This window comes from Hemitrygon akajei, chromosome 10 (genome assembly GCF_048418815.1).
Source record: "Hemitrygon akajei chromosome 10, sHemAka1.3, whole genome shotgun sequence".
NCBI classification, from domain to species: domain Eukaryota; kingdom Metazoa; phylum Chordata; class Chondrichthyes; order Myliobatiformes; family Dasyatidae; genus Hemitrygon; species Hemitrygon akajei.
The window spans coordinates 29,338,757-29,460,652 of record NC_133133.1 but is presented as its reverse complement, the minus strand read 5'-3'; the positions used below and the strand labels follow the sequence as shown (position 1 = coordinate 29,460,652).

General features: G+C 40.4%; 1 protein-coding gene across 1 annotated transcript; it reads right to left on the bottom strand.

Annotated features, from left to right (window-relative positions):
* Positions 1-689: 689 nt before the first annotated feature.
* On the bottom strand, positions 690-104,034 carry alg13 (ALG13 UDP-N-acetylglucosaminyltransferase subunit). The gene is made up of 28 exons (XM_073059862.1): positions 103,882-104,034; positions 97,523-97,685; positions 84,354-84,492; positions 80,737-80,844; positions 69,860-70,064; positions 69,535-69,618; positions 68,812-68,862; positions 56,249-56,295; positions 55,321-55,393; positions 52,337-52,418; positions 51,299-51,455; positions 39,574-39,652; positions 35,236-35,344; positions 34,336-34,400; positions 30,191-30,291; positions 28,430-28,557; positions 27,749-27,980; positions 27,157-27,273; positions 19,969-20,122; positions 15,301-15,424; positions 14,149-14,184; positions 11,641-11,696; positions 10,553-10,630; positions 10,060-10,231; positions 4,244-4,339; positions 4,124-4,164; positions 3,353-3,527; positions 690-1,842 (listed from the first exon to the last, which is right to left on the bottom strand). The coding sequence occupies exons 1-28, from the start codon at positions 103,960-103,962 to the stop codon at positions 1,580-1,582; spliced, it is 3,216 nt and encodes a 1,071-aa protein (XP_072915963.1). The 5' UTR covers positions 103,963-104,034; the 3' UTR covers positions 690-1,579.
* Positions 104,035-121,896: the final 17,862 nt, after the last annotated feature.

Genomic DNA, 121,896 nt, shown 5'->3' with positions numbered 1-121,896 from the left:
CATCAGATTAGAGGCTACCCAGATGGAATAAAAGGTGTTGCTCCTCCATCCTGAGGGTGGCCTCATCATGGCACAAGAGGCAGCCATGGACTGCCATGTTGAAACTGGAATGGGAATTAAAATGTTTGGCCAAAGGGAAGTTTTTGGCAGATGGAGCAGAGATAGCTTGACTAAGCAATCCCCCAATATACCATGGGTGTCACTAATGTAGAGGCTGCATCGGGAGCACTGAACACAATAGACACCACCAGCAGATTCGCAGGTGAAATGTTGCCTCACCTGAATAGGTACACATAGCACTTTTAAGTGCCAAGAGGGAGATTAGTGGGGAGGGACAAATAGACAAGGAAACTACGGAATGACAAGTGTTTTACATCATGAATGGCTTAAATTAAAATGTCACAAACCATAAATGATTGGATCAGGTTTCCTCTTTCTTTTTAAAGTGATTAGCAGAATGCCCAGAAGTATAATAAAAGCAGAGTACAGTGGCTCATATGTGGCACATTGCCTGATGGTGCTAGAAACTGATTCACATGCAGCTTTGAAAAGGGAATTAGATGAATAATCAAGACTGAGAAATATAAAGGATATTGCACGTCTCAAAGAGAATCAATGAGCAAACAAGCTTCCTTCAGCTGTGCAGTTTTACATCATCCCACAAACTAAAGCTTCAAGTGTCTGCCATCTAATTTGTCATTTGCTTCTTTCCCACAGTCCCATTATCAATTCAAACTGTTCGTCCATGCGGCATCATCAGGTTTTCACCGAATTACATTCAAAAGCAGCACACAGACAAGTTGCTGTGCTTTGGTTTTATTACCTCAACATTAAGATCCCACAACACCATCAGTCCCTTCAACAGTACTCCAGAAAACAGCAGCTGACATTAACAATCTTAAACAAAAAGAAATTCAGTGCCAGCCATTCTTTTCTGTGGCCCAACAAACTAAGAGAAAGTCAACATTGAGCTGAACTGGACACCTGATAAAAATATACAGGCTTTCACACATTGAAGACAAATGTGAGGTAGAAGTGATAGTCTCGTGTTCATTTAAACAAGAACATCAAGTGACAATTTTACTTTGTGTCGAGTGGGAACAATGCTCTGTTAAAAATATTACATAGTGGAGGTTCTTCAGCAGGATCCAGAATCAGCTTTTTCATTCAAGGTTGAACTTCTCTGTTGACTTAGTACAGTGGAGTGATAAAACCATGTGAAAAATTCTCCCTTGAAGAGTCATCATAGAGAGAAGGGAAAACTTTTAGGAAGCTTCACATCTACTTGCTACATGTGCATTTTTTTTGGGGTCTGCAAATCTAACTGGAGCAGAAAGAGGAAAAGCAGAATTAAAGAGCAAAAAGAGAAAACCAATTGAAGTGAAAAATTCCCATTTAAGAATAGACTACTGATGCAAACATTTCAGACAACTGCAAACAGATTTTACCCTGAATGGAATCAGTCAAACATTTGAAACAGTTCAGGCAATTAAAGGAGATGATACTATTTAGGAGCAGAAATGAAGTCAACTATCTACTCTTCATTGGCACTTTAGAACCCTAAGCCACTCTGCAGACATTAGTGAGGTACATAGTGTGTTGGCTGATTGGCAGGTGCAACATAATTCAACTGAGGTGGGGGGCCTGGGCATGTTGTGTTCTGTAGCCTTGAACTGGGGCATGTCTGATTTGCGGGATACCAAGGGCCAACATAACGAACTGTATTTGTTAAAGGGACGCAAGGATCATAAGTAGATATAGCTGGCTGAATATACTGGTCTGTCAGCATTGGATAATATACTGTTGAATAAGGAGCTGGTTGAGACTCTGCAGCAGTATAACCTGCAAAAGTAAAAACAGTCCATTAGAATTTATAAAACTACCACCTCAAGAAAAATTCTAAGTATGTTTTAACATGAGCTTACAGCCACCTACCTTACCTTAATGCACCGATTTGGAACACAAGAAATCTATCCTTCATGGAAAATAACATCATGTCCCAAAGTTAGAAAAACTCTTAAGAGTGGGTTCATTTTATAGCAACATGAATTCACACCAGTTTCTGGAAAATTTTAAATACCACCCAGACTATCAGCCACCACCAACCTTTTAGAATAGTTTGGAAAAACAATTAGTTATATTTCTAACCAAGCATTAATTATGTATAATTGCATTTAACTCATTTACTGCAGTACGCTAGGAACATTAGTCACCTTTTAACATCAGAATTATTTACATAACACAGGAATATTTAACATCAGAGCGGATAACTTCCGGAGGATTAAAACTGACAAATCTATAGATACCAAAGTAGTTTCAGTTAATGACTTGATACTTAAATTGTCAACACTTCTCCAGTTAGCTTATGTTCTGTGGAATTTCTAAACCCAAATCCAATGTAATCAGGCACCACAAATCTAAATTGGTTATTAACTGAAAAGTTTGAAGTAGTTCACTGATTAATAATTAATTATATTGAGTTTTAAATCAAGAATCCTGTAGCATAATTTAGATACCACTGATTATTGGATTTGACTGCCTCAGCTAAATTACGGGCTATGCTCGCAAAGAAATTGAGTGCTCAATTTAGTCCCATGTACTTCTGCATATCAAAGTCTCAATTTTACAGATATTTACTTGCATTTTAGACTTTGGATAAATGTAAACACTAAAAAGGCTACTTAAGATCTAAATAGAATAGTGACTGCTCAGAACAGGATCTTCTAAATCATTTACTGTGGCTGTTTAAATTATGTATGCATATATTCTTGTATTGAGTGGTGTTAGGGTTAGAACTATGCATCTGATAAAATGCAAAGGGTCTATCTTCATGCTGTACAATTCTACAATTAGCTTCCGAAGACTTAATTGCCTGCAGAAAAGGTCGAAAGACATTCCACAAGAAAGTCATTAGGCTAATGTTGTTGTGGTTGAGTGCTGTCGAGTCATGTCAACTCCTGGCAAGCCTATGGATAGTGTAAGTTGACCATTGGTTAAAAATGGAAATAGATACTGCTGCTGCCCAGGTTGGGACCCGGCTGGATTCAAACTCAGGACCATCTGCCTTGAGGTCCAGTGCTGATGCCACTGCACCACCAGATTCCCATTAGGTTAATACTATCAATTAATTGAAGAATGATCTCAAAATGGCCAATACAGGAAGTGGACAAAATGTTGAGGCAGCTCATTCGTAATTAGGGAGGCAACACATTGTTGGGGCAGAATAAAGAAAATTTCATCTTGTATTTCATGGCCCCATTCCTGATGAGATCATTGATTCTCACACCAAAAAAAAACAGTTGAGATTTGAAATGGAATTTCAAACAAATCCTCTGAAAACAAAGTAACTTGCCATTAGACACGGTGTCTGAGGAAGCCGGATGATCATCGTTTCTCCCACTATCACTGTACTGTTGTGGTACAGTTGACTGTTCAACAAACTGGGCAGTTGCAGGGAATACGGGATAAATATCCAACGGTTGATGCTGTGGCATATAGACCACTGACTGCCAGTTTTGGTGGTAACACTAGAAACAAAGAATTTTCTTAGCAATCAAATATAAACAAATTATAACTGGATGACAGACTGTAGATACTGGAATGATACAGGGAAAAGTGGAGGACCTCATCAAGTCAGGCAGCATCTGCAGAGGGAAATGGTGAATTGATCTTTCAGTTCAAGATCTTTTGTGTGGACTGTTGAAGATGAAATCCAGAATTAAGAGTCTTGACCTTAAACATTTGCTGTCTATTTCCCTTCACTTATTCTGCCTGGCCCACTGAGTTCCTCTAGTGCTTTCTGTTGCTGTAATTTTAACTTGCTCTTTTAGGGAGGAAAAAAAATGGAAACAAGTTGCAAGTAACAAGCAACCCCATTACTGATCTTCCCAAAGACAAACGGCATCACAAATTCATTAAGTAATCGTTCCTTGAAAATGAACTTTAAAGCAAATTCCATTTAATGCATTCAAAAGATTATGGAAAGAACTTTAGTAAAGTGAATCCCCAAATGTAAAGCTGTGTTACCATTTAAAGCTAAATGTACCGAAGACATCAGAAAAAGCTGTGAATTCTTATATGCAAACCCATACAGCTGTAATCCTTTAATTCCAGTTAAACTCACCTGCAATCCAAGGTTGAAATAATACTGAAGCACCTTTCTATCTAAAAAGACAGACAAATTTGTTACTATAATACATCATTTTGTGGGACTTAAGCTACATTAAGAGTAATATGGTCTCACCTGGAGGAAGATCATTGCCATTGGGGTCACAGGAATATGGGGGTGGTACAGAAGAACTCACAGTCTCACCCATTTCATTAACAGGCAGGAAAGGACCTAAATGGAACAGAAACACCTTGGTAATTGTCTACTGTAAAACAAGAGTGCACATTCTTTCAGCACATAAGCATTAGAATCGAAACCATAGCAACCACTGGATCTATGAAAGCTACTTAAGATTAATTTACAAAGATCATTCCTATTAACAGAACAATATACAAGCTATATCACCCCAATGGACATTTCTAGACTGCAGGGGAATGATTATGGATGCGAGCCAGGAAATTGAAGTTCAGGATTGTAATCACTAGAACTCCCAAGTACTAAAAGGTCAGACTTGTATAGCATGAAACCCTTCAGCCACAATGCCCAAGCTAAAAACTTTGTACCCATCTACACCAACTTCATTTGCCCACACCAAGGTCTGTACCCTTCTATGCCTTGCCTCTTACAGTGAAAACCTGTCTTCAGTATCATCTATACAGATCAATTTGTTACAGTACATTGACGTAATACAAAGTAAAACAATAACTGCAGAGTGAAGTGTTACAGTCAAAGTACATTGCAGGTAAATAAGGTGCAAGGTCAAAATGAGATAGATTGCCAGGTCAAGTCCATCTTAGCATTCTCTGGAACCGTCTAATAACAACAAATATTTTGCTTCCTGAATACTTTTGGGTGTATCTTACAGATTTTGAGCTGATCATGAAATTTCCCTATCACCTATATTATTTCAATTCATAATTCAAATTAACTAAAATGTTGCCCACAATGCAAGCCAAAAAGTTTTCCATCTTGTCCAGGCATCCTTAGGCAGGTGGCTACTGAATGACAGGGTGGGTTTTAGAAAGGCTATAAACTTCCGTGAAGGATTTCAATATTTGAGACAGATGTTTCCCAGAATAATAGATGCCAAGATTAAGGAAGACATTTTTGTTAGTCCACAAATCAAGGTCATCAATGACCGGCAATTCAAATAACTTCTAGTGGGACCGGTGGGGAGAGGAAAAAGAAATAAATTGCAAGGAAGGCATTCAAGGATGCTGAAAATTTTCTTGGCAACTCAAACATGTTGACAACATGCTTCAAGCCTCCAAAGCAAAGTGCAACACATTACTAGGGATTCATTTGTTGCATTCCTATTTAGACCTCTTCTCTGCAAATCTTGGTGCTGTCAATAACCAGGCATGGCAAAAGGTTTCACTGGGACATTGTGGTCATGGAGAAACTGTATCAGGGAATCCATCATACTGACTGATTATTGTTGGACACTTAAGCCTCATACAGCACAAATAAAACTCAAAACATTTTTAGCTTAGCTGAACTATCGCAAAGCACCAGCACCATTATGCAATTAAACACATTATATTCAATAAAAGTTAATTTTGATTCACAATTCCTATGTGATACAGTAGTCCAAAATTATGTGTTCAGATTCAAGTGGTCCACCTTAAACAAGATTAAAAACGGAGGAAGAAACTTTCAAAAAATTTTGTCATCCAGTGTAATCTTATAAGAAGCTTGTGCCTGGTGGTTTGTGCTTTCAGGCTTCTTCATCTTCTGCCCGATGGGAGGAGGCAGATGGAGTCTGATTATGTTGGCTGCTTTACTGAGGCAGTGAGAAGTGTAGACAGCCCAGAGGAGAGAGGTTGGTTGCAATGATGTGCTGAGCTATGACTACAACTTTGCAGTTTCTTTGCAGAGCAGTTCCCATACTAAGCCACAATGCATTCCAAGATGATGCTTTCTAAGAGGCATCAATAAAAATCAAGATAAATGGTAGAATATTTAGAGTCCGTCTTAAAGAATGGAGTTCTAGGATACTTGGAGGTACACATTAAAAAAAAATCCTCAAGTGAGCTTAGTTTCCTTAAGGGAAATAACAGGCAAGATAGACAAAAGAGTTGGTGGGTATTCACTTGGATTTTCACAAGGCCTTTGACAAGGCATCACGAGGATAAAAAAAAACAAGAGCCCCTGGTATTAATAGGAACGATACTACCATTGGCAGAAGATGGGTGACTAATAGTAAAGAGTGGGAATAATTCTCTAGTTGCCTGCTGGTGTTGAGTGGTATTTTGCAGGGGTCAGTTTTGGATCTACTACTTTTCACATTATATTTAATGATTTGGATGACAATTTTGCAAAAGTGTGCAGAATATACAAAGATAGGTGAAGGGGCAGGTAGTCTGCAGAAGAACTTGGACAGATTAAGAGACTGGGCAAAGTGGCAGACAGAACATGCTTATGCACTTTGGTAGAAGGAATAAAGGCACAAGCACACAGCAGTCCAATGGATATTAAGTATTTTATGAAGTCACAACACAATGTCCTGACCTTCAATATTCTATGCCATAATCTACGAGGACATGAAGCACATCAGATAGAACCTACAGCTGTCAGGATGGCTGTGTGGTCTAAGGTGCCAGACTCAAGGAATAAATTCCTTCCATAGTAGAGCAACTCCAACTGGAGGCGTGGGTTCCAATCCCACTTCTGATAAACTTTTTATGGCTGGTCTCATCAAGAACAATAGGAAACAGTGAGTATAGAGAAGTAGAGAGACTGGTGGATTGGTGCGAGAAGAACAACCACCCAAGCCTGAATGTGGAGAAGGCCAAGGAAATTATTGTGGACTTCAGAAAGGTGCAGATGAATCACCCCCGCTGCGCATACATGGCTTCTCCATAGAGTGAAGTGCACCAAGTTCCTGGGAGTTCACATCATGGATAACCTCACCTGGTCCCTTAATATCACTTCCCTGAACAAGGCGGCACAGCAGCGCCTCCACTTCCTAAAAATCGAGGCAAGCAGGGCTCCGCGCCCCCCCCCCCCCCAATCTTAACTAAGTTTACAGGAGCACCATTGAGAGCATCCTGACAAGTTGTATTTCCATCTAGTATGGGAACAGTCAAGCATCAGATCAGAAGTCCTTACAAAGAACTGTGAGAACAGCTGGGAAGATCATAGGGGTCTTCCTACCATCCACTGGGGACATTTATCAGGAGTGCTGCATACATAGAGCCCTTAGTATCAAGGTTCCCACCCATCCAGCATCCTCTGACTTTCTATCATCAGGCGGAAGACTATGATGCATAAAACAAGAATGATCAGCATGAGAAACAGTTTCTTCCCCCAGGCCATTAGGCTACTGAACTCCCTGCTGCATTGTATTTGAAGTGTCACTGTTCTGTACCTTACAACATTAATACTAATGCACTTTAGTTTGTTATTTATGTGCAATTCATCCTCACCTTCATAAGTTATTGTGCGCTGTGCTTGACACACTAGTTTGGAGGAACTCAAGGGGAGTTGAGTATAGGAGCAGAGGTCCTTCTGCAGTTGTACAGGGCCCTGGTGAGACTACACCTGGGGTGCTGTGTTCTGTTTTGGTCTCCAAATTTGAGGAAGGACATTCTTGCTATTGAGGGAGTGCAGCATAGGTTCACGAGGTTGATTCCTGGGATGGCAGGACTGTCATATGTTGAAAGATTGGAGCGACTTGGCTTGTATACACTGGAATTTAGAAGGATGAGAGGGGATCTGATTGAAACATAAGATTAAGGGATTGGACATGCTAGAGGCAGGAAACATGTTCCCAATGTTGGGGGAGTCCAGAACCAGAAGCCACAGTTTAAGAATAAGGGGTAGGCCATTTAGAATGGAGTTGAGGGAAATCTATTTTATGCAGTGCATTTCTATTTCTATAAAATCTATTTCAAAGCACCTGTTGTCCATTGTATGTTGTCTCAACTCTATATACTGTATATTATATGCTTTTAGATAGTTAACTGACAATAAACTTTACAGGACTTGATGTCTATTATTGACCCATTTTGCTACTTTCAGGGAACCATGGACTGAAATTCAAAGATCAATCTATTCAACAACCCAGGCAACTTTTCTTTTACACCCAATTCCAACACTTCAATTTGTATAGTTTTGAGCAAAAAGCTTAGATACAAAAATAATGTAAAAATCTACAAAAATCTTCAATTGAAAATCTGGAGTTTTGGGTGCTATCAAGTTATTGTAAGACTAATAGAAGAGTACCATCTATGGGATATTTAAGGTAGTGCAAGGACCATTAAATGGCTGGCTTTCCTTTCCTATCCCAAAGCTTTTGTTCATACAATGTGAGAAGCTACACAACTGAACTAAATGCATTTTAAATATAAACCGATTTCTAACCTGATTCAATTAAAAATACAATATTTGAACAGTACAACAGTATGTCAAAATTATTCATAACAGATCATTTCTGAAGCCGATTAAATTATGCAAATGACATGCACACACCATATACAATGGAAATGAGGACTGCTGGGACACCCAAGTCAAATGGACTGGTTAATTGGTTAACAGTCTTAATGCATGGGACGTAAAGGCAAGGGCATTGTGAAGTAGATGTTTCTAAATTACAGAACTAGAGGTCTGAAAGGCATTATTTCTATTCAAGTAAAATATGCTCAAGTTTAGCATGCTTTATTTAACTTTATTGCTATTTTGAAACCATACTTGCAGTTCATATTACTGTTGCCAATGCTTATAACTGCCATGTTTTTACAAATTGAACAGGGCAAACTGCATGTCTAATTTATGTAATATCCATTAAGGCTTCCTAATGACCCTGAAGCAAAGTTAAAAGTAAATTTGTTATCAAAGCACGTACATACATGTCACTATATACAACCATGAGATTCCTTTTCTTGAGCATACAATAAGTCTGTAACAGAATCAACGAATGAATTACTGACCCAGTCAGTAATTAGCACTGACAAACAGGTTTGTTGTAAAACAATTTACTGTAGTAATAGCAAAATAGAAATTAGTAGTTTAGCAGATTAATTCTTGGAGCCATTTAAATCTAGAATGCTGGGATGAATTGAAGTTTACCCAGAATCTGCAAACTAAATCTCAGAATCCTTCAAGCATTCTCCACTATTAGTTTATTGCAATAACTACATCTTGTGTGGATCCACATGGCAGAGGGCTGAAGCATTGATAATTACACGCGAGCAACTACATGAACTGGTTGACACACACTCCATTTGCACAGCTTGATTTGCAATCTGTCCATGGACACCTCTTCTGTCATGACAAGGCCACTCTCAGGTTGGAGGAGCATACCTCATATTCCATCTGTGTGGCCTCCAACCTGATGGCATGAAAACTTTTCTCCAACTTCCCATAATTTGTCCCCACTTCTTTTCCCATTCTGCACCCCCTTAACTTCTCACTGATCACCTTCTTCTGATGCCCCTCATCTCTCTTTATCCCATGGTTCATTCTCTTATCAGTTTCCTTCTCCAGCCCTTTACCCCTCCATCACTTCCCAGCTCTCACTTCATTCCCCTTATCCCAGCAATACCCCTTTGCCTTCACCTGGCTTCATCCATCACCTGCCAGCTTGTACTCCCACCCACACCTCCCCAACCTACTTATTCTAGCTTCACCACCCCCCCCCCCCCCCAAATCCTTTCTAGTCCTGACAAAAGGTCTCCGCCTGAAATGTTGACCATTTATTCCTCTCCATAGATGCTGCCTGGCCTGCTGAGCTCCTCCAGCATTGTATTAGTCTGGATTTCCCGCATTTGCAGATCCTTTGTTTATGGATAGTGTGATTGCTAGATTCTGACTAGGTGCAGCAAAATGTATAATTGACAATCACTAAAATACAAAGCATCTTAACATCTTCCCACTGCATGAAAAATTTAAAACAAGTTAAAAAAATCAATATTAAAAAACACTATATCCAGCTTCTTTGTAATCCATACCCGGCCTACCAACAGGATGAGAAGGCACAAGAACAGGTGGTGCAAGTGTCTGATGTGGCACTGTTGCGTAGGTCACTGAGGTTTGGTTTCCTTCTAGTGAGTTAGAGGAGAACTCGACACCAGAGGCTGCGCTGACACAAGAGGATGTTGATATCACCATTGAATTTCCCATCTGTCAGTAACAAGTTAAAAATTTTAACACCATGGATAAACTTTCACAAAAACATTGTTCAATTTTGAATAAGCAAAGCCCCCAAGCCATAACCATTACTAAAGTTTTAGTTAACACCAAAAGAACAATACATTCCATGGGAAACAGTAAACATTGAAAATGCAATGTTAAATTAAATCAATAGCCATCATACACAAAGCCCATATTCCAAGAACTCAAATTCAAAATAATCCCCATTTCTTCCTCTGAATGCAAACAAGCAATTCTGTACTACTTTTGATGTCATATAACCATTCCGTAGTTTTGAGTGGAACTGCATACCTGCTGTGAATAACTGAAATGTGTGCCAACTTGCCCCTCCTGGGGCGACTCTGCAGCAGAGCATCCCTCCTGAATAGACTACAAGACAAATAGATCATTTTCTTCCTTTGGTTCTAGAATAAAAAAATTCTTAGGCTAAAAGGTTCTAGTGCACAAGAAAAACATACAATGTTCATACATTGCACTATGTGCCTCCTCTCATTCCCAACCAGCAAAGAAAAGCCCTTTCACTAAAACCTCTGTAGTTAATGTAGAAGCTGCAATTTTGAACAGGACTGTTGAGCCATGGTTCAATATTGGTCTTTTCAATTCAATTCATTTAGCAACAAATCAGTGCTCATTTGTTTCAGTTCATATGTTTACAACCTACATTACTTTTAATGTTTGTATATCTGCATCTCCCATCTTATACTTTGATACCCTGATCCATTTGGGCTTTTTTATTCCATCATAACATTGATTCCCTAGTTCAAAATGTACTTCAATTACTTAAACACTAATTTGACAATCATTAAGCATAATGGATTCTTAAAATAGTGATTTCTATTAGTTTTCTATTGTTCCTGAAGGCACACAATGCTGCCCATTAGAGATTTTTAATACCCCGCCCAAATGGTAATACCTTTTTAATGGTGATATACACACTAAAATCTATTCAACTGAAAGTACACAAGTTGAACAATAACATTCAAATTCATATTACATAGACAAATTAATTTGAACAATTATGGACAATGTGAGAAAAAGCGACCAATTTAAGTAGCAGAGAGGATCTGGAACTTGCTGTTGAAATGCATGGAGGCAGAAGTCTAGCCACATTTTTATAATTCTCACAAAGCACCTGCAAATTCATGACTTGCAGGGCTACAGACCACGGACACGGAAGTCGGATTACCTAATGTCTATTTCTAACATGGCAAAATTCTACAATTTTATTTTACAAACCTACACTATTACTGAATTTTACTATGCAAACGTCCCATTTTTGACACCGAATTGGAAACAAGCTGGTCATTTGGTTCTTTAAAACTTGGCTTTATATTTAACATAGAAGATATTAAAATGCATGCAGAATGAAGTACACTTGCCAGGTTAGCTGTAGACTCCAGAGCACTATATATTGTTGGATCAGAATACCCAGAATCTGCAAATAAACAACATTCTAGAAACTAAAGGTACAGAATTACTCATACATTTACTGATATTTGGTTGAAATGCTGAATAGCCAATATTGAACAATAGGTTATTGATCTAAATGGGAAAAATAAGTTGTTGACCAGAATTATGCAATTTTCAAACAAATAGCTAGATGTTTGGTATTATTTTGTCTCCAAACAGCATAATGACCAAAATTCAAAAGAACAGATATGAATAAAATTTGCTTTGCCATTATAAATATTGAAAAGGTGAAAATGTGACTTTTAATTAACAGGTGCCACTTGACTCAGGAATTCTGAATTGTTAATTTCCTACATTGTCACATGCACTGTAATAATCTAACTACCAGACTGAAGACAATTACTACAAATTAATGCAAAGCTAAACTATCTTGTTTTTTCTTTAAAAAGAAAATTTTACTTTCAAATCATACACAATTTAGTTAAATTACAACTCTAGTACATGACTGGATTTTGCAATTTTTGCATGTTGACTTCTGTTAGATATATTAACAATCCTATCATGAAGTCAACTGACTACTTCAATGTTGAAGATCAAGTTCAATTGCCATTCAACCTTACATAAATATCCATGAATGCAGCCAAATAGATCAGCGTTCCTCCAGGGACAAGGTGCAAAACAGTACCAACAGTCAAACACAGCACATAAGATAGCAGTAAATTGTCACACACAAAAAAGCCCAAATCAGAGCCCATGGATATTGCTGGCAAAAACAAGACCGCAGCTGTCTGCAATCTAGTGCATCTTCCAGCAAGCAAACACAGAAGCACCAATGCCAATCTGGATACTTCACCACATCACCTCCAGTGTCACCCCTCTTGGCAGCTGCAATATATGACAACTTGGCATGAGGCTGCTTGCACTGAAACCGAGGCCACACAGTCCCCCTACCATCGGTCCCATCAATATGCCAGTGAACTGGACCTGCTGCATACTACATTACCAATGTCCAACAAGTTCTTGTGATCACAAGTGACTAGGTAAACATTCGCCACCTTCACACATCAACTACAATGCCTCTCTGTAGCAGTCAGCAACACTCTGCACCAAGTTCAGCTCCTCCGCCAACAAGCGACTTACTGATGGGGTAGACCTGCAGTACTTGAAGTACTGATGTTCAGCAGCGTCCTGAGATCATCAAAGGTTTCAAAAAAAACTTTAAGTGGCACAGTAGCACACCAACTTACCAGAAGAGTTTTTAAAATGGGGCTACAGCACAAAATACTTTGCATACAATATAAAGCACACCAGCCAGCAGAGCAGTGGCATCTACACTGGAATTCAAGGCAAATGGTCACAGGTTAGAATCCAGCAGGCTCCTTGCACGCTTTCCATCAGTGCTGGGTTGAGCTAGCAAGGCGGCCTTGTTTAAAAAAAAAAGACAAAAATGCCAAAGAAACGGCAAAGTTATCACCTAATGCGCCACAAGGTGGGGAAATGAACAAAGTGATAAGCAAATAGCAGGTTATGTCCAAACTAAATATCTTTTATCACTTTCCATGATGATTCAAAAGAAATGGTGGTCATAGAGTAGTCTTATCAATCGATTGGTTATTTGAATGAAATACTTCAACTTTTCTGTCTGATAACCTAGATCTCAACTCTACTTCAGTCTTAAATATATTCAATGGCTGAGCACTCACAGCTCCTTTAAATACACAATCCGTGTACATCTGAGAGCTGAGCGATATGGGAATGTTCAGATACATTAACTGCACCATAGTAACTCAAATTTGAAATCTAGTTTTAGTAACATGATCATGAAATGACAATTTTACAAAAATCTGGTTAAGATGCACAGGTATGAAATGGTGCAGTCTAATTTCAGCTGGTGCAAGTTGTATCTGAAATTGAAGTCGGGGTCTTCCGAATAGACATACTTGGGGTAAAGTGTTTACAAGAAAAATGAGATTCCAGCACCACAGGGAAGTCTGGTGTGATTCTAAAAGCAGGGACATTATATAGCACTGTCATAAAACAGTGTCTGGGCTAGAGATCTGCATTCACTCCTGGTGTCACATTTTTAAAAAGCATAAGGTTTTAGTATGATTCTAGGGACTTCAATTACTAAATTGGATGAGTAAAGTTGAGTTGCTCTAAATTCCTCTTAATCAGTGTGATGGGCCAAAGGGCAGTTATAACAATTTACATCTGCTTGATCAGGAATGCAAATCAGTATGCAGCATTATTTTTTTCAATTTAGTGGAATAAGAACTATTGCCAATGGCCAAAAATATTCGGATGCACATTAGATGTAAACCTGTGTACTACTTTATTTTGGAGATAAAGAGTATTTTATAGATTTATTCTATAACCTACTAGCAGAATTGTTCATTGATTTACTGCTAAAGCTTTTGGAAAAAATAAAATGGTAGTTTCACAACAAATGCTGTAAGTTTCAAGTATGCCATACCAACCTGTTGCTGCATAAAGAAAGTCGTCATGATATTCCCCTGCGAAAAGAAGATAGTGTTATTTTCCTCATCTGGAAAATTTATCTATTTGAAACTGGGAGGGGGGAGGAGAAGAAACACTAATGCAGAAATGCAGCTGTCACAAATTGTTCTGTTGGATTTTCAAAGATTAGCTAAACCAGTTCTTTGATCATAATTCGATACAGCTATCTGCAATTATAAAATTAAGCAGTTTAAGAACAGAAATTTGATTCCTTCAAAAAAAGTTTGATTACTATTTTATTAAAACCAAATGCTTTTAACAGAAACAAGAAAGCAATTGCAAAGGTAACTCGCATTATAATCAAAATCTCCAACTTCCAATAACTGCTCTAACCCGTCCCCTTTCTCTCCTGATCCAACTGGCCCCATTACCTTTTCCCCTTCTACCCTCTCCATCTGCCCATCACTCACACACTCTGCCCCACCTCCCCCCCCCACCCTTGCTCAATGTTTCATCCTCTAACAGATCCCATCTGTTATGTTTTGTAACTTCAGAACATTAATTTGGAGGAAGACGTGCTAGAGTGATAACGAATGCAATTCACATATTTATACACAACCCATGATTTAAACAATTTTTTATATATACATACACAAAGATTACTCAGTTACTGAAATTTTAAATACACCATCTTAATTTTCTCATATCCGCCTCTCCTTCCCAACATCTGACTGTATTCCCATTCTGTGCACCACCCCCTGCACCTGCCTGTTCTTGCTCCACCACTTCCAACCCATTGTTAAGAGACTGACTGGTTCCATCATTTTATTAGATGGATTCTTGACATCTAACCTTGCTATGGCCTTGTGTCTTATTGTCCATCAGTACTACATTGGGTAACTAATACTATTCTGCATTGTTATTTTGTTTCCCTTGTCCCTCAATGTACTGATGTGATGAGATGGTCTGTATGAATGGCATGCAAAACATTTTATCCACTGTACCTTGGTGCATGTGATAATTAAACCAATTCACCAGTTTGCTGCAGGACCCGTTTTCCTACCACCTAAATAACAGTAGGAGAACATAAACTAGACCCTACACTTCAACTTGTAAAGTAAATTGGGTCTAATTGGATGTAAAAACTTCTAACACCTCATCTTTCAACTCACCCCCATCATTAGGCTCATCAGCATCTTCAGCAGTGACCTGCTTGCCAACAGACACTGAGCTTCCACTTCTTGTTACCCAGTAGCTAGCTGGAGCTTGCATAACTGGAGAGGAAGCAGGCTGGCTCTAAAATAGAGAATTAACAACTTGACGATTGTTTTGGATAAAGTAAATTTTATCATCAAAGTCCATGTACAAGTTTTCTTGTGGGTATGCACAATAAATCCAATAACCACAATAGAACTAATGAAAGATCGCACCAACAAAGATCGTACAACCAGTGTGTAAGAACAAAAAAGGAAATAATAAATAAGCAACAAATACAGAATGAGATTGAGTCCGTAGGTTGTGGAAACATTTCAGTGATGGGACAAGTGAGATTGAGTAAGGAGCCTCCATCCACTGTATTGATTTGAATACATCCATTTGTATTCTTTGAATATGAATAGATCATCTGAATCAGAGGGCAATAAAATTAGTTAAAATCCTCAAGTACAACCAGAAATTGACATTCACTATAAAATGCTGCATTACAGAACAGAAAACTGAAAAAATACAATTACAATATCTACAATATTAATGCAACCAGACTCGAGAGTTAATGAACCTTTAAGTTTGTCTGAGTGTGATCTGCCTTTTAACAGCTGTTGAGGGGAACAATCACCACTGGCACATAGCAAATGCAGAGCATAACATCTATAACATGCTCTGCAGTTACACCATGCTACTCTGGCAGCTCTGTCCAAACCCACTAGATCTGCCAAGGTAGCAGGTGCAATGAAGTAACAGCATCTGCAAGTTTCCCCACAGAACTCATACACCATCTCGTCTAAATCCTGGATCTCCTTGCCCAATTGTACACTACAAATGCCTTCTCCAGAAGGACAGCAACAGTAGTGGCTTACCACCATTCTTTCCAAAAGCCACTAAGGAATAGCAACACCACCAGTGACACACACTGATCCCAAATACCAATTAGAAAATCTGGGATCTGTTTTGGGGCAAGGATGAACTGTACAAAGGTGACGGGTTGCACTTAACAGGTGGGGGACCAGCATTCTGGCAGGCAGGTTTGCCACTGATACACGGGTGTGTTTAAACTAAACGGTGGGGTTGGGGAGGAGACAAACTGGAAATACAAGGGAGTTAAAGGGAAAGAGAATAAGTTAAAAAAGACAACAGAATTAAAGGGGCAGAAAACTCAGGAAGGGATCAGAGAGTATGGCCAAGTGCAATAAGGATTGAGAAGCAAGGGGAGTAACTGATTAAAAGTATTATACAGTTGGCCCTCCTTATCCACAAGTTCCGCATCTGCGGATTCAACCAGCTACGGATCGGGAAAACCCGGAAGTTCTCTCTCCAGCACTCGTTATTTGAGCATGTGCAGACTATTTTTTTCTTGTTATTATTCCCTAATACAGTATAACAGCTATTTACATAGCACTTACATTGTAGTAGGTACTATAAGTAATCTAGAGATTTAAAAGTACAGGTAGTCCCCAGGTTATGAACGAGTTCCGTTCCTGAGTCAGTCTTCAAGTCGGATTTGAAGTCGGAACAGGTACATCAGGTATTATTTAGCGTCAGTTAATCAAACGTTTGTCTTTGTATATAGTATATATTTTACCTTTATGCATATAAAACACAAACATGTATTTCAATAATTAAACCACTGCATTGCTTAGTAATAATTGTAGCTTTCATTGGGGCAGGGCCTTTCACACGCTCCATTAAAATTGTTCTGATCGTTGACTGACTGTAGTCTAACACTTTTTCGATGATCGATGCCATTTCACCTCTTTCCAATTACTTCCACTTTATTTTCAATCATGATTATTTTCGTGAACAGAAACACTGCGGATTCAGAGCTGCACCGGGTCCTAAAGACCTTATTTAACCTGTCTCAGTGCAGTGGTCTGGGGTTCTGCTGGGTCCTAAAGACCACCCCACTAGTCAGCTAAATAAGGGACTTGAGCATCTGCGGGGGGTCTCGGAACCAATCCCCCACGGATAAGGAGGGCCGACTGTAGAAGAATGTACAAAGTATAAGAAATAAAAGTGGATGAGCTTGAGGCTCAGTTGGAAAAAGGCAAGTATGATGTTGTAGGAATAACAGACATAGCTGCAAGAGGACCAGGGCTGGGAAATGAATATTCAAGGGTATACGTCCTATCGAAAGGACAGACAGGTGGGCAGAGGGGGTGGGGTGGCTCTGCTGGTGAGGAATGAAATTCAGTCCCTGGTGAGGGGTGACATAGAATCAGGAGATGTAGAGTCAGGATGGATAGAACTGAGAAATTGTTAGGGCAAAAAGACCCTAATGGGAGTCATCTACAGGCCCCCCAAACAGTAGCCTGGAAATAGGGTGCAAGTTGAATCAAGAGCTAAAATTGGCATGTCACAAATGTAATGCTACTGTTGTAATGGGAGATTTCAACATACAGATAGACTGGGAAAATCAGGCTGGTACTGGACCCCAAGAAAGGGAGTTTGTGGAGTGCCTCTGAGATGGACTCTTAGAGCAGCTTGTACTGGAGCCGATCAGGGAGAAGGCAATTCTGGATCTAGTGTTGTGTAATGAACCGGATTTGATCAGGGAACTCGAGGTAAAGGAGCCATTAGGAGGTAGTGACCATAATAGGATAGGTTTTAATCTACAATTTGAGAGGGAGAAGGAAAAATCTGAAGTGTCAGTATTACAGTTGAACAAAGGGGACTATGGAACCATGAGAGGGGAACTAGCCAAAATTGACTGGAAGGATACCTTAGCAGGGATGACAGTGGAACAACAATGGTAGGTTTTTCTAGGAATAATACAGAAGGTGCAGGATCAGTTCATTCCAAAGAGGAAGAAAGATTCTAAGGGGAGTAGGGGGCAACTGTGGCTGACAAGGGAAGTCAAGGACAGTATAAAAATAAAATAGTATAACATAGCAAAGATGAGCAGGAAGCCAGAAGATTGGGAAACTTTTAAAGAGCAAAAAAAATAACTAAAAAGGCAATAGGGAAGAAAAGTTGAGGTACGAAGATAAGCTAGCCAAGAATATAAAGGAGGATAGTAAAAGCTTCTTTAGGTATGTGAAGAGAAAAAAATTATTTAAGACTAAAGTTGGTCCCTTATGGGGAACAAGGAAATGGCAGATGAGTTGAAAAGGTACTTTGGATCTGTCTTCACTAGGGAAGACACTGTCTCTCGGTTGTAATAGTGGAGAGGGGACCTAGGGTAATGGAGGAACTAAAAGAAATTCACATTGGGCTGAAAATGTTGTTGGGTAGACTGATGGGACTGAAGGCTGATAAATCCCTGGGCCTGATGGTCTGCATCCCAGGGTACTTAAAGAGGTGGCTCTAGAAATCGTGGACGCATTGGTAATCATCTTCCAATGTTCTATAGATTCAGGATCAGTTCCTGAAGATTGGAGGGTAGCTAATGTTATCCCACTTTTTAAAGAAAGGAGGGAGAGAGAAAACAATTATAGACCAGTTACCCTGACATCAGTGGTGGGGAAGTTGCTGGAGTCAGTTATAGAAGATGAAATAGCGGTACATTTGGATAGCAGTAACAGGATCAGTCCAAGTCAGCATGGGTATACAAAAGGGAAATCATGCTTGACTAATCTTCTGGAAGTTTGAGGATTTAACTATGAAAATGGACAAGGGAGAGCCAGTGGATGTAGTACCTGGACTTTCAGAAAGCCTTTGGTAAGGTCCCACATAGGAGATTAATAGGCAAAATTAGAGCACATGGTATTGGGGGTAAGGTACTAACATGGATAGAAAATTGGTTGGCAGAGAGAAAACAGTAGGGATTAACGGGTCTCTTTCAGAATGGCAGGCAGTGACTAGTAGAGTACCGCAAGGCTCAGTGCTGGGACCACAGCTATTTACAATATACATTAATGATTTAGATGAAGGGATTAAAAGTAACATTAGTAAATTTGCACACGACAAAGCTGGGTGGCAGTGTGAAATATGAGGATGTTAGGAGAATGCAGGGTGACTTGGACAGGTTGGATGAGAGGGCAGATGCAGTTTAATGTGGATAAATGTGAGTTTATCCAATTTGGTGGCAAGAACAGGAAGGCAGATTTCTAACTGAATGGTGTAAAGTTAGGAAAAGGAGACGTACGAGATCTAAGTGTCCTTGTTCATCAGTCACTGAAAGTAAGCATGCAGGTACAGCAGGCAGTGAAGCTAATGGGATATTGGCCTTCATGACAAGGAGAGTCGAGTATAGGAGCAAAGAAGTCCTTCTGCAGTTGTACAGGGCCCTGGTGAGACCACACCTGGAGTATTGTGTTCAGTTTTGGTCTCCAAATTTGAGGAAGGACATTCTTGTTATTGAGGGAGTGCAGCGTAGGTTCACGAGGTTGATTCCCGGGATGGCAGGACTGTCATATGTTGAAAGATTGGGGCGACTGGGCTTGTATACACTGGAATGTGGGGAGAAGGCAGGAATGAGGTACTGATTGTGGATGATCAGCCATGATCACATTGAATGCCTGGCTCAAAGGGCCAAATGGCCTACTCCTGCACATATTGTCTAAAAGAATTCACTCACGGCATAATGCATTAAGGAGCTGTGTTTATAATGCAAGTGAAAGTCAACAACTAAGCAAATTATCCTGACAAAATGTTTGTAGGCAAGTACCATGCAGTTATTCACTCACTTGTACATTAGGAAAATGTGGCTCATTTCCTTCCTCAATTTCATAGAAAGCAACAGTTTCTTCAATTGTTCTTGACCCTTCATTCTCTGGTATGTAGCCAAATTGGCAATCCTTGTTGACATATTGAAAGGGTCTGCGACTTCTGCTGCAAGAGCTTGTTGAAAATAGTAAATACATCCAGAAACATCGATTAAAGCAGCTAAGTTAGGCAAGTTCAGCTCTTAAATTTGGATAACATGCAACATTACCAACCTTAATTCCCTCACGATCTTATAAATATCTTGAATATAAACAGATTGTGAACACACAATGGCTTTCTAGAAACATTTTTCCTTCTCTTCACAATATTGTTATCCTTTAATCTTCAGGTTTACGCCTTTCAGTAGAATTTAAACTGTTTTCTTGTTATTTATGACAGACCATTATTTTTACAAACCATTACACAGGATAAATCACACAGAAACAGGCCACTAGGTACAATGAGTTCCTGTTAGAAAGCATCCAAGATAGAGCTATTAGATTAATTTAGTGGAAAAGGACGAGTTAAACTACTTTGTTACAAATTCTTTATGTAGATAATGCCTTCATCTTCCCTTTCCTCACACTTCAATATGCAAGGGGATTGGGAAAATCAGGTTGGTGTCAGATCGCAAGAGGGAATTTGTTGAATGCCTACGAGATAGCTTTTTAGAGCAGCTTGTGCTTTAGCCTACTCTGGGAAAGGCCATCTTAGATTGGGTGTTGTGCAATAACCCAGATCTTCTCAGGGAGCCTAGTGCAAGGAACCCTTAGGAGGCAGTGATCATATGATTGAATTCATACTGCAATTTGAGGGGAGTGAAGCACAAGTCACATGCGTCAGTATCGCAATGGAATAAAGGTAATTACAGAGAGGCATGAGAGCAGAACTTGCCCAGGTGGATTGGAGGTGGATACTGGTGGGGATGACGACAGAGCAGAGGTGGCTGAAGTTCACAAGGTGCAGGACAGGCATATCTCAAAGAGGAAGTTCTCAAATGGCAGTGTTAGGCAACCATGGCTGGCAAAGTTAAGGACTGCATAAAAGCCAAGGAAAGGGGCATATTAAGGTAGCAAGAGTGAGTGGGAATTTGGATGATTGGAAAGCTTTTAAAATCTAATAAAACTCAACTAAAAAAGCTAAGGGGAAAGATGAAATAAAGGCAGACTAGCCAATAATATAAAGCAGAATACAAGAAGTTTTTTTTAGTTATATGAAGAGGTGAGAGTTGATGCTCATGGGGTAGTACTGGGGGACAAAGATGGCAGATGAACTTAATGGGTATATTGCATCTGCCTTCACTGTAGAAGACACTAGCAGTGTGCCAGAGGTCCCCGAGTGTCAGGGAGCAGGAGTGTGTGCCATTGCTATTACAAAGGAAAAAGTGCTACGCAGGAGGAAAAATCTCAAGGTGGACAAGTCACTTGGACCAAATTGGTCTATATCCAAGAATCTTGAAGGGTTGATGAAGAGATAACAGATGAATTGGTCATGACCTTTCAAGAATCACTTGATCCTGGCACGGTCCTGGAGGACTAGAATACTTCACTCTTTAAGAAGGCAGGAAGGCAAAATAAATTATAGGCCAGTTAGCCTAACCTCAGTTGTTAGGAAAGTGTTAGAGTCTATTATTAAGGATGAGGTTTCAAAGTACTTGGTGACTAATGATAAAATAAGTCAAAGTCAACATGGTTTCTGTAAAGGGAAATCTTGTCTGACAATCTGTTAGGGTTTTTTGAAGTAGTAACAAGCACAGTGGACAGGGAAGAGGTAGTGAATGTCATTTACTTGGATTTTCAGAAGGCATTTGTTAAAGTTCCACACGAGGCTGCTTCACATGATAAACTCCTATGGCGTTACAGGAAAGATACTGGCATACATAGTTGAATGGCTGACAGTCAGGAGGCAGCAACTGGAAATAAAAAAAGGGACCTTTTCTGGTAGGCTGCCAGTGACTAGTGGTGTTCTTTGAGGGTCAGTATGGAGACTGCTGCTTTCTACATTGTTTGTCAACGATTTAGATAATGGAATTGATGACTTTGTGGCAAAGTTTGCAGATGATACAAAAATAGGTAGAGGGGTAGGTAGTGCTGAGGAAGCAATGCAATTGCAGCAGGACTAGGACAAATTGGAAGAATGGGCAGAAAATTGGCAGATGGAATACAGTGTTGGGAAATGTATGATAATACATTTTGGTAAATGAAACAATAGTGAATCTGTACCCAAGAGAAAATTCAAACATCTGAGCTGCAGAAGGATTTGGGAGTCCTCGTGCAAGACTCCCAAATTAGGACAGGGGTAAGGAGGACTTTTTTTTTTAAGCCCAAGAGCAGTAAATCTGTGGAATGCTCTGCCACAGATAGCGGTGGATGCCAAGTCTGTGCATATACTTAAGGTGGAAGTTTATCATTTCCTGATCCATCAGTATATCAAAGGAAATGGCGAGAAGGCTCATGCATGGAGTTGAATAGAATCCAGGATCAGCCATGATAGAATGGTGGAGCAGATTCAATGGGCTGAATGGCCTAATTCTGCTCCTATGTCTCAGTCTTAAGTTAGCAAGGTAGTCTAATTCAAACCTATTCTACAAACTTATATTTCCTGTTTCTTTCTAAACACTAGTTTACTCTGCAGACATTCATCAGCAGGATGAGTATGTCCTTTACCAAATTATTACCACATATTTAAAGCCTACCGACCACTTTAATTATCCCATTTAGCAGAAGAACAGCCTGGGGACCGAGATTTTGATCAGTCACATATAGAAAACAGAAGTAGTACAATATTAACAGAAACTTAAATGCTAACCAGTAGATGTACACAAAACTAAGGTGGCCTTTACCCCCACTCTTCCGCACCCCCTAACTCCATTCCCATGCAATTGACATACGTCTTTACCAAAGAGCAAAATGGCATGCAATCTTTTACCAAAGCTGCTTTGAAACAAATTAGAAACACCAACACGAGCAGGCATTTTTTCTTCTGATTTTGCATTAAGAATTTTGTGCTGCATCTTTTTACACCTCTTCCTACTAAAAGGTACAAACCACAGGGAAGTAGTCACAACTCACCACCACGTAAGATAGCTGTGACAGGCCCATTGCCTTTGGCTCACCACTGCTACTGGGTTCCCTCAGTCTGAGAAATGCAAGCTACCTTCAATGGTTTCATTGACCATAAGTGAGGATGTTTATAGATTACTTAAAATTGCACACTGCAAAGGTTAATGATAAACAACAAAGTCACAAGGAGGACAATGATCATCATGAGAATCCCCTCAATATTCAAAGGCAAATCTATCCAATTCATCTCAGGAAACCCTTCACAATCAAAGTTCTGTGGAGCATGCTTTTGAAAGAAGCATAGTTAGGCCAGCCTGAAATATTGGAACAACAGGCAGATCGAAGGCCAGATATACTGGATTCTGGTTAGTTGGGACAGCTGCTTATTTGGGACAACTTTTAAAACAATGAGAACATAGCTGGGATTCCTTCATTTATTTAGGGCACTAAGTTGCTTATTTGGGACAGGAGGCAGGTTCTAGCTAGCATCAGTTTTGTGCAACACGAGTGAATCTGCAGATGTTGGAAATAAATAAAAACACAAAATGCTGGCAGAACTCAGCAGGCCAGACAGGATCTACGAGAGGAAGTAGTGACAGATACGTCGTCACTACCTCCTCTCATAGATGCTGTCTGGCCTGCTGAGTTCTGCCAGCATTTTGTGTTTTTATCAGTTATGTGCACATGGATGTTAGACACCGCACAGTTCTTGGAGCAAAGATTTAAAGTAGCATCAGTGGCATGTACTTGCGTTCAAAAATAAGTGATTGTTTTTGTCACTGATACATGGCAAGAAATAAGCAAGACAATTTAGAACAGTTTTGCTCACTGGTTTCAAGCATTCACGCTTGGAGATGCCAGAAATGGAAAGGAGTGAAAATGAAAATTTCATTAGTTCAACAAATGAGGTATTATGAAGAATTGAGGCATTAACAATGGCTGGATGGGAGATGCCAGAGAGTAGTGGTGGATAACTGTTTGTCAGGTTGGAGGCCAGTGACTAGTGGTGTGCCTCAGGGATTTGTACTGGGTCCAATGTTGTTTGTCATATACATTAATGATCTGGATGATGGGGTGGTAAATTGGATTAGTAAGTATGCAGATGACACTAAGGTAGGTGGCGTTGTGGATAATGAAGTAGGTTTTCAAAGCTTGCAGAAAGATTTAGGCCAGTTAGAAGAGTGGGCTGAACGATGGCAGATGGGAGTTTAATGCTGATAAGTGTGAGGTGCTACATTTTGGTAGGAATAATCAAAATAGGACATACATAGTAAATGGTAGGGCATTGAGGAATGCAGTAGAACAGAGTGATCTAGGAATAATGGTGCATAGTTCCCTGAAGGTGGAATCTCATGTGGATAGGGTGGTGAAGAAAGCTTTTGGTATGTTGGCCTTTATAAATCAGAGCATTGAATATAGGAGTTGGGATGCAATGTTAACATCGTACAAGGCATTGGTAAGGCCGAATTTGGAGTATTGTGTACAACTCTGGTCACCGAATTATAGGAAAGATGTCAACAAAATAGAGAGAGTACAGAGAAGATTTACTAGAATGTTACCTGGGTTTCAGCACTTAAGTTACAGGGAAAGGTTGAACAAGTTAGGACTTTATTCCTTGGAGCGTAGAAGGTGGAGGGGAGACTTGATAGAGGTATTTAAAATTATGAGGGGTATAGATAGAGTTGACGTGGATAGGCTTTTTCCATTGAGAGTAGGGGAGATTCAAACAAGAGGACATGAGCTGAGAGTTAGGGGGCAAAAGTTTAGGGGCAACACAAGGGGGAACTTCTTTACTCAGAGTGGTAGCTGTGTGGAACGAGCTTCCAGTAGAAGTGGTAGAGGCAGGTTCGATTTTGTCATTTAAAAACTGGATAGGTATATGGACAGGAAAGGAATGCAGGGTTATGGGCTGAGTGCAGGCAGGTGGGACTAGGTGAGAGTAAGCATTCAGCATGGACTAGAAGGGCCAAGATGGCCTGTTTCCGTGCTGTAATTGTTATATGGTTAACAATCATCTTGAATGCTACAAAAAAAAAAAATTTTGGAGGATGCAATTGTCAAAAGCATTGTACGAAAGCAGTCCATTATCTGCATTGGTGTCTACACATTTTGTTCATTTAAGTCAAAAGAACACGACAGTACACTAGATGAATTCCTCTGCCAATGATCATTAGAAACTAACAGTTTTATAATACTACAATAGTATTAATGCTTTATATTTTATTTAAATACACAATTTGTTACTTAAACTGTAATTTGTCTTTTGTATGCCTTTAACTATTTCTATGAAATATTGACTACCGGTAATTGGAGTTGTTGGTTAATTGCTCCAGAATGCACTGGACTTGGTTTCCCAAATAACCAGAATCCATTGTATTCTAAAACAAATGACTCACTATTCTAAACCCCAGAGTATTTCCACCACTTAGAAATACAATGCTCGAATGTCAAATTGTTCTTGGAACATTAAGAGTGTAACCAGTTTGCTTGGTATCCTGTCCGCCATTGTGAAAATGTCAAGTCTGCTCTTTAGTCTGGGTTTATGATTCTCAGCGTGTGGCATGGTAACGAACTCCTCACAGCACCATGGGTTCAATTCCCAACAGTAGCTGTAAAAAGTCTGTACTTTCTCCCTGCGAGTGCATGGGTTTCCTCCCACATCCCAATGTTCACGTTAGTAGGTTAATTTATCATATGGGTGAACCTGTGGAATTTATTGCCATGAACCGCTGTGGAGGTCAAGTCATTGGACCTGTTCAAATTGGAGGCTTATAAGTTCTCAGCAGAAGAATGGGGGTGGGGATCACATATCTGCCATGGAATGGTGAAGTAGACTCAATGAGCCAAATGGCCTGATTATGCTCTCTCGTCTTATTTTATTGAGATACTGGGGGTGGGGGAAGGAAAGTACTCCCTTCTGGCCCTTTGAGGCACAGCACCCAGGAACCCCTGATTTAACACTAGCCTAATCATAGGACAATTTAGTGATCAATCAACCAGAATGTCTTTGGAATGTGGGAGGAAACCAGAGCACCTGTTGGAAGCCTGCTTGGTCATGGGGAGAATGTACAAACTCTTTACAAACAGCAGGAAATCAACCTGGGTCACTAGTACTGTAAAGCATTGTGCTAACCACTACACTACTGCGCGGTCTTATGGTCTTTTAACTTCCTGTAACTTAACCACTCGCCTCTACAAACAATAATACTGCCAAGCTATGTACCTTCTAACAATTTTAGAATTTTTGGCTGACATCCAAGTCCTGGTCAAAAAAAAAATAACCCCAACAATGATCATAGGAAGCACAACTATTCACTTTTGTTTAGTTTGAGAAAGAACATTCAGTAGGATTGCCTTAGCTAACTTGATATTCATGCAATCAGTGTCCCTTTGGTGTCATCCATCTCAACTTTGTGATATTATTAGTACTTCCAAATATTTCTGGAATCCACATTTACTTCCATTACCTCAACACAAAGGATATGGCGAGAACACAGGTCTATGGGGTTGAGTGGGATCTGGGATCAGCCATGGACTGGCAGAGCAGACTTGATGCGAATGGCCCAATTCTCCTCCTATGTCATTTGGTCACATACAAAGTGTTGGAGGAGCTCAGCAGGTCAGGTAGCATCTCTGGAAAGGATGAAGGGTCTTGGCCCAAAACATCAACTGTTTATTCCTTTCCATAGAAGCTGCCTGGTCTGCTGTGTTTCTCCAGCATTTTGTATGTGTTACTCTGGATTTCCACCATCTTTGAATCTCTTGAGTTTATCAACTTAGTCAAGTGTGATTGGTCATGATGGCTTTGTGAATTACCCCATTTTGTTTTGGATAACTATTAATCTTGTCTGATTAATACTTTTATAGGTTTTCCTAGCACAAAGGATAAACCAAGTTGGCAGAAATATAAGCCATTACCACCTTTTATGTCAAGGAAATAATTCAAAAGGTTATGCACCAAAATTGTTCAGTGTCCATCATTTGCCTGATATCTGCATCACCCATAGAAGTATGCTCACACAGCAGGCTCACAAACTATGCGTGGCAAGGATCTGAAGTTTAAAGTAACTATCAGATTGTATTATAAAGCATCTTCAAAGCTATTACCGTGTTCTATAGGTGAAATTATCATAATGCTGATAACATCTCTTTCCCTGGCCAGGAAAGCCGTGGATATAATCAGGATCAAAGCCATGTTGACTCACATATCGATTAGTCTGATTCCTGAGAAGAAAGAACAGATACAACCAAATTTCTTTTTTCAGCCCATGTGTACTTTCTCAAGTTGCTTAAAACTGGATTTTCCTGACAATTTCAAATACCTACCTGGCTTTTGATAAATGAGCTTGTTATTACAAAAAACACAAGCTTCTCCTCCTATTCCAATACTCTCCCCCAAAAGCAATTGCAAGCAAATATATTCAGAACATGGTAAACAGTCTATTTCTAAAAATGAAATGACAAGTTATTCCACCAACCTTGTGTCATGTGGATCAATTGCTCTCATTGTAGCCAGTTTTAATGGAACCATCAGACAAAATTACAGTGCATTCAAAAATCCTTAATCATTATTAATCTAATCTAATAAGCCACTGTCCCCATGCATGGAGTAGCTAATAAACATCCAGGAACAGACTCAAAATGATATTTTCTTAAAAAAGCTTAATGAACATTTTTCATTGGGACTTATTTGTCAAACCTTGGAGTATAGTTGTTTCTTCCATTTCTTGGAGGTGGAGGGACTCTATACTGATCATAGGGAGGAAAGGTGCCGTTTTGGGGTGAAGGAAGTGGTGAAGATCTTCCACAAGGAATGTTATGTTGCATTCGAGGAGGAAGAACAGACTGGCCTTGCCCATAAGCAAATGCCATGAAGACCTGCTTTCCACGCATCTTTTTTAGTAACCGCCTGCGTGATTTTGGATCAAGGTCTGGAATGAAAAAATTGGAATCAAGAATGGAATTATCCAAATGCAGCAAATGCTAACACTTAAAAAATGTACACCTCAGAAGTTGCTAAAACTGGTAAGCAATCCGATTTCATTACACAGATCAAAAACTGCTTCTACTCCAGGGACAAGGAATAAAACATCTGCTTTCTGGAAAATATATATCAGATTCTACAATGCAAAGGCATCTGACTACTGTACGTCAATAATTGGAGAAATGAAATTTAAAGAAACATTGGCTGAAGCTGGTTTTGCATTTAAAACACCAGTGAAAGATGCCATAAATATAAATTTATATTTTCATATTTTGTACCATTTGATCTTGATAATACAAAAAAGTACTTAATTTGGGAACGGCATTGTTTTTTTATTTTAAATGTTTGAACCATAAACCATAGATTGACATTTAATGCACTCAACTCATTACTAACCCAACTCTGAAATATAGCCACTGGGTATCTTCTGGTAATTTCCACCTTTTCTGTTTGAAATAATATTCCAGGCAGGAACTGGTGTTACTTGAGTCACTGGCTTCAGATTTGTCAAAGGAACAGTGTGCCTGGGAATAATTAAGATTATATTTTACAGGAACATCAAGATGGAACTCAATGCAAACATCTAACAATCTGTTTTTATTAGTGCCAAGTCTTTTGAACCATGTTATGCTATCTCAATTAATTATCCTCTAGTATTTAATTGAATACTTTGAGAAAAATAGTCTTGATAACTATGCCCAAAGTATCTTTAATTGCATTTTAATTTTTCCTCCCCTACCCCCCAAGTAGCCTAAAAAAGGACCCTGTTGCTTTTCATAAGCTGGTTGTTCTAAACTGGTAATGTAGGAAGAAGCACTCGTACACCCAAGATCTTTTTCTTAACATTTATTCAATTGTTCACTATACTGCTGTGGAAATCTGCTTTCACATCCAGCATTCATCTTTTCTCGTCTTGTTTTGAAGGCAATCTTACCCAATAGTCATACGTTCATTTGCATCACAGGAAGCCAGAGAGCAATATGAAAAATTTATTAACTGTTTCTTTCACTTGGATACCGACTTGCTAAATTCATCCCATAATCACTTTAAAAGACTAACCAGTCCAAATAAGTGTGGGCAAGGTCCCTCCCAGTTCTTAAAATGAGGAAAGCTTAACTAAACCGAGTTGTTTAAAGAGCAACTCAGTTTATAAGCCAGAAAAGTATTCACCATGGATTGGAACTAAAGAAGTCTCTTGGATGAGTGGCGAAATGTCTTCTAGACAAAGTCCAGTTGCCTTGATTCACTACTGCTTGATATCTAATACTACAGGCCACAGACGATGTGAAAAGGGCAAGCTCAAAGAAGAACATGTGGGGCAAATTTTATTTTATGCAGAGAGTGGTGGGTTCCTCAATGCACTGCCTGGGGTGGAGTGGAGGCAAACCAGATAGAGGCAATCAGATTGTCACGTGACTTTGCAGAGAATTGAAGAGTATGGACATTGTGCAAACAGAAGTGACTAGTTTAGGTGTTTAGTTTGGCAAAACATTGTGGGCTGAAGGGCCTGTTTCTGTACTGAACTGTGATGTTGTATGGATAATGAGACAGCGATTACAGTCAATTCACAAGAATGTACATTAGATAGTAAGCAGAGCACTTGGAAATCACTGAACTGAAACACCCTTTTCCAGCTTAGTTTGGGGAACATTTTTAACCATTGTAAGATTGAGTGAATAAATAGAGGATACAGGATCAATACTGAACTACTTGAACCATGAGCAAACTTTGAGATTCCAAGTCCATATGGTTTGGCTTTAAAGCAGTCAAGATGAGGAACTTGTTTCATCATCCTTTCCTTCAAACTCTCAACCTCTCCAATACACTAATATTCTCATTGTAAGGTTTCAGCTCATTTAGCTTATTAGTCAATTTACTTTCAGTTCCAAATCAGGATTTGCAGGTAGAATTAAAATTTAGCCAATAATATTTAATGCTCTCAGGATTAATAGATGGTACTCACTATAGTCAAATATTTTACCCTTAATATTTCTACATTCTTCCCCCAGCCAACCCATCTCCACAGCAGTCAGCTTCAATTCTGGTAACAATTTCAGAAACATGGTTAATATTGCAATTGCCTCTGTTTTATTAGCCCAATACCTGTATTGAACAGGGAATATTGTTCTATTGAATAAAAGTTGCACAAAAACTAACTTTCCAGCTAATTCTTCTATGAAGACAGTCACCGAGTTGCCATCTTGTCCTGCTTCTTGAATGTGAGCATTGTAGTATTTCCCATCTTGCTCAAGTTTCACCTGTAGACACACACTTTTGGATCAGCAGGTACTGAATAAATTTATAGTCACCCATTTCACAGAATTAGTTACAAAAATTACAGCTTAATTAACGAACTATCAGAAAATATGGAAACTTAATGAGATCACTAAATTGAAAAACCAAGTACACTTCACTTAAAAAACATTGGGGCTTGTAAGACTGATGACCATTGGGGGATGGGAACCAGGGTGATAGGGCTAAGGAAAGGGAAAACAAATCAAAGACAGCATGCAACAGATATTATAGAAAGAACAGGCAAGATGGGGCTTAATCAAAGCAAGTGGGATGAGTTACAGGGCAATAGAGGCATGGTACAGTTAAATCAGAAAGCAACAAATACTGGACTGAGTGTTGTATTTGAATGTACTCAGCATAAGGAATAAAATGGATAATCTTGAAATTCAGCTACAGATTGGCAAATACGACATTGTGGCCATCTCTGAAACTTGGCTAAAGGATGGCTGCCATTGGGAGCCGAATGTCCAAGGATATATGGTATAATCAGAAAGATAGGTTAGTAGGCAGAGGGGGTGGTGTGGCTCTGTGCATAAGAAATATTAAATCATTGGAAAGAGATGACATAGGATTGGAAGGCGTAGAGTATGGGTTGAGTTAAGAAATGGCACGGGTAAAAGGATCCTAATGGCAACTGTATTCAGGCCTCCAAACAGCAACTGGGATGTAGATTACAAATTACAGCAGGAGATAGAAGAGGCATGTCAGAAAGGCAATGTCATGATAATCATTGGGGATTTTAACACGAAAGTGGATTGGGAAAGACTGGACTTCAGAATTTGTAGAATGTCTAAGGGATGGCTTTTTAAGAACAGCCTATTGTTGAGCCCACTAGGGAATCTGCTGTGCTGGATTGGGTGTGGTGTAATGATCCAGAGGTGATAAAAGAGCTTAAGGTTAAGGAACCCTTAGGGAAGAGTGATCACAATGAGGGGAAAAATAAAATCCAATGTGTCAGAATTTCAGTGGAATAAAGGAAATTACAATGGCATGGTGGGGGGTGGAGAGAAGAGAAGAACTGGCCAAAATTGACTGTAAAGAGACATTTGCAGGAATGGCTGGAGTTTCTGTGAAAAATGAGGGAAGTGCAAGATAGATATACCGTAGATGTCGGATTATAAGCCGCTACTTTTTTCCCACGCTTTGAACAGCTTTGAACACTGCGGCCTTTACTACAGTGCGGCTAATGCATGATTTTTTTTCATGCCGCCAAAAACATTTTGCCTCGTAACAGTAGACCAATAAAATTGATGAGTATTTCACAGAGGTCCAATGAAATTGTACGATAAATCAAGCGCACTTTCACAATTAAATTATTGTAAATCAGTCATCTGTACTCACCCTCATCAACATGGAAAACACTCGAAGAAAAGCATTGTGCTGCCTTTATGGCAGTTATTTAGTTTATAATATTTTCGCTTAGTAATTCATTTGTTAGTATTTTCTAGTTGAATAAAGTATCTATCTATCTATTTGTTTTCTGTACATCCCGGGATACTATGACATCACATCCGGTTTCACCGCGTCTTGTGGGAAATACCGGTTTGCGATAAACGGGAAGGTGGGGGGGAGCACATTACCCGAGCGAAAACGCTGCTTTTAAGTTAAAGGCGATCAATAACTTTTCCTGGTAGGCTGCAGTATATATTTTTTTTACCAGTCGTTAGGAGATATTGGAATGTTGTTCGTGCACTGTTCAGTAAAAAAGTATACGCAACGTAATTTGTGTGTTACCGATATGTATGTATATTTAAAAGTAGCCGTGTTAGAGGCACGGTTCGAAAAAAAGCATTTGCAATATGTATTTGTTTATGTTACCATACGGATTTAATTAAAAGTTAAAAAATCCTCATGTGTAATATCTTTCTGTGTAAATATCTCATATTACAACGTGGGACACCTGCGGCCTAAAATCCGGTGCAGCTTGTACAAGTACAAAATTGATTTTCTTTCTAAAATTAGAGCCAGTGGCTTTTAATCAGGTGCGCTCTGTAGTGCGAAATCTATGGTATTCCAAATAAGAAGAAATTTTCAAACCGAAGAACACTCCAGAGGCTGACAAGTCTTTGAAGTAAAAACGAAAGAGAAGGCATATAAGGAAGCCAGAGCTAATGGGAAGATAGAGGTTTGGGAGCTTTTAAAAACTTGCAGAAAGAAACAAAGAAGGTCATTCAAAGGAAAAAAATGAATTATGAGAGGAAGCTGGTGACTAATATCAAAGATAAAAGCTTTTTCTTAAGTATATAAAGGGTAAAAGAGAGTAGAGGGTAGATATGGGACCAATACAAAATGACGCTAGAGATATTGTTATGAGAGATGCAGAGATGGCAGAGGAACTGAATGCGTATTTTGCATCAGTCTTCAGTGGAAGACGTCTGCAGTATCCCAGACATTCAAGAGTGTCAGGGAAGTGAAATTTGTGCAGTAAAAATTATAACTGAGAGGTGCTCTGGAAGCTTAATGGTCAAGGGTGGATAAATCTCCTGGACCTGATGGAATGTACCCTCAGGTTCTGAACGAAGTAGCTGGAGAGATTGCAGAGGCATTAACGATGATTTTTCAAGATTTGATAGATTCTGGCATTGTATTGGATAACTGGAAAATTGCAAATTGTACTCTGCTATTTAAGGGTGGGAGGCAGCAGAAAGAAAAAAGTGATTGGGAGGCTGTTGAAATCGACTGTTAGAGATGAGATTACGGAGTACCTGGGGGCACATGACAAGAAAGGCCAAAGCCAGCTTGGTTTCCTGAAAGGAAAATCCGGCCTCACTAACCTACTGCAATTCTTTCAGGAAATTACATGCAGGGTAGACAAAGGAGACGCAGTAGACGTGGTGTACTTCGATTTTCAGAAGGACTTTCAGACAAGGTGCTGCACATGATGCTGCTTAGCAAGATAAGAGCCCATGGAATTACAGGGGAATTACTAGCATGGGTGGAACATTGACTGACTGGCAGAAAACAGAGCGTGGGAATAAAGGGATCCTATTCTGCTGGCTGCCAGTTACCAGTGCAGTTCCACAGGGGGTCGGTGTTGGGACCGTTGCTTTTTATGATGTCAAAGATATGGACTATAATGATTTGTGGCTAAATTTGCCGATGATACAAAGATAGGTGGAGGAGTGGGTAGTGTTGAGGAAACAGAGCCTACAGAGAGACTTAGATAGTTTAGGGGAGTGGGCAAAGTGGCAAATGAAATACAATGTTAGAAAGTGTATGGACAAGCTCTTTAGTGGAAGAAATCAACAGGCAGACTATTATTTAGATGGGGAGAGAATTCAAAATGCAGAGATGCAAAGGGACTTGGGGGTCCTTGTGCAGGATACCCTAAAGGTTAAACTCGAGGTTGGGTCGGTTATAAAGGCGAATGCAGCATTGGCATTCATTTCTAGAGGTACAGAATAAAAGAGCAGGGATGAGCTGTTGAGGCTCTAAGGCACTTGTGAGACCACACTTGCAATATTGTGTGCAGTTTTGGGCTCCTTATTTTAGAAAGGATACACTGACATTGGAAAGAGTTCACAGAAGATTCACAAGAACGATTCCAGGAATGAAAGGGTTATCGTATGAGGAATATCTGGCAGTTCTTGGTTTGTATTCCCCAAATTCAGGAGAATAAGGGCAGATTTCATAAACATTCCAAATGTTAAAAGGCCTGAACAGATTAGACATGGCAAAGTTATTTCCCGTGGTAGGGGATTCTAGGACAAGAGGGCATGAGTTCAGGATTGAAGGATGTCCCTTTAGAACTGAGATGCAGAGAAATTGCTTCAGAGGGTGGTAAATCTGTGGAATTTGTTACCACAAATGGCTGTGGAGGCCAAGTCATTGGATGTATTTAAGGCAGACATTGATAGGCTCTTGATTAGCCAAGGCAAAGGGTATGGGTTGAAAGCAGGGGAGTGCGGATGACTGGAAGAATTGGATCAGCCCATGATTGAATGGTGGAGCAGACTCAATGGGCTGAATAGCCTACTTCTGCTCCTATATCTTTTGGTCTAACTCACCTGGCATTTATCCCCCAAGCAGTACTGCTGTCCAGAAACCACCATATAGTCCGCTTTCTGCTGCTCTGTAATAAGAAAAAAAAAATTAAATTGAGGGGAAACAATATTCACTTTGATCCTGCAAATTCAGATCAGAATCAAGATAAATAAAAAAAGGTCAATATGAAGCAGTGGGAGAGAGTGTTTACCACCACAGAAGTAATGGTTACCAATAGATTTCTAAATACCGCTACGTGCACACATTTGTTAGTGCACACCTAGTTAAATATGCAAAAAATCAATGCTACCAACCTGAATTATAAAATAGGAAGTGCTCAATATACACCAACAAAGTTATTAATTCAAAATGTTAATACCACTTTCTTCCTGTTGGGTACCTCCTGATGTGCCATTTCCAGCATTGTTTTTACTTATGTCAAAATTATGTATAACTTTGTCTTTACTATGCTTCAAAACTAAATTAGCTATTTATCTCAATCTTCCCCAAATTTCCAATTCAAAATAATCAGATTTAATAGCAATGTCATGTGTTGCGAAATTTGTTCCGTAGCAACAATACATTAAAAACTAATTTACAACAAATTCACAAATATTCAATAAGTGAATATAGTGAAAAAAGTGTGGTTGCACTTATGGGGTCAATGGCCGTTCAGAAATCTGATGGGAGAGGAAAAGAATCCATTCCTGAGACAGAGTCTGTGCCTTCAGGCTCCTGTACTTCCTCCCTCATAGTAGCAATGAGAAGAATGCTTGGCCTGGGTGATAGGGGTTCTTAATGATGGATGCTGCTTTTTCTGAAATATCGCTCCTTGACATTCTGGATGCTGGGGAAGCTAGTGCCCACGTCATCCTTCCTACCCTCTCCAAAGCAATGAAAATAAGACCATTACGAATGGCTACCTTTCCTGCTGTCTAGCCAAACATCAAATTCCACATTGCGATAAATTTCTGAATCCAGCGCCTTCAACACCTTAAAGGGAAATGGCATCTTTGCTGGGCCATCCACAGTCTGAAATACACAATGTAATTGAATAAATCAGAAGTGCAAATTGGAGAAGTCTTATCAGATGAATCACTGTTTTCAACACTGGGCATTGCCTCATTTGACCAAGCTGAACTTGAAACAGTACACAAGTGGTTCAAATTTAGGCAAAGTAAAACCATTTTTACCACAGCTTTGGTAGCCTTGTAGTGCAAATCACCTTGTTCAGTCCAGAGAAAAACTTGTAAACAGAGGGTAAACTAACAAGAGGTGAAATGCTAAAATCAAAAATATTCAATGACTTTTCAGTTTTAAAAATAAAACCATAGAAAATCATTGCTCTATTACAAGTTAAATACTTCATTATTCCATTTTCAACTTGTCTTTTCAATGAAGTCTCCAAAAGGTCCATTACTCAAAGTATAATTGATGCACTATCAATTACTCCAAAAGACTAAGTAGAGTAAGTACTGAAAGGCTTCTGAGTAGTAAAATGGATCCACGTCCATGCTGTAAGTCTGTCTGTCCTGGACTGTGGGAGAAGCAGTGACACAATCCACAATCGCCTTTATTCAGGGGGTCTGTGGGAGGAGCTACAGGAGCAGTCAGCAGAGGGGTGTGTCCAGGCATGTCCAGTCAGATAACCCAATTACAACCTATATAGTTTACCACAATAACTTTGGGATAAGCAGATGGTAATACTGATGTGATAAAACAATCAACTTGGTGACTCTTCATAAAGTAACCAGCTGACAAGTTAGTTTTGCATACAGGTCTGAGATTGTTGCTCACCAAGGATGAGAGTGGGAGTGGTAGGATCAATAAGCAGACTGGGGCACTATGGTTCAGAGAGGGGGGGGTGGGGAGGAGAGAAGAAATATAGTTGTAATTAGGGATTGTATTGTCAGGGGAAGAGAATTCTGTCAAGGATTGCGAATCCCAAATGCAGTGTTGTCTGCCTGGTGCCCATGTTCAGAACATCTCATCTGACCTGCAGAGGAACTTGGAGTGGGAGTGGAAGATCCAGTTGAAGTCCTTGTGGGAACCAAAGGAAAAAGGTTGTGCTGAAAGAATTTAAGCAGTTAGGGATCAAATTCAAATGCATAACAGGTAATAATCTCTGGATTGTCACTTGAGTCACATACACATTCACATAGGGTTAATACATGTATAATGTGTGATCAAAGTAAAATGCATGGCTCAAGATCCATGTGAAAATACACTGCTAGGATCAACTTTATTCACCATATACATCTGCATGTACTACGAATTTGCTGTGCGGTGCAACATGCAACAAAAACATTCAACAATAGGAATAAAGAATTAAAATATAAACTTAGAGGTTAAAGTACAGATTTGGCATGAAATGTGCATAAACACCACAATGCATTTTCAATGCAATAGCATATTAAAAAATTTAAAAGTTTAAAAGTTTACAGTAGTGACTGAGGTAATAGTGGTGGATAACTATAACGGGTGATCAAAGTTAAACTTTAAAGTATGTACATCATATACAACCTTGAGATTCATCTTCTTGCAGGCACTTACAAAAGAAACAATAGAATTCACTAAAAACACACAAGACTGTCACATCCGATTTGCAAAAGAGGACAAATTGCACAAATAGTAAAAGACAAAAACACATGAAAAGTGAACTGCGGAGTCCACAAAAGAGCCTACAGAGCTTGTTCAGCACGGACATGTGTGATGCCCGTCTAGGAGACTGATAGCTGAAAATCAGCAACTATTCCTGAACATGGCAGTGAGAGACCCAAGACTCTTGTACCCACTACCCAATAGTAGCAAGAGAGGAAAGTGCATGCAGATGTCGCTGAACATTTGCTAGTTTTCTGTTCTCATCCTCAACTAATTTAATCTTGTGCAACACTTTAATTGGTGTGGGTTGGTCTTCCACTATCAGGCCTTGATGAGTCCATCCCCAGTGTCAGCTGCCCTGGCTATACCAGCACTAGAGTCTACTTTGTCGAATCCCACAGATCACAAAAGCACCAGATCATTTAGTCTGTTTAAAGGCAAATCCTCAACAGAAATTACAGGCTGCAGCAATCATAGTTTGGCAGGATTTCCTACCTTTTTTTATGCCATGGACCAATACCATTAAGCAAGGAGTTTGTGGATCCCAAGTTGGAATCCCCTGTAATAAGAGTATTTAGTAGCTTTCTTCGCTGTCGGCAGAATGCTCCCAATGGTCGCTGGTGCCATCTTGCTGCCTAGGTGAAGGAATTTCTAAAATGGCGTGAAGTTTTTCCTGAAATAGGCTTATAGCACTTTCCAGAAGTGAGCTTTGGGGAAAAAGCACTTTTGCTGGGTGGATACTGTCTGCAATGATTTTTCCTGCCCACTTTTTTGTCCTGGACACGTACAAGACATGCTGAGATGGCAGACTGATGTTAACTGCATGATCTACAGATCTGTTGGCTCCGTATGCAAAATAACAAATCTAGAAAATGTTGTTATATATTTGAGAACTGAGAAGACTAGCCTTTCTACATTACTACAGAAGTGAGTGCAACTGGCCTGCAGTCATTAAATCCAGTGATCTGATTATATTGGGAGACTGGGATAATAGCAGATTTCTTGAAACACAGTGGAACAGCGCATCATTTACAGTAGAAGTGGATTTGAATCTGTGGGATATTGGCATCTGTATTTGAGAAGGAGGGAACTATCCCAATGGGACCATCTGAATGATGCTGGGACCAAGGTCCTGGCAAATTGCACGACTAAAGCTGTGGATAGCCTCAACAGTAGGGTGGGAGTTCAACAACTTGGAAAAGTATGGATAAAATAAAAGGAATAGAGTGTGCAGAAGTTACAGAATCTCCAGAATAAATAAGACAAAGCTTAGAAAGCAATGAAAATTTAATTTCAGGCACATGGAGACAAATTTGTAAAGAATGTGGTGAATACAGCACTGTAAGTGTTGTATCTGATACAGTATACAGAAAAGGTAGATGATCTTGTAGCACAGTTAGAAATTGGCAGGTATGACATTGTAGGCAGAGTCACAGCTGAAAGATTACAGCTGGGAGGTTTAACATCCAAGGACAGACATCCTACCAGGTGGGTAGAGGTGGAGCTGGTGTGACTGTTGGTTTTAAAAGAAATTAAAAACCTTAGCAAGTAGTAATATACAATTAGAAGATACGGAATCTTTGTGGGTAGAATCAAGAAACTGCAAGGTCAAAATGGGTAGCTTTTTAATATTATAGGTATATAGAGGTATAGAAAGTTATGAGGGGTATAGATAGTAGAAAAATTTTCCTAAGGTCGGGTGAGATGCGAACTAGAAGTCACAGGCTATGGGTGGTAAAACTTCAAAGGCTAGTGAGTGTGGAATAAGCTGCCAACAGGTGGATGAGAGTTTGATTTCAACACTTAAGAGAAGTTTGGGCAAATACATGGATGGGAGGGGTGTACAGGACTATGATCCACGTGCAGGTCCACTGGGGCTAAGCAGAATAGCTTGGCATAAAGCAGGTAGGCCGAAGATTACTAGAGCACTGAAACAGGCTCTTAGACATTAATGATATCAAGGTAATCTCTCCAATGGCTTTCTCAAAACTGCTCAGCTTATTCTCCTTGGAGATCAAGTCAGCAGAAGCATTGGTGATTGCTCTATAGGATTCTTTGCGAATAGTCATGTGCCTGGTGGCTCATTTCACCTTATTCAGTCTGCTTCAAAACACTGACATTTCCTTGTTCCTACTATAGTTCAGTGAGGATTAAATTTCTTCACATGAAACTGATTCAAAGAATGAGAAGTTAGGCCAACGCCACGTCTTGATGGCAGATCTTTCCAGTAACAAATTGAAGAATACAGCTCCATTCTAGGCATGGAGTGATTGGTGCATTATCAATGAAGTTTTGTAGTGCTTTACATTTAAAAAAATTACAAAGACATGCTGCATTTTATTTGGGTCTAGATGTCCCAGAGACCAAGAGTCAAGAGAATAAAGGAATCAAGAGGAAGAGTTCTCTTTTGCACTAACCAACTTCTATCCCAGCCACTAATAATTGAGATGATTACCAGCTGGACTTCTTATGGGACCTTAGTACAAGTTAGCTATTGAATCAATCTACTTAATAATGATTATACCCTGTACACAAGATACCCTCATTCCAGAATGTAGCCAGTACACAACCAATTATCAGAAATAATGAATCACTGAGTCTTTTTTTAAAAGCCTTACGGCATCAAGAAATTGATTCACATTTCAATGTAACACTGCTACCTTAATTTCTTCTGTAGCATGCTTTGCCATGTTCTCCTCTGGTGAGCTCTCTAATTCACTGTTTTCTTTGCCATTTTTTCTGGACAAAAGAAAAAAAAGACTAAAATATTTGTTACTTCAGCTCCTTAAAAGCAGTCCTAGATGAGAATCTCTAACAAATTCCATTTACATGTCCTCCTCAAATAAGATATCTTCAATTCTAGGTAATGAACTATTCTCAAGGTTACTTATTTCTCTGCGCCCCCACCAAATATTCCCACTGTTACAAACGTGTTACTAATTTCATAATATAATGAAATGACTTAAATATTCAAATTCAATACAAAAAATTATTCATTCTTAAAAAAATGTGCCCAATGTTTTAAAGCAAACAGCCTGTTATTAAAAGTGATTTAATCATGATACAGTTAGCTTCCTGTCAACAGAACTATGTAATAATTCAAATGTATTATACTGGTGACAAATGATGTCTGTACTACACTACCCCTGAGTTAATTAACTGAAGACAGACAGACATACTTTATTGATCCCAAGGGAAATTGGGTTTCATTACAGCCGCACCAACCAAGAATAGTGAAATATAGCAATATAAAACCATAAATAATTAAATAAGAATAAGTTAATCATGCCAAGTGGAACTAAGTCCAGGACCAGCCTATTGGCACAGGATGTCTGACACTCCAAGGGAGGAGTTGTAAAGTTTGATGGCCACAGGCAGAAATGACTTCCTATGATGCTCAGTGTTGCGTCTTGGTGGAATGAGTCTCTGGCTGAATGTACTCCTGTGCCTAACCAGTACATTATGGAGTGGATGGGAGACATTGTCCAAGATGACATGCAACTTGGTCAGCATCCTCTTTTCAGACACCGTCAGAGAGTCCAGTTCCACCCCCACAACATCACTGGCCTTACGAGTCAGTTTGTTGATTCTGTTGGTGTCTGCTACCCTCAGCCTGCTGCCCCAACACACAACAGCAAACATGATAGCACTGGCCACCACAGCCTCGTAGAACATCCTCAGCTCTTTTGCAATCCAATCAGACAGAGGCATACAAAATTGTAAAGTGGGAACAGCCCGTTTCCCTGGAGTGCATGACTTCAAATGTAGGTGTCGTGTTTTCCCATATTAAAGCATTTTTCAAGGACCAGGTACTCTTATTTTTAATAATCCAGACAGAGCTTCCAAAATGAAAATAGTCACTAATCATGGTGAATGTCAACCAATATAATTACAATTAATAATTTAATAACCCAGTGTTAGATTTCGTGCTCCACGAGAGTAAAATGTCACTTTACCCTGTTCCCTTTCTCACCAAGATCCTCACCTGAAAATCACCCCAAATCCATCTTTTCTCTCATGAATTACTCAAAATCCAATTTCAGTGTTAACTTAGTTGGACCAATTATACTTTTGTGACCATGTTGCCAGCACGCTCAGCTACCCAACTTCTTACACAAATAATCTGATGTCAAGGTTATTCAAAAGTTGTGAAGAGAATGCAAGCAGACAAGTGCTCTTTTCCAGGAATTTGACAGAGCTTCATTCCTAAACTCCCATTTGGGGAATAGAGGATTAAGCAATGCTAGTTTTGAGTTCAGCTCCTGGTATGCAGATAATATGCTGAATCTACTTAATCCTTAAAGCCTGGACAAAACAATAAAATCAACTGCATGCTATATAGGGTCTACCCAGGACACACAAAGCTTTAGAAAACTTGGTCACTTCAAAACAATCCCACAGAAGCAAATGTTTCACTGATCTACATTTTTGTGCACAGTGGTGTACTATGAATTGCCAAGTCCTCCAAAGATATTTATTGAGATACAGTGTGGTGTAGGTTCTTCCGGCCCTTTGGGCCACACTACCCATTACTGCTAGCCTAACCACCGGACAATTTACAATGACCAATTAACCAACAAGTCCTGCGGTTTTCCAGTTTCCTTCTCAGCTGTTAAGATCCCCTGGAATGTCAGATACATGACATTCTTAAATATAGTCTTCGGCATTATTTTTGATTTGCAATTTCCCCCCACATTCCTTGGAGTGTAAAAAAGAGCCTCCTTATTTTCAAGGAGTTCAACATCAATTGATGCATCAACCCTGCTATCACCCAAGTCTCTTTCCCCATTTTTGCACATGTGATCTCCATTATCCTCAATTCTTTTCCCTGAATCTATAGAATTCTTTGCATCATATCTTTCAATATTGCCCACTTCTTCAACCACACTGGTAAAATTTAATACACTAAGTTTTCATCAGCCAATTTTGACACTTCTGCTGCCCATTTGTAGAATTACCTGACAGCTTGTCAAACACTGGTATCTTTAATCATATGACTGATATCACCCTGCTCTAAAATAGTTCCCTGATTAATAATCAAATCAGGCTCATTAATATCTGAGATGAACAAAATTGGTACAAAACCTTACAACATAGGAGCAGAATTAGGCCATTCAGCCCATGAATCTGCTCCATCATTCTATCATGGCTAACCCCAGATCCCACTCAACCCCATACACCCACCTTCGCTATAACCTCTGATGCCCTGACCAATTAAGAAATGATTGACTTGCTTTAAATATATCCACGATCTTGCCCTCTACTGCTGTCTATGGCGGAGCATTCCAGAGATTCACTACTCTCTAGGTGAAAAGAAAATTCCTCCTTACCTCTGTTCTAAAGGGTTGCCCCTCAATGTTAAGGCTGTGCCTTCTCGTTCTAGACACCCCTACCATAGGAAACATACTCTCCATATCCATCCTAACTCATCCTTTCAACACTCAGTAGGTTTCAATGAGATCCCCCTACATTCTTCTAAACTCAATGAGATGCCAAAGCTACCAAACATTTATGTTAACTCTTTCATTGCTGAAATCAGTGAACCTCCTCTGGACTCTCTCCAATGACAATACATCCTCTGACATATGCTGCTCAAAATTGTTGATAATACTCCAAATGCAGCCTGACTAGTCTTATTGGAGTATAAAAGTTGCATTGTTTGCTGTGTAACCAAAACTACCTAGTCAGCTTTGAGTTTGCTATGCATGTATCCAATTTAGTAGGAGAATGAAATCTTAAGAATGTAGAAGACAATGGTGTGTTAATGAGAGGTAGCTAAGAGATGTAGATTAGAACATGATTAAGTCAATGGGTAGAAACAATAGTGGCAGATGTACTTGTGATACGCAACTATAGACCGATTGGATATGCTAATGCAACTAAATCAGGAGATTGGTATAAAAAAATGCTATGTACAAGGATCGGTGGGCAATCAGCAACTAGCTCAATGACTGTCTCAGCTTTGATTTGCAAATTAAGTTTAATACTTCTTGAAGAATCTTCTGTGTCTCCTGGTCGTTTGTGGGGCACGAGAAACCACGACAAAATTGGCGACCGCGGCAGGACTGGAAAGAGACCCGCGGAAAGGAAACGGCAGATTGGGGATGCTTCCCAGTCCTCTAGGGACCCCCACAAGACTAACAGAATTAAGGGTGCACCCAAACAAAAGGCAAGTGCTTTTTGCACCTTAAGAGATAAGGGTCTGAATAGACGAGGTGCAAAGAGAAAGTTCTGTGGATACCGCTCTGAATAGAGGTCTGTACGGGCAGAACAGAATAGGAAACAAGGACAGTCCAATATATAGTTTAAAGCGCTGGTAGATAGATGATAGACTAGGCATAGAATTAGAGTAAATAATATTATCCAGTAAACGAACTGTGAATCTCTGAAATACCTTGAGAGAACAACATGACAGGTAAAGGAACGGCAGTAGAGATTCTGAGCAAAAAATTCCCGGTAAATAAATATGAGATCACAAAAACTTCAGAAAAATGGGAAAAGAGAACCAAAAACCTGGTCACAAAATGGCCAAGAGAAGGAACGTTTGATGTAAGCTTGTGCGAAGAAATGGAGGCACTAATTAAAAATTACAAACCAAAAGAAAAATCTAAAAGAGGGCAAAAAAGAGAACGAGAAATGGAAGTGCTAAAACTCTTCAGAACGGAGGGAGAAAGGCTGAGGACAGGTAGAATATTGATTACAAGCGAGGAAGACACTACGGTGCTGGAGAAACAGCCTGTTAGAGAGAGAGAGGGGTACAGTGAGAAGCTGTGCACCCTGCTGACAGGAACAGTAAACATGCAGGGAGAAGTACAAGTTTGGGACAATGAGGAAAAAAAGAATACGAGAAAGAAAAAGTGGCGATATGGAAGGAGATACAGGCAGAAAGGATAAAGGTGGAACAGGCAAAGAGAAATGAAATAAGAGATTGAACAGATGAAATACGAGAGAGGAAAAGGAGTACAAGTATCGGTTATACCATAGAAATAAACAGACTAGAAAAGAAAGTGGCTCATCAGGGCAGGAAGAGATGAGGCATTCAAGAGGAAGTGGGAAAAAAGATAGGAGATGAGTCTTGGAGAAACACGAGAGAAGGGAATCAAGCACGAGTAAGGATCATGAGTCCCTGCCACAGATGTACAGACACGGACAGGAAGAAAGAGAAGGTGACTCATTGGAGGAGCAAGAGTTAAGTAGAGAGAGAGAGAGGATGCAAGAATTTGTGGGGAAGAGGTAGGAGGCAGAAGCCTAGAAGAGCAGGAGGCGGTAGGGGAGCGACTTGCAGAAGTAGGGAGAGAGCTAGATAAGTTACTGAGGGGATTGCCAGAGGAGATGCAAAAAATACTCCAGGGGCCAACCAAGTATTGAATCAAGACAGCAAGGAAGGACCCTAGAGACATTTGTGTGGGAGGCAGTAAAGACATACCCTGAGACAGATGGGGAGTCAGGCAAGGAGAGCCAGGGCAGGTGGGAAGAAGGAGGAAGAATGATGCCGTTGTTAGTTAAAGGATCAGGACAAGTGCAGTACATCCCTTGGGGATCCCAGGACCTAGAAGGGCTGAAAAACACTCTGCCCAATCTATATGAAGGAGCAGGGAAATGGATTACAGCCTTTGAAGAAGAAACGGCAGGACGATTATTGGCTATGGGAGATTTGAAGGCACTATTGATACGGTTGATGGGAACCTCCAAATTTAACGAACTAATGGAAATGGCTGGCATAGTAAACTCGAACAACCTGAGAACTGATGGAGATGGGTTTGACAGAGTGAGGCAGAGGGTATGGCAGGCCCTCAGGAAGCTTTATCCACCCAAAGTGGACCCCAAAGCCTTAAAGGGGGATCCACTGGGAGACACCGAAAACCCAGCAGCCTACGTAGAAAACCAGCTGAAAAGGTGGAGTCTGGAGACTGAGCAAGAGGTGGAAAATAGCTTATTTATCACCACACTGTTCCGACATAACATTTTGGATGCAATGCCTCCGCAAGTAAAATCCAAACTGGAGGAAGTGGTTGTTGGGCTGACGTCAATGACCCCACAAGAATTTAGAGACCACATAGTCCATGCAGTTGAGAAATGCTGGCTAAGCAGCAGGAAGAGGTGCAAAGAAAGTCAATACAAATGCAGCTCAAAGAACTCAAAAAGAGAAAAGCAAAAAGATGCTGCCAGCAACCACCGGTCCAAGTACAGCCATCGAACTGGATGAAGCACCGCTACATGGAGGAACCGATCATACTGCAAGGGCCGGAAAACCCCATGCCAATAATCAATGTCTTTGGAGGAGCATTCCCACAAATGCCCCATCAGGAACAGACTAAATTCAAACAGCCCAGACAGGACTGGAAGTCCCAAGGAGGGGGACAGAGAAGCTATGGGCAAAGGGGAGGCAGATGAGGAACCCATTGTTCAGGTTATGTTAGAAGGGCAACTGACACCAATGATGACAGATACTGGAGCCACGTACACTTGTGTACAGCCACAGTATGCCCTTCACCTTCCCATGTCAGGAAAGTTTATTAAGACGGTAGGGTTCTCGGGGAAAACACAGTTGACACAGTGCACGGCTCCAGTGCAGTTGAGAATGGGAAATAAAGGAATTGTTTTGCCGGTGCTAGTATTTAAAGGAACTCCGATTAATTTGTTAGGCAGAAATGCCTTATTGAAACTGGAATTAAAATTAGAATGCACCAGAAATGGGCTGAGTGTGGAAAGAACAGGGGCTCGATTGACAGTGCAAGACAAGGCGGCTAATGTCTTTTGGATAGGAGACATCGCAGATCAGATTCAGGAAACCTGGGAAAAAATGGAAAAAGGGCGTGCAGGCTATATTACCCAGGGCTCTAATGCCCAAATCTGAGCTACATTGTACAGTGATTTTTGACGAGACTCAGAACAGGGAGTTAGAGGAGAGATGGCACCTGGAGGCATGTACCCAACAGCACCTGGAAGGGGAGGCTGTGATAATTGGAAAGCAAGGGGCAGCTTTACAAGTTAAGTGGAACACCTTTTTAGAAAAATGGTACAGGATACCAGAGGCTGCGCCCCACGTAACGTTGTTGGTAAACAAGGGACATCAGTCTAAAGACTTAGGACCCTTAGTTAAGAGTGCTGAAACCATAACAGTGTGGAGGAAAAAAAAATATCACACTAGAGGTGTGGATATCAGAAGACAACAATTGCATTAAAATAATGGCAAGTGTAGATATGGTAGGGACAGTGAGAGAGGTCAAAATAACTCCCCAACCACACATGCCATTGCTGGGAAAGGAAAGAGGCCAGCAGAAAGATAGAAGGTTAGATGAGTTGCCATCTATTGTGTGGTCACAGCATGACACGGACGTAGGGAAAATAAAAACAGCTAGTCCGGTGGAAATAAGGCTGAAAAAAGGAGCAATTCCACCCAGGAGACCACAATACCCACTAAGACCAGAAGCAGAAGAGGGAATAGCGTCGACAGTGCAGGGGTTGCTTGAAATAGGAGTGCTTAAAAGAACAAACAGTCCATGCAATACCCCGTTGCTGCCGGTCTTAAAAGCAGATAAATCTAAATGGAGATTGGTGCATGATTTGCGATGATGTGGTAGAGGACTGGCCAGTGGTAGTCCCCAACCCACACACGCTTTTGACTAATGTTCCACCAGAAGCAAGTTACTTTTCAGTGATTGATTTGTGTTCGGCTTTCTTCAGCATTCCTCTAGCCGACCAGTGTCAGTATCTGTTTGCATTTACTTACAGAGGTGCTCAGTATACCTATACCAGAATGCTGCAAGGGTTTAAACATTCACCACGTTTTTAATCAGGTGTTGAAGGCAGACCTAGAGGGCATACCATTGGAAAGTACATTGTTACAGTATGTGGATGACCTGTTGATTTGCTCCCACAGTAAGGAACAGTGTGAGCAGGACACTATAACTCTGTTAGAGAAGCTGGCGCACGGAGGACATAAAGTATCCAAAAAGAAACTGCAATTTTGCACGCAGCAAGTGGAATATTTAGGCAGGGCAATATCCAAGGGAGTGAAGGTGATAGCACCAGATCAGATTGAGGCAATAACTAAGGCCCCAAAACCCCAGACTGTAGGGCAGATGACGACATTTTTGGGAATGGCAGGGTACAGCTCAGATTGGATAGGAGAGAATATGCTGAGATTGTGGCACGTTTAAGATAATGAAAGAAGCAGGACATACAAATTTGAAGGGCTTACAGTGGAATGAAGAGGCAGAGATAGCTTTCAATACTATTAAGCAGGAATTGCAGTCAGCACCAGCATTAGCTTTGCCCGACTACGAGAAGGTTTTTCATTTGTATGTATCCAACCGACAGGAGGGTTATGTCACAGCTGTTTTAACACAAGAGACAGGCACAGGAAAAGCAAAGCAGCCGATAGCATACTACAGTATGAGACTAGATGAGGTGGCTCAGGGGTATCCACCCTGTTATCAGGGATTGGCGGTGCTGTACTATGCATATGAAAAGGCATCATCTGTAACCCTGGGCTATCCTGTGACTCTGTACACACACCACAAAGTAGCAGAACTGCTGGAAAGAGGGAAATTTGTGCTGACGCCAGCCAGGATAGCAGCGTATCAGATGCTAGTGACATTTCCAGACACAACTATACAGAGATGCACTACCAGTAATATAGCCGATTTTGTCCCTTTGGGCTATGAAGGAGAACCCCATGATTGTGTAGGGAAGACGATGGCATTTGCCAAATTGAGAGCAGATTTACGGTCAGAACCACTAGAGGATGCAGATAAAAAGGTTCTGTTCGTAGATGGCTCGTTATAGGAATTATGTTGGAAATCATGCAGTGTTCTCAGTAGTGCAGCAGGATCAGTCGAGCTATAAGATTATTAGGATGGAGTCCTGTCCCCAACCGTGTTCCGCCCAACTAGCGGAAATCAAAGCCCTGACAGCTGCGTGTGAAATGATGGAAGGTGAGAAAGTAGACATCTATACTGATTCGGCATATACTCATGGAGTATGCCATTTGTTTGGGGCAGTGTGGAAACAGAGGGTTTTTTTTAAATAAAAGCAGTGGAGATCCCATACAACATTGTCAGCAAATTCTAGACTTAATAAAAGCCATTATGAAACCTAAAGCATTGGCTATAGTAAAATGCCAGGTACATAAAAGGGGAAATGATGTAATAACAAAGGGAAATCAAGCTGCGGACGAGGCAGCCAGAAAAGCGTCTGGATGTACATCAGCTGTCATTGCCCCCCAGGTAAGCCTAGCTCCAGAACCTGTGGTAGAGGACCCAATTGAAATACAAGGTAAGGCAACTTTGGCAGAACAGACAATGTGGAGACAAAGGGGGGCCAAGCAGAACCCGGAAGGCTTGTGGAGCACGGAAGACGGTTTGTTGGTAGCGCCCACCCCTCTACTGACGATTGATTTCAGAAGCGCATGGGATTGACCATTGTGCGGGGGGGGGTGTGATAAAGAAAATAAAGGATGGTTTTTGGTCACCTTATTTACAGGCTTCAGTGGACGTTGTCTTGTCACAGTGCGAGGTATGCGCACAGAATGCAGGGTTCGGACAGCAGACTGGTTAGAAAGTAGACTCGGAGGATGGGGAGCATGGCTGACTAAAATGACAATAACTGTCAGTATTCTATTGTATTGAGCTGTGCGCTTGTGCTGTGCTGTTTTCTTCCTTGTCTCAAGTCTCTTGTAGTGCGTGCTATAACCAAACTTCCGATGCTCGTGGCAATTACTGTGTCATGGATTGTGTCGTGGTTTTTCATGCCCCACAATCGACTAGAAGACGCAGAAGATTCTTCAAAAAGGGTTAAACTTTAATTTGCAAATCAAAGCTGAGACAGTCAGTGAGCTAGTTGCTGATTGCCCACCAATCCTTGTACATAGCATTTTTTATACCAATCTCCTGGTTTAGTTGCATTAGCATATCCAATCGGTCTACAATTGCATATCACAAGTACATCTGCCACTATTGTTTCTACCCATTGACTTAATCATGTTCTAATCTACATCTCTTAGCTACCTCATTAACACACCATTGTCTTCTACATTCAATTGGATACATGCATTGCAAATAGGTAACTCAGACTACATAATCCACATCTCTTAGCTAATCTCATTAACACACCATTGTCTTCTACATTCTTAAGATTTCATTCTAAACAGCAAACAATGCAACTTTTATACTCCAATAATTGCTATAAAAAAATGCTATGTACAAGGATCGGTGGGCAATCAGCGACTAGCTCAATGACTGTCTCAGCTTTGATTTGCAAATTAAAGTTTAACCCTTCTTTAAGAATCTTCTGCGTCTCCTGGTCGTTTGTGGGGCACGAGAAACCACGAGAGTCTCTGATTAAAAACTCAGCATCATCTCCTTGTTTTTATATTCTATTCCTCTTGAAATGAATGCCAACATTGCATTTGCCTTCTTTACCACAGACTCAGCCTGTGAATTAACCTCAGAGTCTTGCACAAGGACTCACCAATCCCTTTGCACCTCTGATGTTTAAATTCTCTCTATTTAGGAATGTTGCAGACATTTACCAAAATGCAATACCATACATTTCGCAACACTGTATTCCATCTGTCACTTTTTTTGCCTATTCTTCCCATTTGTCCAAGTCCTGCTGCAATCACATTGCTTTCTCATCAATATCTACCCCTCCACCCATCCTCGTTTCATCTGCAAACTTTGCAACAAAGCTATTTCTATTATCCAAATTATTAACATGAAATGTAGTACCAATACTGACCTGAGGAACACTAGTCACCAGCAGCTAACCAGAAAATGCCCCCTTTATTCCCACTTGCTGCCATCTGTCTGTCAGCCATTCTGCCATCTATGCCAGTATATTTTCTGTAACACCATAGGATTTTATCATAAGCAGCATCACGAGGCACCTTATCAAACACCTTCTGAAAATCCAAGTAAATAGCATCCACTGTCTCTCCTGTACAACAAAATGCTACTCATATTGTTAAAGAGAAATTAAGTGTCTCGGAGGGATACAGCACAAAAATAGGCTCCGCAATCTACTAAATTGGTGACAACAGCATCCATTTACCCTGCAACCAACATTCACTGGTTAGAATTGAGTAAGAGCATTTATAAAACTAATGATAGTTACAACTGCTTTCTTAATATGCACAAAGTTTGAAATAGCTCATTGCAAATCCCTGCAATGAGTGGCGCTAGCATACGGGAGAAAACAACCAATAAGAAATCAAGGATTGCCAATACATAAGATGTAGATAGTGTTGCGGAGTACAAAAGTTAAAATAAATACTTAAAGTGAATAGGTTTTTTGTTTAATTTTTCAACTTAGTAAAGGAACAGCAGATCAGGACACCAACCTTCTCTCTGATTTAGATACCCAAAATTTAAGACAGAAGATAGGAGGGGATTAAATGCTATTCCTTTTTTCAAGATAACAAGAATAATCTTGAGGGGAAAAAAAGAGCATTGACTCTTAATATCAGTAGTGGGAAAACTACTGGAGAATATTCTTAGAGACTAAAGCAATATAGTCTAGATTAGGGATGGCTCATGAGCCTGATTTAATTCTTTGAGGGAGTGACAAAACAAATTTATGGAAGTATGAACAGTGGATCTGTGATATGGATTTTAGTAAGGTATTCAAAAGGCTCTCCATGAAAAACTCAGAGGGAGGGTATCTAGAGATTCAGAATAAGCTTCCCTACAGAAGGCCGAGGGTTGTAGTAGATGGGGCCATTCTCTGTGGTTAAGGCAGCTTATCTTGTGTTGGCCTTATTCGTTGAGGATTGAGTTCAAGAGCTGCAATATAATGTTGTAACTCTATAAAACTCTGGTTTGATCACACTGGAGTATTGTGTCCAGTTCTGGTCTCATTATTGGAAGGATGTGGAAGCTTTAGAGGCTGCCCAAGAGATTTACCACAATACTGCCTGGATTAGAAAACATGTTTTGTGAGGAAAGGTTGAGTAAACTCGAGCTTTGCTCTTTGGAGCAAAGGAGGACGAGGGGTGAATTGATACAAGATTACAGAAGAGGCATAAATGGAGTAACAGCTTGGTCCTTTCCCCCCAAAGTGGAAATGGCTAATACAAGAGGGCATAATTTAAGGAGAATTTCAGCAAAATATTGTAAGTTTGGGGGGGGGGAGGGGAGAAGAGAAGAGAGAAAGAGGGAAGAAAGGAGTGTAAAAGGAGTTTAAAATAGAGCAATATGTGGGTTTGTGGGACATGCTGCTAGAGGCATTTAAGAGACTGGTAGGCAAATTTACAAAAGAACCACCTAGGGCTACGTGGAGAGAAGCATTAGATTGATCTTAGAGTAGGTTAAAAGGTTAGCACAACAAGTTTAAGGATTTGCAATGTGCTATACTCCTATATTCATAACCAATGTTACATACCGTACAACCTTTTCAGAAAGATGTTCAGCATCATTGCCTTGGGATGTACTTGTTCTCCTGGTTTTCTTGCCGTGATTACGGAATAGTTCCACTGCTCCTCGCAGTTCTTCTTCATCGACTCCAAAGACATCTCTGTACAGCATTTCATATACAACCGCTGAAATAAAAAGGGATTATATGCATTTATTCCTCTTGTATTTGGAGAAAAGAACCAAGTACAAGTTTAGAAGTGCCAACTAGCGCCAAAGCCAAGGACTGGAATGAAATACTGAAGTTATTTCTGCCTAACCTTCGCTTCCAATTTTTCCACCAAAATCATTTGATATTTACAGACAACACCATAGCTTTGATACAGGCTGAGATTATGGTAATATCATGAATAACGTATGAAAATATTCTGCTATTTGTTGAAAGGTATATCTGAATATTATTTTTAATTAACAAAATGAAGCTACATAATGCTGTTAATGAACATAATGAATAATGAAGCTACACAAACTCACTATTGCAGTTTATTTTCAATAATAAAGAAACCTACCCATAAGATAACGAAAGCAATAAATTTAGCACTTTAATATAGCTTCAAACAAAAAAACACTGCGCTTAAGAACTTCACAGCTACCATCGTTATACACAAGTTACTTGCAGATAAAGAACACCTTCAAGCTGAAGGGAAAATATTAATAATCATTAAACAGAAAAAAAAACAGGAAATTTAAGACCATTTCTCATCCTTCACTCTCTACACCTCCTCCCCTCCCAACCCACGACCATTTTAACACCATTGTTGAAAAACTGCCTTTCAATACCAATCATTCAGTGTTCAAATAATCAGATTTGTACCCTGAGCCATATATTTTTATGCCATTCTTGGATAACTATACATCACACTTTTTTTTGACTTGCATCAAAGTTAGATGTCAGACAAACATCACTAGAACTGTACAAGCAACTTTTGCTTCATTTCAGGTAGTAAAAATTCCAAATCAGAAGCATTTTAAAAATAATCAATAGAATTCTTTAATGCTTTAAGCCTACCTTGACACACAGCTGCAAGCCCTTGAAACTGCTTTGTAAAGACACTGTCATAATGGCCATTGTTGGAACAGCACAGCAAGATCTTTTTATAAGAAAAGGAGAACATTAATTCATCTTTATGCTGAAAAGCTGAATTGAAGTTTTTTTTAAAAAAGCAAAGCATTTTTGTCCAATGTTTTTCCTCCACACCTCCACCCCCCAACCTAGTTCAAAAAATGCTTGCAATTTTGTGACACCTTTCACAACTTTAGGTATCAATGTTTATTTCTACCAATAACTGAAATGTGATTACTTCAATAGATGTGATCGAGAAAATGCAGCAGAGGAAATGATAACTGATAATCTCGCATCTTTAAAAGTTCGGTGGTGTTGTATGGGTGAATTTTCTAGCTCACTGGAAGTTACTCCTGTTAGTACCTCAACTTATTTTATTTTACTTAAGGAAAACATAGTTGCTGCACAATTGCAAATATTAGTTCTTGGAGGCTACATTTTTTTTACAGCGCTAACTTCAATTCAAAAAGAAAGCTGTAGGAGCCCTGGTCAGGCAGCAACCGTACAAGGAAATACTCAGTCAACATATTGGGTTGAGATCTTTATTCTTGCCTCCATCGTTTAAACTTTTATTCACAAAGTCATATTGATATCTGACCCACATCAGAATTTTTAAACAAGTGGACAGATTATCAGTGTACGGTTGGACTACCTAATGCGGTAGTGTTTTTAGCACTAACCTCATTTTGGAGGTGACTACCAGTCCCTCTGTACTGGATATCCATTAGGCTACTTTGGTTCTACTACACATTCCTCCCACTACACTAATCCAATATTATTCTCAGACAAAACCAGTTGTTAAATAAAAGCTGTTCCTCTTATTGCTTCGAGGGTTTTTTTTTTGCATTTTTTTTCCCCCAGGATTGCAGTTCCTTGTTTACTGCAGCAACCTGTCCAAAAACCTCACTTCTGTTGCTGCAGCAAGTCTTTCCCCTTTATTTGTTTCTTCACTGTCACCATAGTCCCTCGCTGCCAGTTTCTGCTCAGCCATTCATTAACACAAACTTCTCCCACCATCAGATACACTTTCCAATGTTCATCTTCTCGCCCCAAGCCTCCAAGAACCATCATCATGTTCATTTAAGAACACCTTCCACCAACACCAACCCCCCCCCCCAAAGCATGTAGGCTGTTGCTAGAACAGTTACACCTCCATGTTTGTCTGTGATCACTTGTGCCCTGGATTCCTCACCATGTTTGACAGCACACAACATGGATCTGCTATTGCAGCAAATCGAGATCACATAACTTCAGAAGTGCAACGTAATAGGATCTAAAATAATTTAGCTATCCCACGACTGCAGTTATCTTTGGATGAGGACAAGCTGAATGAGTCACTGAACTATTTGTAAAGTGTCTGCTAAGTGCCCTTAATTACCATATCATAATAGGCTATACAACTTAACGCTTTGTTTTTGTGTTCAAACACCAAAGGGAATTCAAGATTAGATCTCGTCAGTACTGAGTAGAATAAACAGCAATGTTAGTAGCCATTGGAAAGCCAAGGCTTTTCACAAGATAGCCAGAGCAGACACCGCTTTAATTGAATGAGAGCAAGCTTGATGGGCCAGTTGCCTAGTCCTGCTCCTATTCCCCATGTTCTTAAAAAGTAACTCATTAAACATTTCCTTGATCAATTTAGGCCCATACTAGAGAGAAATTTGTTTTTAATTGATTAGGGTTTGTAATTACACATCAACATGCTCAATAACTATCTAAATATGCAGGACCTGAGCATGGAGGGGAATTTGTATTGAGAGCTCCGATAGCAAATGATATTGGTTTAAAAAAAGTTTGATCAGAATCTTGTCGACATTACTCAGATATTGAGCGAGGATAGAATCCTACACTCAACGTACAAGCTTACTTATGACTAAACCATTATCAATCCATCACCACACAATGAATTGCTCTGACATGCATTGATGCTGAGTAGCTTCCAGGATGATGAAAACAGGTCGAACTCCAAGTTGAAGTGTTTAAAATGCTGCATTAACAAAATTGTTAACCGACATAAGTACAATCCTAACCCAAAAAGTAATGTTTCCACAGATTTTTTAGCATATTCTATTTTTATTTTGTCATTTCTCAGTGTTTTGCCAGATAGATTTGCTTACCAAATATAAACAAATGAATTTTACATATTTTGCTAGTTAGATGGAAAGCTAAATTTGCTACAAATTGGGAGAAATATCCTGTAAGTACCCCCACAGCATGAATCAAACATTGGGAGTGTGGAGTCGAGACTTGAGCACTGATACTGAATTCTCTTGGGGGTCCAGTTAATGTAGATAGGGGAAAAACAGAATGGCTCAGCAAAGCAGAAAGACTGTTCCTAAAAGACTTTATACAGAAACAGCTGCATTCAAATAAGCTGCAGGTGGTACAAATTTTCCAAAACAGACTGGGCATAAACTGAAAATGTTTGTTTCAGAACTTTTGATCCTTTAAAAAGATAGAATATAATGCTTCCATTATGCATGATTTCCAAGTTTATTCAAAGCACAATCAATCCATTTTTCCTCATGTAATTAGTTAATTGGTCAAGTCAGAAAATCTAATGTAAAAATATTACCCATATAACTAAAAGAATCCCAGTAGTTAGCCATTAGTGATGAGCTAGATCAAAGCTTTAACTGTGCAAACAAACATAACTTTGCTAGGTTATGCACACACATCAATAAAATTCCAATAAACATTTGTAAACTCCATTGATCAGTACTACAAACCATGTGATCAATTATATGATAAGCACTGTTTCACAACTTCGAAAGCCATTTACACAACTGTTCTGCAATTAGTATTTGTTCCTTTATTTCAACTTCACCTGCTTCCTGGTCTTAATTTACTGTTTACCTTGATTTGTTCTACAGTATATACATTTTATGATGCACCCCAACATTATAAAAGGGACAAATGGTTTTCCTTGCCTTCTTCTCAAATCCATTATTTGTGCCTTGCGTGGGAGGTTTTCCAGGATACCGGTAAATGAGAAAATCACAACTTGATATTTGGAGAAAAGAGCAAATAAAATTTGTGAATTGATTTTCAAATCTTATTTCATCTGGAGGAATTGCATCAAGCATTTTGGCATCACAATTTAGCCAATACATTAAAAACTATTTACCGAGCTACTCATAAATCCGCTCCCCTTAATGTTACAAAACTGTCATTGAGCTTGACCAAGATCTCATCTTTGAAAGATTAAAGACTTTGACCACATTCAGCAGGAGAAATTTGCTATCATTTATAAAAAGTAAAATTAGATTCAGCCCAATACAATACAGTATACCAGTGGAATGAACCAGTACAAGATAGTTGACTTAGTATAAAAAAGATATAATAATAGAGGGGAAATCAAGAGACTGGAAGGGACATAGGCAGCATTAAATACTGACCAGTTGGCTCTTTTTGCAGTTGGGCAAATGGCCACCTCACATTGTTGGCTTACCAGATAGAAGCTCAACGTGATAGGTATCCAATTGTACAAAAGATGCAACAGAAACAACCGGGTCAGCTTGCAATACAAATATCCAATAATACAAGATTTCATTAAAACTGAATGATTAATAACCACCAAGTATTAGCAACAAATTATATTTAGCTGCAACCTCTGCAGAAGATTAGGAGAACATTCTTAAATATCCAGTGAAGCATGGCTTAAGTCACAAGCTCTAAGGCTATTCACTGATCATTAGAGGCAGACTATTAGAGGTAGATGACATTTAGCCAGAAAATTCCACCCTTCAGCATCTAGACCTGTGCTTTTCAACAGGTGTCTTATACAAAATGCTTATCCACAGATTACAATTTTTGTAATTACTCATCTATTTTTTCCTAATTTTATGCCATACTTACTTGTACATTAGTGAAAGCGCATTCATCTCCAAGACACCGGCCCATTCCTGGAAAGCAATGTATAAAATTTGAATGCAAGCAAATAAATTAAGATAATGCAGTAAATATTTGCAAGAATATATCATTTTGGATTCAACAAGATCATTGAAGTTCATCACAACATAATGCAAAATATTTTTCTGAACTAGGCAAAAATTAATGTTTACCTTTGCATCTTCCTCCCACTGTGCAAGAAAAACATCTTTCATTAGGTCCAATGCACAAGATTTGTGCACCACAGAATTTCTGGCATGATCCTTCGCTGCCACTTGCTGAAATATTGTGGCATGGATTGTGGGAGGTGGGGTAGAAAATGAGAAATAAATTTGAGTCACCGAGATTGGGCCCCTTTTGATATTGATAAGTAGAAGAGGTTTGATTGGTCGGGAGATCTTCAAATGGGGGGGAGAAATGGGAAAGACATCTTTGCCTTTCAGTCACCTTTATGAAAGTGAAGACCTTAAACCCTCTGGCTTTAGGATAATAAAGTTTTTATCTATAAGAGTGGCCTGAGCCTTTCAGTTAAGTACAGATTTAGTGCACATGTCCAGAAATGCATGATCTGCATTAGTATCGCATGCCCTTTGGGGTCGTTACACATGCCCTACAACCTCCACTCAGGGCTCTCGTTCACAAAAGTCTTCATGACAATCTGACCGATGACTTTCCACTCTGCCATGAAAATTGTCCTCCACATGTAAAATGGGTGGGTGTCCCAACTTACTAAAGATTTAACTACAGGACAATGCATTTAACCATAATTTGAAATGTTACATCAATTGGAATTTTTTTCCATTCAGGACTGGATGTAAAAAAAAAGCAAAACATCAATTAAACATCCAAGTCACATTAACCTTTGATAGCATTTTTCACACTGGATTAAGTATACATGCTGTATATTAGCCAGAGCCGTACGTTTAAGCTATAGAAAAGAGTTAACTCCTCAGTTGGCTCTCTTTGCACCTAATAGGAAGCATTTCCAGCAGCATACTTAAGCTGTATATTTGAACAGTCTCCTAGTACAAAGATGGACTCTACCTCAATCTACTTATGCTATGGCCTTGCAAGTTACTGCCTGCCTGCACTTTAACTATAACACTATTTGGCATATACATCATTTATAGCTGGTAATGTGATCAAATGATCAGTATGGATGGCATGTAAAACAGATTTGCTGTACCTTAGTATATTTAACAATAATCTCATTTACCAAGACTATTGGAAGCAAGTTGTGTGACAATTCAGAGGCCTTTTATCCAGAGGGAAGGACATGCAGTCACTACCAAAGTGAGGAAGGCCTAGGTGCAGGTGCCATCTCCATGGCCATAAGTCAAGGTTGGTGGGCAGAGAGAAAACAAACAATAATCAGATTACAAATTAAAACAACTGCAATTCTGATCATTTCAACCACAGGAATCATGGGATTTAATTTTGGTAATGTGGGAAAAGACATCAGATGAAGGAAATGAGTTTAACTTGCATGCAAATTGCCCTTCAGGACGGTTTGCATGAAAGAATAGTCAAAGCTGTAGTTGTCATAAGCATTGCAATATAATGTTCTCCACTCACAGCTTTAATGATCAAAATAGAAACTGATGAGCTAAAGTACAGTAAACTTCGCAAAATACGCTTCTTAAAATGTAAGTATAACTTTTGTTATAATAAAACTGCAGGAATTAAATGCAAAACAAAACTGGGCTTCTGCTTGCTGAAACCATAGGTGAGGTTGTAGCATCCAGAAGCTTGGCAGTTTCAAGGAAACCGCATTAACAGATGCGGTGTCGTTCATCTCCGGTCCAAAAACATTTGGACCGTCGGGGTCACCAATTGTAGCGGTGTGCTACACGCAGCGCTAAAATAACGACACGGAGTCGGTAAACTGCAGTCAAGGATAAAGTTTATTCCAACTTAACAGTCTTGCTTTAAACTCTCGCTCCCCCGCCGGATGCCTCGAGAGGCACGTAACTGAAACCCCCTCAGGCTTTCTGCCTTTGTCTCGGACCTAGCCTTTGTGCCTGCACGCTGGCCAATTGTCAGCCGGTTTGAGTGTGCTAGTAATTGGGTCGCCACACTGCAATCTTAAAATACCAAGTAAAGAAATACTCAACGTGTCAGAATGCATTGTGGAGAAAGATCAAATTAGCATTTCGGTTTGTTCACCTTCCATCAGAACTGTTCAACCTCCACAGATCTTCATTAACCTGTTGAGCATTTGTTTTAACACCAGCAGAATGGCCCTGGGTGGAGATGACATGTGTGATAGGGTCCAGCCACCATCCAGTGCTTCACAAAACACACACTATATATATATATATATTTAACGAACAAGGCAGAGAAAAATTGCATATTCCTTTCATCATCTACAATGCAGTGTCCAATTGTGATAGATTACTTACCATGTATGCACCTGCAACGTAATGTTCAAACCCTTTTGGATTCAGCAGTCCATTTGATCACATTACTGCTTCTAGACTCTGCACAATGCAACAATTGAGCAAACATCACCAGGATAACAAGGTGCCGCATGGGAGGTTAAGGAGGTTCAGTCACTTGACATTGAAGATGTAGTAAATTGGATAAGACATTGGCTTCGCAGTAGAATGGTTGCCTCTGACTGGAGGTCTGTTACCAAGTGTGCCACAGGAACACCATTCTGTTGATGTCCTCTGTTGCAATGATCTGGATGGTAAGAATCATTTGCTGATATCAAGACTGGGAGTGTAGTAGACAGCTAGGAAGACCAAAGCTTGCAAGAGGATCTGGATCAGCTGAAAAAGTGGGCTGAAAAAACTGAATTTCATGCAAAAAAAAAGTGATGCCATGCACTTTGGGAGGACAAACCGGAGGAGGATTTACGTAGAGCGGTAGGGCACCGAGGAGTGCAGGACAGATCCATAATTCCTTGAAAGCAGCATCACAGGTAGATGCTGTTGTAAGTTTTTGGCACCTTGGTTTTCCTAAATCAAAGTATTAAGCTGACGAGTTGAGATATTATGTTGAAGTTGTACAATAAATACATTGTTGAGACCCAATTGGTGTATTGTGTGCAGTTTTGGTCGCACCTACAGGAAAATACAAGATTGAAGGCATGCAGCAAAAAAAAATGTACAAGGATGTTGCCAAGACATGAGTGAATTATATGGAAAGGATGAATAGGTTAGAACTTTATTTCCTGGAGCATGGAAGAATATGGGGGCATTTGATAGAGGTATATAAATTACGAGGGGCATAGATAGGGTAAATGCAAGCAGCTTTTCCCCACTGAGCTTAGTGAGACTACAACCAGAGGCCATGGGTCAAGGACGAAAGCTGAAATATTTAGGAGAACACGGGAAAAACTTCAGAGGGTGGAACGAGCTGCCAGGTTAAATATTGGATATGGATTTAACATCAACATTCAAGAGAAATTTGGACAGTCACATGGATGAAAGGGGTATGGAGGGCATGTTCCACATGTAAATCGATGGGACTAGAGTTAATAGTTTGGCATGGACTAGATGGGCTGCTAGGACTGTTTCTGTGTAGTGTTCTATGATTCTTTAGAGCAAATCAAGGTTAATCATTCTAGGAATCTTTGGTCAAGGACATGCACATCCCCAAGTGGATATTCTGCTGTTGCACTGAACAATTTTAATTATATACAACCTGAAAACAAAAATCCTTAAATCTTTCATTGGTGTAATCAGATCAAAATGTGATTTTAAGTACAAGATTGAGGACATGGAAGTATGAAGTATGATCTACATCTCTTAAGTCAGAGGGATTTGAGGAGGGACTAGTGTATAAAGCCTAAACAGATCAACTATCAATGACAGAGGAGCATTGCTACAGGATTACATACAAGAGGAACAAATACCAAGATAACATGCTGTCTGAATTTCCAAAATAAAAATCAGAATGCTGCCTTCAGATTGGGGGACAAGATGACCAAGGTCAGCAAGAGCCCACGCTGCCATGCAATCAGGAGGGCACCAGGATACACAGGGCATGTGGCATGGCATACAAATCAAAGCACATTACAAGTCCACCCTGTGCATCAACTACAGCAACACCCCCCTTCCTGTTAGGCTGAATGCCTTCTGTGCATGATCTGATACAATGAGCGATGTGACATCGACAAAAGCCCTGCAAGAAACAGACACCCTGTCCAGTCACAGCTCAGGTGAGGAGAATACTAGCCGAGGTAAACCCACACAAAGCTACAGGGCCAGACAACATACTTGGTCAGGTGCCGAGGGATTGTGCGGCCCAGCTAACAACCTCTTTGCAGCAAGTTTACTGTTGCTGTACACATCAAGGCAGCCACTATCATTCTATTGACCGAGTTATAGATAACTAGCCTAAACAATTACCATCCAGTGGTACAAATCATGAAGTGCTTTGAGTACTTGTAATGTATGAATCCCAGCTTCCAGATACATTGGACCCTTTCTAATTCACCTACTGCTTAAACTGTTCCACTGATGCTATGGCCTCAGCCCTCCATTCCATCATATCCCACCTAGAAAACTATGCCTCATACCACGATGCTGTTCTTCGACTTCAGCTCAGCATTTAACACTCGTCCTTCAGAGGCTGGTGGGTAAAGTGGCTGCATTGGAACTGAACACCCCTCTCTGTAACTAGGACTTCTTGATGGAAAAAGAACAGAGTCTGAGTTGGCAGCAACATCTCAAGTTCCATCACACTGATCACTAGTGCCCCCCACCACCCCCAGGGCTCTGTGCTCAGCTTGCTGCGGACTCAACTACACTGCCAGATCCCGCTGAAACCACATCAGGTTGGCTCATGATACAGTAGTTTCATCAGCAACTGTGATGAGTTAGCATAGAGGAGGCAGAGAAGCTTGTCAAACAGTGAGAGAAGGACCCAAATCTCAGTGTGGACAAAAGAGGTCTCTGGATTTCATGAAGGTGCAGGTCGACCACCCTCAACTGCCATGGTGAGAGTAAAGAGCACAAAGTTCCCTGGTGTGCGCACACTGACAATCTAGCCTGGACCCACACCACCTTTTCATTACTCAAGGGACAGCAGAGTCTACACAGGAGTGCTACGCTTCCCACTCCCATTCACAGTAAATTAAAATGTACAAATTATACAAACTTGAGATTTGTCTGCTTAGTCAGCCACAAAGAAACAGAACCCAAATTTAAAAGACAAACACCTGATGTACAAAAAGAAAAACACAAATCATGCAAACAGAAACGAGCAACATTCAGAACCGAATCCCCAAAGCAACCCAGAGTAAGCCCAAGTTTGCTGTCAGTTCATATTAGCTGTGAGGTGGGAGTGGGGGAATAAATAACTAAATAGCCATAAAGCTCACAAACAAGCACAGCAGTCAGGGAAGTCTTACAACCTCAGCCTTGCAGAGAGGAGTTAATATCATGGGACAGCGAGAGGAATTGGCCTGACTCTCACCTCTGGTACTAACACCCTGCCTTTCCAGTTTATCTGAGCCAGCGTTAAAGTTGTCCAAACAGGAGATTGTACATCGCATTGAGGCCCAGGCCCTGCTCCAGCAAAATGCCCCAGGCCTAGACCTCGCCACCCAGCAATTCACTCTGGGCCTCGTCACTCAGCCCAAATCAGCTCCAACTCTCTCCAAATCAGCTTGTGCTTGGAATGATCCAACCTTGCACCCAGGTTAGTTGGACGGGCATCAAAACTCCACTGCCTCAACTTCTCCAAATCCCTCACCCCAACTCAACCTGCATCGATTTTGCAATGCATCAGCACAGCTCATCCTTCAAATTCACTTCCCCTTCATTGTTCGTAGTGATAGTTTACCACAATTTACTTCAGAAAAGATGTTAGTTATGTCTTTAGTCGAATTTCATGCCTTTCGAACTACCAGTAAGCCTTCAGTAGCGACATCTTAAACCAGAAGTCCAACTTTTAACAGGACCACCTTCGAGTGTCCTGTTTGGATGCATCATTGTGTGGTATGCAGACTGCAAGACATTACATCACAAGACCCCACAGAAGATAGCAAAGACTGCCATGGGGATCACCATGGTCTCCCTCCCACCCCCACCTGTGATATTTAAAGGGAGCATTGTATACCAAGGGCCCAAAGCATTGAGGATCCCTACCAACCACCCCACAATCTTTGACCGACCCCCTACCATCAGGAGGGTGGTAACAAGAGCATCAGGCGTAGGACTGCCAGTCTGGGTAACAGCTTCTTCCCACAGACTGAGAGACTAATAAATGTCCTGCCATCTCCATTGTCACTAGGTTAGCATGCTGTTTATCTGTGCTGTGCACTCCATAGGCATTTTGAGTTACATTTCCAAAGGTTTCAAAAGGTACACTTAATGCCACAGAAATATCTACAATCTACATCCTGAAATGCTTTATCTTCACAACCACCCATGAACAGAAGTGCTCCCAAAGAATGAACAGTTAAATGTTAGAACCCCAAAGTCCGCCCTAGCTCCCCCCTCCCGCACATAAGTGGCAGCAAACGACGATCCCCCCACAAAAAAAGCATCGACACCCACCATTGAGCACCCAAGCATGCAGCAAAGCACAAAGACAGACCTGCAATACCCCAAAGACTACTCATTCACCTGGTATTTGACATACCACAGGTTCCCCCCCCCAATAAGGGAGAAAGAGGTTCTGTTTCACAGCGAGAGGAGACATAACTTAGTAATATTTTGTTCTATGTTCTGAGCGTCGTACAAAGGTGCTAGAAAGTTTGTGAACCCTGTAGAAATCTTTCTGCACAAGTGACCTAAAATGTGATCAGATCTTCAACCAAGTCCTAAAACTAAACAAAGAGAACCAATTAAATAACACATTATACATGTTCACATTGAGAAAAAAATCCTACATTACAGGTATTTGTTGGAAAAAATGTAAACCTTTGCTTTCAGTAACTGACCTGACCCCTTTGTCCAACAATAACTTCAACCAAACGTTTCCAGTAACTGTTGATTCAGCCTGAACATTTGCTTGGAGGAACTTTAAGCCTTTCCTCCTTACAAAAGAGCTTCCACTCTGGAATGCTGGTGGGTTGCCTTGCATGAACTGCTTGCTTCAGGTCCTGCCACATTTATATAGGATTAAGGTCACGGCATTGACTCAGTCATTCCAAAACATTTTTTTCCTTTTGCAACCATATTGTTGATCTACTTGCCTTTTGGATCATTGTCTTGCTGTGTTATCCAACTTATACTAAGCTTCAGATGATGGACCGCTACACTGCCATTCTCCTATAAAATGTTTTAATAGAATCCAGGCCCTGAGGCAGCAAGGCAGCCCCAAACGATGATGCTCCTTCCACCGTGCTTCACAGTTGGGTTGAAGTTTTGGTGTGCAGTGCCCTTTTTCTTCTAAACATTATAATGTGGATTTCTGCAAGAAAGTTCAATTTTTGTCTCATCTATCCACAGAACATTGTCCCAGCAGCGTTGCAGAACATCAAGGTGGTCTTGTGTTATTTACTTAATTGGGTTCTCTATTTTGTTTTAGGACTTGAAGATCCAATCACATTTTGGCCATTTTTATGCAGAAATAAAGAAAATTCTGCAGGGTTCACAAACTTTCTAGCACTGCTGTATGTATTGTTAGTGCACTGTGGTCCAGAGGAATGTTACTCCATTTTGTGTATTTGTACAGTTAGATTATAATCTTGAAATGGGTTCGAAGAATCAACACCATCAAATCAATAAATCGTTGTGAGAATAATTGAATGAAATAGAGGATTCAGAGCTTATAGTTAAGGACAGTACAAACAAACTCACTTGTGTAGAGATACAAGATACATTCAGAATGCCTCAATTTCACAAAGTCCTTTAAGGTAACTGTTACCGTCATAATACATAAAATAGACAACTCGCACATGGCTACTACAAAATATTAGGCAGAGCACCATTTTTTGAGCTTTGAATGTAACTTGCTGAAAAAAATTTTGGTTAAGACCCCCTTCACACAAAAATTTCAGTGCACAGACTCGAATAAATCAAAATCTCCTTGACAAGAGAAAATTATGATTGAGCCACAGCTGCAAGTTATTCCAATATTGACTTTGCCACAGAAACCACAAGACAATTCTTCGAAGCTGTAGAACACCAAGGTTTCCAGTTATTTTAAAGAAATGCAATTAGCTTCAGCAGTAATAATTGCCACAAAATTAAAGTCCTAACTGCAAGAAATATAACTTCCAGCAAATTTGCCAAAAGTCACAAATCTCAAACTTACTCAAGTTAGATAACTATAGTTCAGAACACATTACTGGGATACAAACTAGAAAGGGTCAAAAGGAAAGCACACCAAAGACAGAAAGATGTTGCTTTGGCAGCTAACTTGCTAGTGCTTGATGACACAGAAATACGATACCAGTGCAGGTAATTCAATTAAACAGCAAGTTCATTCACCAAGTATCTGTAACATTCCTATTATGGATTCACATTTAACCTAATGCATTATCAATACCAAATTGGTCAAGTGTTCAAATAGGTTGCAATTCCCCAACAGGAAAATAATATGGAACAGAACAAGCATGAAAGTCAGCATACACCAAGCATCAAATGCTAAGGACCAAGAGCATAGACAAAGATTTTCTTCCTTCACAGGATTTAGGTCTTGCATACAAGGGTAGGATTCAATAGCTTTCCCACTTGTCCTGGAGAAGGTAGAGTTCTCCATAACTCTGAGTATTATTTTTTTTTTATTTGCACAATTTGTCTTTTGCACATTAGTTGTCACTCTTCATGTTATAGTTTTCATAAATTACATTTTCCTGCAAATACCTGCAAGAAAATGAATCTCAAATGAAGGTAACTTTCTCACTTTAATAATCAATTTACTTTGATGTTTGACTTTGGATTGGTATTGCTGTGATGAAGATATTTTCAATGGCATGAGGCAAGGTTTAAGAATTTGACCGAAAGGAACAAAAGAAGAAACTCCAGATGGAAGCATCCCCACAAAACTGAATTCATTCCTCAGGGTGGCAGCGGTTCTGGGATACAGTCAAGATGCTACTGTGGAGATGGCCCATGCTGTAATCACAACACTTCCACGATGGAGCAAACGGAATATCTAAAGTGACAGAAGCTGCTTTCCTCAAGATGAGAAGTTTGCACTTTTGAAGCTGTCTAGACAAGGGAAGTAAATTCACTTGATTTGTACCTTGTATATGGTTAAAAGGGCTGGATGCATACTGCAAAAAAAAAACACTACTTAATCTGACTGTATATTTCTGATTCAGTCAAACATCTTGATGACCTCCAGGATGCTGTTGATACCAATCTTAATGACAATCTTAATGAGTATCAGAAAGAGTTGGGCTCATGCTGGAGGTGGTCACTACCTGGTCCATGGTGTTAATGAAAATAAACTGTCCAGACCAGAACATTAAACGGCACTTGTCAATTGGGCAGACTCCTTTCAGGTGTAGCAACAGTGCAATGAACATTTGCAGGTCTGATCTTTTGATTAAAAATTCACTTAATTTCCTTAAAAAGGTGGTGCCCGAGTACAGTTCAGAGGCATTGCTTCCACAAATACAGGGTAGGATTTCAGACAGTGAAACTTTCGTCCAATAATTCACATTGACCTTAACTGCACCAAGACTCCTTGATGTCACATGGTCAAGTGAGGCCTTAATGTCCAAGATAACATCTTTGGAAGCTCTTTAGACTATATTTGATGCCAGACTCATGAAAACCAATAAATATCACTTAGAAATTATTGGCAGTCAAACACCACTTTAAAGCATTATTGTCCAGAACTTTAACCTTTTACACTTTAAAAAAAAATGATACAACTAGCAAAAGAAAATCTGTGGATGCTGAAAATCCAAAGCACCACACAGAAAATGCACGAGGAACTCAGTAGCCCAGGCAGCAGCTATGGAAAAAGTATTCAGTCAATGTTTTGAGCCAAGACCCTTCATCAGGACAGGGAAGAGAAGTCAGAATAAGGTGGTGGGGGGGGGGGGGGGGGGGGGGGAGGGGGAGCAAGGGGTCAGGTGATAGGTGAAACTGGGAGGGGGGGGTGACATAAAAAGCTGGGAAGTTGATTGGTGAAACCAGAGAGGTGATGGGCAGGTAAGAAGCTGAGAGGGAAACAGGAATGGGGATGATGATGGGGGGGGGGGGGAGAGAGAGAGAGAGAGAGAGAAGCGAGAATGGCAGGCAGTTACAGGAAGTTAAGAGAAATTGATGTGGAATACAAGGTGCTGCTCCTCCAACCTGAATGTGGCCTCATCGTGGCAGTAGAGAAAGCTGTGGACTGACATTTCTGAATGGGAAGTAGAATTGAAGTGGGTGGACACCAGGAGATTCTGCTTTGAGTGGCAGGAGTGAAGGTGATCGAAACAGTCTCCCAATCTACACTGGATCTCACCAATATACACATGTCCGAATGGGAATGCAAGCAGAACAAGTAGCACACCTGCCCCTACACCTCCTCCCTCACTACCAAACAGTCCTTCCAGGTGAGGCAACACTTTGCCTGAAGTCCACTGGGGTCATCTACTGTATCCATGCTCCCAGTGTGGCCTTCTGTATACCAGAGAGACCCAATGTGGATTGGAAACCTTTGCCACAAGTCTACAGATTGCAGTGTAGTCGTGTTGCTGATACCATTTTAAAGCAGTTCACAAAAATCAAGTTGGTGCTCCACTGATTTGCAAACTTTTCATAATACTTGTGCCTATTTATTTATTTATTTATATTAAAAAAACAAAAAACAGAGGGATGGAGTTACACAGCACTGGAAAAGATCCTTTGCCCAAAGATGTCCCATTCAAGCTAATCCCATGAGCCAAGCAAATGATGTTCTAAGCCTTTCCAATCCATGTACTTGTCCAATGGCCTTTTAAAAGTTATTGGACCTGTCTCAATCACTTCAGTTGTAGCTGATTCGTCATAGATACCACCCCTTGTACAAGAGAAAGTTACTTGTCCAGTTCCTCTCAAATCTTTCCCCTTAAACCTGTGCTCTCTAGTACTTGATTCCTAGCTCTGGGGAAAATAGAAAATGTATTCACTCTATCTAGATCCTCTGATTTTATATCAATATAAAAGACTTCTATAAAGTCTCCTGTTTTCTAGACTAAGGAATAAAGTCCTAGTCTGTCCAACCTCTTTATAACTCAGTTCCTCAAGTACTGCAAGCATCCTTACAAACCTTCTCAGCACTCTTTCCAGTTTATTATCTTTCCCATGGCAGGATGGCCAAAACTGAACAATACTCCAAGTGTGGTCTGCACCAAAACTTTTTATTTATTATTTTTTTTTAAAGATACAGTTATTATTGAATAAAGAGGCTACTGTGTATTTCTGTATGTTTGTGGTCTTCTGCTGCTGTAGTCTATTCACTTCAAGGTTTGGTACGTTGTATTTTCAGAGATGCTCTTCTAACCAGAGATGGTTATTTGAGTTACTGTCGCCTTGCTGTCAACTTGAACCATCTGGCCCTTCTCCTGGCCCCTCTTATTAAGGCATCTTCACCAATAGAACTGCTCCTCAACTTAATTTTTCCACACAATTCTCTGTAAACTAGAAAGACTGTTGTATGGGAAATCCCAGGAGATCCGCAGTGAGATACTCAACACCCCATCTGGCACCAGCAATCATTCCACAGTCAAAGTCACTTAGATCACATTTCCTCCCCATTCCGATGTACGGGCTGAATAACGACTGAACTTCTTGATGTCTACATGTTTTTATACGTTGAGCTGCTGACATGCAATTGGTTGATTAGATATTTGCATTAATGAGCAGTTGTACCTAATAAAGTGGCCAATGTACTAAAACCCCTCTTCATCACAGTCTACTTGCGACTCTGCCCCCAGCAAACCATGCAAGTCCAAGTCCCCCCCACCACACCATGCTTCAACACCCTACAGCCCTGTCATTAGCACCAAATTAGATTTAACTTTCCAAAATCTAACTCCATTTGTCAATTATCAAACCACTTACTCGGCTAATCAAGATCCCTGTAATTTTTGGATAACCTTCAGGTCCTGATGAAAGGTGTAGGCTCAAAATGTCAACTGTTTACTCCCTCCACCCCCAATAGATGCTGCACTCCTCCAGCATTTTGTGTGTTGCTTGGATTTCCAACATCTGTAAATTCACTCACCTCAACATTGAACTGATTCCACAACCTACAGACTCAGGGACTCTACAACTCATGTTCTCAGTAATACTTGTTTTTTCCTACATTTACACAGATCATCTTCTTCTGCACATTGTTTGTCAATCTTTGTAGTTTTTTCTATTGATTCTAATGTATTTCTTTGTTCTACTGTGAATGGTTTCAAGAAAATGAATCTCAGGTTATTAGATGATGACATACTTTCAGTAATAAATTTACCTTGAACTTTGATCACTGAACATATACACTAACTACATGCTCAAGGTTTTTGTTCGAGCCTACAGTCTAGTTTTCATTATATACATTATATCAACAAGCAGTATGCTGCACCTCACTACATTCATTGAAAGAAACACATGAATAGAATCCCGAACTGCCTATGATGTAACAGTTGAAGTACATACCTTAGGATCAGCCAAACGTTCCAAGTGCTTGTCAAAGGAACCATCAATAAACTGAGAAAAGAAAGTTAGAAATTCTGCCATACCAGGAAAGTCAACAAACACTATTAATTAACTCTTTATATTCAGCATATTTAAAAGATTACAAAACCACTTCCTGCATAAAAACATCCAGGTAATTTATATTCAATTTCAGTTTTGCTGTTGGGAATCAGAACATAATTTGTGGAGTGGTCTATCATTTTACTGTCCTGGGCTAACTGCTCTAAATACATAGAACCACGCATGCAAGTACATTAACATTCATTATACTAGGCAGCCACAGAATAATTTATTACAAAAGGATGAAAAAATTGCCTAGATGTTAAGCTTTAATCCCTTGCCAGACACTAGCCTGAAAAGTCAGTTGCCCAGTCCCACTAACATTGTATATAGGCTAGCCATCTGATGGCCCTTTGCAAACCATCCTCAACAGTCCAATGAAGCAGATTCATCATCATCATTGAAACTTGTAGAACTTATTTCAAAGGTAACCAGTCATAAATTTTTAACCAAACTGCTCCTTTTGGGAATATCATTACCTTATTATTCAAGGGGCATAATGTTCTTTGCTTAAAGTAGGTATTTAAAGAGGAACATGGCTTTAGTTACCCTTCTGAACGTTAACTTACATGGTCTAAATTACTGGCAAAACTTAAGCCACTGAAACTTTAACACAACACTTACTTCTTCAAATTTGGAGTGGTTCACTCTCATGTAGGCAACACAGGTTTTTCTAATCTCCAAGTGATGTATTTGTGTCAGAAACAGCTGCCAAGTAAACGGAAACTCTTCAGTTCATTATTAATGAAAACAAAGTTAGTATCTGGTCTTTTACTATAACACGGAATGTAAATATAAACAAACTTTCAAAGTTAACCTTTCAATAATAAAACAGAAAATATCGCCAAATCCAAAACTGTAGTAACAGCACCGCGTTAATTGTTTTGATTTTGATGTCACTCCCTTTAAAGTTAAATTAAGGACCCAGAAACATTGACTGTAAAGTTACCTGCTCGGACACGGCCCTGAAGAGGCAGGAGCCATCCTTGGCGGTGAGTTTTCGGTAGAGTCCCTGGGTGCCTAGATACTCGTCCATGGTCACTTCACTCAGACACTTCTGGCCAAAATACTTCCTAACCCCCTTCTGCATTTCTCCAACCCGCCATAGGACAAGACGATTTTTTTTAATATAAAAAAAGTTAAAAGTAGTGCATTATATTTAAGCAACGTACACCCTTTAACAAATGCAGGGAATAATTTGTTTTTCCGTCCCAGCGCTTACTGACAGATTCAGACGTTTCTTCCGACGACCCCCACTTCGCTCTCGCAAAACCCGAACGACGCCAGGTGCATCCTACGCTGCTGATTACTAATAGCCCCCACCCCCACTACGAACTGACCACTAACCCAATACGTGCTAAGCTGAGCCGGTCAACGCATTCCTCTTACAAACTGTCCCCATGTATTCTACTTTGATATGGCTACTTTATAACGCAAATAGCTAAAGTACTTTAACGATAAGTAACCGATAATCTCGTAATTCATGAAGTGAATTAATTAAAGAAAACATTAAAGGCATTGCATGGCAAATATCATTAAGCCACATGCTCCTGATGGTATGTAGCTCTCCCCAAGTATTTCTCTCCAAATAAAGAAAACATCCCTTTAATGTTTTAGAAGTAAAGTAATATGCAGAATGTTCAATTCAAAACTAATCTAATTGCAGTCAAAGTGGTTTTATTAATCCTAATCCTTACAAAATAAATAGAACTAGATTCAATAGTCACTACTTCACAATTTTACCAGGGATGCTGATGCAATCGAGCTGACTGCTATTAATGGTTAAACAATGAGTTATCATTACCTACATTTAAAGTACTGATTGTGAAAAGTATCAGGAAGGCAATCTAGAATAATTCAGGAAAGAAGAGGTGAGAGTAATATGGAATGAACTGGAGGAAGATTCGCCCAGAAACAGTAGTTGATAGCACTGCACTAGGGGTTCCCAACCTGGAGTCCACAGGCACCTTGCTTAATGGTAAGGTTCCATTGCATAATAAAGGTTGGAAACCCCTGCACTACATCAACCTCTATGCTAATGAGTTGGTTTTCCACCATCCTATTATAACAAAGCATTCTCATTTTTTTTTGTTTTGTGCTTTTCATTTTCTTAACAGAAGTGCACTTGTAAAGCATGTTAGCGTTTAATAAAATGAACCACCAGGTCATAATGTGGGAATTTCTTCACAATGACCCATTGTAAGCTTGATATTGCAACACTGGACAGTGCCTTTGCCTAGACCTCTTCCATGTTCCTAGTAGAATTGAGCAAGCCTCTGCCTTTCTTGTTGAGGGAGAATAATAAATAGTATTTTTTACTATAATGACGCCAACTCATATGTTCAAATTACACATTTGCAAAAAAAAATTGAGACAACAGGCTGAAAATTCTATAGGTAAAATAGTATTTTTATATAATAATTGAACTAAATAAATCTCAAATCATCCTCCTGTCTATTCAATTAAGCCTTAGGGGAAGTCTTCAGTGTTTTGCTTATGGATAAATGGATAAATGATCAATATTACATGAGGCTTGATGAAAAGCCCCACAATCAAAGATACAGAAGTTTTATAAAAAACCCAATATTAACAGAAAGAAAGGAGAAATTATTATGTAAACTGTTATCTCTAAAGGCAATTATAGGCTTTAAAAGAATCAGGCATATAACATAAGAGTTGTTAATTCATTTAGAGATGGAGATTACTACATGTTGTAAGCCATATTTGAAAGGAATCTCCCTTTGAAAGGGAGAGGGGGCTGGAGGGTTAAGGATAAGATTGATGGCTTGAGGTTAGAGTTAGCAGCAGAGTTGAGGGACATAGGTGAGAGGCTGACCTAGGGTGTGGAGGTTAGGGATAGGGGAGATGGAGAGGAGAGGGGTGTGCAAGATAGGATTAGGATTGGAGGATGGAGTTGAGGGCTGGAGGAAAGAGGGTTATGGAGATTAGGGATAGGGTTGGGGGTGGGAAGTGAGGGCCTGGCAGGGAGAGGGGGGTGAGTGTGGGGGTTAGGGATAGAGATGAGATGAGAGGAGAGGAGACAGTGGTGTGGAGGTTAGGGATAAAGTTGGGGTTAGAAGGTGAGGGCCTGGAAGGGAGAGAGAGGGGTGTGGGGGTTTGAGATAGAGATTGGAGGCTGCAGGAGAAAGGGGTATGGATGTTAGGTATAAGGTTGGGGGACGGTGGTGAGGGCGTTTTTGCATGGCCTGCATGGGAAGTGGTTATTCTGCAAGATGGGGTGGGGTATCACTTGATTTGGTGTGAATTGGGAGGACATACCTTCCCTGCCTTGTGTAGTTTTCTGTGATTGTTTTTGTATCTGGGTGTGTGGGAGAGTCATCAATCTGGCTTTAATTAACAGAGAGCATGTTGCCCTAATCTCAATGCTCCAGTTTTATAGATCCAGTCAGTAATTTTGGGCCTAGTTTAGACCATTTGGGAATTAGGTTTGTTTTTTGGGCCTAGATATTAGGCTTAGTTTAGACCATTTTGGAGAAGCTTTGTTTCTTAAGCCTAATGTTAGACTTGGTTTAGACCATTTGGGGAGTAGGTTTGTAAGGTTCATGTTTGTTTCTCAGCCCAAGATCTCCAAAGCATAGCTGCCTTGCTACTCTTCTCTTGCGGTATTATGAAGGTGCCCTGTGAGTCTGACTCTTGGGCTGTTGTCTGTCTCTTATGTACGTGATATGACATTGTTGGGCAAAGTACTGGAGAGTTTAACATCGGTAGCTGAGCGAAGGGCGCTGAGTAGGCTACGGTCAATTATGGAAAACTCTGAACATCCTCTACATAGCACCATCCAGAGACAGAGAAGCAGTTTCAGCGACAGGTTACTATCGATGCAATGCTCCTCAGACAGGATGAAGAGGTCAATACTCCCCAATGCCATTAGGCTTTACAATTCAACCGCCAGGACTTAAGAACTTTTTAAAAGCTATTATTAATGCTTTTTGAGATAGTGATTTAGATGCATATCATATTTTTTACTGAGTTAAGTATTGTATGTAATTAGTTTTGCTACAACAAGTGTATGGGACATTGGAAAAAAGTTGAATTTCCCCATGGGGATGAATAAAGTATCTATCTATCTATCTATCTATCTATCTATCTATCTATCTATCTATCTATCTATCTATCTATCTATCTATCTATCTATCTATCTATCTATCTATCTATCTATCTATCTAGTTCTGTTCATAAGTTGTCCTCCACTGTGTCTGGGCCCACTTTCCTGTAGTTCTGTTGTGTATACTTTTTGACAGTCTTAAGTATTTGCATGTCCTACAGTCCTCCCCCCACAACCCACCACTATTGGTCTTACATTGATTCTAATATAGTTCTTAGATTTACTGAATATGCCTGCAAGAAAACTAATCTCAGGATTGTGAATGATGACATATTTTACTTACCTTTTCCCTCTCTTATTTTCACTTCAGAATATTAAATGCAACAAACCAATGGCCTTGCCTAGCCCTGAAATACATATTTAAAGACTCATGATTTCCAGGGTAACTTCCCAAACTATATAACAATTCCAGCACGGAAACAGGCCATCTTGGCCCTTCTAATCCGTGCCGAACGCCTACTTTCACCTAGTGCCACTGACCCGCACTCAGCCCATAACCCTCCATTCCTTTCCTGTCCATATACCTATCCAATTTTACTTTAAATGACACAACTGAACCTGCCTCTACCACTTCTACTGGAAGCTCGTTCCACACAGCTACCACGCTCTGAGTAAAGAAATTCCCCCTCGTGCTACACCCAAACTTCTGCCCCCTAACTCTCAACTCATGTCCACTTGTTTGAATCTCCCCTACTCTCAATGGAAAAAGCCTATCCACGTCAACTCTATCTATCCCCCTCATAATTTCAAATATCTCTATCAAGTCCCCCCCTCAACCTTCTATGCTCCAAAAAATAAAGACCTAACTTGTTCAGCCTTTCCCTGTAACTTAATTGCTGAAACCCAGCTAACATTCTAGTAAATCTTCTGTGTGCTCTCTCTATTTTGTTGACATCTTTCCTATAATTCGGTGACCAGAACTGTACACAATACTCCAAATTTGGCCTTACCAATGCTTGTACAATTTTAACATTACATCCAAACTCCTATACTCAATGCTCTGATTTATAAAGGCCAGCATACCAAAAGCTTTCTTCACCACCCTATCCACATGAGATTCCACCTTCAGGGAACTATGAACCATTATTCCTAGATGACTCTGTTCTACTGTATTCTTCACTGCGCTAACCATTTACCATGCATGTCCTATTTGGATTATTCCTACCAAAATGTAGCACCTCACACTTATCAGCATTAAACTCCATCTGCCATCGTTCAGCCCACTCTTCTAACTGCCATAAATCTTTCTGCAAGCTTTGAAAACCTACTTCATTATCCACAACGCCACCTACCTTAGTGTCATCTGCATACTTACTAATCCAATTTACCACCCCATCATCCAGATCATTAATGTATATGACAAACAACATTGGACCCAGTACAGATCCCTGAGGCACACCACTAGTCACCGGCCTCCAACCTGACAAACAGTGATCCACCACTACTCTCTGGCATCTCCCATCCAGCCACTGTTGAATCCATTTTACCACTTCAATATTAATACCTAACAATTGAACCTTCCTAACTAACCTTCCATGTGGAACCTTGTCAAAGGCCTTACTGAAGTCCATATAGGCAACATCCAGTGCTTTACCCTCATCAACTTTCCTCATAACCTCTTTAAAAAATTCAATAAGATTTGTCAAACATGACCTTCCACGCACGAATCCATGTTGACTGTTCCTAATCAGACCCTGTCTATCCAGATAATTATATACCATCTCTAAGAATACTTTCCATTAATTTACCCACCACTGACATCAAACTGACAGGCCTATAATTGCTAGGTACTATAAGCGTACAAACAAACATGATATCTACTATTATTTGGGTAACCATTAGTACCACCATTCGAAAAAAAGTTGAATTTCCCCATGGGGATGAATAAAGTATCTATCTATCTATCTATCTATCTATCTAACTAATAAAGTTTGTTAAAACATCCTAACAAAAGTTCTAACTTATTAAGGGGATTCAGCGAAAGGCCTCAAGAATCTATCAAGAGCTTGAATACCAGATCTAATCCTTTCAATCAGAAATTATTTCACGTAACCATCACAAAGCACAAATTGTCGAATTTATTGTCAAAATGACAATAAAAGTGACTTAAGTACCGTAGATTCCGGACTACAGAGCGCACCTGATTAAAAGCCGCTGGCTCTAATTTTAGAAATAAAATCAATTTTTTAATTGTAAAGGCCGCACCGGATTTTAGGCCGCACCGCTACTTTTAAATATACATACGTATCGGTAACACAAATTACGTTGCATATACTTTTTTACTGAACAGCACGAACAACATTCCAATATCTCCTAGCGACTGGTAAAAATATATATACTGCAGCCTACCAGGAAAAGTTATTGATCGCCTTTAACTTAAAAGCAGCGTTTTCGCTCGGGTCTGACGCGCTCGCGTAACGCGATCGGGTCTAATCGGGTCTGATGCGCTCGGGTCTGACGCGATCGGGTCTAATCGGGTCTGATGCGCTCGGGTCTGACGCGCTCGGGTCTAATCGGGTCTGATGCGCTCGGGTCTGACGCGATCGGGTCTAATCGGGTCTGATGCGCTCGGGTCTGACGCGATCGGGTCTAATCGGGTCTGACGCGCTCGCGTAACGCGATCGGGTCTAATCGGGTCTGATGCGCTCGGGTCTGACGGGCTCGCGTAACGCGATCGGGTCTAATCGGGTCTGATGCGCTCGGGTCTGATGCGATCGGGTCTAATCGGGTCTGATGCGCTCGGGTCTGACGCGCTCGCGTAACGCGATCGGGTCTAATCGGGTCTGATGCGCTCGGGTCTGACGCGCTCGGGTCTTGCTTTTCTTCGAGTGTTTTCCATGTTGATGACGGTGAGTACAAACGACTGATTTACAATAATTTAATTGTGAAAGTGCGCTTGATTTATCGTACAATTTCATTGGACCTCTGTGAACTACTCATCAATTTTATTGGTCTACTGTTACGAGGCAAAATGTTTACGAGGCGGCATGAAAAAAAACCATGTATTAGCCGCACTGGATTAAAGGCCGCAGAGTTCAAAGCTGTTCAAAATGTGGGGAAAAAGTAGCGGTTTATAATCCGGAATCTACAGTAGGTCAAACATAAGATTACTTGATGTAATTAGACATTTTGGGGAAAGAATAATTAGCTGAAAATGTAGTTCTGAGTGGTAATAACTTGTTTTTGAATTGTGTGTTTTTTCCAATAGGTAAATGTCCTGGGATCTCAAAATAACAGTCTAATTCAGAGTACTTGAAACTGGCATTTAAGAGGCCTTTAGATAGGCACATGAATAGGCGGGAATGGGAAATGATTACATGTAGGCAAAAAGGGATTGGTTTAATTTGGCATTGAACAAGCACCAAACAAAATGTAAGAAAATGACAGCAATGAAATGTAATGTCTAACATCGAAATAATATATTTTTTGAATTTACTTTGAACAAATATTGCCCAAGTTTCAAGATATTTTAAATTTTCAAAGAACTAAGGCACAACCTACTGAGGCAATTCCTAAATTTCTGTTATCAAAGAGGCAATTACCTACTTCAAGTGCAAATTATGAATACTACTTTTAGACAAGGTAATAAGGGAGACACCTACAGAAGATTTCTCTCACATTACTACCTATAACATATGGGAACAATATGCATCATTACAGATTTACTGAATTTATTTGTTAATATGAATACATCTCTGAAAGACATTTCCCTGAATTCAACAGTCTGACAAATTTCCACAACATCAAAATCTCTATTGTTCAAACTTGGCTACTTTCTTGTCACAAATGACATTTCTGTCACAATACAAAATAAGAGTCATTTTTAATCACAGTTTGTCTATTATTCTTTGTCTATATCAATCTTCACCTTTTCTTAAGTTAGAAGATATTTAACTTGCTTTTTTTCTCACTGGAGTAATTGACTCATGAGTTTATTAGAAGGATTTCACTGATCCTTTAACTATACGATGAACCAAGACAAGCTATAACATTAGCTTTATGATTCCAATTTCAGAACTGAAATAGATGCTGAAAGAAAATACTAAGATTACAGGACATTATCTAATCCCTATATTTACTATACTCTATTAAATCTGGAAGAGCAATTTAGGATCTCATAAGACCCATGTCATTTTTGTATAGCTAATGTCACATCAAAACTTGCATGACTATGTAAACTTGACATCCCTCCATAATTTTCTCCTCTTTCATGTGTACTTGCGGCTCTTTTGTGTGGGTGTAATTGTTCGTGCATTTATCAGACTGTAACCAATGTGAGCCCCTAAAGCCTGCACGAAGGATATTGAAAATCAAATAAATCATATGCTGATATAGCAAAGCTTGTTCCAGGCACCTCTATTACCCTAAGCAAAAAAAAAACAAAAATCAATGTCTCACTGCTTTGCAGTTTGTCTATTAACCATCAGGGAAGATGCGCTTGCCTTTCACCTCGTGGAAAGTTTTCTGTTTGGGTCTTTCATTGATAGAGTCAAGAGAAAATGTAATAAAACACCTAGGTGCCAGCAGCTTTCATGCCTCTTGTTTGTAAACATCATAAAAGGATTCAGCTATTTTTGAAGCACTTTGTATGTGTATAGCACTCAAAGTTGGCCCCATTCCAGCTCTGCCAGGTGCAAAAAAAATTTAACTCTAAATGTTTGTCCATACGTGCAAATAAATTTCTCTTAAATACTGTCAAACATGCTTTCAAAATTGTGATCCCTCATCAAAATACATACACACATCCTCCATTTTTATCTATGCCGAACTTTTCTATTGCTGGGCCATTTTCAAGTTGGGGCAGAAGACCTTGAGCTCAGAATATCGGCTCTGCACACATGTTGCAGTAACCCATGAAACTGCTAGCAATGCAGTTCTGCCAACATATCCACATGTTTGACATCATGGCAGATTTTAATCCAGGGTTTGGAAACTACTGTAGTATGAATCACTCAGCCTGATTTTATCTGAGCCTTTGCTGGGTTTTGTAAGGTACCTATATTCCTCCTGATTGGACCCTATAAATCTTTTCTTTGAAGACCTCTTCTAGTGCCTCCCTTCCCTCCACTAGCCCACTCATTATTACACTATTTATTGCATAATTTATAGTAATGTATGTGTTATTGCTGCTGGAAAACAACACATTTCACAACATATAAATCAGCAAAAAATAAACCTTATTCTGACTCTCTAGGTCTCAGTATTCTTGATAGACCTCCTGCCCACACTTCCAAGTGTTTATCCACTGATGCCTTAAGCCTGAATTACAATTTTGCTCCCCCTGTTTTACCCAGAGCACATTTCTTTCTCCAACCATTGGAGTTTATTGTAATCTTGCTTTATTAATTAGCTGTTTGTTTGGTTTGTTTAGTCAAATTAATGTAATTTGACTTCCTGCAATTGTTAAAATGAACACCACATAGGTAACAGCAAGACCATACAGAATATGCTGTGCACATATCTATAGCAAACATTATACCTGCGTACAGAAAGACAAAACTGAGTAATCCAAGAAAACATTGACCAGTTAATGCTGTATGAACTGAACAATTTCAAGAGATTAAATTTTTTAATATTTTTGATTTTTTTTAAGGTGTAAACACTGCTGGCATTTATTGTACATTCCCTGAACCGGCTGAGAAAGTTAAACAATCAATCACTTTATGTATTTAAAGTCATATATAAACTGGGAAGAGGCAAGGATTGCAGAGTTCCTTTCTTGTCAAGCATTATGAAGCAAATGGGTTTGTACAAGAATCACACACAAAATGCTGGAGGAACTCAGCAGGCCAGGCAGCGTCTACGGAAAAGAGTACAGTCGACGTTTCGGGCTGGAACCCCTTGGTAGGACCAGAGGAAAAATGCTGAGGAGTAGATTTAAAAGGAGGGGAGAGGGGAGAGAGAAGCACAAGGTGATAGGTGAAACCTTAAGGAGGAGGGATGATATAAAGAGTAGGAATTTGATTGGTGAAAGAGACAGAAGGCCATGGAAGAAATAAAAGGGAGGAGGAGCACCAGAGGGAGGTGATGGGCAGGTGAGATTAGGCAAAAGGGGATGGGAAATGGTGAAGGAATGCGGGGCATTACTTAAAGTTCAAGAAATTGATATTCATGCAATCAGGTTAGAGGCTACCCAAACGAAATACAAGGATAGGCATATTGGAATAGGAATGGAAAGTGGAATTAAAATGGGTGGCCACTGGGAGATCTCGCTTTCTCTGGCAGGCGGAGCGTACTCCATGGCCTCCTCCACTGTTGTGATGAGGTCACATTTAGATTGGCGGAACAACACCTGGTATTTCGTTTCGGTAGCCTCCAAATTGATGGCATGAACATCAATTTCTTGAACTTCCGGTAATGACCCCAAACGTCCCTCTCCTTCACCATTTCCCATCCCCTTTTCCCTCTCTCACCTTATCTCCTTGCCCTTCCATTGCCTCCCTCTGGTGCTCCCTACCAACCCCACCCCCCTTTTGTCTCTTCCATGGCCTTTTTTCTCTTTCAGCAATCAATTTCCTACTCTTTACTTCATCCCGCCCCCTTCAGGTTTCACCCATCACCTTGTGTTTCTCTCTCCCCTGCCCCCCACCTTTTAAATCTACTCCTCAGCATTTTTTTCTCCAGTCTTGCCGAAGGGTTTCGGCCTGAAACATCAAATGTACTTTTTTCCCATAGATGCTGCCTGGCCTGCTGAGTTCCTCCAGCATATTGTGCATGCTGCTTGGATTTCCAGCATCTGCAGATTTTCTCTTGTTTTACAAGAATCAAATAGCTTTTTGGTTAACAGGCTTACTTCATAGCAAAATTACTTAATGATTGAACTTGGTATCAAATTCATCTCTATTGATGATCTACACTTCTGAATACTAATCCTGAGATTTAAGTACAATACTTCTGTACTTCATTTTAAGAATAATATGACCTATGTCACTTGACCTTTACATGAAATGCCAAGTGTAATATTTGTCAATTTACTATACTTCTGACTTTGCATTCGGAGCTTAGTGAAGAAATAAAATCAGCTAACAGGTTTCTGTTACTTGTGATAATATCGCACGTCGGTGACCATTAGGATCAGATTCAACTGCTGCTTGGAATTGACTAGCCTAGTGAGTCCCAGTCAGGCTCATATGGGTGGAGATATTTGAGCAGTGTTGATATCTGCTAAACTGTAATCCAGCAATGATGGTTTCAGAAGGAAAAAAAAAGAGTTGAAGAATATTTAGTACGCAAACCTTTGTATTTAAACCAAACTCTTACCTAAATATTTTCTGGATAACAGATACACAAATAAATATTGAAATGAAATGATGAAACATAAAGTTGGCAAACAGCGAGGTGAGAAAACACATTTATTGCACTGACCAACGACAAATCAACGTTGTAGATTTCTACAGAACAAATTCCTTCCCTGGTTCTGTTTGATTAATTTAAAAATACACTGGCAGACCTAATTAAATTACATTAAAGATATATTCAGCTTTTTAATATAATTGTTTATTCGTTGTAATTGTTGAATGTTGTTTTTGTTGAATGTCGCACCAACACACCACAGTGAGTTCTATACATGTAAATGTATATGGTGAATCAAGTTGATCCTTGATTATATTTCAAACTCCAGTTTGTGACCACATGAAGGTTGGAAGTCCCGATATGGAAAAATAGCCCATTGTTGTTTTTAAAATAACTATTCAGGTCACTGGAATCCCAAAATTTTATCCAGAAATGAGGCAAATTTTTCTGTCTGCCCTGAAGGAAATGGTTTCAGGGATGTGCAGTCCAATTCCTGTAACGTTTTACAAAGTGTGCTGAAAATGAAGCAAAAACAAGTTTAATAATAATGATAGAAACCTGCAGTAACAATTCTACTACCTAAAATGCCAATGCAATAAACTGGGCCAAGACATTCCGGCACCTTTTGGCAGAGCTTAAGTAATGTTTCGCTTACAAAGTAACAGATTTAGAGAACACTTTCAGAATGGACATTATGCCTAGATAAACTAAGCATACTTTTAAAGGCAAATATGTACAGTTGGTGTGTATCCCAGACATCCCACCCTGCAAAAACTCATTTCAGGGAGGTAGCACCCCTGCCCCCTGCAACCCCATATCACCACCCCACCTCCCGGTCGACCTCCAAGGGTGTATGTACTATTTTGTTTAGTGATTTTGTCTAATCTGTAAAGCAAGTTGGGTATATGCAGAAAATGTGACATTAAAATATGTACTTATATTATCATGGAGTCTTTTTTTTAATTCTATTACAACTTTAAGCAAGTCTACAGGGAGTCTGGCCTCATCACTTAGGACAGCAATAGAGTAGCTCCTTAACAGCTAGCCAGCTAGTTTAAATAACGTTAGCTATTCTAATGAACGAATGACACCTGTTAAACTCATCTCAACATGTCTTTTATAGTCATTTAACTCAACATGTGCAATAGAAAAGTCACTGTTTCAAACAGTGCAGCGAGTGACACTGTCATTATTTTTGACCCCTATTCGGCAGGGGGTACACTTCAGTGTAATCTGGGGTGAAGTACATTTTATATTTTCTTTTTTTGGAACACGTTGCCACGGCGCAGCAGGACAGACATAGTTGGATGCGTCAGCAAGGGAGATGAGGTGGAGTACAGGGCAACAGTGGGAAACTTTGTCACATGGTGTGAGCAGAATCATCTGCAGCTTAATGTGAAGAAGACTAAGGAGCTGGTGGTGGACCTGAAGAGGGCTAAGGCACCGGTGACCCCTGTTTCCATCCAAGGGGTCAGTGTGGACAGTGTGGAACCAGTCCCCTGCGGATACTGAGAGACGACTGTATTGACATAATGCATTAATCAAAAACGTAGAGATTTCTTGTAAATGTCCTTATCACTGAATGAGATTTGTTTGGAACACATCACAATAATTCACTTGTTATTAATTTCTTGCACTAAGTGACCTCTCAGAAAGGTCTGGAAATAGTCAATACAATGATAGGAGCATGGAGGAAGAATACTAGATAGATAGAAGGAATAATATAGCTACTTGTAGTGTGGTTTGAGTCCAAAATCAATGTTTTGCACTGGATGGCCAGCTTTTCCCAGCATTTGAACAGTTTACCCTTGAGGTCACTCCTACTGGCATAGCACCACTGCATTAAATTGTGCTGATTAATATATTTTTAAAATGTAAAATAAAAATCCACGTGGTATTGCAATGAATAGATGACTCCTTTGTTGTGGAAACTTTCAGATTTAAAATATATGATTGAGAAAATGATCCAGAAAACAATATAATTTTGAAACAAAACCACCAAGGATCAAGTGCACTAAAAGTACCCTGTCCTTCCTCATCCACTGTTTAGTGTCGTGGAAAATGGAGTGACTATCATCCTTCTCAGCTAGGCCACTTATCGGCTCTATTTTCCCTTTTTATGCTACTCTACTATCTTATCTATGTGATCATTTTCATATTAAATAAATCAGTGAATGTGATTAGACTATTTGATGACTGAGTGCTGATCTAGATTTTTCTTATTGTCAGAATATGCACTTTCTAGCAATATTAGATTCTAGTGAATCACTGTATGACTGTATTTCTCTTTCCAAGTCCAATGGCAGCAAGCAAAATTTGGGAATTGAAGCCATTGAGAAATTCTTTCATAATGGATTTATTTTTAAAATTTAAACATATTAAGTTGGGTTGTTGGGAAATTGAAATATGGACAATAGACAGTAGGTGCAGGAGTAGGCCATTCGGCCCTTCTAGCCAGCACCGCCATTCACTGTGATCATGGCTGATCATACACAATCAGTACCCCGTTCCTGCCCTCTCCCCATATCCCTTGACCCCGCTATCTATAAGAGCTCTACCTAACTCTCTCTTGAATGCATCCAGAGACTTGGCCTCCACTGCCTTCTGGGGCAGAGCATTCCACATATCCACCACTCTCTGGGTGAAAAAGTTTTTCCGCATCTCTGTTCTAAATGGCCTACCCCTTATTCTTAAACTGTGGCCTCTAGTTCTGGACTCACCCATCAGCGGGAACATGCTTCCTGCCTCCAGCGTGTCCAAACCCTTAATAATCTTATATGTTTCAATCAGATCCCCTCTCATCCTTCTAAATTCCCGTGTATACAAGCCCAGTCGCTCCAATCTTTCAACATATGACAGTCCCGCCATTCTAGGAATTAACCTTGTGAACCTACGCTGCATTCCCTCAATAGCAAGAATGTCCTTCCTTAAATTTGGAGACCAAAACTGCACACAATACTCCAGGTGGGGTCTCACCAGGGCCCTGTACAGCTGCAGAAGGACCTCTTTACTCCTATACTCAATTCCTCTTGTTATAAAGGCCAGCATGCCCTTAGCTTTCTTCACTGCCTGCTGTACCTGCATGCTTGCTTTCATTGACTGATGTACAAGAACACCTAGATCTCTTTGTACTTCCCCTTTTCCTAACTTGACTCCATTTAGATAGTAATCTGCCTTCCTGTTCTTGCCACCAAAGTGGATAACCTCACATTTATCCACATTAAACTGCATCTGCCATACATTTGTCCACTCACCCAACCTGTCCAAATCACCCTGCATTCTCATAACATCCTCCTGACATTTCACACTGCCACCCAGCTTTGTGTCATCGGGAAATTTGCTAATGTTACTTTTAATCCCTTCATCTAAATCATTAATGTATATTGTAAACAGAGACCAATAAAACCTTTGGTGAGTTTTTATTTATCTGATTTCTCACATACTTTACCAATACAGACCACTAAGAGTCAACCAGTAGCAAATGGGTAAAGAAAACCTTTGCCATTGTTTCTGTATCGCTTGCTTCAGCATGGGAAGTTATTTCAGTGTTTATACTCCCATAAACTGTCTCAGGGCTGATAAAAAATAAATTTAGGGCCCTCTGGTGGCCATACTTAAAAACAACCACCCTGGAGAGAAAATACCACTTAGAAGCAGAAAACTAATGCATGCACAAATAATTAAAATTTTCAAGCTATTATCACTGAAGATAAAACTTGTTCTACAGAGACTTCCTCTATCAGGATGTCTTCTGCAACGTACAATGCTTTACATGATGAAACTGAATCTTGACAGCCCCCTGTATGTTCTCTCAGACAATACAGAGAACAACAACATTTATGCATTGACTCAATATTTTATGGTCTAATTTCCCTACATAAACTTCAAACAACCCTGGGCCATGAGCGTTATGTCTTGAAAGTGAGAAGAATGTTGCACATTGTAAAAGGATGGCATTTCTATAAGACAAAACTGCAAAGGTTAGCTGTTCAACAACTTTGGTTTTACATGGGATTAACAATACCTGCAAGTACAGTATAGGAGATGTCCATCACAGTACAGCTGTTTAGCTAGTTCCAACTGGTGATTGTTCATCAACTTCTCATTAATAACGACTATGAGGGGCTTTCCTGCTTCGAGAATTTCAAGACAACTTCCAGCACCTGCATACGTTGCACAGGGATAAACAATGGTACAATAAAAATAAGTACAAAGAAATCCAATTCCTCTGTATTTTGAGGATAGTAATAAACATCTGCTGGAAGTACTATATTAAAACTTACTGTATAACCAGTGAAAACATCATTGAGGCAACAAATCAGATCATGCATTACCTAATTAGCACTTGACATTATGATAGCAGTGACACATCGATTCCTCTAATTATACATGTAGCTATAATTTGTTACAAAAGAGAAATTATGTTTTGTTTAACAATAAATTAAATAACTAATAAAGACAGATTGAGATTTTTAAATAGACTGCTTTATTTTTGCTCCTTCACATACAAGGTCATACAAAAACTCAGACAACATAAAAAAGAGATACCGTATGATCTCACTGCACTAATGTTTACTTAGCGAGGTAATGCAACTCTTTACAAGTTGTCTTATTACATTGCACAAACAGTTCTAAAATTGAGATTAGAAGTAGTGTTGGAACCTGGCGATTTTGCAATTCAGAGTTTCTTCAGAAATCAAGAATGAGGCATAAAACGTGTTGCTGCCAGTTTATTGACTGTTATAACAGCAAGGAATGAACAAAGAAAAAGAGAAAGAACAAAGAAGTTGTTGTGTTCCGCAAAAAAAACTTCAAACTAAAATGCTAGCAAGACTCCATGATAACAAATAGTTTATGAAATAACTAGATTCAAGAGGCACGACTCATGCTGCAGAAAAACTAAGGAGCTTCTGGAAAAATACAGAAGCATCTATATTACAATTACTGACAAATTCACTAAACAATTCCATGTATATAGATGATTGTATAAAATACAAGCAAGCATAGGAAAGATTAAACTACTTGAAAAATAACAATTTTATACTCTAATCCAATAGTGCTTTCGTTAACTACAAAAGATTAAATGAAAATATGGATTAGCATGCATGGTGCTGGACACGGAAGCGTTGTAGCTTGCTTGTGCAGCTCAGTGGTTTCCAAACTTTTTTGGGTCACCACGCTTTTGGCTTCTAGACCATATTCCCAAAGCCCCGCAGGCTATTACACAAAAACTATAAAGAATTTTGATTTACGATGCGCAGTGAAAGAAAATAGAAAATACAAATTCAATGCGACGACAAATAATTGCAAAAATTATTCAAATATATTGAAAGTTACAACTAAAATTGTGCCTGTATTTAATTACAGTAAAAATCTATCAGGGTTTATTTGTGGTCCAACTATTCACTACTCCATTGCCTTTTCACTTTTCAGTGAGGTGGATGGGCTTGGTGCAGTGATATCAGCTTTTCAACATCAGAAGAAATCTCAGATCTGCATGTTCAGTAATTTGCAGTCTGCTTCATTGCTTTGAATGAAGTTGAGCGACTGCACTGAAACCACGCTCCGCTAAATATGATGTTGTTACGGCAATAACAACATCTTGACCTTTTTCCACAGTGCAGGATAGTGTTCATAGATTTCCTTCTGCAACTAAAAGTCTTGATATTTTTTTGAAACTCAGTTTCAGCTCAGAGTCATTTTGTAGCGAGACCAGTTCTTCCTCCATCCTTCCTGTTAATTCCTCATTATAAATGTTCTGGAATGGATTAATTACCCAATTTGGAATTTGGATCGAGCGAAGATCCTGAAATTTCTTTGACATGTCTTTACACAGCTCACCCAGGAAGGCACAGTATACTTGAAGATCGTCAACTGGTAACCTTTCTTTCTCTTCCAACTCAGAAAGGCTCAGAAACAGGAAAAGGTCGGGCCAGCCAATGTTGCACTTAAATAGGTTTAACTTGCACAGAAATGTTGAGATAACTGATTTGACTTTGATAAGATTTACATAATTTCCTTGGAATTGAAGATTGATTTAATTTAACTTTGCAAATAATTCTGACAAATAAGCAACGCCGTGCATAATATTTTAAAATTAATTACTGAATAAACCATTCGAGTCTTTGACAAAATTTATTAGTTTCAAAAAAATGCATAAAAGCATTTCAGGCAGTTTCTTTTTGAGAGGCATCGGCTTTCTGTGTTCAACAGCAAGCTTTCAAACTGTTCATCATTCTCAATGCAAAGCTCTCAAAATAATCGAGAATTGAGAGCATGGGGCTTGATCTTATTTACCACTGTAATACAAGTATTTCAACATTTGTGCAGCTCATCATTTTGGTGTTTTTTGTGACAAGATGCTGTTTGTGAGTTACACAGTGAATGGCGTAAATATGTCAGGTAGAGGTTCTTTTTCAAGAAAGTAATAAGACCATAAGACATAGGAGCAGAATTAGGCCATTCAGCCCATCAAATCTGATCAGCCATTCCATCATGGCTGATCCCAGATCCCATTCAATCTTATACACCTGTCTTCTCGCCATATCCTGTGAAGCCCTGACCAATCAGGAAACTAATAAAACCATATGACATAGCAGCAGAAATAGGCCATTCAGCCCATTGAATTTGCTCCGCCAAACCCTGATAATCCAAAAGAGGTGCCTTGTCATTGATGGTGCCCCGTCTGTTGAACAAACAAGCATTTTGAATGTTGTTCTTTTTGAAAAAAATTGCTCAACAACCCAAAATATGGACTCCCCCTTCATATCTGTTTCTAGCCCTCTTGAAAAAAACAACTCTCGAAGCATGCTTTCATCTTTTATGAAGCAAACGAAGGCAAAGATTTATTGCCTAGCTAAGTCGAACTTAACCAACTGCAGAGCCATTTGTGTTGTCATAAATATGTTGCACAGTATGTTTTCCACATCCTCAGACATTACATTTATTCGTCTCTGAACAGAATCACTTTAAATTATTTGGTCCGGTAACTTCTACAAAACCATACTCACAGCCTCCCTTACTGCTGGCAGAATCAGTGCTTCTCCAGACTTAGCATTGAGCAATGAAATGTTGTATGAAGCACACAAACAATAACTGTTTTATTGTGAAGTGCTGGCAAACATGTTTTGAAGTGTTTTCTGATTCTGAAAATTTTCATGAAGTGACTGAACATAAGCCAAGGTTTTGTTTGTTTTAGGATGTATTCTGTTCAAATATTCAAGGAACCTGGGCGGTTTCATTACCTCATTTGAAAGAAACATTCACACACAGCCACACTGGCTGCTGTTGGTTCCCTGGTACTGGTATACATCCATATTTCAGATACTCCACTCTGTACCGTCTATACCTTTTCCATTTGGTCTGCTACTACCATTTTTGTTATGGATTAACAACACGGTCAATCACCTATTGTTAAGTCTAACCTCCAGCACTGTAATCAATAAAGGAGAAAGTTATGACATCATCATAGCTCAGGCAAAACATGAAGGTACATAAAGTGGGGCAGTGATATCTTGGTTAGATCATGGGCTAGAGAAATGCAGTCAAGACCATTCAAAAGGGCAGATTCTGACCTTTACCCTATTGTATGCCATACCCTAATACACAGGAAGTACATCACTGCATGATTAGAGTATGGGAATCATACTACAGTAATGAACGGTAATAATATGTAAGCCGTGCCCAGAAATAACACAATTTCTTCAGTCCAGATTTCTCCTAATATGCCTCATGACAAAAGTGCCACATTGCTTTTCAACAACTACAATACACTCTGTGCAAAGTCTAAGAGAATTGTGGGTCAGCTATGACCATTGTGGCACTGAGTATCAAATGCTTATGATAAGCAATTAATTTCTTAAATTAAGCCCATGAACTGTCAGCTGCCTCCTTTACTACTGAGCATTTCTCCCCACCCCGCCACCACTCCCTTTATTTTTAAGAGCCCATCTTGAAAACCACTGGTGTAGCTGAATGAATGTAATTATGGCCTCAGTGCTGGTGAAGGAGACCTGGGAGAAGACAGCTACATTGCTCCAGCGAATTTGCAGAATTTTGCAAAGACAGCATGCGTGATATTTTCCAGTGTCTTGAGAAATCCTCTGTAGGAAGACTAGATCTCAGAAGCGTATAGGATGATTGCTGCATGATAGACTTTGAGCTTTATCCCTGGTCTCAATCTTCCAACATTCTTTTCCTCAATTGATCAAAGTCTGTGCAGATGCATTGAAGGCAATGTTGAACTTCCACATATACCCTAATTGAGAGGTGTTTCCCCAAGATATGATGTGTGATCCACATTTTCCAGCATCTTGCCGTGAACCCCTATTGTTGGAGAATATTGCTCTATAGTGCAGCCGGGTTGGTAGAGTGTCTTTATCTTGTAGGTGTTGAATGTAAGTGTAACCCCCTACCCCCCCAGGTTTGGCGGGCTGAGTTAGTCTAGGGGAAGACAGTCACCACCTCTGCCAAACTGGCGAAATCTCGTTTGGGTGGATGCTGCGTGATGTATTTCCCCTGTTACAAATCAGTACCAAGAAATAACAAATAGTACACCATTTGCAATTGAACGATTTAGCTTTATAATTCTTAATTTCACTAGAGGGTTAGTAAAGAAAACAAAAAAAAGAGCCTATTTTAATGAAACAATCTAATGCACATGTTGGAGCTCACAATTTTCCCATCTATTCGTTCTCCATCAGCTTCCCCCGGGCGTTGTTGACTCCCGACTTCATTCCATGTTCGTTCAGTTCTGCAGTCTATGACCTCTCCGTTCTGGCATTTTCTCCCTCCATCTTCCGCTGAACAAAAGCCCACAAATACCTCACTCTCGGGCACACAAGAAAGAAAACAATCCCGTCATTGGACAGCGCACATTCCAAAGCCCCCGGTTATCTCTAGTGTTACGTATTCAGGCAACAATAAATATATATGAGTTAGGCAAAGGGTTTTTATAACAAATAACACGTTTATTAAACACTGAAAAAAAAACCCCCAAAAGTAAACAAACTCTAACGTAACCGGAAAACAGCTGCTGTGCGGCAGCTTAAACAGTTCTTAAAGCGATGCAGCAAAAACAGTTCTTACAGCGATGTTGAAAAAAAAGTTCTTTAAAGCGGTATGCCGAAAGTTCAAAAGCTCACAGTCCATTTTAAAAGGAGAGACTTTTTAAGGCGATTCAAATTCTCTTCCACGTCGTCGTCCTTCGATCCCCGGCGTCGAACTCTTCCCACGTCGAATTTTTATAAAACGTAACGGTTTAAAGGCACTGACCTCTTTTCCCACACTCTTCTCAATCTCCTGCTTCCAGCAGAGATTAACACGAGAACAGTCAACGAAATCCTTCCGAATGAGGATCACACAAGGTCGAAACCATTCCACCGTTGAAAATCGATTCTCCTCGATCTTTAACTTCCGAACTCCGATATTTACTCTCCACTAGCAGTATTGTAAGAAACTGCTGGCAATGACCTTTTAAACTTTAGGCATTAGATAAAACTTCATCTTTTAACTAAACTGCGTCATCACATTAAATCACGCAGTGGCATGAAGTCAACTTGGCAAATCCAGCCACGAACTGCCCCACCTGACAGGGTGGGTCTTCCTTTTATAACCTGTAAAAAAAACCTGTCACATGACCTCTACTGGCGGGAAAATGACGTCACTCCACCATCACAAGACCATTACCTCAAGTCCAGTATAGCTTCAACCCCAGTCACGTGACAAGGGTACCACTGTCACGTGTCACGGGTACGTAACACTAGTCATAACCCAAACACTGCTGCTACAGAGAAACCATTACATTAGCAGTGAAACCTTTCCCAGGGCGCTACACTCTCCCCCCCCACCAAATTTATTCATGTCCTCATGACTTTCAGATAATTTGCCAACCCTTCCTGCAAAACACAAAGTCCAATCCAGGTGTAAAAGGCAGTGACATATCTCCCCAAAGTGGTAGGGGCCACACTCTGTTTCCCCGGTATCACATAGGCCAGCCTACCCAGTGGTCTCCTGGTTCTGTGAGACCTCCGTACCACCTCATCTACTTCTTCATGTTCTGACACTACTGGGGATACTTCTGGTCTACCGGGCAAGGCCTCCCCTGGCCTATCACTAATGCCCACATGCAACTCAGACCCCTCTGTCCCTTTGCTGTGTCCCACTTCATCCCTTGCAGGGTCCCGCTGCAACTTGGGCTAACCATAGATAGCCCCCCTGATTTCACCTGACTCAGTGTGAGAAGGGTTGGGAGTCTCTTCCTCAATCAATGGAGAGTTAGCAAAAGGCAGCATATACCACACTCCCATGTCCTGATCCTCTGAATCAGTATCCCAATCAGGGGTGGGGGCAGGTCTAATCTCTCCTGCTGTTGCCCTGTGTTGCCGCAGAGTTCTCTTACTAGGTGTAGGCTCCAGGTCAGGCTCTGGGTCAACCTGCACCACTTGTCCGAGGAGGCAGAAGTTGGTTCAAATGGAGAATCTTGACAGGTACATTCCCATCCTCTGGTTTCACCTGGAAAACTGGTACATTTCGCATCTGACTCTCCACTACATAGGATGTAGCCACCCACGTAGCTCCAATTTATGCTTCCCAGGTAGCCCTAAATTCCTTATGAAGACTCGGTTTCCTGGCAGGAGTTGGGAGAACCTCACGTTTTGATCATACCTCCTGTCATTTCCTTGATTCTGTTTGGCAGCCATGATCTCACCTACTACATAAGCTTTTTTCAGCTCCCTTCTCATATCAGACACATACTTCAGATGAGTCTTTGGTGGTAGGTCGTCCTTGTTAGTCCCAAAACAAAGGTCGATGGGCAACCTCGCCATGTGCCCAAACATCAGTTAATATGGTGAGTACCCGGTAGCTTCATTTCAGGTACAGTTGTAGCAGTGGACCAGATGTCCAATATGTTGACTCCAGCTGCTTTTCTTGCTGACCTCCAATGTTTCAAGCATGTCTAGCAAAATACAATTACACCTCTTGGGCTGGGGATCACCCTGAGGGTGCTAAGGAGTAGTCCTCGACTTCTCGACTCCGAGCATGCTCAATAAGTCATGGATGCGCTTACTCTCAAAATCCCATCCCGGATCACTATGTCTCCACCTGGGGAGGTCATAATAAATTAAATACTACTTCCATAGCACTTTGGCCACCGTGGACACACTCTGGTCCTTGGTAGGGAAAGCCTGAGCATATCTGGAGTAGTGATCCATGATGACTAAGATATTCGCCATGTTGCTGGCATCTGGCTCTATTGACAGGAAATCCATACACACAAGGTCCAGGGGCCTTGCACTCTGCAAGTGAGACAAGGGAACTTCCCTCATAGGCAGCGTCTTCCTCCGTATGCATTGAATATACAACTTGCAGTATTCTTCAACCTCCAGCTTGTCTCACAGGTACACTAGACATTACCGTCACCGGGAAAAGATGCACCAGGGACACTCCCTGCTTCAAGGTGACCCCCCCCCCCCCCCATAGTGCTCCTGACAGACACTGCCATCCTGTTCGCCTGTACAACCGAGAGCTTCTACAGTTTGGGCCTCACCAGTACCCCAGCAGTAATCCCAACCCCATTTCACGTCCACTCAGTCCTGCAGTCTACGACCTGACCGTTCCAGCATTTTCTCTCTCCACCTTCTGCCGAACAAAAGCCCGCAATTTCCTCGCTCTCGGGCACACAACAAAGAAAACAATCCCCTCATTGGACAGCGCACATTCCAAAGCCCCCGTGATGTATAGTCATAACCCAAACACCGCTGCGACAGAGAAACCATTACATTAACAGTGAAACCTTTCCCAGGGCATTAGATAAGATTCACCCTCTTGTATTGTTCAATGAACACTTGACAATGACTTGGTGTTCAATTTCAGAGCATTTGCAAATGCAAGCATTCTATGTATGCTGCAGCTCCATTACCTAGGATCAGGTGGGGTTGTTCTAGAACATAGTTGTCATGAATTGAATATTCTTCACTTATATAGTTTTGAAGGTTAGCTACACTTCAACTGAAATGGCTCTGCTGTAGACTCTAATTAGAATCCAGACTTGAAAAGCAGCTGTATTTCTGTGCACAGCCAAATTCATACGCTTTATTGAAATGAAAAAAGAGCTTCCTCTTCTTCACTGCTTTTCTCTTGGAATTGTTGCATGATGAAGTTCATGTCCACTTTGTCTCTGCATGGATCAAATCCACACTGAGGTTGTCGATCCAGAAATGACTCTGTAGTTGCTACAGTTGGAACATCAATGTCATGGGCACCACAAATGCAGCTATTCACATTGAGCACCTCATGGACTTCTCAACTCAGTCACAGAGTATCTACAAAGTATGAGCTGCTCAGAAATCCACCATAATCTATTGAAAATTGAAAGGCTTAGATAGAGTAGAGTAGAGAGGATAGTTGCTATAGTGTGGAGTCTAGGACTAGAGAGCACAGCCTCAGAATGGGATGTCCCTTTAGAAGAGAGATCAGGATGAATTATTTTAGCAAGATAGTGTGAGTCTGTAGAATTCAATGCCATTGATAGCTGTCTAGGCTAAGTCATTGAGTATTTTTAAACCGGAGGTTGATATGTTCTTGATTAGTAAAGGCATCAAAGATTATGGAGAGAATGCAGGAGAATGGTGTTGAAGGGGAAAATAAATTCACCAAGATGGAATGGTGGAGCAGACAGTGGGCTGAATGGCTTAATTCTGTTCCTATTTCTTCATTTCTTCATTCTCAGCCCGAAAAAGGGTCTACCTGAGATAGGTGAACTTATCAAAGATAGAGGCTGTTGAAGTTTGCTGGAAGGAACATTTTAAAGACCTTCTTAAATGTATTTTTTTCTTGATAATAGGAACCCTTAACTCTATCCTTCAGTATTCTATTAGGGTCAGTCTCCCTACCATTCTTGACCAACAAGTCAAAAGGCCACATCCAAATCATAGGATAACAAGGCTTCAGAAGCCTGTGGTGTCCCTGAAGTTCTACAACTTGAAAGAAGAAATCGTCAGTCACAAATCCAGAACTTCATCATCCAATTCCTGCATGAAGCAGATGTACCAGATGACTGCAGAGATCTGTAATCATGACTGTTGTCAAGTAGTGAGACAAATCAAACTATGAAAGCTACAGGTCATGGATTAGCAATAATATTATAGTTTTGCAGAACAGGTTCTGAGGAAAACTAATGGCCTACTCCTAAGCCTTTGTTCTTATTACAAGATACAAAATACAGATATTGTATTTAAATTATATCTGGGTCCAATGGAATGAATGAGTAAAAATTATTTTCCCATGTTCTACTCCTAGAATAAGTAGTAAAAACAACCGCTAACAATTTAAACTAAGAATTTCTTCACATTGTAATGAAAATGTCCAAATAGAATTAACACAAATAAAATAATGCATATATTAGGCAGAAATGACATAGGGGCAGGATTAACTACAATCTTAAGAAACTTATTTCTAAGTTCAAGCAGTGGCAATATATATACTGGTTAGACCAAATGGCAGTTTCCTTTGATGTAGTTTTTATGTAAATTACCACACAACTGAGTAACATTAAGAAATAAGTATCCTTACATTTTAGTCAATACTTAAAGTAGCAATATTACAAATAATTTATCTGGTAAATTACACAAAATACATCCTTCTTAGACTATGCTGTTCAACTTCACAACATTTTAATTGGCCTCAGTGTTACAGAACTAAGGAAACAAAATTTCAAAGTTCAAAGGAAATTTATTCTCAAAGTACATATAAGTCACCATATACAGCCCTGAGATTAATTTAATTGTGCACATACTCAATAAATCCAATAACCATTAATAGAACCAAAGCAAGACCACGTTCTCAGTGTGCAAAAGCCAACAAAATGTGCAAATCCAAAAAGAAAGAAATAATAAGTAAATAAATAAACAATAAATATCGAGAACATGAGGTGCAGTGTCTTTGAAAGCAAGTCCACAGTTTGTGGGAAGAGTTCAGTGATGGAGCAAGTGAAGTTATCCCCTCTGGTTCAAGAACCTGATGGTTGAGGGGTATTAACTGTTACTGAACCTGGTGGTATGAGTCCAAAGGCTCCTGTACCTTCTTTCTGATGGCAGCAGGGAGAAGAAAGCATGAACTTTTTTTCTGGGTGCATCCATCATCAGGGATTCCCACCATTAGGATGGTGGGGGTCCCTGATGATGGATGTTGCTTTTCTGCAACAATGCTTTGAGAAGATGTGCTCAGTGTTGTGGAGGAGTTTACCTGTGATGGACTGGGCCACATCCATCTCCACCAGGATCTCACCACCAAGCACACCTTTCTCTCCACCCACTTTCTGCAGGGATTGCTCCTTAAGTGACTTTTTGTCCATTCATCCCTCCCCACTGATCTCCTCCTACCACTTATCCTTGAAAGCGGATCAAGTGCTAAACCTCCTTCCTCACTACCATTCAGGGCCCCGAACCGTCCCTCCAGGTGAAGTAAAACTTCACCTGTGAGTCTATTGGGAAAATATACAATGTCCAGTGTTCCAAGGATGGCCTCCTGTATATAGGTGAGACCTGACATAGATTGATAGATAGATAGATAGATAGATAGATAGATAGATACTTTATTCATCCCCAAGGGGAAATTCAACTTTTTTCCAATGTCCCATACACTTGTTGTAGCAAAACTAATTACATACAATACTTAACTCAGTAAAAAATATGATATGCATCTAAATCACTATCTCAAAAAGCATTAATAATAGCTTTAAAAAAGTTCTTAAGTCCTGGCGGTAGAATTGTAAAGCCTAATGGCATTGGGGAGTATTGACCTCTTCATCCTGTCTGAGGAGCATTGCATCGATAGTAACCTGTCGCTGAAACTGCTTCTCTGTCTCTGGATGGTGCTATGTAGAGGATGTTCAGAGTTATCCATAATTGACCGTAGCCTACTCAGCGCCCTTCGCTCAGCTACCGATGTTAAACTCTCCAGTACTTTGCCCACGACAGAGCCCGCCTTCCTTACCAGCTTATTAAGACGTGAGGCGTCCCTCTTCTTAATGCTTCCTCCCCAACACGCCACCACAAAGAAGAGGACGCTCTCCACAACTGACCTATAGAACATCTTCAGCATCTCACTACAGACATTGAATGACGCCAACCTTCTAAGGAAGTACAGTCGACTCTGTGCCTTCCTGCACAAGGCATCTGTGTTGGCAGTCCAGTCTAGCTTCTCGTCTAACTGTACTCCCAGATACTTGTAGGTCTTAACCTGCTCCACACATTCTCCATTAATGATCACTGGCTCCATATGAGGCCTAGATCTCCTAAAGTCCACCACCATCTCCTTGGTCTTGGTGATATTGAGACGCAGGTAGTTTGAGTTGCACCATATCACAAAGTCCTGTATCAGTTTCCTATACTCCTCCTCCTGTCCATTCCTGACACACCCCACTATGGCCGTGTCATCAGCGAACTTCTGCACATGGCAGGACTCCGAGTTATATTGGAAGTCTGATGTGTACAGGGTGAACAGGACCGGAGAGAGTACGGTTCCCTGCGGCGCTCCTGTGCTGCTGACCACCGTGTCAGACCTACAGTCTCCCAACCGCACATACTGAGGTCTATCTGTCAAGTAGTCCACTATCCAATCCACCATGTGAGAGTCTACTCCCATCTCCGTTAGTTTGTGCCTTAAGATCTTGGGCTGGATGGTGTTAAAGGCACTAGAGAAGTCAAGGAATGTAATCCTCACAGCACAACTGACCCCATCTAGGTGAGAGAGTGATTTGTACAGCAAATACGTGATTGGGAGACCACTATGCCAAGCACCTACACTCCGTCCACAAGAAGTGGGATCTCCCAGTGGCCATCCATTTTAATTCCACTTCCCATTCCCATTCTGATATGTCAATGCATGGCCTCCTCTACTGTCGCAATGTGGCCACACTCAGGTCGGAGGAACAACACCTTATATTCTGTCTGGGTAGCCTCCAACCTGATAGCATGAACATCGTTTTCTTGAACTTCTGGTAATGCCACCCACCCCCCCCCCCCCCCACCATTTCCATTTCCCTCTCTCACTTTACCTCCTTGCCTGCCCATCACCTCCCTCTGTTGCTCCTCCACCCTTTTCTTTCTTCCATGGCCTTCTGTCCTCTCCTATCAGATTTCTACAGCCCCGTATCTCTTTCACCAATCAACCTCCCAGCTTCATCCCTCCCCTTCCCAGTTTCACTCGTCACCTTGTGTTTCCCTCTCCCCTCCTCCACCTTTTAAATCTACTCCTCATCTTTTCTTCTCCAGTCCTGCTTGAAGGGTCTCAGCCTAAACCATTGGCTGTACTTTTTTTCCATCGATGCTGGCTGGCCTGCTAAGTTCCTCCAGCATTGTGTTGCTTGGGCCATATCCAGTACTTTTTGTAGGAATTTCCATACCAGCCCTACACATCACACAGGTATAGAAGTTAATTGAAGTTATACAGTAGATGTCATGCCAAATTTTCACAAACTCCTAAGGAAGTAGAGGCACTGTTGTGCTTTCTTCATATTTGTACTTACATGCTGGTCCCAGGACAGGTCATCTGAAATGATGACACTGTGGAATTTAAAGCTGTTGATTCTCTACCCCTCTGATCCCCTGATGAGAACTGTCTCATGGCCCCTAAAGAGAACTGGCTCTTGGACCTCCAGTTTCCTTTTCGTGAAGTCAATATTCAGCTCCTTGCTCTTGCTGACATTGAGTAAAAGGTTGTTACTGTGCACCATTCAGCCAGATTTTCAATCTCCCTCCTAATTGCCTATCATCATCATCTTTAATTCACCCTACGACAGTGATGTCATCAGCAAATTTGAATATGGCATTGGAGCTGTGCTTAGTCCCACAGTCATAAGCACAAAGCAAATACAGCAGGAGGCTAAGCACACAGCCTTGTAGTGCACCTATGCTGATGGAGTTTGTGGAGGAGATGTTGTTGCCAAACCAAACTGACTAGGGTTTGCAAGTGAGGAAATCACGGATTCAATTGCACAAGGAGGTATTGCCAAGATTTCTATTGCCAGTCAAGAAATTCTCACTGAAAGTGTGCATATTAGGCAAGGAAAGAAAATATTTAATGAAGAATGCCCACCATAGTTACATAAGCTATTGTGCCTAGTTTACTGAACTAACAACTAACAGCTAGAGTACTTTATGTTTCATTTTTGAGAAGTACAGAAACACTCACCGGCATGACTAATGACAAGTGTAGCATTCTTAATGTCATCTGCTATGGTGTCCTTGAACCTATAAATTTCAAGAGTAAAATTTGTTCCAACAAAAGGCTTTGGCTCTTTAGATCCACGACCAATCTGAAGAATCAGCCTCCTGTAGCCCAGCTCTTGAAGAATCTAAGGTAAACAATAATTGATGAAGGAAGATAGCTAACAAATCTGAAGAAGGTAGAGATCAGTAACAAAGCATTGTTGCGTATATGGTTAGTAAATTTGTGGAAATTTATTTATTTATTTTTATTTATTTAGAGATACAGTACATAATAGGCCCTTTATGCCCTTCAAACTGTGCCACCCAGCAACCCCTGACAGTCCTATTTTAATCCTAACTTAATAATGGGGCAACTTTCCATTGACCAATTAACCTACCTTGTAGGTCTTTGGACGGTGGGAGGAAACCAGAGCACCGGTAGAAAACCCATGTACTTCACAGGGAGGATATACAGACTTCTTAAGGAGGATCCGGGATTGAACTCCAAACTTCCAATGCTCCGAGATGTAATAGTGTTGTACTAACTTCTACGCTACTGTGTCACCCATTCTTTAAAGTAATTGATTCTGCCTTAAGTACCAGACAAGAAGCATCCTACGAACCTCAGTGAACTGAGGATAAAATTACAGATTCAAGTACAAATTCTCCAGAAATCACTGCATGTAAGAAAGAGAGCTGTAGAGCACATTACTCCCATTTTCAAAAAGGTATTAAAAATAACTTGGGTCAAAAATATGAGTTGACCATCCATTGTAATGAATGTTATGGACAAATTTATTATAGATCATCTGAATAAAATAAGCATGCACTTATATGGTTTAAAGGGGAGAATGAAAAAAAAAGAGCTTTATATCGATATTTTATTCTTGGGTTTCAGTGGCACTTCTAAATAATCTTGGAAAGGTGAAGCAAAATGAAGAAGGTGGGAATGAGTGGAAATATAGTCATATGGTATATGTGGTTTGTAGATCAATACATCATATTCTACAGCTTTAGCAAACATTAATGATGGATCAGTTTTTCATTCTTTGATCAGAACATTTGAAAAGATTGAAGAGAACCTTAAGCATGTCCTTTAAAATTATTTTAAAAATACACATAAAATGAAGTACATTCAAAACCAATAAATGTAACCATTTTTCAAAAAAAAAAATTATTTACAGGACATGGGAATTGCTTGCTAGACTTGGCATTTAATGTCCACCTGAATTGTTGAATATTCTTGCCAAATTGCCACAACTTTGGGTGAAAATAATCTCAGTGTTGCAAGGTTGGGGTTAGAGTTCCAGAATTTAGAATCAGTGACAATATACAGTTGCAAGAAAAAGTTTGTGAACCTATATTGTGAATATACGGAGGGAATTCAATACTGTTGCTACTCTCCCTAGGAATAGGCATCCTGCAAAGATCACACCAAGAGCAGAACAAACAATGCTGAAGGAGGAGAAAAGGAACCCAAGGGTAAGAGCAAAAGACCTGCAGAAATCTCTAGAATTTGTTAAAGTCTGTTTATGTAGGCACTCTGAAAAAAACACTGAACAAGAATGGTGTTCATGGAAGGACACCACAGGAGGAAACCACTGCTCTTGAAAAAGAATTGCTGCACGCCTCAAGTTTGCAAAAGGCCACCTGGATGTGCTACAATGTTCTGTGGATAGCTGAGACAAAAGCTGAGCTTTTTGGCAGAAATGCACACCACTATGTTTGATTATAAGCCCATAAGATAAAGGTGCAGAATTAAGCCATTTAGCACATCAAGTCTACTCCACCATTTCATCAGGGCTGATCAATTTTCTTCTCAGCCGCAGTCTCTGCCTTCACCCCGTATCCCTTCATGCCCTGACCAATCAAGAATCTATCAACCTCTAGCTTAAATATACAGAAAGACTTGGCCTCCACAGCTGCCTGCGGCTAAGAGTTCCACAAATTCACCATTCTCTGGCTATAGAAATTCCTTCTCATCTCCGTTTTATTCTGAGGCTGTGTCTTCTCATCTCAGGCTCTCCCCACCATAGGAAACATCCCTTCCACATCCATTCTATTAAGGCCTTTCACTATTTGATAGGTTTCATTGAGGTCACTGCTCATTCTTCTAAATTCCAGTGAATACAGGCCCAGAGCCATCACTCTTCATATGAACCTCCTTTGAACCCTCTCCAGTTTCAGCATGTCTTTTCTAAGATAAGGGGCCCAAAACTACTCTCAATACTCCAATGCGGTCTCACCAACGCTTTATAAAGTCTCGACATTACATCCTTGCTTTTATATTCTAGTCCTCTCGAAACGAATGCGGACATTGCATTTGCCTTCCTCACCACAGACTTAAACTGCAAATTAATCTTTAGGGAATCCTGCACAAGGACTCCCAAGTCCCTTTGCACCTCAGTTTTTTGTATTTTCTTTCTATTTATAAAATAGTCAACCCTTGCATTTCTTCTACCAAAGTGCATTACCATACACTTCCTGGCACTGTATTCCATCTGCCAATACTTTATCCATTCTCCTCATATGTCTAAGTCCTTCCATAGCTTCTTCATTTCCTCAAAACTACATACACCTCCACCTATCTTTGTATTGTCTGCAAACTTTGTAACAAAGCCATCAATTTCATCATTCAAATCATTGACATAAAATGTAAACAGAATCAGTCCCAGCACAGACACTATTAGTCACTGTCAGCCAACCAGTAACAGCTCCCTTTATTACCACCCTTTTCATTCTGTCAATCAGCCACTGCTTTATCCATGCTAGAATCTTTCCTGTAATACCATGGGCTCATAGCTTGTTAAGCAGACTCATGAGTGGCACCTTGTTAAGGGCCTTCTGAAAATTCAAGTACACAACATCCACCAATTCTCCTTTGTCTATCTTGCTTGGTATTTCTTCAAAGAATTCCAACAGATTTGTCAAGCAAGATTTTCCCTGGAGGAAACCATACTGACTATGGCCTATTTTATCATGTGCCTCCGCGTATCCTGAGAACCCCATCCTTAATAATTGACTCTAACATCTTCCCAACACTGAGGTCAGACGAACTGGCTGATATTTTCTTTCTTCTGCCTCCCTTCCTTCTTGAAGAGTGAAGTGACATCTGCAATTTTCCAGTCTTCTGGAACCATTCCAGGATCCAGTGATCCTTGAAAGACCATTACTATGCCTCCATAATCTCTTGAGCCACCTCTATCAGTTTCCCAAGAACTTTCTCTCTAGTTATGATAACTTCACACACTTCATGCTCCCTGACACCTGGAACTTCCACTATACTGCTGGTGTCTTTCTCTGTAAAGACTGATGCAAAATACTTATTCAGTTTGTCCACCATTTTGTTGTCCCCCATTGCTACCTCTCCAGCATTGTTTTCCAGCAATCTGATATCCACTCTCACCTCTATTTTACACTTTATGTGTCTGAAGAAACTTTTGGTATCCTCTTTAAATTTATTGGCTAGCTTACTTTTCTATTTCATTTTTACCTTCTTAATGACATTTTTAATTGCCTTCTGTTGGTTTTTAAAAGCTTCCCGATCCTCTAACTTCCCACTAATCATTACTCTATTATATGCTCTCTCTTTGGCTTTTATGTTGGCTTTGACTTCTCTTATTAGTCACAGTTGTGTCATCTTGCCTTTAGAATACTTCCTCTTTGGGCTGTGTATATGCTGTGCTTTCCAAATTGATTCCAGAAATTCCAGCCATTGCCACTCTGCTGTCAATCGTGCTAGTATTCTTTTCCAATCATTTCTGGCCATCTCCGCTCTTGAGCCTCTGTAATTCCCTTTACTCAACTCTAATATTGATACATCTGACTTTAGCTTCTCCTTCTCAAATTTATGATCTTTTATGATGATCTCTTTCCCTTAAGGGTACTTTTACCTTAATGTCTCTAATTAATTCTGGTTCATCCAGGACAGCTGATCCTCTAGTGGGCTCAAACATGATCAATCATCTCATAGGCATTCTAGAAATTCCCCCTTTGGTAATCTAGCAGCAACCTGATTTTCCCAATCCACCTGTATATTGAAGTCCCCCATGACTATTGTGATATTGCCCCTTTGGCATGCATTTTCTGCCTCTTGTTGTAACTTGGAAGCCACATCCTTACTACTGTTTGGGAGTCTGTATAAAACTCTCAACAGGGTCTTCTTACCCTTGTGGTTCCTTAGCTCTATACTCAGTGATTCAACACCTTCCAACCCTATGTTACCTCCTCCTAATGGTATGATTTCATTTTTTACCAACAGAGCAACGCTGCCCCCTCCATCTTCCTACACAAAATGCTGGAGGAACTCAGCAGGCCAGACAGCATCTATGGAAAAAATTTCAGTCAATATTTTGGGCTGAGTCCTGCCGAATGGTATCGGTCTGAAACGTCGACAGTGCTTCTCCCTATAGATGCTGCCTGGCCTGCTGAGATCCTCCAGCATTTTGTGTGTGCTGCTCAGATTTCCAGCATCTGCAGATTCTCTGTTATTTCCTCTACTTTCCTGCCTATTTGAAGGAAAAACACCAAAACCTCATCCCGACTGTGAAGAATAGTGGAAGGGGCATCATGGTTTGGGCCTGCTTTGCAATCAATGAGGGAATAGTGCATTAAAAATTATATCAAGATATTTTACAGGAGAATGTCGGGGTAGCCATCTGTCACTTGAGGCTTAATAGAAGTTGGATGATGCAACTAAACAATGATCCAAAACAGTCTATCTACTCTGCCATGGATGGCTGCAAAAGAAGTAGGGTTGGATATGGAGCTGGTAACCTCATCCTGTAAAACCCAGTGCTACAGAGATGCCAGCAGAAACTACAAAGAACTCAGCCCCAAGAGAATGATCTTCAAGGCTACACTTGGGAACAACTTGAAAGAAAGGTTTTAATTTACCAGCTTAGGAGACGATGGCACCTAACGGCGACTCCTTTGCTTGCATCTTTGGAAACAGCCCTATTTCTATCTTTAATAGCTTTATTTTTCCCTTCCAGGGCTCTTTTGAAGACCCTGACCTGGAGTTACATGCTGATTTTGGTTCTTAGCGGGAACGGGACCCACTTTCAGGGTCTCACGACTGGCCGTTATTCGATACGCCAAGGACGCAGCCGTGAAGACTAATACACCTTTGGGGTTCTGGGATTTTGTACTCTGAAGGTGGGCGGACTCGGGGTCGGTGCCTCTGCAGGAAATCGGTGTGTCGTGGGAGACGGAAGATCAAAAGCAGCGAGCTGGCTGCGTGCCCAGAGACCCGAGTTCTTTGGGCACAGAGCTCGGACAAAGCGACACAATGAACTTTTAATATTGTAAATCAGTGAGTTGTTTGTTATGACTCCTCTCTCGCTGTGAAACAGGGACACCTCTTTTTCCCTTATGAGGGAGAGAGAGAGCCTGTTGTATGTCCAATTACTGGGTGAACAAATAGTTTTTTGGGATACAAGTCTGTTTTTTATTGATGTTTTGCTGCACACTTGAGAGCTTGGTGGGGGTGCCAATGCCTTTTTTTGCTGGTGGGGAAGGGGAATCATTGCTTTGCTGCTGCTCATGTGTGGGAGGGGTGAGCTGGGGGGGGCTTTGGGGTTCTAGCATTTAACTGTCTTTCATTCTTCGGGGAGCTTCTCTGTTTTTGTGGATGGTTGCAAAGAAAAAGAATTTCAGGATGTATATTGTATACATTTCTCTGATATTAAATGTACCTTTGAAACCTTTGACAAGGGCCAGCTGCTATTGGCGGCCTATGCCCCAGTAGAGGTGATGGCTTAAGTAGAAGATTCACTGTCTATACACCTGATAATTTTGTATCCCTCTGATCTCCACTCTTACAAACTTATGAAGGCATAAGTGTTTGCAATCTACGGCTACGTTCTTTGCAACTTTACTGCTAAACTATTTTTCCTCTTTATCAAACCTCTCGGGCTGCTTTTCGCTGAAATCTACTCTGCTCCTAATTCTCAGACACGTTATAAGGCTCCCATTTGGAACTAATACCATCCTTAACCTGTCGAGTAGACCCGACTTGAGTCCTGTTTTCCCTTTTATTTTGCTCCATAATGACTTTTTTTTTTAGCTTCTGTACTTTCTCCTTAAGACTTTACGCCACTACTTCTACTGCTCTCCCAGTCCATCAGTGCCAGGGCAACCTAGGTAGTTCAGACAGCAGAATCTCAGCTGCTGATTGGATGACGTGAACGTCAGTCTATTATCTCGGCTAATGATTGGATAAGCGCTTCACAAGGTTCACCGTGCTAACGTAGCCGCTGATTGGGTATGTGAAACGTTCCCCCGCCCCGCCTTTCCTTTTCCTCAAGTTCAGTCCGGGCTGCAGCCGCAGACCTGACTCACCCCAATGATCTTTTCCGAGGAAATTTCCTCGATGAGCTCGTCGAAGCTCGTGGTTCCGACCGTCACGAACACCGACTCCATGTCTCGGGAGCTGAGCCGCGGATGGCCGAATAATAACTGAATCGGGTGTCAAGGGGAGCGGAGCGGGTGGCCGAGCAGCCGTGTCTAGACTCTCGGAGTTTGAAAAAGCGGTGGCTCATTCGTAGCGCAGACTGCTCCTTATCTCACTTTAAAAATGCATCGATCTTAAGTAACTCCCGTCATAGGGACTGCAGCATTTCAAGTACCTTCTCAAAAGTAATTAGCAACAACCATTAAGTAATGAATAAACTCTTCTCGGGCTTCCAGCCAGGCACTAATATCGATATAACTGACGTTTCGATGACAATCTATCTTCTTTGCCCTTCTTGTGGGGGAGCAGCATCGGTGCTGTGATGTAAAAAGACTAAATAAACTCATTATTAAGCTGGATCGGTCCTTGACTACAACCTGGACAAACTTATCCATCATGGACAATCCTCTCCATGACCTTCTGAATAAGCTGTGGAGCACCCTTTTGGAACAGGCTCGTTCAGCTCTGATCTCACAAGGATCATTATAGAAAAAATTTCCTGCCAAATACAATAAGTATTTGTTAAACCTCATCCAATCAGGTTTCTGCTCTGCCGCATTTATTCCTGCTCTTACTTAGAGCAAGACCTTTGTCTTTGTTAAAATTCTTTTCATCTAGTTTCATTTCAATAGCTTCCTTCACCAGGTGGTCCCAAAAACCATTGGCGTGGCACAGTTGCCTTGTGCCGTCCAAGTCAATCCTAGGCCATTGTGAATGCCATGTTCTTCTGCCAGTTTCTTCAGGTAACCCGAAACAGACACACCCACTGTGCTTCTTGATGTAGGGTTCCACTGTGTGTCCCGTCTGGCCGATATACACTGCTCCACATACACAGGTAATCCTGTAAATGCCAACTGTCCTAAGTCCCAGGTCATCTTTGACCCTCATAAGCTGTGGCTTGAGCTTCCTTACGGGATTGTGGATAGTTTTAATCCAGTGTTTCTTAGGATCCTGGCGATCCTTCTAGAAACCATGGAAACAGGGAAGACCAGCAGTTGCAACGGATTCCTCCTCATTGTCAAATTTCCTGTTTTTTCTGTCGGCCCTTTTAAAAGCCCAATTGATTTCCTTCACCTTGTAGCCATCCTGTGGGAACATTGTGTTTAATTGTCTTATTGTGGAGACTCTCCAGGCCCAAAATAGTTTTTGCACAGTTAATCAAAGTAGAAAGAACCGCTCTACATTGGGAGGCATGATGGTGGCTGTTATTTTTGAGGTATAAGTCTGAGTGAGCGGGTTTCAGATGAACAGTTTCTGTGGGAGTGCATGGAGTCCATGAGGCCACACTACCACGGTGTCATTGACGTACCTGAAGAAGTATTTGGGGTGTAAGGGGATGAACTCTGAGCCCTCTCCTCAAAGTCCTCCATGTAGAAATTAGTAATAGCCGGCAACAAGGGTGAGCCCATGGCCACTCTGTCCATTTGTTCATTGTAGTTCCCCTTATAGAGGGAGTATGGTGATGTAAGGGTTAATGGCACCCTTACAAACCTTGACTGCAGGAGGACCAAGCTGTACTTAATGGGAACTCTTGTGAACAGGGACACCACGGTGAAACTGACCATTATGTTCTCAGGATTCAAATGTTTTAACAACGTTGGTCAAATTAGTGATGTGATGCTCACAGAGAGGTAGCATAGTTGTTAAACGCTTAGCGAGGTAGTAAGTCAGAGAATCTATCCCACTGATCGTAGGCCTAAGGGAGGAACCCTCCTTGTGAATGTTAAATAATTTATAATTAAATATCAATTATGTTCATATTTAATTAAGGATCTACTTTATTCACCTTAGATATTTACATGTATTAAGAATTGGCTGAGGTGTAGGTTAGGGTGTGAATTACACTAATTATAAAGAATAAAGATTTATATAAAAATAAAGTATTAAAGTAGGTACAGTAAACATATACAGGAGCCTCAGGACTCGCACACCAGGTTCAAGAATAGCTACTACCCCTCAACCATCAGGCTCTTGAACAAAAGGGGAAAACTACACCCATTTAAGGACTTGTTATTTTAATGCTCGTTATCTTGTTATTTCATGCTCGTTATTTACTGCTATTTATTTTTTATCTGCATTTACACAGTTTGTATACAGTTGACAGTTTGTGATGTTTACAGTTACCGTTCTATAGATTTGCTAAGTATGTCTGAGAAAAAAGAATCTCAGGGTTTTATGGCGTGACATGTATGTACTCTGATAATAAATTTTTCTTCGATCTTTGAATAAAATTTGCCTAAGTACCAGCATGTATCCACAAAGAAAGAAATAGTGTATTTTTCCTCCTCTTGTTTTTCTTTTAGTATTCATCCACCATAATTCTGAGCTTCTTGGAGACAAAATGCAGAGGCATGCATCCTCTTAGGTTGTCTTTTGCCAATGGGCAGCAAAATAGTTGATCTTGAACATAAACAGTAAATAATCTGGAACTGGAAATAAGAATAACACTGCAAGTTCTAGACCAATGAGTTCGAGATGGCCAAATTGTTGGAGAGGATTCTAAGAGACAGGGTTAATGGGCATTTGAAAAGCATAGTCTGATTAGGGTTAGTCAGCATGGCTTTGTGAAGGGCAGGATGTGCTTCATGAGCCCGATTGACTTTTCTGAGGAAGTGTCATAAGAACATAACATAAGAACATAAGAGATAAGGAGCAGGAGTAGGCCAATCGGCCCCTCAAGCCTGCTCCGCTATTCAACAAGAACATGGCTGATCCAATCTTAACTCTAGTTTTCACCGAATCCCACAAGGCAACAGTGCCAACCAACAGGGCACCATGCCGCCCATTTTATTTTATTATTCATCCCGCCCAAACCCATGTGATCACCTGGGGGAAAAAAACCGATTTGCCAATTGAGGAGAAAAAATCTGGAAAATTCCTCTCCGACCCATCCAGGCTATCGAAAACTGGTCCAGGAGATCACATGGCTGATCTAAACCTAGCCTCATGTCCACTTACCTGCTCGCTCACCGTATCCCCTAATGCCATTTTTATCCAGGAAAATGTCTATCTCCGTTTTGAATTTATTGAGTGTAGTAGCTTCCACAGCTCTCTGGGGCAGTAAATTCCACAGCCCCACTACCCTCTGAGTGAAGAAATTTCTCCGCATCTCAGTCCTGGAACGGCATCCCCTTATTCTAAGATTATGCCCCCTAGTCCTAGTTTCACCCATCATTGGGAACATTCTCCCCGCATCCACCCGATCAAGCCCCTTCACAATCTTATATGTTTCAATAAGATCACCTCTCATTCTTCAGAACTCCAATGAGTAGAGTCCCAATCTACTCAACCTCTCATCATACATCAACCCACCCATCCCTGGAATTAACCTAGTGAACCTTCTCTGCACTGCCTCGAGAGCCAGTATGTCCTTTCTTAAATATGGACACCAGAACTGCACGCAGTACTCCAGGTGTGGTCTCACCAATACCCGGTACAACTGCAGTAAGACCTCCCTGTTCTTATACTCCATCCCCCTAGCAATAAAAGCCAGCATTCCATTGGCCTTCTTGACCACCTGCTGCACTTGCATACTAACTTTTTGTGTTTCCTGCACCAGGACCCCCAGATCCCTTTGCACAGAAGCACTTTCCAGTTTCTCTCCATTTAGATAATAATTTGCTCTATTATTTTTCCTGCCAAAGTGCAAGACCTCACACTTGTCAGTATTATATTTCATCTGCCAAATGTCTGCCCAATCACTCAGCCTATCTATGTCCCCCTGCAGGGTTTCAATGTCCTCCGCACTCATTGCACTCCCTCCCATCTTTGTGTCATCAGCAAACTTCGATACGTTGCACTTAGTCCCTTTCTCCAAATCATTAATATAGATTGTAAAGAGTTGGGGTCCCAACACCGACCCCTGTGGAACACCACTAGTCACCAACTGCCAGTCTGAGAATAAGCCATTTATCCCAACTCTCTGTTTTCTGTTAGAAAGCCAATCCTCCACCCATGCCAGAATATTATCCCCAATCCCATGATTTTTTACTTTAAGTAATAATCTTTGGTGTGGCACCTTGTCAAATGCCTTTTGGAAGTCCAAATACACCACATCCACTGGTTCCCCTTTATCTACCCTATATGTTATGTCCTCAAAGAACTCCAACAAATTTGTCAAACATGACTTCCCTTTTGTAAAGCCATGCTGACTTTGTCCTATTAAGCTATGTTTATACAAATGCCCTGTTACTGTTTCCTTAATTATCGATTCCAACATTTTGCCAACCACAGATGTTAGGCTAACTGGCCTATAATTCCCAGCCTTCTGTCTATTGCCCTTTTTAAATAAAGGAGTTACATTAGCATTTTTCCAATCTGCCGGGACCATTGTCGAGTCCAGCGAGTTTTGAAAAATTATCACTAATGCATCCACAATCCCGACCGCCACTTCCCTTAAGACCCTAGGATGCAAGCCATCCGGTCCAGGGGATTTATCCACCTTCAGTCCCATTAATTTATCAAGTACCATTTCCTTGGTGATTTGAATCGTAGTTAGCTTCTCTCCCCCTAGAGCCCCCTGTTTATCCAGTGTTGGGATATTTTGAGTGTCCTCTACTGTAAAAACTGATACAAAATATTTGTTCAGCGTTTCCGCCAGCTCCATGTCCCCTACCATTAATTTCCCGGTCTCATCTTCTAGGGGACCAACATTTACTTTAGCCACCCTTTTTCTTTTTATGTAACTATAAAAACTCTTACTATCTGCTTTTATGTTTTTCGCCAATTTACTTTCATAATCTATCTTCCCCTTCTTAATCAATCTTTTTGTTATTTGCTGCTGATCTTTAAAAGCTTCTCAATCTTCAATCTTCCCACTAGATTTAGCTACCTTATATAACATTCTTTTTAGTCGTATACTTTGCTTTATTTCTTTACTTAGCCACGGATAACTATTTTTTCTTTTACACCCTTTTTTCTTCAGTGGAATATATTTTTCTTGATAGTTGTAAAATAACTCCTTAAATATACACCACTGATCAAGTACCGATCTACCCTTTAATCTATTTTCCCAATCCATCTTAAGCAATTCCACTCTCATACCATCATAGTCTCCTTTATTTAAGTTCAGTACGCTTGTTTGAGATCCAACCCTCTCATCCTCTAATTGAATATGGAATTCGACCATGTTATGGTCACTCATTCCAAGGGGATCCTTTACTAGGACATTTTTTATTAGTCCTGTCTCATTACATAGGACCAGATCTAAGACTGCTTGCCCCCTTGTCGGCTCAGTAACGTATTGTTCAATGAACCCCTCCCGAATACACTCAATAAACTCTTCTACAAGGCTGCCGTGTCCGACTTGATTAGTCCAGTCAATATGAAAGTTAAAATCCCCCATAATTATAGCTGTTCCCTTATTACAAGCCCCAACTATTTCCTGATTTATGCTCCGACCAACTGAGTTACAGCTGTTTGGAGGCCTATAGACTACACCCACCACTGCTTTTTTCCTTTTACTATTTCTTATTTCTACCCAAATTGTTTCGATATCCTGATCCTTTGAGCCAATATCATTTCGCTTTATTGCAGTGATTTCTTGCTTTATTAACATAGCCACCCCACCTCCTTTTCCTTCTTGCCTGTCTCTTCTAATTGTCGAATACCCTTGTATGTTTAATTCCCAGTCCTGGTCACCCTGCAGCCATGTTTCCGTAATTGCCACAATATCATAACCATACGTAATTATTTGTACTGTCAACTCATCAATTTTATTCCCAATACTACGTGCATTCAAATAAAGGACTTTCAAATATGTTTGACACTTATTTCCTACCTTTTCCTTTTGTACAACTTTACGCTTATCTCCGTACATTCTTTCCCCTCCTGACACACTCTGTCTTTTTATTTCTCCACTTTTACCTACATCCATTACCTTCTCCATTGTCTTTTTAATTATTTGCTCTCTAGAATCCTCCCCCCAACTAGTTAGTTTAAAGACCTCTCTGCAGCCCTAGTTATATGATTCGCCAGGACACTAACCCCAGCCCGGTTCAGGTGAACCCTGACCCTCCGGAACAGTTCTCTCCTGTCCCAGTACTGGTGCCAGTGTCCCAAGAAGCAAAACCCACTTCTCCCACACCAGTCTTTGAGCCACGTGTTTAACTCCCTAATTTTATTTAACCTAGCCAAATTTGCTCGTGGCTCAGGTAATAATCCAGAGATTATTACCCTTGAGGTTCTGTTTTTTAATTTGACCCCTAGCTGCTCATATTCCTGTAACAGAACCTTCTTCCTTGTCCTATCTATATCATTAGTACCGACGTGTACTAAGACAACTGGATCCTTCCCCTCCCACTGCAAGTTTCTCTCCAGCCCAGAAGAGATGTCCTTAACCCTGGCACCAGGCAGGCAACATAGCCTTCGGGACTCTCGCTCTCGGTTGCAGAGAACCCTATCTATCCCCCTGACGATACTGTCCCCTATTACTACAACATTTCTATTGACTCCCCCCTCTGGAATGGCCCCCCACTCCACGGTGCTATGGGCAGGTTGCTCATCCTCCCCACAGTCCCCGCTCCTGCCCTCACAGGGAGTTAAAGCCTCGAATCTGTTTGACAAGAGCAAGGCCTGCATCTCCTCCAGCCCTACCTCCTGGATTCCCCTACTTGCCTCACTCATAGCCACACCATCCTGTGCTTGACTGCAATCTACATTAGTTAATCTATTAGGTGTGGCTATCTCCTGGTACACAGAGTCCAGGTAACTCTCCCCCTCCCTGATGTGTTGCAGTGTCTGAAGCTCGGACTGCAGCTCATCAATATGAAGCTGGAGTTCCTCGAGCAGCAAACACTTGCTGCAAATGTAGTCGCCGTGTCCCTCAGTGGGGTCTACCGGTTCCCACATCTTGCAGCAGTAACACATCACCTGCTCCATGCTATATAGTTAATTTAATGTACTAGTATTAGTTATGCAAGAACCCTTTGCCCCAATACAGCTAACTATCACACTATTTAACAATACTTTTAAAGTTATAAGTGTAAAAGGAAGCAGGACTACTTACCAATACTTACAGCAACTAGCTGTGAGAGCTCTGCAGCTCCGGTCTTCCGCCGAAGCCCGTTGAGCCAAAGCCCTTAGGCCTCCACTCTACTCCCGGCTCACTCCACTGCCCGCAACGACACAGTGTCAAAAGAGATTGATGAAGGTAGAGTGGTGGATGTGGTATATTTGGATTTTATTAAGGAGATCGACTCGATTCCCAAGGTAGACCCATTCAGAAAGGAGGCATGGGATCGAGGGAAATTTGGCTATGTGTATTTGGAATTGGCTTGCTTACAGAAGGCAGATGGAGTGTATTCTGCCTGGAGGTCTGTGACCAGTGGTGTTCTGCAGGGATCTTTGCTGGGATTCGTTCTCTGTTACTTTTATAAATGACTTAGATGAAGAAGTGGAAGGGTGGGTTTGTAAATTGCTGATGGCATAACGGTTGTTGATGTTGTAGAAAGTGTACAAGGTTGGCATAGGTTACGATGGGACATTGATACGATGCAGAGCTGGGCTGAGAAATGGCAGATGGAGTTCAATCCAGAGAAGTATGAAATGATACACTTTGGAAAGTTGAACTTGAAGGCAGAGAATAGGGTTAATTGTAGGATTGTTAACAGTGAGAAAGAACAGAGGGATGTTGGAATTCACATCCATAGATCCCACTAAGTGGCCACACAAGTTAATAGAGTGGTTAAGAAGGTGCATGGTGTATTGACCTTCATTAGTTAGGGGTTTGAATTCAAGAGCTGTGAGAAAATGTTAGAGCTCTATAAAACTCTAGTGAGATAACACTTTGAGTATTGTGTTCAGCTCTGGTCCCTTCATTGTAGGAATAGAGCATGTTTTATGAGGCAAGGTTGAGTGAGCTAGGACTTTTCTCTTTGGAGTGAAGGAGAACAAGAAGTGACTTGATAGGGCTGTATAGGACACCTTTAGGGAGCGGTGTCTCAAAAATGCAGCGTTCATAATTAAGGACTTCCAGCACCCAGGGCATGCCCTTTTCTCACTGTTACCATTAGGTAGGAGATACAGGAGCCTGAAGGCACACACTAAGCAATTCAGGAACAGCTTCTTCCCCTCTGTCATCCGATTCCTAAATGGACATTGAAGCTGTAGACACTACCTCGCTTTTAAAAAATATACAGTATTTCTAATTTTGCACATTTTAAAAAAAATCTTCAAATTTTCCCTTCGTAAAAATTTTCTTAAAAGGAAGGGGGTGTGACGGGGTCCAGAAATTATCCTAATTTGTGACGGGGTCCAGAATTGACCCTATGAACTGTGGTGCTATTAAGAGAGAGAGGGAGGCGTCCAACACAATGAGAGAGAGAGAGACAGAAACTGCTCAAAAGGTTGATGTTATGGTTTCTCTACAAGCTTGTTTACCTTTCCACAAGGACACTTGCCCGCTTGTAAAATTCTTACAGAGAAAGGAGGACGGAGCAGGTTGATGGACATGTTGGTGTCCAACATGTGGAGATAAATGTTAGGTCCGCTGATACACAGACAGACACACGGTTTTGGACACGACAAACTTTGTTGCACCCACAGGAAGGTGGGGTTTTTGGAGGACCAATTCGGGGAAATCGATCAGTGGCTCTCGCAGTGTGAAAAGGTGTGACCGGTGGGGAATTATTTGTGTGTCCACTCTTGGATGGGTGATAATTCCATCACTGAAGAACGGTCGCATGTGTTACGGTCACAGTCGGTGACTTCAACAGGATTTTGGAGGACAACAGGGATTTCAGAAGACAACGGGAAGATAGACGGCATCAGCTCACCTCTCATCTCTCTCTCCAACGTTACTCAACTAACTACCTCGAACTAAGCTGAACTCTCTTCATCATCATAAGACTGTATCCATTCACCCCTAGGTTTGAAAGAGCCTAGTTTTGTTCCTATTTCCACACACACACACACACACACACAAACACACACACACACACACACACACACACACACACACACACACACACACACACACACACACACACACACACACATATATATATGTATACGTTCAGTTCAGTTTCAGTTTATTGTCATTTAGAAACCACAAATGTAATGTAGTTAAAAAATGAGACAAAGTTCCTCCAGAATGATATCACAAAAGCACACGACAAAACAGATTACACCAGAAAATCCACATAACGTTTGGTAATCCCCAAATCCAGAGTCCGGAGAGGTTGCTGTGTATTAATATTGTGCTACCATCTTAGCACGTTCCCCGGAAAGGAGCTCCAAATCCACCAGACAAAACAAGACTACCCAGACACAGCAAGTCAGGAGTCCAACTCTACCACCCAACAAACCAAAAACTAAAGCTTGAAGACCTACACAAAACCACATAGTTACATATAGTTATAGTTAACATATAATTACAGCAGTGCAGACAATACCATAATTGATAAAAAAAAACAGACCATGGGCACAGTAAAAATAGTTCAAAGATGTTAAAAGACTATAAGTTCGAAAGACAAGGTGCCGCCGGACTCAGCCTCACAGACGCAGCACACAGTGAAAGTGCCCCGACCGCAGTGGACTCCAAGTCTGTCGAACCTCCGAGCCTCCGACCATCCCCTTTGGCACAGCCTCTCCGAGCACCATCCTCTGCTGAGTGCCACCGGCAACGTGACCCCGAGGACTGGGGGCCTGTTCTTCCCAGCAGAGACTGGGACCTCACAACAGCAGCAGCAACGAAGAAGGCTTTCCTGGAGATTTCCAGATGTTCCTCCGTGCTCCAACGTCCGTTTTTCATCAGATTAGGATTGTGCATGGCACCCCGCTTAACAAATAACAGGTATCAACTCCGGAGTGGCCGCTGCAAACTGTGTCATGCCACCATCTTGTCCCCTGTCCTCTATATCATTGCTAACCAGTTCAAATTATCTGCATTTATAGTACTGTATTGCATAGTTACTAATAAACACTTTTAGTTAATAGCAATACCAGACTCCAATGCGTTTTCCATTTCTGCTGGTTCTTTAACCCCTCATGGGGTACGTGACAATGCGTAATTGATTTACTTGTTTATTTATTGTTTTATTTTATTTATTATTTTTTCTCTCTGCTATATTATGTATTGCATTGAACTGCTGCTGCTAAGTTAACAAATTTCATGCCACATGCCAGTGATAATAAACCTGATTCTGATTGTGATGTTTAGAGGTATAGATGGAGTGGACAGCCAGCACTTCTTTCCCAGGGTAGTGATGGCTAATATAAGAGGGCATATAATTTTAAGGTGATTGGAGGTGGGATGAAATACTATTTTTTTCACTGAGTGGTAAGTGCGTGGAACACACAGCAGTTGCAGTAGAGGCAGATACATTAGGGATATTTAAGAGACATGGATGAAAGAAAATCAGAGGGCTATATAGGAGGGAAGGCTTAGATTGATCTTAGGGTAGGTGAAAAGGTTGGCACAATGTTGTGGGCCAAAGGGCCTGAACTTTGCTATTCTATGCTCTATAATGCCGGAGATACTCAGAAAATCAGGCGGCTTCTCTAGAGTGAAGTAAAGTTAGCTTTTCCTTCAGACCGTTTATCAAAAAAGCTATCAGTACATTTGAGCTTCACTACAGCTGGTGTTTTGCAAGCATGTTCTGAATAGTGGAGTCCTGCATCCTTGTCTGCTGAAATATGTGAAAATCTATACCAAACAACTGCAGATGCTGGAATGTTTCAGGTCAAAGACCCTTCAGCCTGAAATATTAATGCTGTTTCTCCTGTAACTATGACCTGGCCTGCTGAGTATTTCCAGCATTTCCTGCTTTGATTGTGCTAACATACCTTTGGCTAAAAGATGACTTAAGAGAGGCCAAAGGGTGTTTGGCTTTAATCAGCATTGTAAGATACATTTATTCACTAAACTTTGAGCTGTGATATTTTAATTCCATGAGACGATAAGCTAGATTGATGATAGTTGGCAGTAATTGTTTGGAAAACAATAGAATTAGTCTATTACATAGTTTATCAAATGAATAGAAATAAGTACATGAATGGGGTAGTTAACAGATAGAATTTCCTTTGATAGCCAACCAGTGAGTTCCTGACATATAGGATCATAAGACAGAGGAGAATAATTAGGCCATTTGGTCCATCGAGTCTACTCTATCATGGCTGATCTAATTTTCCTCTGAGACCCAATCCCTTACCTCCTCCCTGTATCCCTTCATGCTCTGACCAGTCAAGTATCTTTCAACATTTGCCTTAAATATACATAAAGATTTGGCCTCCACAGCCACCTGTGGTAACGAATTCCACAGATTCACTACTCTCTGGCTAAAGAAATTCCTCCTCATCTCCATTCTAAAAGGGCACCCCTCTCTTCTGAGGCTGTGTCCTCTGGTCTTAGACTCTCCAACCACAGGAAACATCCTCTTCACATCCATTCTTATCAAGGCCTTTCACCATTTGATAGGTTTCAACTAGGTCACCCCTCAAACTTCTAAATTCCAGTGAATAGAGACCTAGAGCCATCAAACACTCTTCATATGACAAGTCGTTCAAACCGGAAATCATTTTCGTGAACCTCCTTTGAACCCTCATCCTTTCTAAGATATGGGGCCCAAAACTGCTCAAAATACTCCAAGTGAGGCCTCACCAGGGCTTTATAAAGTCTCAACATTGCATCCTTGCTTTAATATTGTAATCCTCTTGAAATGAATGCTAATATTGCATTTGCCTTCCTCATCACAGACTCAACCTGCAAATTAACCTTCAGGGAATTATGCACAGGGAGTCCCAAGTCCCTTTGCACCTCAGTTTTTTTTTGTATTTTCTCTCCATTTAGAAAATATTCAATCCTTTCATTCCTTTCACCAAAGTGCAGGACCATACACTTCCCAACACCTTATTCTATCTGCCATTTCTGTGCCCATTCTCTTAATCTGTCTAAATCCTTCTGTAGCCTCTCTACTTTCTCAAAACTACCTGCCCCTTTAACTTTGCAACAAAACCGTCAATTCCATCATCCAAATCATTAACATGTAACGTAAAAAGAATTGATGTATTAGGAACTAGAAAGAAATCTAAGCAAAATTCTATCCCAAAACAGAGTGATTAAAAGTTTGTTTTGAATTGTTTTAAAGACCATGAAATTATATGCACCTGCTTATATCTGATAGGTATAATTTGGTTGTAATTGGAACAAAATAGACATTAAGCCAATGACTGATACAGTTACTTGATGTGAGTGGGATGAATCCCAATCCACATTGATAGGTCTATCCAGCTTGATCTCATCAAGATCATTAAACAATGGCGTGCCCTCCAGAAAATCTGCTTGAGTGCGTTGGAAAATTGACATGCTTCCAATTTTACAGCATGAAATGTGTCTACTTGGATTCATCTGTATTTCAACATACCCCGCTACGTTCTCCAGTTTCACATGCCATAAAAAAGTAACCACTAATCACTACTGTAAATGAAGGATCTGCTCCTGGTGCTTTCTGAGCCACTCCCATAAGCAAATTCCATGCATTTTGTGTTGCTGGAGTTGGCTGGCTCTGCAAACTGACTTGGATTGACTACCCTAGGAATGCCAGTCTCTTTCTTTAAATTACAAACAACAGCATACCTCTACCTGAATGGATGCACCAGGTAAAATGAGATTCACTTTCCTGTCCTGTCTGAACGAAACAATGTCACATCATAATTCTCTAAGCCTGTCAAAAGCTTCATACCTTTCTGTTTCAAAAGCTAACTGATAGTTTTTTTTAAATAGAATATTGGATTTGTATATTTTCCTTTCAAAAATGCAATGTTCCATGTGGTGACACTTTGAATACGTTGTTGGCCACAAATAAATCATGTTTGCTTAGAAGTTCAATTCTGTCTGCTTCTCATCATCAAACAGCAGAATGATAGAATCTACTTCCATTGGAATGGAAGAACTTGCTGTTCACTGTTTACCTGTGCTGTGCACTTCACATGCCTTTTGAATTATATATTATTAACCGATTTGTGGTCATATTTTTTATGTGCTGTGTGTGATATATGTATTATGGGTACACTGTGGTCCAGAGAAATGGTGTTTTGTATGTTTTATACAGGTATAGTCAGATGACAATAAACTTGAACAAAGACTGCATTGGTGAAGAGATGGAATACTGCTGCTGAGGACGCATTCAAGTATGAAGAAAAAGACAACATGATTCCTGATGGCAAATCTATCAATCAGCTGAAAAAGTGAGAGGTAGCAACTAAATGATGTGTATATTAAACAGTCAGAAAGTTCTTTGAGAGCAAACAATATCATCATGATTTTGATGAGAACACTGAGAACGCAGGCTATTCAGGTAAAGCGAAAGATGGCGATTGGGACCAAGAATACGGGAAATGTTATTAATAACAAGCACAAGGTCATCCATGATTACCAGGATGCCCATCTAAGCTATCCCATTTGCCCACATTTGCACATAACCCTCTAAACCTTAAATTACTAGCTGAACCCAGCACAATGGATGTTTTATACCTTACAACCCATTGGAGATTTCTAGGATTAAGAAAGGCACATAAATTGCTTGCTGTATAGAGCCTTTAGGCAAGTAATCTAAAAAAAAAACACAACTTATTAGCATTTTAATTACTTTTCCTCTCTACTTTAAAAAGAAGTTAGAATAATTTGGTCTAGAAAAAATGTTAACTCTTTCTTTCCAACGCTTTAGTTTGGAAGGTTGGTTGAAAGGATGCCAAAATGTGACAGTTCACTTTTGGACAGCGTGGGAGAATGGTGTTGTATTTAGATTAACAATCTGCATTTAAACATACATCTTCACAAATGTCACTATCTTCCTCACCATAGTATGGGGAATACTTCACTGAAAGGCAGTCCAACAGTCAGCAGTTTTGCTTTTTAACACCAATCCAGTCTTAAACACAATCTACTAATACAAAATGCACACAAGTATTTTTGGAACCCTCACCATATAATTAGAACTAATTTTCAATGAGATCTTGTCATTACATAAAGGAACTGTGACACAACTAAAGAAAAATGGCCTGGTATCTTGCCGTGTTTCAACCTGATCACAAGAGGTTAGAGCATCCATGTTTAATAACATTTTGAGAGAAATTAACACACTGTAAAGAAGGTAGAAGAAAGAAAATTACCTGTTTGAAGATGAGTTGCTGGTGATGCGTCCTTTGTAAACCAAGTAGATTTCAGTGATGTCAGGTTTAATTATATGCTAAATTATTTGGTCTCACCCATGGTCTTGTTATCAAAATGCTAAATTAATTTAAAGCCCTTGAAATCATCAGAGAAGGGAGGAGTAGAAATGGAGTTGGGAGGGGGGGGGGCATGGAGTTTATTCAGTGTTCCACTCATGCTGGAACATGTACATAGTGTTAACACTGGGCTGGATGCCAATTCTACTGCTTGATTTCCATGATCTAACATTGTACATGAACAATACTGGAAACAAAAACACCTGATGTTTATGGAGTCTATATGACAATTAGCTGGAGGAAGTAGAACTAGATAAATAAAAAAAAAGAATTGGAAACAGCATAACATTTTTAGAAGGCATGCATTTAAAGTAAGAGGGGAAAATTCAAAGGAGATGTATCAGCAAGTGCTTTTTTCCCTCAACAGCAGTGGATGCCTGGTATTTACTCCTAGGGGTGGTTGTGGGAGCAGATACAATAGAGGCTTTAAGAAGCTCTTAGTTAGGCATGTGAATATGTGGAGAATGGGGGAACATGGACCATGTTCATGCAGAAGGGATAGGTGGTATTAGCATAATTAGTTTGGCACAATATTGTGGGCTGAAAGGCACTTTTGACTTTCTCCAGCATTGTGATTGTGGACTGAAGAGCCTGCTCCTGTCTGTACTGTTCTACATTCTATAAAAAGAGAAGTGTTTTAGATTATTTTGAAGACATGGATATGTACCAAATTAGCTTGCACAGCAGGATTATTTATTACTAGTGATTATCACTGGGGTTTAGCTTAATAGGAATTTTGCTGTGTGTGTTTTAATAGCACAAGTCAGCAAATAGACCAGAAATTAAGTCTGCAGTTTAAGACACTTGGCTGGCAAACAGGGATAAGAATGACCAGACAATACTATTCAGGGCCATTAACTTTAGAGTCTAAGATGTTAAGATATACATTACAATTCCTCACTATCATTTATGCTTCACTACAGATTTACTTTGTTCAGGGAAATTGTTATAATTGTGTTTCTAGTGAGCTATTATAAACTCTGTTCACAGGGAAAAAGAGAGTTGATAATGAAGTCTATTATTTTTCGGGTACAAAAGCAACACATTGCTGGTCTTTATTTTGGGAAATAAAAGTGAAAGAGAAATTAATAAACAGTGGTGTGGCATTAAACAGCATTTAGCTTCATTCAGTACCAGATGTTTGTAATTCACTTTTGCAATAAATTGTCCATGAATGATCATTTTGCTTCCCTTCAATGTAGAATTATCCTTTCAAATTAAACTGATTAACTCAATGAAAGACTTGCAAGCATCTCCTTATTTTCCCTATTTTTAATGTGTTCAGCTGTTGGCTGGCCTTCTGATCCACAATGGATCAAAGTGGAGAAAAAAATAAAGAATTTAATAAATGTTGCTACTCATTCACATGATAAAAAATAGCCAAAACTTATAATTAACTTATCTATTTTAGTATCCAACATTAATCTCCAACATTGCTAAGCACTTGTTCTTTTGGCCAGAAACATCGACTGTACTGTCTTCCACAGAAGCTGTCCGGCCTGCTGAATTCCTCCAGCATTTTGTGTGTGTTGCTCAGATTCCAGATTCTGTAAATTTTCTCTTGTTAGAGATTGTGATTTATCTGTGATGCCAACTATCCACCATTAGTCTTGTCCCATGTCATATTGCCTGCTTAACATTGACATGGATTGAACCACAGTCTTCTTCATGGGCAAAGTACATGTTCGGTGCATAATGTAGTACTCTTGAATTCACAAAAAGGTTAAAGTGAGAAAAGTGATAACTTGGCCCATTAAGTCTATGCTTGCTTCATGTAAGAGCAATCCAGATGGCCTCACTCCTTTGCCCTCTCTCTGTAGTGCTGCAAAAGACTTTCCTTTCAGATATCTAACTCCTTATTGAACAGTACAATGGAATCTGCCTTTCCTCTTATCCTGGAAAGTGCATTCTATCCCCTAACCACTCATTGAGTAATTTTATTTTACAACACTTAAGGCTCATTTGTCCCTCAATCTTATTCTATGTATCACAGTTTTTGATCCCTCTGCCAATGGGAGGCTTTTTTCAATATACAAGAGAAAATCTGTAGATGCTGGAACTCTGAGCAATAAACACAAAATGCTGGAGGAACTCAGCAGGCCGGGCAGCACCTATGGAAAACAGTACAGTTGATGTTTCGAGCTGAGACCCTGCGGCAGGACTGGAGAACAAAAGCTGAGGAGTAGGTTTAAAAAGTGAGAGAGGAGTGAGAGAGACACCAGGTGATAGGTGAAACCTGGAGGGGGAAGGATGAAGTAAAGAGCTGAGAAGCTGATTGGTGAAAGAGACAGAAGGCCATGGAAGAAAGAAAAGGGGGGAAGGAGGCACCAGAGGGAGGCGATGGGTGGGCAGGGAGATAAGGTGAGAGAGGGAAAAGGGGATGGGAAATGGTGAAGGGGGAGCAGAGCATTACCAGAAGTTAGATAAATCAATGTTCATGCCATCAGGTTGGAGGCTACCCAAATGGAATATAAGGTGTTATTCCTCCAACCTAAGTGTGGCCTCATCATGACAGTGGAGGAGGCCATGGATCAACATATGGGAATGGGATATGGAATTAAAATGGGTGGCCACTGGGAGATCCCACTCGTTCTGGCGGACGGAGCGTAGATGATTGGCAAAAGTAGTCCCCAATCTACGTTGGATCTCACTCATATACAGGAGGCCACACCAGGAGCACCAGACACAGTAAATGACCCCAGCAGACTCACAGGTGAAGTGTTGCCTCGCCTCGCCTCACTGTTTAGGACCCTGAATGGAGGTGAGTGAGGTGAATGGGCAGGAGTAAGTACTTTGGCCCCTTTCAGGGATAAATGCCAGGAGGGAGATCAGTGTGGAGGGACGAATAGTCAAGAGAGTTGCATAGGAAGCAATCCCTGTGGAAAGGAAAAGCTGTGCAGATGGTGGGATCCCAGTGGCGATGGTGAAAGTTTCGGAGAACTATGTGCTGGATGCGGAGGCTGATGGGGTGGTAGGTGAGGACAAGAGGAAGCCTATCCCTGGTAGGCTTTTTTTCAGTACTCTTGTCCATGCTCTTCATTAGTTTCAATGACTATAAAATGCAGGAGCAGCATTAGACCATTTCACCCATTGAGTCTGCTCTGCCATTTGATGATGGCTGATTTATTTTCCCTCTCAACTCTGTAATCTTTGATCCCCTAACTAACCAAAAGCCTAGCAACCTCCACTTTGAATAATTACTTAGTTTCCACAGCTGTCTAAATGAAGTAATTTCTCCTAATTTCTGTTCTAAAGGGATGTCCTTCTATTCTGAGACATTGCTCTCTGGTCCTACACTCTCCCACCATTGGAAACATTCTCTCCACATCCACTCAATCTGTCCTTGTTATGCACAATAACTTTCTCTTCCCTATCTTGTATAATATATATACAATTTGTGTATATTATATGTTTTTGTGTTGTCTAAACCAATGTGCCTGAAGCAATGCCTCTATAAGAGCTCCTCAAAATCTCTTTGTTTTCAATGGACTAGCTCCATCACAGTCAATCTACATAACTGCAGCTCCTCTTCCATGTAAACATCTTTGAACCTTCTCCGAAGTTTCACAACTCACCCGCAGTGTGCTGCCTAGAATGACATAAAACACTGCTTAAACCATCCAGGGTAGACACGCTCATTTATTTAGAATCCATTCGCTATCTTCACCATCTGTCAC

Bases quoted from the DNA above. Each gene is read 5' to 3' on its own strand.
- alg13 (XM_073059862.1), bottom strand. From the start codon at position 103,962: ATGGAGTCGGTGTTCGTGACGGTCGGAACCACGAGCTTCGACGAGCTC. The intron at 27,981-28,429 runs GTTAGTAATGAG...TTTTCATTCCAG, and splicing joins TGGCTATATTTCAGAGTTGG to ACCTTGATCCAAAATCACGC. The intron at 20,123-27,156 runs GTAATAGCTTTG...ATTTTCAACAAG, and splicing joins AATTTCACCTATAGAACACG to CTCTTGCAGCAGAAGTCGCA.